Here is a 144,179-nt window from a genome sequence, read left to right on the forward strand (position 1 = left end):
ATCTGGACATAACAAAGGACACAAAAATGTTGCTTGGGGTAAGTGTAACGCTGTCACCAATGTGTACACATTCCTGGATGTTTCAAATAATCAAGTTTGCCAACTGAATTCATGTTTGTTAAACCAAACTGACATACATACACATTTGCGAAGGAGTAGTGCTGCATGACAGTCTGCTAGTGTCAACAAGAACTGACTTGAATCTTGCAGTGAAAACATATTTATCAAATGTTGCAATTGTATTCATGTTCCTGGTCATTTTGGACCAGATGCTCAATATTGTTTGGTCACTAACCAACTCACTAATGTGAAGTCAGAAACGTCCACTGTATCATAGGTGTATTCTGTACCATGTCACCTACAACAGGGCCAACATTACCTTCTCACATTTGTGTTGGAGCATCACACCTGACAGACTTCTCAATTGGGGCCTATTTAGTACAACTGACCCTCATAATATAGACAAAATCTACATGACTTTTTTTTCTTAGGCAGGCATGTGTCTGCTCAAAATAGACCTTGGGTTGTGATAAGGAACCTAGTGGCAATCTTTAACACAAATCAATACACAAAACAAATCATCATACATCTTGTGCAAAACGTACACCTTCCAGAAATCCTCTTGTGCATTGAATGTGTGTCAACCTTTATGTTGATGCCGTAAATCATTGCTGTAACAAAAAAAAGTTAACTATTAATAAGAACTCAGCCAATTATGTCACACCTTTCAGGTTGCTTTCGGGTTGTCAAATGCCCAACAAAGTCCAGATAGGCCACCACAAGTATGGAGGTCATTTGGAAGGGGGTTCAGTGTGTGGCACACACACTTCCAACATTGAGAAGATGGGCCAAGCTGGACCTCTGATGACTTGCGGGGCCAGCATCATAGGTCCTCCCACCTTTTTTGGTAATGTATGCTCTTCTGCTTGTAGACCCCCAGGGTCTGTACCTTCTTGATGATGGCTCTCCATATCACCTTCTTCTGATGGGCGTTGACCTGTATGGCAAAGAAAAAAGAAAGAAACATATTTTTTTGAGGTTTTGTTTGTCTGCATTGATGTGACACAAATTTGTAAAGTCTCTCACAAGCTTATATAGAACATTAGTACAGATTATTTACCAAAAATTTATTTTTCCTAGGAAATGCTAATTTTTAGTGAACGGTTGAGTACCCTCACCACTTTAAATGTACCCATTTTACAAATCCAGGCCACAAGCATCATTCAGGCCAGGAATCGAAAACATTTCCTGGAGTGAGTACTACTTCTGATCAGTACATGTCATTGTAAGCTACTGAAGGCTAAACAACTTTTACATTGTTAGCAAACACACCCACACACAGCTTCAGTGGCTCAATGCCTAATGTTTTAGAGCCAGAAACTATGGTTTGAACCATATACAATGACTAACAGCAGTAAGAGCATGGTTTTGGTGCTCCATGACCACGTGTGCATAGGAATGGGTGATTGAGAGCCTGTGTCATACATATGTGCGGCACAGGATATACCTTAACCCATATGTGACACCATTACATTAATTCTACTACATACAGATATTATTTTATCAGAAAATGTGATAAATTTAAAGTGATAAAACTAAATTCAAACAGTCCATAACTTGAAATGTTTTTCCTGCACTTTACATCTCTCATTTCAACATATGGCTGTAGTTTTTAGATTTACTTATGGTACAGTGTCTACTTACCAGTTGAAGTAAGAATAAGACAGTTTGTAAAGTGAATATCTTGAATTGTGAGTAAATTGAAATGAAAAGTCACCTTATTCATTCAGATGACTTTACTTTTCAATTTCCAGACATTTAAAAACATTGTTCAACATCATTTTGTTTACTACACTCCAATTACAGCATTTTACCCAGTATCTAAAAGGGACAAATTAGCTTAGAAACATGTTAGAAACATGTACAAAATGTACCTGTTCCTCTGGGTACCGCTACAGCTGGCTGTACAGATGAAGGACTTCCACAGTCAGCAGTTCTTTGCCTGGCGTTGTGGCTCCCAGAGCTGATAACAGCAGTGAAAGTGGAGGAGGGCTAAAAAAGGTAAGTAAGCTTCTTCTGTAATGCCGGGTACATGTAAAAAATGCACGTGATTGTCAGCGGAGACAGACACAGCCAATGGCTTTCATGCATTGGCATCACACATGTTAGGCTATGGCTTTGTCCGTCATGGAGGGTTACACCTACTACGTGATCAACTTCTTCCGATAGCCGTTGATTGTAAATGCCTTGAGGGAAAGGTCAGGTAGCCTCCATTTTAGGGTGTGAACCAGTGTATGTTAAAATGTTTAGTGCTTCACCGCCACTCAAAATGGTGTTTAGCTAATTTACCATTGCAAATGTGTACTTTATTGTTTTTTGTTGAATATGACACATATAATGTAATGTTTTCCTGTGTTTGAATTCGATAGGGATGCAGTTTATTTCATACTCCCGTTGATGGAATTGTAAAAACAAAATATAAAAATAATGTGTAAATAATACATTTCAAATGTATTATTTAGACATTATTTTTAAAAAAATATCAGAAATATAAAATGTTTATCTAAGTTATAGCATCACTAAAAAGTGATGTGTACATACATGTCAAAAAAACATATGGGATTTTACAAAAGCTTGACGTGTTTTGATTATCAAAGTATTGTTTTCCCATTTAAAGTGATATTTCTCTTCTGACTTAAATGGAGACATATGAACCCAGGGAGAGGTAGAAGATGACAGCCTTAAGCAGTTAGACCATTTCCAGACCTTGCCTCCATGGAAGCAAGAGATTTTATAAAAATAATAAGATTGAATAGGCTTACTATTTTGGATTTATGTAATCAGCTGGAGGGAGATCTTCTACCACAAAATAGAAATCACGCATCAATAACACCAATAGTACAAAATCATGTCATTAATCCATTTTGTGGCAACAGGATCCTCCCAGTACACTGTGGTCGTACCTGGAGGCATGGCGCAACCAAGTTTTTTTGGTGCCCTAAAAGAGGTCCTTTTATCAATGAAGAGAAACATCAAAAGCTTCTTAGATTTTCTATGACATGAGCATTTTGCACATGTGAAGGGAGAATTGTATTCTTTGAATGGTGTACCACATGTAGTTGGAGCAATTGAAGACATACATATTGTCTTAGTGTCATTAACAGGACTACCACAATCAGAAGAACTTCCATTCAACCAATGTGCAAATTGTCTGATTACAGGATTTGTACATCTCAAAAGTGTGTACCCATTTACCAAGGTCACACATAACTCCATTGTACTAGAGAACAGCAACGTACCCCTGCAAAATGTCACAACTCGGACCTGAAAGGCCTGGCTTGTTGGTAAGTACAATATGACAACATAATTATTTGCTTAATTTCTATTTTAAAAATACACAAAGGGATGAGATATTTTTGCTCAATATATTATTTATTTTCATATAGGACACTCAGTTTTTCCTAACTGGCCATAGTTGTTTGCACCGCTGAGGAATGCAACAGCGCGAGGGAAAGTCCACTTGAATGAGGCACAGGGAAGAATACAGAGGCCAGTGGAGCGGGTTTTTGTGCTCCTAAAGGCCCGATTTCACTGGCTGGATAAAACTGGTGGAGCCCTTCTGTACTAACCCGAAAAGGTGTGCAAAATCACCATGGCAGACTGCATCACTCTGCAACGGAACATACCATACATTGAAGAGGATGAAGACCATGAAGAGCCACTGGGTGAGGATGTTGAAATGTCAAATGAAGATGACAGTGGTGAAGAGGAAGGAATTAACCATGTCTAGATGTCATTGTCAGCTTCTTAGCATGAGTGTAAGTACATTTTTACCTCATGTTACTATTAATGTCCAAAGATCTCGTAATATAAAAAGCATATCAGTCTGTGCAGGACATGTTTTAGAAATGGGTAGTTTAGGAAATTCCAGGGCAAACGTTTTTGTTGATGAAATTTCAAACACATTGACTACTGTGTTCATTTAAAGTGTTTATCTTTGATTGTTCTAAGTAAAGATGTCCTTATTATTTGTCACTTATAATGTGTCTATTTTGTCATGAAAATTTCCCGTTATTTTGTGTTAGGATCTTTCAACATGTTATCTTCCTGTGGACAGTTCAAAGTTCTGACATTTTATGTTATATGCTGCTGTTGCAAAGTACAAAGGGACCATGGGCTGAAAGATGTGAAAAACACATACACTTTGGATATGCATATCTTGTACCAGGACAACTTGCACTGTGAATGAATGGAAGTTAAGAGATTGCATCAGACATGTTTTCTGTTAACAGTTGCCACCAAGGCAATCTGTGCTGCTTAACTTTCTCTGACCACATGTGTAAGTTGACTTATAGCATACTCATCTCCCTTAATATTTGCAAAATTATCGTTTTGTGTTAAGTGTATGAAGTTGTTGATGTGTTTCATCATTGTAGAAATAACTTTTTTAACACACCACTTGAAGTTGGTTGTGGTATGCCTCCAGTTACTGACACAGTGTATTGGAAGGATTTTGTGGTCACAAAATTGTGTACTGCCGTGCTTTTGACTATTGGTGTTACCTTGTGGGATTCCATTTGTGAGACAGGTGATCTAGCTCAAGCTGATTACATGAACAGTTTGCCTATACAATCTGTTTTATATGATTCTATCCTATTCATCATCATCATCGCACAAGCTTTATTCGGTCATATTTAACCATCAAAGCAAATACCATCACAACAACTCAAATTACAATAAATTCCTAAGAGATACAAGAATAAAAAGAGATCAAATAAATAAAAACATATTTGCATAAAAACCTTAATATACTACCCCTGGATCCACCCCTGGCTATCTAGCCATTAATAATATGAGGGAGAATTTACAGTTGGCAGAGGGTCACAGTAATCATAAAACTATTGTGTAAGATCAAAAATAACTAAGTTAGGAACTATGTTCACCTAAGAACAAATAATTTTGACTTTTGCAGAGATATGTACGTATATGCCATGCGGCCGCAAGGAACTTGCTGACCGCACAGATTAAAAGGGTAGAGGTGTCTCTCATCATCAACCATAAAGCGTCTTTAGAGTGTCTCATACCCATATTCCTACAAGCTGAACAAAACCAATTCCGCCGGGCAGTCCCATAAGCAGGACAAATGAACAAAGTGTACTAAAGTTTCCCTAGTACCATTACAACTTGGACATAAGTCTGTTGACAAAGCGGGACGCCAGGTGTTAGTAAGGGACTTCAAAGGTAAGCATCCATATCTGAACCGGACATACAAGCTTTTGCTTAGTTGGTCAGGTATTCAATCGAGAAAGGGTTCAAAGTGGGGGTACCACTTGAAGTTAAGAAATTGGGAAGTCAGTCTACCGAGTGATGTACATGACAGATAGTTGTTCCTGATGTGGGACCAATAGACTGTTTTCAGATGTTGCTTCTGGATCGTCCTTAAGTTATACGGTTGGCTCCAGAAGTCACTGAGTCCCAAAATATGGAACCATCTCGAAATATGCTTGAGCCAGGGAATAGAGAGTGCATTGGGTCTGTCTAGGATGTCTTCTAAAGACTCCTTAAATGCAACTAGTTCAGCGGTAGTCAAAATACATACCCAAAAGATTAAGGGGGTTATTACAACTTTGGAGGAGGTGTTAATCCGTCCCAAAAGTTACGGTAAAGTGACGGATATACCACCAGCCGTATTACGAGTCCATTATATCCTATGGAACTCGTAATACGGCTGGTGGTAAATCCGTCACTTTACCATCACTTTTGGGACGGATTGACACCTCCTCCAAAGTTGTAATAACCCCCTAAGGGTCTTAATGCAATTACGTCAGAAATGCAGGACAACCCAAAATCTAAAAACACTGGAATCAATGGTGTATTACGAGGGCATGCCAGAAGAGATTTAACAAAGCTATTTTCCATCACGGATAGTTTACTAGTATTTGAAAAACCCCAAACCTCTGCACCATAGGCCGCGGCACCCTGGGCCTTCGCTAAAAAACTTTTTATAGCTGGGGAGACAGCTTTCACAGTAGTGGATTTAGAAAAACGCAAAATAGCCAATGATCTATGTAATAGGAGAGTTGTGCTTTTATCAACCTGGGCCTCCCATTGCATATTGTTACTAATTCTTACCCCTAGGTAGTCAATGGAGCTTACCTTGCTTAGAAGGGTCCCATTTAATAAGATGGTACATCTTTTAATGGGACCACAGCCAAAGGTCATACATTTGGTCTTACTAGAATTAAGCTCCAATCCATAATCTGCACAAACACACTAAACCTGTCCACTAAAACCTGAAGGCCCATTGGTGTTTTAGAAATCAAAAGAGAGTCATCAGCAAATAGTAGAATCAGATTGTTTTGATTGTTCAAGGAAGGAGCATAATTTAGGCAATCAGATACAACTTGCACCACCTTGTTATTAAACAAGGAAAAAAGAGTAGGGGCAAGGACACAGCCCTGGCGCATCCCCCGTCTGATGTCTATTTAGACAGTGAGTTCCCCCTGATTTCCCCATCTCACTTGTGCATAGGTATTCTCATGCAGCCTTTTAATTAAATGCACTAAATTCCCCAGAACACCAATTTTGTTCAAAACTTCACATAGCTTATCTCTAGGGACAAAGGTCAAATGCAGATCTTCGATCCACAAAAGCAACATACAATTTTTGTTTGGCTAGAGTAACATATTTCCAGAATAACAAAGAGAGCCTAAAGACCTTGTCCATGGTGCTAGTTTTTGATCGAAAACCGGCCTGGAGAGGGGATAGTATCTGATTGTCTTGGACCTATTCCATGATCCTGTCTAAAACTTGCTTGGCAAAGATCTTTTGTAAGTTGTTGATGAGACTGAGTGGTCTATAATTAATGGGCAAGCCCACATCACCTTTTTTATATATAGGGATTATTTCCGCCCGAGCCACGAGTCTGGGATTGGGCCACCTGCCGCTATGGTATTCGACAGTGTGTTTATGTCCCACGCCCAAATGACGGGTTTAGATTTAAACAGATCACCTGGTATCTTGTCAGGACCAGGTGCCTTGGCTGGCATCAGGGAATTTAGGGCTGCAGTAGTTTCAGCTATTGTAAAAACGATGTCCTCTGCAGAGCCCTCGGGGGGGAATCTGCAATTGTCGCCCCCGTAGCCCACAAGATCTTGTTGTCCAGGTGAAGCGTAAATCTCGGAAAAGTGGGCCATCCATCTTTCTAGTTGAATATGCATGCTGATGGTGTCATTACCCCCTCTATGTCTACTGGCCATCAACCTCCAGAAGGAGCCATCGTCTCAATTCTTGACTGCATCCAGCATCCTCTGCCAGATCTCATATTCCCAACTTTTTTTTGCTAGTTCCAAAGTCTTGGTTTACCTGAGTCTAGCATTTCTGATCTCCCCCTGTGAGTGCTTTTTGAGGGCCAATTTTAAATTGGACCTCGCATGGACACAATCCTTGCTAAACCATTCCCCAAATTGAATAGTGTCAGTGGTATGCCTGAAATTAATTTCCTTATAAAAAATCCCTTGTAAAATACCTACCATTTCTGCATGGATGGTCAGGATTGGGATAATATCAACCTCTTGCTCATCAAAGCTAGAAAAAAGTTTTAGAAACAATGAGTAGATTTCCTTAATCAAGTATGGGTTTGATATTACTTTAGGCCAACTAACACAGGTTTGTCTATGGTTCAGGCAAGGAGTTGGGACATCAGTAATCTTTAAATGCTGGACTAGTTAGGGTGAGACACAGAGGGTTATGGTCGCTCTCATAGCGAGGTTCTACCTTCTTATCTAGAGTACTTGACCAAAGCCTGATATCCACCAGGGGATAGTCAATGGTGCTAGAAGAAGGCCCTCGCTTAAAGGTGGGAGCACGATTTAGATTGGATCTGGTGAGACCATTACATTCTCTTAATACAAATCTTAGGCAGAGGGAAGCCATCTGCACGGCGACACCAGAGCCAATACAGGGGACATCCTTTGATTGGGGGATACCCCAAAGTTCATCTTTCTCTGTTGTCAAACTGCTAATAAGGTTCTTAGATACAAAGTAACAGTTCAAATCACCCGCAACCAACGGATGGTCAGATGGATGCACAAGCTCCATATGTTCAGCTAACTGAGCAAGTACCCTAGACTCTATGCCTCGTGAGACAGACCTTGCATACACATTAACCATAATAACTTTGAGACCAGGTTGAAACGTTAGTTCAACACCCAGTAAATCATATGAGTTAAAACGTAATACTGAGTGCTCACATGTCAGGCTTTTGTTCAGCAAGATCATGAGCCCACCTACCGGTCTACCAAAACCCCCAGAGGCAGGTTGAGCCGCGAATAAATAAGTTATGAACCCGTCTGCATGGATCACCTCTTCAGCCCAAGTTTCCTGAAATAAGCACATATCTTGCTTATTAATGAAACTTGTCCACTCAGGATCTCCCAGCTTATTCTCTTTTCCTGCAACATTGAAAGACATGATGGTTAGTTCTCAAATATAGGACAGACTCTGAATTCCCAGGTCGTTCTTCTCTACTAGCCTTGATAGCTACATTGGGATTCCCTGCAGGAGGGGCAGCATTTAGTCAGTCCAAATCTGATAGCGAGGGAGAAGGATTCTCTGTCATAGGTGGTGGGCAGCTCTTGAGTAAAGCTTGAGCCCCTCCCGTGTGATCATCGGATGAACTGCAACAACTGCACGTCTTGTCCCCAGGTGGATGCGTACAAAGATCAATGCCAGTTTCTCTACCAGCTCTCAATGAGCCAGTCCGTATGTCAAAGGCAATAAGATTGTCAACCAGGATAGTATCAGTTAAAAGAATGGAGATATAATCGGTTTCTGACCCAAGTTGGCCATGTCTGCACACCTCCAGGATGTCAGACCGGATGACAGAGAGGCATTTCCTCTGTATACGTATCCAGTAGATAACTTTATTAATAAGGGAGTCGTGCATCTCTCTGTAACTAGCTGGCATCCTGGGGACCCCTGTCATATAGATGTAGGCGTCTTCCTTCTTCCAACCATATCTCCCTTTCGTGCCTTGCACCTGTGTTGGTCTGGATTGACCAAAGGGTGGAACTCTAAAATCCTTAGACGTGACAATTTGACAGAAATACTATAGTCCCCTGAACTGAGTGTGTACTTGTTTGTATTTATATTTGGGTCAAAGTTGGGTGTTCGCCCAGTGGTGGCAGGTACGGAAGGGCCGTACTTCCGGACTTTGTACTGGGCTTTGGGCGTGTGGGGAGAATGGCCACATTAAATCTGCTACAACTGACATACTTGGACCCTCAATCTGCTCAGGATTATAATCAACCTCACTGGACAATTTACAATTACATACTGCCCTCTGTTCAGGTAGTCCAGAAATTTTATTTAAAATTGTTACTCCCAGGGGCTTTAGATCATCCAGCTTCTGGGAAATGGTTGCCAGTTCATGTGCTCAATACTGATGCATCTTCCAGTCCTGTTTCCCCATATCGGTTTCATCTGGGGCTGAAAGTTGGGGACGTCCTGGGCTTTCACTCAGAGTGGACAGAGCTGAAAATCTGTTTAAACAGGGAATATCAGTAGTGATTAGGGTCTTGTATCTTGGAGGCAAAAGGTCCTTGGCTTGAGTGCGTTCAGCAGATTCCACATGCAGAGCATGTCTCTTCAATGGCGGAGAAATTACAACCTGGGTTTTAGGAGGGGAGTGAAGGTCCACCTCAACAACTGAATGGGGCTTCTGTGGTTTCTTTCTAAAGAGGTCGGGAATCTTCCTGTTCAAGGAGGTATCAGGGTTTCAGAGGGTAGAGATGGATGGGCTCCTTAGTATTGCCTCAACCTCCTCAAACAACGAATCAATAGTTTTAAATTGATTCCTACTGATATTAGAACGACCATCCGCTTTCCCACTGAGTCGCTTCTTATGTTTTTTTACACCGGAGTGAGGCTCAGGAATATCGTTTGCCTTTTGCTTCCCTATTACTTGTTTGCAATACTCTTTAATAAAGAGAAGAAATAAAACAGATGCCAGGGACTTAATCATGTGTTTCCTTACCTGGGACACTGTGTTCTGAGGCCAAAGGGGATGGCCCAGACTAGGCTCGAGCAGGCGATGATGGGCGAAGACGGGCTCGTCTTGGCTCGGTCTTCGCCCTGGCACGCGCTCGGGTGCGTCCCTCGTGTGTTCCCCGCGGCAGTGTTCACTGCCCCTGATAAGGGCCTGGAGGTGCCGGGAATGCTGGGGGTGTGGTCCTCGTTCCCCCAGCACCACAGTAAGCGTCAGCCCCAAAGCGCGTCCCGCGCCGTGGTGTTTGCTGCCCCTGAATAAGGGCCTGGAGGTGCCGGGAATGCTGGGGGGTGTGGTCCTCGTTGCCCCAGCAACACAGTAAGCATCTGCCCCAAAGCGCGTCCCATCCTATTCTTTCATGGTGTCGAGGTCTGGAATAGTGAAATAAAAATGACACAGACTATTTAGTTCATGCATATGTTGTAATTTTTCTTCCTACATTTGACAAGCTATTCTTACTTACCAATATATTAAATTAATATAGTACTATATGTGCTGTTTGTTATACATTACTTTTTTTGAACATGGGAGAAACATTACCTGAGTATAACCTTTATTTGGCAAATAAATGTTTTGACTATTTGCATTTTGAAAAGGTAATGATGGACATAAGAAATAAAAAATAAAAAATGTATGTTACAAACAAAAAAAACAGACACATACTGAAAAAAAAATAAGAAAACGGAAAAACAAAAAAGAGTCAATCATGGTGAATGATACTTTTATTTTCGAGGCAATATGTTAAAGTCCAATGTACAAAATACAACTGGCACCTAAAAGATAAATGTGTTCAGAATCTAGTCCACAGAGTGAATGGAGGAGATTAGGTTCTTCGTCTCTTGCTGGTGGTGAAGGTTTTGCCAACCTCTCCTGGTGGTGTGGATGGCCCTCTCATCCTGAGGATGGGTGTTCCACAGTTGCAGGGACTGAGGTGGATGCAAGTGTTTCTGCTCTGTAAGGACCTGGACCATCATGCCTTGGGACTGATGTAGGAATTCTAAGACACGCTCAATACTGGTCTGGGTGACAGTGAACCTAGTGGCCTCACTTTGCTGGCCCACAGATTCACTCCCACGTACCCACGCATAGGGTATATTTTACTACCCAGTGCCCTTGAGCCAGCGTGCCACATCCCACTAGGTCCTGGCTGAACTGGAGGTGGTGGTGGTGGCTCAAGAGCGACTAGGATTGGGGGGGCAAAAGATTGGGGTGAAGTTCTTTTGGACACAGAAAGTGGAGGTGTCCATTGACTGAGGTGTTGTAACAGCTGGTGTAGGAGATGTAGATGTGGACTGAGCGGGACTCACTAGAGTTGTCTGCCCAGACAGGCCAGATGGACCAGGATGGACCAGGATGCTCCACATCAATCAGACTTCCAAGACTGGAAGTCTCACTGAAGCCTTGATCCTGGTATGGAGCGGAAGTATCCCCAGTGGCAGATGGCTGTCCGCATACTCTGAGTATAGGATCTAATATGAATTTAAATAATTTTTTTTTAAAGGTCTGGACAATACATCAAATGTGTATTGAGCTACTAATGGAGCAAGCTATAATTTCTAAATTATTATTTATATTGTTTAGACTTTTCAGTGTATTTTTTAGTTACTACCCATACATTATAATTTACACACATGCAAACTTAAAATAAATATGCATGTGAAGAGATGTCCTAAAAAGAAAACAGTTTCTTGGTAAGTGCACATAACTTATACCACATATTCAACCCAACTCAGTATAGAGGGGAAATGAGAAGCAAACCACTTCATGACCTAGCAGGCTAAAATTCAGACTATTAAACAACTTAGTAGCAATAATGGAATTGGTCATCATGTGAACTTTGCTAATTAAAGTTCTTATCATTACTACTTATATTCTGCATACAGCATGGGATGATATATAGTCAACATACTTTGAGTTGTGAAACCAATTACATCACTTCAACGAAATGACAAGCATGTGAAAATGCGTTTTAAGAAATTATTCACATTTTGACATTTGTGCATATATGTAAGAAGAAAAGAAGACAGCCAACATCACATTGCAAACATATTTTCGATGTACACAAAGAAGGCATCATGATAATTGTAGTCCTTTCAATATGACATTGCCAACACTTAGAAAATTGTAAGTTAAACATTCATATAAGCAGTGAAGATGTGCATACAGTTAAAAAATTCTGACATATGTTAAATAAGTTAAAAGGTGAAAAAAGACTTACCTTCATGGCATAATGGGTGGGGTTTTGAACCTGTTATCCTAACTACAAGAAAGTACATTCAAACATTCAAACAATCAAATACAAGAAATGAGAAATGAGGTTCCCGCCGAAAGACCACTCCGCGGTCAAAAGACCGCGGCGGCCATTCCGGCTTTCCCGCTGGGCCGGCGGGCGACCACCAGAAGACCGCCGGCCGGCCCAGCAGGAAAGCCCCTTCAACAATGAAGCCGGCTCGGAATGGAGCCGGCGGAGTTGCAGGGGTGCGACAGGTGCAGTGGCACCTGTCGCGATTTTCACTGTCTGCAAGGCAGACGGTGAAAATCTTTGTGGGGCCCTGTTAGGGGGCCCCACGGCACCCGTCCCCGCCATCCTGGTTCTGGCGGTGGACACCGCCAGAAACAGGCTGGCGGGAAGGCGGTCGGAATCCCCATGGCGGTGCTGCAAGCAGCGCCGCCATGGCGGATTCCCTGGGCCAGCGGGAAACCGGCAGGAAACCGCCGGCTCCCCTTTTCTGACCGCGGCTTTACCGCCGTGGTCAGAATCGCCCAGGAAGCACCGCCAGCCTGTTGTCGGTGCTTCCGCCGCCCTCCGCCATGGCGGTCATGGACCGCCAGGGTCAGAATGACCCCCATAGTGCCTGATTACGACCTTGGGAGATGGGATACTCTGTCACAAATGTGACAGATATCCAGCCCATAATTTTACAAGTTCCATAGGATAAAATGGAACTTGTAATATGGCGGACGAAATATCCGTCATGTTTGTGACGGAGTATACCATCCGTCAAGGTCATAATCAGGCCCATAATGACCACGCATATTGCTCAGATTTGAAAGGAGTGTTGACATCTTAATGCTGCTTATTTGATGATGACAATAGATTTGTGATTTTTCTAATTATTCTTATATGTTGTACAAAGATGGAACACAGATTATGTGCAGCTGAGATAAAAGCAAAAGCTCCATTTATGTTTAGTGAGACATACGTAAGTGTAACCTATCCAGTCTCCACTCCACCATGGATTACTGTCAAGCCTTCAGTATCAAGGATCTGCCAGTCTCCACTCCACCATGGATTACTGTCAGGCCTTCAGGATCAAGGATCTGCAAGACCTTCTCCTCCCAGGGAAAAAGTTGTACAGGGGTCTGGGAGAACCACCACCAGTCCTCCTGGCCTCCATGGAATGCACACTCCTCAGCAGGTCATTCCACTTCTTCATAATTTCCTCCTGTGGGCACAGGATATTTGCTACAGCATTCATTCTGTCAACTATTCTGGTCCACATTTGCCTTTTCTGAGATAGGGGGTCATTACGACCCTGGCGGCTAAAGTGGCGTCCGTACCGCCAACAGGCTGGCGGTAAGGAGACCCATATTTCGACCCGCGGCGGTAGCGGTGCGGTCGCACCGCCGGGGCCGACGGTTTCCCACCGTTTTAGCCCCGGTGGTGATAATCTGCCAAGGCAGCGCTGCAAGTAGCGCTGCCCTGGGGATTATGACTTCCCTACCGCCAGCCTGTTTCTGGTGGTTTGCACCGCCAGGAAGAGGCTGGCTGTAAGGGGAGTCCTGGGGCCCCTGGGAGCCCCTGCACTGTCCATGCCACTGGCATGGGCAGTGCAGGGGCTCCCTAACAGGGCCCCGTGCAGCTTTTCACTGTCTGCATAGCAGACAGTGAAAAGCACGACGGGTGCAACTGCACCCGTCCCACGGCCCCAACACCGCCGGCTCCATTAGGAGCCGGCTCCTATGTTGCGGCCGCATCCCCGCTGGGCCGGTGGGCGTAAACTAGGTTTGCGTCCACCGGCCCAGCGGGGATGTTGTAAAGGGCACTGCAGGAGTGCGGCCGCATTGGCGGCCGCATGGCGGTTACAGCTTCCGCCGCCCGCCAATGTTGTAACGACCCCCATAGTATTGATTTTGCACTTGGGCTTCTAACATTTGTGGCTCTAATCTAATGATTTAATCTACCATGACTGACAATTCTCCCTCTGTAAAGTGTGGATTTCACCTACCTCCCATGATGAATAACAGAAAATAAATGAAACGATGGCTCACCATTTAATGAAAAAATAAAAAATGGAAAGAATTATAAGGGAACAGAGGGAGTGAAAGAAAATAAAATAATCTAACTCTGAAGGGCAAATTCAGCAGCAAAATGGTGTTCTGCATTGAAATGGCAAACTCATAGTGCGGTATACAGGCCTTCACAACATCCAGTATACATCAGGTATGTGTTCCTGCTGTCCATCAATAGCCATAGCAATAGTACAATGTTGAGTGGGTCCCGCAATGGACTCCTGCCGTCAGTAATCCACCACCAGAACAATGCCAATATGACCTTGAAATCTAAATATGCTTGAAGCAATCTTGCCACCCTGATGGCAACGGAGTACTGTTAGCCAGCATTGGAATCTTCCATGTTGGCAGTGGTAGACCACTTACACAGCAGACTCAACTCTGTCGACACGGATGGAGGTTCAGCTGTCATACATCTAAATAGGGATGTCTGAACTCTATCAGCTTGACACAATACTTGGAACAGCTGTCACTTCGGGACAACAGAACTCCCGCTGAGATCTAAATCAGGTCCTAAAACCCATGGTAAAAACCCCTTCAGGGTTAAACCTGTTTGGTGTATTCAACCAGTGCTCTATTGCAGTTGGCCTGACATCATGTTTAAGTCCTGCTATACCATCTTCATTTGGCCCATATTAGTGCTCATTGCTTTTTAACACAATTTTTATATACAATTCTAAAAATTCAAATTACCTGTAATAAAATTGCAGTTCTATGAAAGTGGAGTTGTCATTTTAAGAATTAGTATGTGACTTCAAGTGGCCATTAATATATACAGAAGTTGCATGGGCCATTACTTCACATTCATCTACAGCCTTTTCAATTCACTCATTCTCAAATAATTCCCATAATCTACACTTGTTTTTTTCTTTTTAAATTTCATTGTGTCTCCGTGCCTTCAACGACTCCAGCACATATGCACACATTTTTCTTCATTGCAGACTGCTTCCTACTTAGTGCAATGTCAAAATGTGGTGAATATTTTGCTTTATATACTACTACTTCAAAGCATTCAATATATTTCACATAACAATAGATAGGACATTCACCATCATTTCAGTAAGCACCCTATGTGCAAAACCTTAAGATATCTAGGGCCTATTTAGTGTTTGGAGGCCAGTATATGCTGTCAAAACATGACTGATATCTCACCTACTGTATCACAAGTGCCATAGGCTATAGTGAAGCAGGAGAGCTATATGCCATGTTTGTGAAGGGGTTACCCATCCTCCAAACTCTAAATAAGGCTCTCAGTAGTACATTATTGGAATTAGTAGAGTCTGGCAATGGCATTGTAAAACCCTTTATATATGATTACACTGGCTGATGATTATTTCTACAGGAAATCCTTGCATAGCCCTATAACTAATATCAGACACTTGAAGGAAGATGATTTAGTAGAGAGAATGTGTTAAAGGTACAAGATAATGAAAGATATGGTGAAGTGTTAGTAAAGGTTCACCTTGAGCCTGCATGCTAAAATTGACAGGTCATGAAGAGAAATTGAAAGTTTAGATTGCCCCTGTTTGAATAGAGATGTGTTGTAGGTAGAAGGGAGATGGCGGTACACACCGGTGTGCTCAGAATGGCCACCCAAATACAAAAAAACAGAACATTGGCCAAAATGAAAATCACACACCTGACATTCATACACACACCACATACACCCAGCCACAGCACCATAAAATACACACTCTCATTACCCACAACCCTTTATGAACACCTTAAAATTGCCATGAGACCGACACGAAAATCACGGAGACAACTACACACACACACCACAAACACCCATTTATCCGTCACGCACCCCACATCCCACACCTCACCACATTACTCAACACCCTCTGCACAACACACAACACACAACACCCATGTCCACAGTAAGGCATTCCTGTTTTACAGATGAGGAGTTGTGGGTCATGATGGAGAAAATAATCAGGGTAGAGCCACAGCTGTTTGGAGCACAGGTACAGCAAATATCCATTGCCAGGAAGATGGAGCTGTGGAGGAGGATCGTGGACAGGGTGAATGCCATGGGACAACATCCAAGAGCAAGGGACGACATCAGGAAAAGGCAGAATGACCTACAGGGGAAGGTACGTTCTGTGGAAGCAAGGCACCAGCTCACCACCCAAAGGACTGGTGGTGGACCCACACCTCCTCCCCCACAGCTCACAGCATGGGGAGAGCAAATCTTGATAAGTCTTGACAATCCTCCATCCTGAGGGACTCACTGGAGTAGCCGGAGGACTATTACTTAACAACCCCCATACCTTCATGCCATCTCACCCCCAACACTCCACTACATCCCACACTGTGCCCCTACACATATGACTAACCCCAATGCCAAGCCCTGCATGCAATACCAATGCATGTCCAACCCTCCCAGCCCTGCATGTACACCCATCACAAAAGCATGCACCGCATGGAAAACTGACAATCACACAAAACACCACCATACACAAACGAAGGTGGCAGGGCAACAGCAACAATAGATGGGTAGCTAGGGATCTACAATATGTCACAGACATGAAGCATAATACATCACTTACATCCCCACAGGTGCCCCAGCCAATCCCAACGGCGAGGAGGTGGCATGACGATTCAGTCCCCAAACAGAAGACGTGCCCAGTGATGACAGTAACTCTGGACTTCAGGATCTGGATGAACTACCTGGCCCATCAGGGACCACTGGTCAGTCGGCCACCCCAGTCAACTCACAGTCTACCACAGAGCCTCCCACATTAGTATCCAACACCAGAGCACCCACCCAACATTCCCACACCTCTGTCCCCAGGACACCTCAATCAGCGGTGTGCCCACCTGTACAGGGACCCCAGTCCACACCTCACCCCCAGGACAATCAGGGACCTGGGGTCAATGACAGTGGACACACCATTCAGGGGACACAGGCACAGGGGAACAGGGACACTGGGAGGACAGCTGTGCACCGGGGGGGACAGGCCCAGGGAACCAATTATCCAGGAAGCACTCACTAATGTCCTGGGGGCTTACCAACAATTCCAGGACAAGATGGGTCAGATCCTTATCAACATGCAAGAGAACAACCGGCTACAGGAGGTACACCATTCAGGAGATCAGGGAAGATCACCATAGTCTCCATAGCAGGGGTGCTGGCAGATATGGCCAACACCATGAGGGAATGGACAGCACACCAGCGGGCCCCTACCACTAGCCAGTCTATTGACCAGCCCTCCACTTCTGCTGCAGCTAGTGGACAGGTGGCCCTGCCACAGGACCCACAGGCCACGAGCACCCCACCCCCTGCAGAAGGTGAACCACCCTGCAAACGTTCCCCGTGGCCCAGACAGAAGCCAGAGACACTTGCCAAGATGAACATCACCGCCAGGAAATGAGACTTTCCTGATTGTCCCCCTTGTGTCCCTCACTGTCATCTTGTCCACTGTGAACTGCTTTGCTCCTCTTCCTATGGCCCATTGGACACTGGACCTGTGCTACAAACAGACTGGACCAATACCCTGGACTTATCTCCACCATCACCGCATTGCATTGCACCTTACCATCTATAATCAGCACTACAATAAACACCCTGGAACACAACATGAGTAATAGTAATTTATGTTATGAAAATGTGCAATTATGGAAACAGTCACATCTCGTGCAAATGATCTGAACACTGTGATAACATACAAATGAAGATCTGTAGTTGTCTGTAGTCATCACATCATTACACAGTTGTTATAACACCAACATCTGCAAAATTAGAAGGCATAAGTGACAGTCAATTATGATGCAAAGGAAGTAAATGCCATTCTGCTACTGCCACACAGAAAACATAAATATTCAGAGGCATGGTAAGTTGCACTGTCTCACCTGTGTGTCATTGGAAGTATTGCCCTATTACTGATGTTCTGTTGTCCACATCCTCATCCTCTGCCTCCTAATCCTCACTGTCCTCAGAGTCCACTACTGCCACAGGGGCATTCCCAATCTCCTCCTTTTGCAGATAAGGCACAGGTTGTGCAACATGCAGTGTGATATTACTATCTTGCAGACCTTCTCTGGTGAGTAGCACAGGGATCCACCTGTCAGATGGAGGCATCTGAACCTGGCCTTCAGGAGCCCGACGGTTCCTTCAATAATTCTTCTGGTTCACCCTTGTGCATCATTATACCGATTCTCAGCCCCTATGATGGCATTCCTCACAGGGGTCAGGAGCCACAATAGGTTTGGGTAGCCAGAGTCACATGCAAGTACTGAGGGACAAACATCAGCCTTACACAATGGTATGGGGTTAACTCCTGAAGGCACACACTGACATACTTTGGGTGAGGACTCAGGCTCACCTATTAGCCACACCTTGTGCCTCTGTATTTGTGCCATCACATTTGGGATGCTGCTATTGCTCACGATGAAGGCATCATGCACCAACCAAGGATATTTGGCAGTGACGTGGGAGATGTATTGGTCAGCCAGGCACACCGTTTGCACATTAAGTGAGTGAAATCTCTTCCGATTCCAGAACACCTGTTCATTGTGGCGGGGGAACAAACGCCATATGTGTTCCATCAATTGCCTCAATATTATTAGGTATATGTCCCATTGCATAGAATCCTGCCTTCACAGTGGCCAAATCTTCCACCTAGGGAAAGCAATGAAACTGCACACATGTCTGACCAAGGTAGACAAAACCCTTGCCAGCACAATTGAGACCATTGGCTGTGACATTCCTACTGCCAAGCCCACTGTCACTTGGAAAGAACCAGTTGCCAGGAAATGGAGCATAAATAGAACTTGCACAAGAGGGGGGATCCCAGTGGGATTACAGATAGCTGATATCAGATCAGGTTCCAATTGAGCACACAGCTCTTTGATAGTGGCCCTGTTCAGTCTATGGGACTGTATATGTGCCTGTCCTCCAGTGTAGCCAAGTCCACAAGGGTTCTACACATGGGGTCTTGTACGTTCCTCCTATACATCCATAGTGGCATGTATCTAAGGGAAACAAGAGTGAGCAGGGTGTCACAATTTGAACAATGGAACCACCAGCTCAGTGTACATTGAGCACTAATGTGTTGGCACTATGTGAATGGCAATGTATTTGCAATCACGCAGTTCTCGATTATCTAAATGTTTTCCATCACCATAAAACATCATAAAATGGCAAACTTCTATCTGTAGGGACAGATGGAAGTGCGGTAACTCCGCTGATGTTGGGCGTCATGGCAGAAGGCGGTCTTGCACCACCATGCTATTCTTCATTGGCTAAAATGGGGCTCCATGGAGTACAGTGGTCAATGGGGATCATCAGTGTCACTGACGGTATACACTGCGGATGTGACTGCCATTTTCTATCTATAACCTCACTTCATTCCTGACTTTCCACAGGACAACTCCTCTCCTGCGTATGCTGCTGTGACCTGTGTCTGAGTCCTGCCATAGCCCGTATGACCGGGGAAAGGGCCCCTGCCTTCACTTCAGAGGAGTTGGAGCACTTGGTGGATTGGGTCCTACCCCAGTATGGACATCTGTAAAGGCCTCCAGACCATGAGGTGAGTACATCATGGGCACGATGCAAGTGACAAGGTTGCATGGAGATGTGTGTGCAAGCATGATGTCATTTGGGGGGTGGTGTGCTGGTGGTAGTGTAGATGGTGGGCAACGGTTGATGTGTGTGCCAATGGAGCTGGAAATTGAATTTGTGGGCCATATGTGTGATAGGCTGAATTGTATGTGTAATGGTGTACTCTTGTCTGTATTACCTCTGCAGATCAGCGCCTATCAGAAGAAGGGATTATGGTGTGCCATCTCCGAGGACATGCGGACCCTGGGGTTCTACAGCAGGCTGAGCACTCACTGTAGAAAAAGGTGGGAGGACCTGAGACACTGGGCGCAGAAGACCACCGAGGTCCAGCTGGGGATGGTCTCCCAAGGTGGGCGGGGTGCCCGTCGGAACCTGACCACCCTGATGGACCGCATACTGGCAGTGGCCTACCCAGCGATTGATGGGTGCTTGAGGGCATCACATCAGCCACAAGGGGGTGAACACAGTGGGCTTTAAATCTATAATTGGCAGGTGGCATGGGATCCTGGTCATCGGTGTCAGGTAGAGGGTGCCCCTTAATGCCAGGTCAGACATTGCAGCATAATCCAGTTCAAGGGTAATGGGTGTATTGCTAAATCTGGTACCTTGCTAGGTTGCATTCCATGTCAGACAGGGCTTAGGGAATCCCAGGACGGGTGCAGTTGGCAGTGTTTGGCTCTCATCTTGCTTTGGTACCTGGCCAATGGAATGCCAGTGCGATGCATGATAATCAATCCTGATCCCTGTGTGTGACGGTAATGTGTATGCCATCAGTGGTGTTGGTGCTGTAATTAACTCAGTGCTCCCTTTCTCTCTCTCCCCGCCTTTTTTCTTTTTTTCTTCTGTCATCCTGTCCGTTTGTGCATTAGCATCATCTAGCAGAGGAGTAGAGGAACCGGTGTCAGAGTCAGCTGCATCCCACAGGACCCAGGAGGCAAAGTCCACCGATGCCGAGGGAACCAGTGGGAAGGAGGGCGAGGGGAGCACACTAGCAGAGACAGGAGGTGACAACACTATCTCTGATTCCTCCCTCGATGGAACATCCCTGGTGGTGGTGGACACCTCTGGGGCCACCCCAGCTACAGCCATCACCCCCCAAATGAGCACCGCCCTCCCAGCGGCCGCTCATCGAGTTGCCCGTGCCCACTCACTGAGGAGGTTGGGCATCTCCTTCCCCCCAGGCACCTCAGGCCCTGCCCCAGTCAGCACTGCTGCCCTCAGTGAGGAGGCTATTGACCTCCTGAGATCCATCTCTGTAGGGCAATCAACCATTGTGAATGTCATCCTGGAAGGCATCCACAGTGGATTGCGACCCAACAGAGATCATTTCAGGCTCTGGCCTCCTCTCAGATGGCAACCATTTTTCATGTTCCTATCGTCCCCCCTCCAACTACCAATTCCCAGTCCCAGTCTCCTCAACCCCAACCCATCCCATGCATGCATACATACAGACAAGCATGACACAAAACATCACACAATAGTGGCACAGACAAACACAGGCAGCACACTTCAGGCCACAAGCACTCACACAAACAGACAGTTGCACACACGACATCCACTGCCTCCACTTTCTCCCCCTCCTCCTCCCTCACAGTCACATCTGCACTCACGCCTGAATGCACTGCATTAACAGCCTGTCTGCACCTCCTAGGAGACACAAACGCACGCACTCAGACTCCCAACTGCCATTTACCTCACATCAACACATTGCCCATGCACCTACACCCAAGTCCAACAGACGTACGCCTCCCAACAACCACTCCCTCAACCTCCATTCTCATCCCTCATCCCACCCCACTGTCCCTAAGAAGCTTGTCCTTGCCCAACTTGACCTCTTTCCTCCCTCTCCACCCCCCCGTCCTGTCCATAAGAGCAAGGTCCCAATGACCCAGCCCAGCACCTCAGCCAAAAAGTCCACGGGGACAGTGGAGGCACCTCCTAGTCATGGAGGCAAGAAAGGGAAGGATCCCACTCCATCACCCAAGAAAGGGAAGGATCCCACTCCACCACTGAGGAAAGGGAAGGTTCCCACTCCATCAAATAAGAGAGGCAAGAGGCCCCCTCCAACAGCAGAGGCCAAGGAGCCCTCACCCCCAGCAGAGGCTGGCAGGGTAACACCTCCAACAGCAGTGACAAAGGAGCCCTCACTTCCAGCAGAGGCTGGCAGGGTAACACCTCCAACAGCAATGGCCAAGGAGCCCTCACTTCCAGCTGGGACATAGCAGCCCTCACCTCCAGCAGGGGCATGTAGCCCACCCTCCAGGGACTGTTGTACAAGGAGGCCCCTCTAGAACCAGTGGGTAAGTTCCCCACCTCAGAGACTGTGACATTGCACTCCCCTGCAAAGGAATATGGGCATGGGGCCTTCTGCAGAAACAGTGGGCAACTTCCCCACTTCAGCTAAGGTGCCCCCATCCCCCTTCCTCCTGAGGTGCTTGCCCTTTTCCAACATGATGCCCTTGCACAGTGTTGCGGATATTGTCAGGAAACAGGTTGGGGCTTGTACTGTACCCTGTAGCCATGTGGACTTTTGTACTGGACATTGGCCCTTTCTGAACATTTACTCCAATTTATTTTATCACATGGACAATATGGTGACTGTGGCATCAAATTACAATATCAGTTATACCTATATGTTGTCCTTGAATTATTATGATGTGGGTCCTGGGACATTGGTTTTCCTCGGCAGCTGGTTGTGTGTATGGTGTGTGTGTGTGAATGGTGTGTGTTGTGCGTGTGTGTGTCACTCTCCTTTTACTCCCTCCCTCCCTTGTGTGCTAGGCGGCTGTACTCAAGGTTGTCATCTTCATCCGCGTAGCTGTTCCAGGTGGGGTCATGGCATAGACTTGAAGTTCCGGTTCCATGGCGGCGCTGATCTTCTCTGTGTCTCTGTTGGTGAGTCTTTTGTTTTCTGTGTAATGTTTCTGCCAGACTTTTGATGGTATTGGTACCGCCCCGGAAATCCTGGCGCTTTGCTATGTCATAATATGGTGGGCAGTACCTTGTGTTCCACCTGGCTGTTGATGGTTGCCATCATGGTCAGTGGTGTTAACACCCTGACAGTTGGTGTGGTACATTGGCTGTCTATGGGATTTATCAGTGCCATGGTCATAATTTGGCAGGAATTACCACAAGCCTGTTGGCAGTATTACCACCACTTTAACAGTCATCGCCATTGTCATATCGACCACCATAGTATGATTGGTACCGCTGCTTGTACTGCTTTGTATCATGTGAACGCCGACACAAAATATAAATAAATATAAATCTGGACCACTGTTTTTATTCTGCTTCCTCTCTGATGATTGAATAGTTAAAACGTAAAATATAAGAATAATACATACATTTCTCACCTTGGAGAACTTTTCTGTCTTACTCCAAAGTTTTCTTACAATATTTGATTAAGTAGAGAAATGTGTTTTTAAGTTGTTTTACTGAAGCATATGCCAGCTGAATATTTTGTACTCTGATTGGAAGTAAAAACAAAGACAGTTAACTACTTCTCATTACAGACAGACAAGCAGTTAACAGTGGGTGCTCACAGTACTGAATTACAAAGGATAACATGGTTTAGATCTGTTTACTTAGCTAGCAGAATGCTCTAACAAAATGCTCAGTGAAACAGAAAAGAAAACAACAAAATTAGCAAATGACCCAGAAATTTAAATGAAAAATTCAAGGACGAGGAACCATCTGCCAATTATGTGACCCTGACTTTGGAAATGAAAAAAAAGAATGGAAATATTTAATTTTAATGACGGGAAAGACAAGGAAGACACTTACGCTCGAACGATTTGTTACGAAAGTCCAAGGTACATTAAGACTTCACACGTGGATGCGGTGATATTAGCTCAGCAAGCCATTTTGTTTTCTGCTTTTAAAATGGCTTTTGAAAGAAAATGAAGGTATTTGTTGTGGGTTTACACATTAATAAAATGAGGATACAGTGAACTGAAATATAAGTGAGGTCATAAAAAATTCTGCATGTTCTCTTGATTGGGGCGAAGGAAAATAGCTGCCTGTCATGCACAATGTTGACATTCTTTAGACCGGAAAGTTTGCCAAGGCTGAGCGGTAATTATACAAAGCAAACGTGTAACCAATTTGTTCATTTGTTTTTCTCGGGCTTTTTTTGAATGCAATAATCAAATGGCTCACTGGTTTTCACAAAAACACCTATCCTAATCAGTTTATAAAATGTGCTTGTGGTACAATTAAGTGTGTTTTTCAATGGCGGGTAGTTCAGACTAGCGATGCTAAATATCAGGGCCCATATTTATACTTTTTGACGCTAAACTGCGCTAACGCAGTTTAGCGTCAAAAAAATTTGCGCCGTCTAACGCCATTCTGAAGCGCCATGCGGGCGCCGTATTTATGGAATGGCGTTAGACGGCGCAATCAGACCGGCGCTGCCTGGTGTGCGTGGAAAAAAAACACGTAGACCAGGCAGCGCCGGCGTTGGGAAAAAATGACGTTAGGGCGTCTTAAAATGGCGCAAGTCAGGTTGACGCTAAAAAATCGTCTTAACTCGATTTGCGCCATTTTTTCGACGCCCAGACGCCATTTCATGACTCCTGTCTTAGTAAAGACAGGAGTCATGCCCCCTTGCCCAATGGCCATGCCCAGGGGACTTGTGTCCCCTGGGCATGGTCATTGGGCATAGTGGCATGTAGGGGGGCACAAATAAGGCCCCCCTATGCCACAAAAAAAATAAAAAAAATAAAAAAAATTATACTTACCTGAACTTACCTGTACTTCACTGGGATGGGTCCCTCCATCCTTGGGTGTCCTCCTGGGGTGGGCAGGGGTGGCAGGGGATGTCCCTGGGGGCAGGGGAGGGCACCTTGTCCCTTAACGCCTACCCTGACCCAGGCGTTAAATTCAGGCGCAAATGCGGGTTTTTTTGACCCGCCACCTCCCGGGCGTGATTTTTGCCCGGGAGTATAAATACGACGCATTTGCGTCGCCGTCATTTTTTTAGACGGGAACGCCTTCCTTGCATCTCATTAACGCAAGGAAGGCGTTCATGCAAAAAAATGACGCTCTTTCTTCATACTTTGGCGCTAGACGCGTCTAACGCCAAAGTATAAATATGGCGTTAGTTTTGCGCCAAATTTGCGTCAAAAAAAACGACGCAAATTCGGCGCAAACGGAGTATAAATACGGGCCCAGGTCTCTTGATCAAGTGCGCAATCTCGAAAAAATGTCGGGTGCACAGAATATGTTTACCAATCAGTGAGGGTCAGTTATAAAGATTTTAGCTGATCCACCTCACTAGGTCATTGATGCTCCATTTACGAGTGCCAACATTTTGCCCAGTTCACAAACCTGTTTTTTGAATATGCGCTTTTGCGGGTCAAGAGAAAGGTGCATTTGCACAACAACTACATAAAGAAGTTGTCTACCTTTGAAAATTAAATGCATAATCGCAAATCGATTTGCACATATGTATTTTGTGTTATGAAAAGTGGGCCTCTGGACTGAGAGGACATGTGTGACAAAGTTTCAAGTGTATAGTACCTTCACTGGGAGGTGTGCTAGAAACTGTGCCTGGTACATCTTGTACTCCAATATGGTAGTCCTTATTGCAGGACAGCCATAGGAGTGAATACAATACAGTCAGAGGAAAGAAGTGCCCCCGTCAGCAAAACAGAACTCGTCAGGGGTGACTCCTCCATTACGGCGGAGGAGCATCTCGCACCCACCCCCACCCCGGCCAGCAGCAGAAGCTGCTAACCTTCCACAACAAAGGGTTTATTATCCTTTCGTGGTGAAGGGGTGGGGCCACGGGGGTGACGAGCACCGATGGGAGTACACTGTGCACTCCCTTTACAGAGCTTTTGTGTTTGGCCGGCCATCTCGGGCCAGCCAAACACACATGTGCTGTAGGCTCGCTCCAGCCCAGCAACACAGGCTCCCAATCTGCCTGGGAGCACCCATCCAGAGTGCTCCCAGCCAATCCTGACGCTGCTCTGAGCAACGTCAGGATTGGCCACAGGGCAAAATGGGAGCCTGTGCCTGACTACAGCAAACCAGAGGAGAGGAGCGGTGCAGCGAGGAGTGAAGTAAGTTTTTAATTTATTTATTTGTAATTAATTTTTTGACCTGCTCCTGTGTGCTGCCCCCAACGCACCGCCCCCAACACTCCTCTTCATTAATGATGGGAGCCACGACTGGAACTAGTACCTCAGTACTTTGAGAACACAACAGAAACAGGCGAGAGATTCACAATTCAACCCCTAAATTAGGGGAAAATAGAAAGTTATATGCACTGCCAAATGTGAACATGTTGTCATGCCCTTCCCTCCCCCAAAAACCGAAACCTCATTTGCAGCAACAACCCTACTGTAACTCAGGTGGAAGTGGGGCCCAGTGGTTTTCTCAGCAAATCTCTTCAGCTTTGGGTCCCTCGATTTTCGTGAGCAGGGCTTACAGTCTCAGAACGCTCCCATTTGAGCGGTACGTGTTTGGTTCCTTCCTTGGGAATGAACTATGAAAGATACAGGAAGGCTTTTAACAGAAACTCCAAAAGTAAGAGAAATGTGTTCTTTTGGTTTACTCTCTTCATTCTTGAGATAAAGGTGCTTCAGAAATTGAATGACTGTGAACATAAACATAAAAGTAATAATGTGTCTTCTGTTCTGCAAAACAGAGCCTCATATCTGCAGGTTATATCATACAGAATGTCCCCTTTTTTCCAATGCAACTAGGGAGTATGCAGTCCAGTTATTATATGATAGGCATCTGATCATTCTTTCTATCATACTCATCTCTAACGCTCACTCAGTAATTCAAAGTTCTACTCCCTGGTGTATGCTTCCTAATATTCTCCCCACAATTTTGTTGGTGCATGCTATAGTTTGACTCGGACTGAGGAGAGACTGAAGCTCTGACCCTCCTAGACCTCTCTGCACCTTTGATATGGTCTGCCATCATATACTCATCACAAGGCTGCACAACATCGGCATCCAAGGAGCCGCCGTCAGATGGTTTGCCTCTTTCCTCAGTGGAAGAACACAAAAAGTCCACATACATCTCTGAACTGAATGAAATCATCTATGAAGTACCACAAGGTCCACCCTCTTCTACATTTATATGACACATCTGGCCAGTATCATCAAAACCCATGGACTCAACATCATATACTGTGCCGAAGACACACAACTCATCCTCTTTCTCTCTGAAGATACCACCAACACCAAGACCAACTTCAGCAACTGCATGACAGTCATCATCAACTGGATGAAAGACAACTGCGTGAAGGTCAACGCGGACAAGACAGAGATAATCATTTTCTGAACCAAAAGCTTCCCACGGGATGCATCCTGGTGGCACTCAGAACGTGCACCTACTCCTACCCCACTGCCCATTCTAGGAAATCTAGGAATCATTCCAAACAACAAGCTAAACATGTTGACTTAGGTCAATTTCATCTTGTCCTCCTGCTTCTTCATCCTCTGCATGCTTTGTACGATATTCAAATGGCTACCCAAAACCTCAAGATGCATCATCACCCAGGCCCTCATCTCCAGCAGACTGGACTATGGAAACACACTCTATGCAGGGATCACAACTCACCTTCTCCGAAGACCACAGACCATACAGAACGCTGCACCAAGACTCGTCCTGGGTTTCCCTAGACAAACCCACATCATCCCATACCTCAGTGAACTCCACTGGTTTCCTGTACAGAAAAGAGGTCAGCTCAAGCTCCTAACCTATGCATACAAAGCTCTACACATCTGCAGACTCACCCACATGAACTACCTCCTGGAAGACAATTAGCTCAATAGACACTCCGCCCCACATAGCAGGTTTGAAGTTTGAGCCTTCTCCTACCTAGCAGCGGACACATGGAATAAGCTACCCTTTCATCTACAGACCTACCATTCCTTTCCAGAGTTCTGAAAGTCCCCGAAGACCTGGCTATTCTGCTAATCTACTGGATCCTGCCAGAACCTGGATATTCTCACTGGTGACAAGTCGACCTCGCCAGATCTGATCAATTGATTGCCTGATTGACTGCTAAATTAAGGTTGGGTGGAATTGGACTCCATTCTGCTCCTGCATGAAAGTTCTAGTTCTATGTCACCAGTTAAAACCCAAATATAGCAAAACTTCCCTGAAAGCAGCTGATGCATGCCTGTTGCTTATTTTTGCAAGGATAGGAGGGGAGAAATATGACCGGCCTTTGCACAAGCTGCTCAAATCACCCCCTAAAAAGACACAAACACCAATCACAGCACGCGTACTTTAAGTCAATCAGAGCTTTTTTTAATTTTATTTTTTTATTTTGCATACTGTTTACACCACCAAAACCCACACCTTCGATTTGACCATGTGAAGTCCACATCAGATGTAGGTTGTAAATAACATCCACTAACACAGAGAGACTTTTGTACAAACTAAGGACACTATTTAAACTTTGGAGTCAAGGATACTGTGTCATAATCTGACAAATATCCTATCCAATTTGTTACAAGCAGGGCTGGCTTTAGGGCGGTGCAACCAGTGCAGTTACATCTGGCGCTGACTTTTAACCTTCTCATGAAGGTCAGCAGTTTTCATGCAACAATAAAAATGTCAAGATAATTCTGGTGATGCGTGTTCTTACTGGTGAGTGATCAAATTTTGTCTAGTGGCAGTTTCTTCTCATCATAAAGTAGCACAGAGGGTTAGTGTATCTGCTGCAATTGATGTGTACCATGCAGATCACAGAACTGAGTGTGAGTGAACTATGAGTAGTACTATAAAAAAAAGTGAAACATATGTCAGAGAAAGGCGATGAGGAGATGAGAGGCACTGTTGAAGAGGGAGTGAGCCAAGGCATTTTATAGTATGGAACATATTACTACTACTGCAATTACTATTATTATCATTATTAATAATATTATTAAAATTATTATTATTATTATTATTATTATTATTATGTTGTTGGTGATGATGATCATTATTAGTATTATTAACAATAATAATAATAATAATAGGGCTGTGTCAATGTAAAGCAATGTGCAATTCTGCGTGCACAGATTTTTTTATTATGGCTAAAATAGTGATCTATGTTCAGTGAAGCTTACTTGCACCGCATCACAGTCAGAGCACATTGAGCTGGCCGCTGACTATTTTTTTGTGGGAAGTGGAAAGACCATCCAGAAATTGACTCTCCAGACATCCTACAATGCTGTAGTGGTATACTAGTGGCAGAAATAGTCTATACAATGCTGGAAATACAACACAATATATTAAAAAATAAAGCATTGCATAACATTGCATGAAATGCATAGCATCTTAAATCAACCTGATATTACATGCGATTTTTCTTTGCAGAAACACACTAGGAAAAGAGTGTATAATGGCATGTCAAATGCAGAATTAACAGGAGAGAGGTTGAATAGCTTCAGAATAATTATAAGGCAATTCCACAATCTCCTTGCATTAAAAATATGTCTACAGTCCTCTCTGGAACTGTATGTGTGGAACTCCTAACAATTCTGGGATAAATTATATAGATACGTTACTAGAGTATTTATATGTTTCCTTACCATGGAGGCATGGTGCCTTCTTCATCCACAGGGTTAGGTGGTTAGAGAAATATAAAATATATAATTAGTCATTTTTTCATAGCAATTGATTTTCTTTGAAAGTCTATAATTTCCAAGCAATTGACAATAGCATGGAGAGTAACGTTATGCTTCCCAACACACAATGCTCCTCCTTCATAGAGGCCGTTCAAGTTAAAGTGCAGTAAAGTGGGCATATGTCAGCGCAAATAGCACTACGCATTCACAAATGTATGACTCTTACATTGCTTTGCAGTTTGCTGCATAGCCAAACCCTTCCCAAATAAGGCACAAAATGCTCTTCTCGGACATTCATAACCTTCATCCTTGATTTGAATTCAATGGTGATACTCTTAATAGAAGTATCCATAGGAATAAGGTAAAAAAAGAAGAAACAATATGAAAGCACACATCTGAGAGAAACTAGTCAAGGCTATCGCACTTCAGAATAGTGGCCTTTATTTTAAGTGCTCGTTAGGTTTTTATTTTTCCTCAAGATAGGTCCAGGCATTTTTGCAGTATATAGTTATAGGAATGACAGTGGTTAGGGTCTAGAAAATAAACTATCTTTTGTTTTTTTAACCATTCTGGTGGCATAGAATGTACCCCTTCCAAAGTCAGGATGGCTATTATCAACAAACCCACAGGGAGCACCTGGCCCAGAAGGGGTGTCTTTATAAGGGTAATGTCGATTTACAGACTCTTATCATTAAAAGGATACTGGTGCAGCCATGGTTCATGCAATCCTCTTTCTTGGTCCAGTTCCATAATTATCTCTGTTTTTTAGGGGTCAGGAGAGATGATCCAAAATGTTATTATCAAATCTCTTTAATTGGCACAGTTGCTAAAATTGTTGGTAGGATATTAATAGACATTATCCTTGTTTTAACTGAAGGGAAATATATCTCAGCTTTACACTACAGGATTAGGGGAGGTCCAGACACTATGGATCAATACCTTGATCTTCATTTGTCATTTGAGAAATACAGCATATAAGTAAAACAAACCCGGTCTAAAATGTTCTGTTGGGATTTACTTTCCTTTGCAAACCCTGTTTTTTGCTGACAACTTTCCTAAAGTAGTGCACAGTTGTGCTTTGCACTGCTTTACACTACTTTGCATTAAGAGAGAACTCTATGGGAAATCTGTAGGTGGTACATGATTGTTCCTATGTTGTCAAAAGACAGATAGGACTCTGTGCCAAAAATGTGGCATAAGGTTTGAGGAACTTTTTCTTTGCAAAAAACGTTTCCCACTCCGCATTAAGTTTTCATTTCACTCACATTCTTGGTGCTTTTTGCTGTAAACCTTTGAAAATTCAGGTCTCAAGGTCACCGTAAGGTATTTTATTGATCTTGGTGTCCTTTTTCTCACTACAATTCTCTGTGATAATATAAATTGTATTTGGAATGTTATTGTTTTGGATTCTTTAAAATTGTGCAAGTGTCTCTGGACATGGCCTGCTGCTTGTGCCATAGCTATGAGGGATGTGAAGAGATTCAGAATCGTGTTTTAATCTAAATAGGGTAGATTTATTAAGCTGATAACCGAACCCGCTCTCACACTAAGACCATTGATGATCCTATCGTTCTCCCTCTCTCTGCATTCAATTCACAAACTTTTATTTCCTCCACCTCAGTCGGAAACATTCCCTCTATTCTCTGCTTCTCTTTCACTACATTATTGACCCTCTTTGCAACTCCCTCTATCTTCCTGGCCACATCACCTTTCTCTTTTCCATTCCTTGTTTCGCCTCACCTCAAAATCTCTTAACCTCTTCATAGCAAGTACCTCCATTCTGCCTCTACTTCACCGCTCTCACTACCAACCCTCTCTAGTCTTCAAATGCCTCCCATTTCTCTTACTCAGCAGATACAGGTGCCACTTTCCAGCCAGAGGAGAGTAGACATTGAATAGGAGGAAAGTGACAAGGTTCAGTGAGTTTGAAAGAGAAATCTGCACATTTCATAAGATGAAAGATCAGAATCCTTTAAGAAGTTTTTTATTTTCCTTCTTACAATGAGAATAGTAGGGGTTATGGGTATCCACAATTTCTAGTGTTTTATGCCTGTATGTTATGTGTCACTGACTTACTTTAAAGGGCCATCCAGAGTAGAGAAAAATAAATCTATTTTCCCAGTCCTCCATTTATAACAATCACCACCAAAAAAGCATTCGACAATGTTTGTTTCTTTGATTAGCTATGCTGAGGTTTTGCCATCTACTGTGATATCATTCACCGGATAGACCTTTTAATATTTGTCAAATATTAACAAATCATTTTCCGAATTTTAGACCCTGAATTCTCAGTAAAATATGGCTGCTCAAAAAAGAAGATCTCTATCCAAGCACAAAATGACTTTTCTTAATGGCTACTTGGTTAAGCTTGCTTTTGGTATTATTTAGCTGACCTGCCCTGGGTATAGTGAGCTGTCACATGCTTTACGTGCTCTCAATGGCATTATAATGACATGAGTTAGGTGAAACAAAGGGTAAAAGAATTGAAACTGTACTGAACAAGGGCCGCAAGGTATGCCTTGCCCATCGCCTTAAAAATACTTAAAACTTCACGGTCAGGAAACATAGAGTAAGACAATAGATCATATTAGTAATCAACAAACTATGGCGGCACCAACAGGCTGCCAAAAGTCTGCCATGTGGCTGTCCTCAAGCAGATGACAGTCATAACTATTCGATGCCCCTATCTCCCTAATCCTCAGTTTCATAGGAATTGTTCTCATTTTACAAAACTGTTGTACAAATGCCTGACAACTGCACCAGTGTTTCATAAATATTTTATAGAGGCTGAAGTCTACCCCATTTGATGTATCTCTTGCCACAAAATATATCTTGTTAGGAGCAGTCAAGCAAAAAGGGATGTCACAGGAATGGTAATAGCCCTTTATATTGCAGCCAGAAAACACTTTTTTCACAAGAAAACTATTTTGGCTTTTCTTTTGTAACCCATGCATTCCTTTCAATGTCAAGTTGGATGTGTTTGTGAAAGGTGGTCATAGGTACACACCAATTTCTTGAGCACAAACGTATCCCAACAGGCAGAACATGTTTTCTAATACCCACTAGACTGGGAACGGCAATGAGAGGAGCAAATGACAATTTATATCATTTCCGATGGGATCCATGAGCTTTTGCATCAACATCCTGTTTCTACTTGATGTTGTTAGGAAATTAAATAAAGAAACAGTAACTCTTTGTGTGAAATTCAATTGATTAAGATACTCTTACATCAGTAGGAATAGTAGCTGCCCCAAGCATTCCCTTGCCCAAGGTCACTTTAAGACTGTAAAAGAGATAAAAATATGTTACCACAAAAAGAAAGATGAAATTAATTACATGAATGTCAAAGCAAATGAAGCTGATGACGCACTGTCTGCCAGCTGGAACCCTGGCTACCATTGTTGTATTTCCCTCTGATAAATTAAAACTTTAAAAAAAAAACATACAAACAAAAGGCTTGCTGATTATTGAAATAATTGACATAACAATTCACTGTCATTATTTGCAGATTAATAAAAAAATAGGTTATTTTGACGACAATGATGTTTGGCATTCCAAAGATAAATTCTTAATATATATATAAAATACGTTGTATAAACTAACACGTGATATGACGTGTCAAAATAAAAATTTTGATTAGGTATATCCCGAAAACTACTTTTTTAACGATAATTGGACAGTTTCCTAGATGATCCATTGCAACAACATATTCGAATATTTTACATCCAGGAAGCTCACGTATGTAATCTGGTTAAATTAGCCAATTAGTCCATTAGTCATGTCTTTATTGTGCAAGCCACATTGTAGTGTGACTGATACATAGTGCACCATGAGTGATAAGTACGTCTGCCTCTTAGAACCATAAATCGTTCATTTCCGGTTAAATGGCCAAAGTACCATAATTGCTACAAAGATTACATTTAGGAACAGGAAGCCCAAGTATCTTGTTTCATTTCAGAGATTAGCTTAATTAAAACGGGGGAGTTATGTTAAAACGGCGGAGTGACACTCTCGTAACAGCAGAGGTTTACAGCACATCAGATGAAATGTGCGGCCAAATTATTAAACATGTAGGTACTTGTATTTCAATTATGTTCACTGAAGTAACCCATGCAGTGCTAGTTTGCAAAGGGTCTACTATATAGTGGCAGTCTGAGTTATCCAGCATTTGCTCTGCACACCATCACAGGGTGGAGGTGTTACCAACGGCTCTCTGTAGTTTGCATGTAGTTCAGGCTGCACTTTGAATGGCAGCATGAGTACCCATAAACGTGAGTACCATGCCTGACTGTATTCATCCACAGAAACGTATAGGCCTTTAATCAAAGCATGGACATAGAATTCAATACATAAGGCATGTTCCCCGCCTAAGAATCCCCACACTGTATTTCGAGAAGCGGCCACCTCATAATGCCGGAGTGTTGTGCAGTGCATTACTGCACCCCATCCAAGAGATATCCGGAGAGCTGTTTCCACCCTTCTATCTTTCTTTGGAACTGTTCACTTGGCCACTTGTGACAGAGGCAAACATTTAAACAACTTCAAGGAAGATCAAAATGTTCTGGCACTTCGGGTTTTAGTTTGAATGACACCATGGTTGGTTAATGAAAAATGTATTGGGAGAAGAAGGAATATCTTGTCTATCATGGTGCATGCACATATGTCACATTTTGTATGGGTTAGACCTGACAGTCTAAGGGTGGTCTTTCCCCCAGCTTTTTCATTTCTCCTCGACTATTTCTCACCTCTTTTTTCCTGGTACTAGGACTCTGAACACTTAACACTGCTAACGAGTGCTGAAGTGCTTGTACTCTCTCCTCTAAACATGATAATATTGCCTCAAAACCAATTGGAATATTTAACATATTTATAAGTCCCTAGTAAAGTGCACTATATATGCCTACGGTCCGTAAATTAAATGCTACTTGAGGGGCATATTTACCGGCCCCTAGCTCCACCTTGCGCCACATTATCTTCATTTATTTTGATGTTAGTATGGCCCAACGAATCCAAAATCCTCACATCGTATTTACAGAGTGCCGCAATGCATGCATTTCTGCTACTCTGTAACCCTTTGTGCTACATTATGCCTGCACCGGCATAATGTATGCAAAGGGGGCGTTCCCCTGTTAGAGGAGCCGGAAAAATGGCATAAGGAAATCTATGAGATTTCCTTACGCCATTTTTTACGGCACTTTTAATGCCTGCTCAACAGCAGGCGTTAAAAAGGGCCTTCCATTCTGTCTACTGGGGCCCTATGTACACTGCAGGAGTAGCGCCAATATTTTGGCTCTACTCCTGCAGAGCACATCAATAGCATCGTGAAAGATGACGCTATTGCCCCCTACCTTGAGCCATGGTGTGCGGTATTTTAAATACAGTGCACACATGGTGGCCATAGGGGGTGCTAAGGGGTGCAGGGAAAGTAGTGCTGCACTCAGTCCAGCGCTACTTTCCATAAATCTGCCCCTCAATGTGCACCCAATTAAGACACCCTTTAAACATGTCTCAGGCCTGCCACTGCAGAGCCTGTTTGTTAAGTTTCACTGCAATGTCGACTTAGCTCTCAAAACCCCTTTTCAAGCCTTAAAGTCCCCCTTTATAACACCCATGTCACCCCTAAGGTAGGTCGTAGGTAGCCCATTGAGCAGGGTGTGGTGTAAGTAAAAGGTAGGGCCTATACTTTTTAGCTTTTTATGTTTTGGTAGTGAAAAACTCCAAAACTCGTTTTTCAGTACTGTGAGGCCTACCCCTCGCATAGGATAAAATTGGGGATTCCTTACTACACCTATTAAGTGTGAGTCCTAATTGAGAAGGAGTAGGACTGTTGTGTTTGGTACCTACAGACTTGTAATAAATCCTCCTTAATGGTAAACTTACATTTATTATTCTAACTTTTAAAATATCACCTGGCATTTTTTTCCTCTTAAGCCCTTTGCCCCTGCTGCCTGCCTCCAATACACATCTGGGTTGGGTGACAGCTAGGCTTTGTGCATTCACTTTATACAGCCACAGACAAATAGTGCTATGGTGTGTCATTTATATTCTGATGGCCCATCAACAGGCTCTTGGGCCTCCTTAAGCTAAATGGGAGGGAGAAGCTAACACTTGCACCTGACTAGGGATGTGCCTGTCCTCACAGAAAGAGCTGCATATCCACCTTGTGGTGTGTCTGGAGCCAAGGCAAGAAAGGGAGGACTTTGTGCAATTCAAAGGCCTGTCTTTGAAGTCAACCTCACTTCAAAGACACACCTGGGTACAAGTACTGGGAAACACAGCTTTCAGCTGATTAGTTTTCTGGGCTATCCAGAACGGTATTTTTTCCCGTTCCATGGGCACTTTACCCATAATAGTATGTACTGTTTATGGATTAATCCCAGTAGCCAATTGATAACCACCAGCTACTGGTGGTGCTGGACGCGCTGGTGTTGTGTTCAATGTACGCATTACGAACTGAACCAATCGTCTGTATAATGCCACTAATTCATTATATAAAACTCGTAAATCTGCTATCGGCATATTCTGTATGCCTGGGTGAGGTGTATATGTGGCGAACATAGGCCAGGTAGGTCCCTCATTACTTAAGGGAACTAACCTCACTCTTCGTAGTACATGTGGTAGGGCGCCTTCAAACCAGTTTTGATGCTCTTGATATGTGAGTGATATTTCATGATACTGGTATGCTTCGTACCGTACAGGTACGTTCGCAACTTCATATGTGTGAAATGTGTACGTTCTTTGGTCAACCTCAGGAAAGGTGACCCAACAGTAAAACGTTTCTGTTTGGTATGCTTCAGTTGCTTCTATTATCAGAGTAACATCCCCGCCCTTGTGTGTAAGGCCATGCGCTAATAAATGTTGTGTAAGTGCATGTCTAGCATTTGCAGGAATATCTATGGTATTAGCCATAGTTGTTTAAAGAAGTGGAACACCAGATGGGGGAAGTATTTTCCTTTTTATGAGTTCGAGCTCGAACAACCTACAGCTTAATCAGGTGTTACCTGTTCAGCTGAGGAGGAATCTCCCAAAGACCGTGGACGTCTCCGTATTACGGTACTTAGGGTACCTGTTGTCTGTGAGACAGTGAAAGTCAGGGTATCTGTAAATTAGTGCCTAAACACCATCGTTGGTGGCGCCATGTCGTAGTTTGGACTCTTGGTCTGAGCAAGACTGCTGGTTTAAGGATAACAGTACTTTTCTTTGTAGGTGACTGAGTCTTTCCTACAACAAGTCGCAACTGTTGTCCCAACCTTACCGGCTCACTAGCAGTACCTCACCAGAAACACAATAGTAAAAGGTGATTTATGGCAGTCATTTACGCATGGACTCAAAATAAGATATCTCAGGGTATGTCGTGGTTAAACGGAGATTACCCTTTTCTCACAGATATATTATGTCTCATACAAGCACAGGCAATGACACAGATGCAGTAAAGTTATAATATATTTTTATTTAACATAACTGCAATTTGCGATAAGTTGCATGGACTGCAATGATTAGGATAATGAATATAGCAAGTATTGTGAAGAAGAGAGTCATTGTTATGAAGACCCCCACCATTTTGCAATACATGAAAAAGATATATAAGATGGAATATGCCCTATTACCCTCATGTGAATAGGCCTAACCTCCTACCTAAAGGATAGCTGGGTTTGCTAAACCTAATCTGCCAAAGCTGTGTCCATGAGAGGAGCCACCAACCCTTGTTACCTTGGAATGAGGTCTCTATCTCAGACTCCGTAGGGACACGAAGACTGGGTCAGCGTCAAGACGATTGCAGCATCGGTATCAGCGATGGTGGTGATGCCCTCTGGTCGGAATCCCTCTGATTATCTGTCTAAAGTGTGATGAATTTATACAGATCTACAAGGTCCCCTGACGTAAGTGTATTCCTAAACAATAGATAACAGGCATGCTTGGGACGGCAATTAATATCAACAATCCCTCGAAAGTATAGAGAGGGAATATCCCTAAGTGTGAACACCTACTGTTTGTTTGTCTTTGGTGCTTGATCTTGACGCCTTGGCGCGGTGACACTGATAATGTAACTCATAACAAGTGGCCTAACTATAAACAAGGCAGCCATCTTAGAAGAAATAAATAATTAAATGGGCTAAGACAGAGCAAGCTAAGTAGGTTAAAAGTCACTAGGTGACGGGGGGACGAGTCTACAAGCCAGAGGCTAAGCTATCTCCTGCTATCGCATTAAAACAAACTAGGATTCACTACAAGAGGAGGTTTAACAAGAAGAAATACCTTTATTTCTTCTTTTATTTCCTCATTCTATGTGTGCTGGAGAAAAATGCCTCCATTGATTGTTTTCATAAAGGAAGGTGTCCCTCCCTGCACAAAAACAATCATTCCTACAACACAGACACCCTTGCACCATGGTACAAGGGTGCCTACATTGATTCATGGCAGACAATTGTGCGCCAGCTTATTGAAAGAGGAAAGGACTGTACCGTATATTACATAGATACAGTGCATTCCTGCCCTTTTCTTTTGATGCAGCACAGCACAGCAAGAAGCCTTTTGGCGCTGCCCTGCGCTAAAATATTGTAAATACACCCCTAAATTTCGAGGTTCGATACGACCCTCTGGGAACTTGGTACTATATACATTTCATTGGAAAGAGTGATGTGAATAAATTCATATTTCAAATCACCAGTAACTCTATGAGCTATGACATCAGGGTTTACAAAATCCCCAAACAATACAATAGTTATACTTAATGCTGTTATTAATAGTGCTAGGCATATTCAAGGATAAATTAAAGAATATTCTTACTGTGTAAATACACTGGGTGTAGATTTGGCCCTTGCAGACATTTTTAGCATGATTTGGGGTTTGGTGGAGGGGGTTACTCTGTCACAAACGTGACGGATATCCAACCCGTTGTGTTATGATCTCATATTAGCCTACGGAGATGGTAATTTGGCAGACAGGATTGTAACAGAGTAACCCATCTGCCAAACTCTAAATAAGGCCTTTTATTGCTAGTTGCCAAACCTCCACCAATTCCACTGGTTCTGGAGGGGGCTTTGTGCCCAGAGTGTTTCATTCTGCCAAGGACTGAGGTAGTGGATGTATCTCTCCACTGGTTCTGGAGGGGGCTTTGTGCCCAGAATGCTTCATCCTGCCAAGGACTGCAGTAGTGGATGCCTCTCTCCACTGGTTCTGGAGGGGGCTTTGTGCCGAGAGTGCTTCATCCTGCCAAGGACTGAGGTAGTGGATGAATCTTTCCACTGGTTCTGGAGGGGGCTTTGTGCCCAGAGTGCTTCATCCTGCCAAGGACTGAGGTAGTAGATGCCTTTCTCCAGTGGTTCTGGAGGGAGCCTGGTACCCAGAGTGGTTCATCCTGCCAAGGACTGAGGTAGTGGATGTGATACTCCACTGGTTCTGGAGGGGGCTTTGTGCCCAGAGTGCTTCATCCTGCCAAGGACTGAGGTAGTGGATGCCTTTCTCCACTGGTTCTGGAGGGGGCCTGGTGCCCAGAGTGCTTCATCCTGCCAAGGACTGAGGTAGTGGATGTGATACTCCACTGGTTCTGGAGGGGGCATTGTGCCCAGAGTGCTTCATCCTGTCAAGGACTGAGGTAGTGGATGTGACACTCCACTGACGGTGGTGCAACATTCAAGCTGCCCAGGCTCCTGGAACTGACCACCAGCCTCGGACAACTAACCACTGGGGATGGCCAGTGGTTCAGGATGTTGCGGGGCCGCTGGCGGTGTTGGCGGCGGTGTCAGTCTCGGCGGTGCTTGCGGCTGCCTCAGTGGCATTGGTGCTGGCGGCAGTGTCAGTAGCGGCGGTGCTTGCGGCGGACTCTGTGGCATCGGTGCTGGCAGCAGGCTCTGTGTCATCAGTGCTGGCGGCGGATTCTGGCCCTTCCTCACAGATGGTGGTGCAGCTGTCTTGCCACTTTCCACTTTTGTTTTGCCTGAGTCCTTGGTGGCAGGTGTTTTTTCCTTCTCCCTCTGGGATATGGGCAACTTTTTTACTTTTGGAGGTGGCAGAATGTCCTTGCGCTCGCTCCGTGGGAAACTGCCAGCCCTGTTGCTTGGCGCACTCCAAAATCCCGCTATTGCTTGCACCACTGTGCCCGGTGATGTGGTGGCTGAGGTGCTGAGTTGGGTCCTAGAAAGGTGGGCCCTAGGGGACGGACGGGGGTGGAGGTGTAGGGAAGAGGTCAACATTTGGTAGGAAAAGCTTTTTAGACACACTGGGATGGGTAGATTGAGGGGGTTTGGGAGTGGAGGAAGATGTAGTGGATGTAGGAGGTGTACGTTTGCTGACTTTGGGTGAAGGTGCATGGGCTGGAGGCTGTTTTGAGGTGGGTGGCTGTTGGGTGGGTGTGTGGCTGCATCTGTGTACTTTGGGAGGAGGGCTCACCGACACACTGGGAGAATGGTAGTGGGGGTGGTGATTGCATGTGAGCGGTGTGTGGTGATGGGCATGCTGGTGATGGAGGTAGTGGCTGAAGATGTAGTGCATGCAGCTATGAATGGAGACGAGACAGGGAGGGAGGAGGGAGACGTGGAGGAGGGGGACACAGTGGAGACAGTGGTTGTTGGTATGTCTGCATGGGTATGATGCTTATGTGAGTGTCTGTGGGATGTGTGGTGCTTATGTTTGCCTGAGCCACCCTTGTGTGTTGATGTGTGTTCATGCTGGTCTGATGGTGTGCTTGGGATAGGTTGAGGTACAGGGGATTGGGTCTGGGTGGAGGAAGTTGGAGGGGGGAGGCTGGACACAGGGACAATGGCTGCCATCAGTGCTGAGGCCAGAGCCTGAAATGCTTGCTGTTGGGCTGCCTAGCCAGAATGAATGCCCTCCAGGTATGCATTTGTTTGTTGCAAATGTCTCTCTACACCCTGGATGGCATTAAGAATGGTAGACTGCCCAACAGTGAGGGATCTCAGGAGGTGAAAAGCCTCCTCTCTGAGGGCAGCAGGGCTGACTGGGTCAGGGCCTGAGGTACCTGGGGCAAAGGAGATGCCCACCCTCCTGGGTGAGCGGCCACGGGACATATGCTGAGGGGCTGCTGGGAGGGCAGTGCTGGTAGGAGGGGTGGCGGCTGTACCTGTAGATGCGGTTGGCACAGAGGGGCCCGCCACCACAAGGGAGCTCCCATCAGAGGAGGAGTCGCTGTTGCTGATGTCACCTCCTGTCCCCGCCTTGGAGCTCTCCTCGCCCACTGTCCCACTGGTGGCTTCAGACTCCATTGTCTCGCCCTCCAGGGCCATGTGGGATGCAGCTCCCTCCTGCTCCGGTGGTACTGCTCCTCTGCCTGATGATGCTAATGCACACAAGAACAGGGAGAGCACAAAAAGTGAGGGGGGACAGAAGAAAGACATGTTCAATGCATGCAATACCGCTACTGTTGGTGGACACTACAGACACAGCAGCCCTCTGCACTATGCCATGAACTTAGAGTTCCCTAATTAATCCCAGGGACATTGGGTACAAGGCCTATGGTCGATTGCTGCACACATGGAAGTCACAGGAGCCTGATTAGGTGTAGATGGCTCTTACCACTGGTGGGGATGGGGTGCCACATAGCATGCCTCACGAAGGGACCTTGCCTACAAAACTTGCCCTGGCCTAGGGGAACCCACAGCCCACCTCCCCCACCCAGACACCTCGTAATGCATGCAGAGTCAGATGGGTGTGAATGTACTCACCCCCTTGTTGCTGCTGTGATGCCCTCAAGCGCCCATCCAACTCTGGATACACCACCGCCAGGATCCGGAACATCAAGGGGGTCATGGTGCGACAGGTACCCCTCTCACTTTGGGAGGCCATCCCCAGCTGGGCCTCCGCTGTCTTCTTGCTCCAGTGGCGAGTGTCCTCCCATCTCTTACGGGAGTGAGTGCTCCGTCGGTGGTGAACCCCCAGGGTCTGGACGTCCTTGCGATGGCACGCCAAATATCCTTCTTCTGGTGGGTGCTGACCTAGAGGAATAGTACAGGGGAAAAGGATAATCTTTTACCGTCCGGACCGTCACAGTCATTGACCCACATTCCCACCCTTGACCTGACGCACATACACCCACCGTCTGCTCATGCAGGCCTCAGTCCCCCCCCTGTATCTTCCATCCACACCACTCCAAACAGGCATTGCCCATACAGCATGCTCACAGTGTACTAACCTGTTTGTCTGGAGGACCGTAGAGTAGCGTGTACTGGGGAAGGACCCCATCCACTAACTTCTCCAACTCCTCTGAAGTGAAGGCAGGGGCCCTTTCCCCAGACACATGAGTCATAGTCGCTTCCAGACTGAGGTCACAGCAACACTTGCAGTGTAGGTCCTCTCCTGTCGAAGGTCAGGTATCAAGTGAGTGAACAGACAGAAAATGGCGGTCACGTCCGCGGCCGTGCGTACTGTCACCGCCGGCGTACATCGCCATTGGCTCCTGGGACCCATAGGGTCCAATGTTAACCAATGCAGGATTGCGCCGCGGTCTTTGACCGCCTACCGCGACGGTGTACAACGCCAGCGCAGTTACCTCATATCCCCTTGTCCCACATTACAGGTCAGGCCGCCGCCATTTCAGGGGGCCACATGGCATTAATTTTAAATGCGTCACACCTATCTAGGCCTTGCATACACACAGTAACAGGCACATTGCGGATTGACAAATGTGTGCAATAAATTTTTTGTTTAATATCTCAGTGTTGGCTGACTCTGTGCTCGCTGTTCTCGTCCATAGGGCACGTCCGCTGGGGCAGGTGAGGAGATGGTGGCATCCTCCGGTGTATAGACGGCTGGTGGACCTGTCGACAATGGAAGTCAGACACATCATTTTCACTTACGGACTTGATCGTGCCACAATCCAGGAACTGTATGCCCAGTTGGAGCCAGACCTGATTTCAGTTATCCGCCATCCCACAGGAATCCTCCCTCTAGAGCAGGTCCTGTCAGTTCTCCATTTTCTGGCAAGTGGGTCTTTTCAAACTACAGTGGCCATTGCATCAGGGATGTCCCAGCCTATGTTCTCAAATGTGTTGTCCAGAGTGTTGTCTGCCCTGCTGAAACACATGTGCAGCTACATCGTTTTACCACAGGAAGATTTGCCCACAGTGAAAGGTGACTTCTATGCACTGGGACATATCCCCAACATCATAGGTGCCATTGATGGGACACATGTGGCATTGGTACCCCCCGCAGGAGTGAACAGGTGTACAGAAACAAGAAGAGCTACCATTTGATGAATGTGCAGATGGTGTGTTTGGCCGACCAGTACATCTCCCATGTGAATTCCAAGTTTCCTGGCTCAGTGCATGATGCTTACATTTTGAGGAATAGCAGCATCCCTTATGTGATGGGGCAACTCCAGAGGCACTGTGTGTGGCTAATAGGTGAGGAGAAGGACACTATACCGTGTGAATGATTGTCTGGGGCTGTCCCTAAGGGTTAGTGTGTGTCTAACAGTTGTCCCTCAACATTTTCAGGTGACTCTGGTTACCCTAACCTGTCATGGCTACTGACCCCAGTGAGAAATCCCAGGACAAGGGCAGAGGAACGCTACAATGAGGCACATGGGCGAACTAGGCGTATTATTGAGCAGACTTTCGAGCTCCTGAAGGTCAGATTCCGGTGCCTCCATATGACAGGTGGTTCTCTCTACTACTAACCAAAGAAGGTGTGCCAGATCATCGTGGCCTGCTGTATGTTGCACAACCTGGCTTTGCAACAACAGGTGCCTTTTCTGCAGAAGGATGGGCCAGCTGGTGGTCTTGTGGCAGCTGTGGAGCCTGTGGACAATGAAGAAGAGGAGGCAGAAGAAGAGGATATCGACAACAGAAACAATGTTATCCAGCAATACTTCCACTGAGACACAGGTAAGAAGACATCACTGCCTCCTACATCTCATACAATTGTTAGACCTATCATATGTCTGTCACTTTCACCCAGTTTATGGACCCTGACTTGTCACTTTGCATTTCCATTTCGCAGATGTGGGTCCCACTGTGTGACCTTTGCTATTTTACCTCATGGACTAGAGCTGTGTGACATAGGTATGTTAACAATACAATGGACATTGCTATTTTCCTAAGTTATCACAAATATACATTTGTGAAAGCACAGACTGACTTCAGAATGTTTTGTGATTCAATGGTGTTTATTAAAGTGCAAAATAGTGGAGGGGGTTGTAAAACGGTCAGGGGTGATGGTGGAGGAATGTCCATGGCAGAGTCCAGTTATTACTCTCAGGTGCATTGTCCAAAGCGGCATATGAAGTGGAGCTAGGGTAGTATAAGGATGGACAGGGTTATGAAGTGGGACAGAAGAATGACATTCAGGGTGGTCTCATTTCTTGGTGGGGGTCTTGGCATTGTTCTCTGTCTTTGTCCTGGATCTCAGGAACCGTTTGCTGGGTGGTTCTACATCTGCAGGGGGTGGGGGGGTGGGGTGCTGGTGTCGTGGTCCTGTGGCAGTGCCTCCTGTCCACTAGCGCCGGCAGAGGTGGTGGACAGTTCATCATTGAGGCTAGTGTAAGGGGCCCCTTGTTGTGCCACAGTGTCCCTCCTGGTGTTGACAAGGTCCTTCAGCACCCCTACAATGGTGACCATGGTGGTACTGATGGACTTGAGTTCCTCCCTGATCCCCAAATACTGTTCCTCCTGCAGCCGCTGGGTCTCCTGAAACTTGGCCAGTACCGTTGCCATTGTCTCCTCGGTTAGAGAGGGCCTTGTGGAGAGTGGAATTCCTGGGCCTGTCCTCCCCCTGTCGCACAGCAGCCCTCCCAGTTCCCTGGTTTTCCTGTTCCTCTGTCCCCTGAACCGTGTGCCCACTGCCACTGCCCCCAGGTCCCTGATGTTCTTGGGTTGTGGGTTTGCCTGGGTTCCCTGTGGTGGTGGACACACTGTTGCTTGATGTGTCCTGGGGACGGAAGTATGGGCCCGCTGGGTTGGTGCTGTGCTGGTGTTTCCTGAGGGGGGATGCTCTGTGGTGGCATGTGCCAGTGTGTGGGGAGCCGACTGTCCCGAGGTCCCTGATGGGCCGGGCTGGTCATCTAGATCCAGTTGGACAGAGCTGCTGTTATCACTGTGGGCCTCGTCTGTGGGGGGAGTGGACATGTCTGGAACCTCCTGTCCGGTGACGTTGGGTAGGGGTCCTGCAGGGGTGTAAAGGCATGATTATTGCATCTGTGTGTGCCACTGTGTGCAATGGGTAGGTGACCCTGTACCCCAGTGCTTGCATTCTTGTGTAGGACCTTGTGTGATAATTGGTTTGGGGTCTGTGTGGGTATCTGTAGTTGACATGCTTGGTGATAGGTGTCCATGCTTTGGTGTTGCATGCAGGGTTTGGTATTGGGATGTGTGGGTTGTGATAGTGGGGCATATGTGAGGTGTTGGAGTGATGGGGGTGAGGGTGAGGGTGGGGTATATGATAGCATGCAGTTAGGGTGGGGGATGTAATAGTTAAGATTTGACTTACTAGAGTCCATTCCTCCTGCTACTCCTGCGAGGCCCTCAGGATGCAGTATAGCCAAGACCTGCTCCTCCCATGCTGTTAGTTGAGGGGGAGGAGGTGGGGGTCTGCCACCAATCCTCTGAACTGCAATATGGTGTCTTGAGACCACGGAACACACCTTCCCCTGGAGGTCATCCCACCTCTTCCTGATGTCATCCCGTGTTCTTGGGTGCTGTCCCACTGTGTTGACCCTGTTTACAATTCTTCGCCATAGCTCCATCTTCCTAGCTATGGAGGTGTGCTGCACCTGTGATCCGAATAGCTGTGGCTCTACCTGGACGATTTCCTCCACCATGACCCTGAGCTCCTCCTCAGAGAACCTGGGGTATTTTTGCGGTGCCATGGTGTGGTGTGGGTGATGTGTGAGGTGGTGTGTGTTGTGAGGTTTGAGGGGATGTGTTTGTGTGAGGTGCATGGATGTTGTGTGAGTAATGGTGTTGTGTGCCTGTGGATGCTAGTTTGTTGATGGTGGTGTCTCTCTCTGTGCTTAGTTCTCAATTTTTGTCATAGGGGTTTGTGGGTTATGTGGGTGTGTGTTTCATATTGGATTAGGTGTGTGGGAGTGGTGTGTGTATGTGTATCAGGTGTGTGTATTTGGAATTGTCCAATGTGGTTGTGTTTTGTATATGTGTGTGTATTTTGAGGGCGGCGGTGTGTACCGCCAATGGGATACCGCGGTTGAAAGACCGCTGTGTGGATTCGTGGGTCGTGATAGTGTGGGCATATTCCTGTTAGCGTGACGGTGGAGGTTTTGTTATCGCCAGTTTATCACTGACCTTTGATTTGGTGGACTTGTGTGGGTGTCTGGATTCTGGCGGATTCCGGCCTGTGGATCGCAATAGCTGTAGCGGAATTCCGCTGCCGCAGAGGTGTGTTGGCGGTCTTCTGCACGGCGGTAAGCGGAATGTACCGCCAATGTTGTAATGAGGGCCTAAGTCCATTCCCAGTGGGCGGGAGCATAAAAAATGCTCTTACCTACTGGGAGCAGATTTTTCATCTGTTGCCCTGCCGACAGTAAAGCAGGAAGGGAAACAGATGAAAAGATTGCACCTTCTGCAGGGAGCAGCATTTTTAGCTGGAGGTGGGGAGCCAGATGAGATCATGGGGGGCATTGGGGCTAGTTTGGCTGATGCCCTAGGTAGACACAAGGACACCCACCCTTTGATAGCTGGGACCTGGAGGATGGGATACCTTGAGCTGAAATTAGTCTGGGTGGTGTCCCCTTTGGAATATGGCCGGTTCCAGGAGATGGGGTCCCTGGGGCCAAGATCTGCTGTGGGAGGTGGGCTGCATGGCCCCTCCTCCATAAATCTAGTTGTAAGCCCAAGGGTATGGGGTCCCTGGGGACACACATGGCACAGGGAGAGGTGCTATGTACCCCCTCCCCTAAACCAATGCATCTCACCCTTGGAGATGGGGTTCCTGGGGCCAAAATCAACCCAGAGAGGGGATATTTTGTGTCGGAACCTGAGGGATGGAGTTCCTGGGTCAAAATGCATCCCAGGGAGGTGGGCTGCAGATTGGCTGCCTTTGGAGGGTTGGCTACATGGCCTGGCTGCAGTCCACGGCCTGCAACCAACCCACCACCATGCAGTGCCTCGACCATGTGAAGCATGGAGCTGACTGCAAACAGAGGGTTGGCTGCAGTAAATATTTCTTTACATAATAGAACACCCTAGAAATTCACTTGTTGGAAATGGCCTTTCTGCAGGGTCACCCCCAAACTTTTTGCCTTCCTCCTTCTCTTTTTCTGACCTAATTTTTGATGGATTGCACACGTAACCACTGCTAATCAGTGCTAACGTGCATATGCTCTCTCTTTAAAACATGGTCACCTTGGCTCATACCCAACTGGCTTTTTTAATTTACTTGTTAGTCCATAGTCAAGTGCACTACATGTCCCCGGGCCTGTAAATTAAATGCTACTAGTGGGCTGCAGCACTGGTTGTGCCACCCACATAAGTAGCCCCCTAACCATATCTCAGGCCTGCCTCTGCAGTGTCTGTGTGTGAGGTTTCACTGCCACTTGACTTGGCATTTAAAAGTAATTGCCAAGCCTTAAAATCCCCTTTTTCTACATATAAGTCACCCCTAAGGTAGGACCTAGGTAGCCCATAGGGCAGGGTGCGATGTAGGTAAAAGGCAGGACAGGAACATGTGTGTTCCGTATGTCCTGGTAGTGTAAAACTACTAAATTCATTTTGAACTACTGTGAGGCCTGCTCCTTTCATAGGATAGCATTGGGGCTACCCTCATATATTGTTTGAGTGGTAGATCCTAATCTGAAAGGAGTAGCCAGTTCATATTTAGTATGGCCAGAATGATGATACAAAATCCTGCTAAATGGTGAAGTTGGATTTTATATTACTATTTTAGAAATGCTACTTTTAGAAAGTGAGCATTTCTCTACACTTTAATCCTTCTGGGCCTTCCAATCCACTTCTGGCTAGGTTTAGTTGGCAGCTCCCTTGTGCATTCACTCAGACAACCCCAAACAAAGGATGCTCAGTCACACTTGCACACATATGCATATTGAATGGGTTTTGCTGGGCTGGGAGGGTGGAGGGCCTTACACTTACATGTCAAACGACAGTAGCCTGCCCTCACACAAAGGACTACCACACCCCCTACTGGGACCCTGGCAGACAGGATAGAACTAAAAGGGGACCTTGTGCATTTCTAAATTTCTAAGCCACTCTTTGAAGTCTCCCCCACTTCAAAGGCACATTTGGGTATTTAAGCAGGGTCTCTGACCCTACACACTTAAACACTTCTTGACAAGACACTCTTGTCACAGACACTTCCTGGAGAAGAAAACCTGAACCTGAACCTGCAACCTGCCAAGAATAACTGCCTGGCTGCCCAAAGGACTCACCTGACTGCTTTTCTGAGAAGGGCTGCTGCCTTGCTGTTGCCCTGCTGCCTTGCTGCTCTATGGCTGTGCTGAGAAGTGCTCTCCAAGGGCTTGGATACAGCTTGCCTTCTGTTCTCTGAAGTTTCAGGACCAAAAAGACTTCATTCCTGCAAGAAGAACTCCCTGTGCGACGGAAATCAATGCACAGCCTGCAGAAAATGACGCACAGCCTGCATCGCGGTGAGAAAATCACTGCATGCCGAACCGGAACCATGCAGCCCAACTTCGCAAGGAGAAGATCGACACAGCACCAGCGTAATGACCAGAAATCCGACACACTGCCCACTGGATCGATGCAAAGCCAAGCCGGAATGACGCAGCCTGACTTCCTGAGAGGAAACGATGTAGCGCCTGCCGTGCAGTAAAAATTTCCATGCAGCGCCCACCGGATCGACGCATCCCCTGTAACTTCGTCCTGCAAGCACCAGATGTCAACACATCATCACCGGGGCGTCCCAAAAGCCCGCGACCCAAAGAGGATTCCAGTCTGTATGCTGAAAATTGACGCAAAGCCTGCCCTGCCTGAAAAATCAACATGCATCACCTGTGTGCACTGGAAAATTCAACACACACCTCCCCGTTTTCCACGCACGTCCTCCTCTGTGGTTCCTTGCAGAGAATTTGAGCGCAAGACAGGTACTTTGTGCTTGCAAGATACATTTCTTGCTTTTAAGAGACTCAAGACACTGCATATCATTTTTACAGTGATATTTCGACATATACTTATTGCATCTTAACCGTTTTGACCTGTCTCTTATCAGATAAATATGATTTATTTTTCTAAACACTGTGTGGTGTATTATTTTGATGTTCGACAGTGTTATTGCATGATTTCTTGCACAAATACTTTACACATTGCCTTCTAAGTTAATCCTGACTGCGCAGTGTCAAGCTACCAGAGGGTGGGTACAGGATAATTTGGATTGTGTGTGACAACCTGACTGCCAACCAAAGACCCCATTTCTAACATCACTCAAATAGCCAAAGGTTGCAAGGATGTTATAGTTAGGAAATAGCATAAAAAATCTAGAATCTCACTGAAAGAAGGTTACAGGGACATTACAGTCAGGAAATAGAATTGAAAAAAATTAAATTCATTAAACAAATTGGTTACAGTGACATTATGGTTAGATCCAGATTTTACACACATAAAACCATCGAAAATCAGCAGTTATGGTCATAGTTATCTCAAGTAACTATAACCCATGCCCTCACCATGCATCGCTCAATACCCCACATATTACATCACTTATGTCATCTTCACTGAAGCATTTGCTTCAAAATTATTGATGAGAAAACTGTGCATGGTGGGGCGCTCATTGCAGTTACTTAGGGCATGAGTTATAGTTACTATATCTGTACATGTATGTACATTCACAATACTCTCCTATGCAGTGCAAAAGGTGCACATTTACTGAGACTGCTTATACTCAATGCCTTTAGGCCATAGCCTTGGTCACAGGTTACGAGAGAAGAGCAATCCACCATTACAATTGGTGGCATCACAGCATTAAACAGTGAAAACCGCCCGTGCTTCTCCTAATACTTCCGGGGGCCATCTTGTAGTGTGTACCATTTGCTAAACAACATAATAAATGTCCCCAATTTGAAAACATATCAACATTGGCACTCCTGCCATTGTGATAAACTAATGAACGGAACTCAAACATAAAATATACAAGTGAATCATCCTATCTGATATAATGAATGGTACAATGTGTCCAAGAATACCCCAGCAGTGATCATAAAATCATTTGCACAGAGTCAACCAAAAAAGATGGCCACATCAAAAGGAGCCATTTTAGTGTGTTTACAATATAACTGATGTCCTGTGACATATTAACCCCTTCACTGCCAGGCCTTTCCCCCCTCAAGTGGCGAGACTTTTTTGGGCTATTTGGGGCAGTTCGTGCATAGGCCCTCATACCTTTTTGTCCACATAAGCTACCCATGCCAAGTTTGCGTCCTTTTTTTCCAACATTCTAGGGATTCTAGAGGTACCCGGGTTTGTGGGTTCCCCTGAAGCAGACCAAGAAATTAGCAAAAATACAGCTAAAATTTCATTTTTTTCAGAAAAATTGTAATGAGGGTCTGAAGAAGAAGCATGTGTTTTTTCCCCTGAAAATTGTATCAACAAAAGGTTTGTGGTGCTAAAATCACCCTCTTGACAGCTTTCAGGAACAGGCAGACTTGAGCCTGAAAACCCCATTTTTTAACTCAATTTTGGCATTTTACTGCGACAGACCCCATTTTTTTAATTTTTGTGATTTTAGCCTCCTTCCAGTCAGTGACAGAAATGGGTATAAAAACAATGCTGGATCCTGGACAGCTAAACAGTTCTAAAAAAGACAAAATTCTGAATTCAGCAAGGGGTAATTTGTGTAGATTCTTCAAGGTTTCCCACAGAAAGTTACAGCTAAAATAAAAATCTATTGAATTTTAGATAAAAAGGGCCATTTCTGTCCACGTTTTCTTCTATAACTTTTTCCATCTATGGCATATTTTTGAAAGCATTATACCATTACGTTTGCTGGACTGTTGTGGTTGTGGGGGTATTTAGGGCTTGTAGGTTCTTCAAGAACCCTATGTACAGAGAGCCAATAAAGGAGCTGCACCTTTTAATGGGTTCTCATTGTATACCATTTAAACAGCAATTCATTTGGTGAAATATAAAGAGTGAAAAATAAATATCAAGGAAACCTATGTATTTCCAAAATGGGCACAAGATAAGGTAATGAGGAGCAGTGATTATTTGCACATCTATGAATTCCAGGGTCCCCATACTTGCATGTGAATTACAGGGCATTTCTCAAATAGACGTCTTTTTTACACACCGTCTTGCATTTTGAAGGAACAAAATGTAGAGAAAGACAAGGGGAAATAACACTTGTTTTTCTATTCTGTTTCCCCCTAAATATCCCAATTAAAATGGTACCTCACTTGCGTGGGTAGGCATAATGCCCACGACAGGAAACGCAACATGGACACATCACATTTTTACATTGAAATCTGATGCGTTTTTTGTGAAGTTTTTGGTCGCTAGTTCAGCCGGCACCTAGGGAAACGTACCAAACCTGTCCTTTTCTGAAAACTACATACCAAGGGGAATCCAGTATGGGGTGACTTGCGGGGATCTCACCAGGTTCTGTTACCCAGAATCCTTTGCGAACCTCAAAATTTGACAAAAAAACCCAACTTTTTTTCAGATTTCAGTGATGGAATAGTTCTAGAATCAGAGAGGAGCCACAAATTTCCTTCCACCCAGCATTTCCTCACGTTTCCCAATAAAAATGGTATCTCACATGGCTGGGTAGGCTAAGTGCCAGCGAGAGGAAATGCCCCAAAACACAACGTGGACACATCACATTTTCCCAAAGAAATCTGACCTCTTTTTTTGCAAATTGACTAGCTGTGGATTTTGGCTCCTAGCTCAGCCGGCAGCTAGGGAAATCTAGCAAACCTATACATTTTTAAGATTTAGACATCTAGGGGAATTCAGAATGGGGTGACTTGTGGGGCTCTCGCCAGGTTCTGGTACCCAGAATCCTTTGCAAACCTAGAATTTGGCAAAAATAAACACTTTTCATTTACATTTCAGTACAGCACCAAGTTCTGGAATGTGAGTTGAGCCACAAACTTCCTTCCACCCATCATTCCTCAAGTCTCCTGTTAAAAATGGTATCTCACTTGTGTGGCTAGGCCTAGTGGCCACAACAGGAAATGCCCCAAAACACAACGATGACACCACATTTTCCCAAAGACATGTTTTTTGCAAAGTGCCTAGCTGTGGATTTTGGCCTCCAGCTCAATCAGCACCTAGGGAATCCTACCAAACCTGTATATTTTTGGATTCTAGACACCTAGGGAAATCCAGGATGGGGTGACTTGTGGGACTCTCACCATGTTCTATTACCCAGAATCTTTTTCAAAACTCAAAATGTAGCAAAAAAACAAGTTTTCCTCATGTTTCAGTGAAGGAAAGTTCTGGAATCTGAGGGGAGCCACAAACTTCCTTCTACCCAGCGTTCCCCCAGGTCTTCCGATAAAGATGGTACCTTACTTGCGTGGGTAGGCCTGTAGACCTTCAACAGGAAAAGACCTACATTGCAAGTGCTGCTGTGACCTGTTCTCTGTAACCGACCATGGCTCAAGTCATTAGGGAAAGGCCCCTGCCTTCACCGCTGCAGAGTTGGAGAGACTAGTGGATGGGGTCCTACCCCAGTACTGAATGCTGTATGGGCCTCCAGACCAACAGGTGAGTACACTGTGAGCACGATGCATGGGGCATGAAGGCATGGAGTGCTCTGTGTTTAGACCTCGTGTAAGAGGGGGTGGTTGAGGGGTCCTGGGCAGCGTGCTGCATGTATGGTGGGCAATGTATGTGCATAAGGGGATGTGAGGGATATGGTGGGCCATGAGTGTAACAGGCTGGACAGTATGACTGATACAATTTTCTATTTTTATTTTTCTGCATGTCAGCGCCAAGGACGTGCGGACCCTGGGGGTCTACGGCAGGTGGAGCACCCACTGTCACAAACGGTGGGAGGGCCTGAGATGCTGGGCAAGGAAGACAGCAGAGGCCCATCTGGGGATAGCCTCCCAATGAGGAAGGGGTGCCTGTCGAACCCTGACCCCCCTGATGTCCGCATACTGGCGGTGGCCTGTCTGGAGCTGGATGGGTGCTTGAGGACATCACAGCAGCCATAAGGGGGTGAGTACAGTTTCCAATATAGCACTTGCGCGTGGTCTTTGGGTGGGGGATGCGCGCCTGTTGGTGCTCCTAGGCCAGGCCCGACATTGCAGGGTAGGTTTCATGTTGGACAGGGGCTGATGAACTTCACCTCCAAACAAGCTAGTGGGCATCCACGACTGGGCAGGGCTCTGTGGGTCTCGGGTATGCTGCAACTGACGTTAGGTATTACTGTCCGTGGCCTGGTGACTAGCATTGTGACTGGTAGTGCATCGCCTAGTGTGTAAGGCTGGGCCCTGAGTGTTGTGTACGCCAACGGTGGTGTTGTTGCTGGCATTGACCAAGTGTATCCTCTGTCTCTTCTCCCCCTTTTTGTTTTGTCACCCTGTCCTTCTGTGCATTAGCATCATCTGGCGGAGGAGCAGAGGCACCGGCGACGGAGGGAGCTGCATCCCACAGGGCCCAGAAGGCTGAATCCACCGACGGTGAGGGCACCAGTGGGACAGAGGGTGAGGGAAGCACCATGGCGAAGACAGGAGGGGACAGTTCTGAAAGTGATACCTCCTCCGATGGAAGCTCCCAGGTGGTTATGGACACCTCTATGGTCACCCCAACTACAGGTACTGCCATCACCCACGGACCAGCACTGTCATCCCAGCAGCCCCTCAGCGTGTTTCCCGTGCCCACTCACCTAGGAAGGTGGGCATCTCCTTCGCCCTAGGCACCTCAGGCCCTGCCCCTTTTAGCCCTGCTGCCCTGAGTGAGTAGGCTATTGACCTCCTGCGCTCCATCTCTGTTAGGCAGTCAACCATTGTGAATGCCATCCAGGACTTGTCAGGGCATTTGCAACATACAAATGCATTCCTGGAGTGCATTCACGCTGGAGTGGCTCCCAACAGAGATCATTCCAGGCTCTGGCCTCCTCCCTGATGGCAGCCATTGTTCCTGTGTCTAGCCTCCCCCTCCAACTTCCTCTGCCCACTCCCATTCCTCTGAACCGCAACCTATCCCAAGCACACATTCAGACCAGCATGCACCCAAGACAACACACAGGAGTGGCTCAGGCAAACACAAGCACCACACATCATCCCACAGGCACTCACGCAAACACAATCCAGATGCAGACACAACAACATCCACTGCCCCCACTGTGTACACCTGCTCCTCGTCATCCACCTCCCTCTCAGTAGCATCTCCACTCACACCTGCATGCACTACATCCATACCCACTGCCTCCATCACCATCATGCCTATCAGTATACGCCTCACTGGCAGTCACCACCCCCATATCTATGCACACGTCCCTTGTGTCCTCTCCCACTGAGTCCGTGCCCCCACCTCCCAAAGTACCCAAACACAAGCATTCAGACACTCAACAGCCATCCACCTCACAACAGCATCCAGCCCATGCACCTGCACCTAAACACAGCAGACTTACACCTCCTACAACCACTCCCTCTTCCTCCACTCCCAAACCTTCACCCTCTTCCCACCCCGGTGTCCCTAAGAAGCTTTTTCTCTCCACCCATGACCTCTTCCCTCCCCCTCCCCCCTCCTTCATGTCAGGCCAGGGTAGGCAGAACCTAGGCCAGCACCTCAGCCACCCATTCCATGCTCACTGTAGTTTCCACAGCTACTGCAGGTGTGAGAGGCTCCAAGAAGCCACCCATCAACACTGGCAGTGTGGCTGCACCAGCTGTCAAGGGGAAGGGCAAGGATGTACCCCTAGCTGCCAAGGGCAAGGAGGCACCACCACACGCCAAGGGCAAGAGGGCACCACCACACGGCAAGGGTAAGGGCAGGGAGGCACCACCAGACAGCAAGGACAGGGAGGCACCATCAGCTACCAAGGGCAAGGGTAAATGGCCTGCCCCTGCAGGCAGGAGGGACAGGAGGCCTGGTGCTGTGACAGAATCTGAGCCCCCAACACCAACCATGGCGCTTCAGCCGTCCGAGGCTGCGGGACGAAGTCCAGGAGCCTCCCCACACCACTGGCAGCACCGCCACCTGCATCACATTAGGACCGCCACATGCACCGCCACCAGGACCACTGGCAGCAGCAGCCTCAGTGGGTAGCTGTTCGAGGCTGCAGGGGAAGGGCTGGATCCTCCCCCCACCACTGGCAGCATTGCCACCTACACCACCATCCGCACCGACATATGCACCACCACCAGCACCACTGGCAGCAGCAGCCCCAATTGGCTGCTGCCTAAGGCTGCAGGGGAAGGGCTGGAGCCTCCCCTCACCACTGACAGCACCGCCACCTGCACCACCATCAGCACCGCCACATGCACCGCCACCACAAACACTGGCAGCAGCCCCAGTGGGCAGCCGCCCGAGGCTGCATGGGATGGGCTGGAGCCTCCCCCACCACTGGCAGCACCGACACCGTAACCGGCACTACCACCACTGTGCAGCCATCGCCGCCGGCGGATGGACTGTAGTCCTGCCTCCATGGAGTGTTATGCATCCTGCCAACTGCAGATCTTGTGGGTCTGACACCTAGGTGAGAGACCGTGACCTTCCACTCACAAATATCTGCATCACAGGGCACAAGGCCCCCTCCAGAACCAGTGGAAGAAGCCATCCCCTCACCCCATCCTTGCCAGGATGAAGCACACTGGGCACAAAGCCCCCTCCAGAACCAGTGGAAGAAGGCATCCACTTGTGAGACTGTGGTTTTGTACTCCCGAGGACCAAACAGTGGGCAAACCACCCACTAGAAAGACTGTGGCCTTGCACTCCCCAGGACCAAGCAGTGGGCAAACCACCGACTAGAGAGACTGTGGCCTTGCACTCCCCAGGACCAAGCAGTGGGCAAACCACCCACTAGAGAGACTGTGGCTCTGCACTCCCCAAGGCATATCAGAGGGCATGTAGCCCCCTCCAGGACCAGTGGTGTTGTACCATCTTCCAGCTGATGTGTCCCCCCATTCCCTGTCCCCCTGAGGTGCCTGTGTATTTTCGTCCTAATGCCCCAGCAGTGTTCTCTCTGTGTTGATGTAGGAGTCAAGTGGGACCTTGCACTATGTGATGTGGCCCTGTGGCCCACGGACATTATGGACTGAGCAGTGTCCCTCCATTTGTATATCTGTAAATACTGTTTTTAATTTTGAGGACGTTTTTCAGGATTTATATCTAATTACACTCACTTTAATCACTTCCTTTTGTCCTTTGCATTATTCCTGAGGGATAAGGGGTGGATGTGTAATGTTGTTGCATCTGTTTATGTGTATGGTGTTGGGGTGGGTGTGGGGGTGTTGTGTGTTGCGTGTGTGTGTGTGTTACTCTCTTTTTCCTCCCCTTCCCTTATGTGCTAGGCGGCTGTACTCACCGTGGTCATCGTCTGTGGCTTTGGAATTCCTGGGGTAAGAGGAGGTAGACCAGCATGGGGAAGATCTGCAACTTGGGATCCATGGTGTCGTGGTTGTTCCTTAACCTCTTCTGTGCCTTGGACGAGATCATCTCGTCCAAGGCTACAGTTCCCCTGTGCCTTGGACGAGATCATCTCGTCCATGGCACAGGGGAACTTGGGGGGGCGCTAGCGCGCCCCCCCGTGCACCCCCCTCCCGCCCAAAAGTCGGGGATGGAAGGGGAAGAGCTTACCCCCACCACCCCCCCCTGTGACGTCAGCGCGCGAGCGCACGCTGATTTGTCACAGGGGCCTCCCTAGTCGCGCTGGAAGCTCTGCTTCCAGCGCGATTGAAAGAGAAATGCAAAAGCATTTCTCTTTCAATCACTGGGGAGGCCCGGAGGGGCTTCAAAGGGAAGGAAAAGTATTTCCTTCCCTTTGAAGTCTCTCCGAGGGTTTCAAAAGCCGGATTGCTTGCAATCCGGCTTTTGAAACCCCACTAGACACCAGGGATTTTTTTTATTTTTATTGTTATTGACAAAAGGGAGTGACCCCTTGGGCAAGGGTCGCTCCCAGGGGGGGCATATTTTCGGGAAGGCCTTTTCTGCCCCCCCTGGGGGCAGATCGGCCTATTATTAGGCCGATCTGCCCCCAGGGGGGGCAGAAACCTTGAGGCACCAGGGACCATTTTTTTTTTTTTTTTTATGTTTCATTTTTTTTTTGGGTGGGGAGCGACCCCTTAGGCAAGGGTCGCTCCCCTTGGGGGAAAATTATATTTTGGCCATTTCTGCCCTGGCCGATTTTAGGTCAATCTGCCCCCAAGGGGGCAGAAACCACTAGGCACCTGGGATTTGTTTTTTGGCGCCAATGTCACGCAGGGGGAGCGACCCCGTAGGCAAGGGTCGCTCTCGGGGGGCAAATTTATTTTAGGCCATTTCTGCCCCCCCGGGGGCAGATCGGCCTATTATTAGGCCGAACTGCCCCCAGGGGGGGGCAGAACCCTCAGGGCACCAGGGCAATTTTTTTTGTTGTGTTTTTTTTTGGTTTGTTTGTTTTTTTTTAGATGGGGAGCGACCCATCAGGCAAGGGTCGCTCCCCTGGGGGGATATTGTATTTAGGCCATTTCTGCCCCCCTTGGGGGCAGATTGGCCGATTTCAGGTCAATCTGCCCCCAAGGGGGCAGAAACCACTAGGCACCTGGGATTTGTTTTTTGGCGCCAATGTCATGCAGGGGGAGCGACCCCGTAGGCAGGGGTTGTTCCCGGGCAGGGGCATGGGGGGCTTGGGGAGTTGGGGGGGGTCAAATTTATTTTAGGGCATTTCTGCCCCCCCCCACCTTCCGGGGCCGGCTGAGCTAGAGGCCAAACTCCACAGGTAGGCACTTTTCAAAAAACACCTCTGTTTTCTGTGAAAAAATATGTTCTGTCCACGTTGTGTTTTGGGCCATTTCCTTTCGTGGGCGCTAGGCCTACCCACAGAAGTGAGGTACCATTTTTATTGAGAGACTTAGGGGAACGCTGGGTGGAAGGAAATTTGTGGCTCCTCTCAGATTCCAGAACTTTCTTCCACTGAAATGTGAGGAACATGTGTATTTTTAGCCAAATTTTGAGGTTTGCAAAGGATTCTGGGTAACAGAACCTGGTCCGAGCCCCACAAGTCACCCCATCTTGGATTCCCCTAGGTCTCTAGTTTTCAGAAATGCACAGGTTTGGTAGGTTTCCCTAGGTGCCGGCTGAGCTACAGGCCAAAATCCACAGGTAGGCACTGTTTTCTTTCAAAAATTTGGATGTGTCCACGGTGCGCTTTGGGGCATTTCCTGTCGCGGGCGCTAGGCCTACCCACACAAGTGAGGTATCATTTTTATCGGGAGACTTGGGGGAATGCTGGGTGGAAGGACATTTGTGGCTCCTCTCAGATTCCAGAACTTTCTGCCACAGAAATGTGAGGAACATGTGTTTTTTTAGCCAAATTTTGAGGTTTGCAAAGGATTCTGGGTAACAGAACCTGGTCCGAGCCCCGTAAGTCACCCCTCCTTGGATTCCCCTAGGTCTCTAGTTTTCAGAAATGCACAGGTTTGGTAGGTTTCCCTAGGTGCCGGCTGAGCTAGAGGCCAAAATCTACAGGTAGGCACTTTGCAAAAAACACCTCTGTTTTCTTCCAAAAATTTGTATGTGTCCACGTTGCGCTTTGGGGCGTTTCCTGTCGCGGGCGCTAGGCCTACCCACACAAGTGAGGTATCATTTATATCGGGAGACTTGGGGGAATGCTGGGTGGAAGGACATTTGTGGCTCCTCTCAGATTCCAGAACTTTCTGCCACAGAAATGTGAGGAACATGTGTTTTTTTAGCCAAATTTTGAGGTTTGCAAAGGATTCTGGGTAACAGAACCTGGTCCGAGCCCCGCAAGTCACCCCTCCTTGGATTCCCCTAGGTCTCTAGTTTTCAGAAATGCACAGGTTTGGTAGGTTTCCCTAGGTGCCGGCTGAGCTAGAGGCCAAAATCTACAGGTAGGCACTTTGCAAAAAACACCTCTGTTTTCTTCCAAAAATTTGTATGTGTCCACGTTGCGCTTTGGGGCGTTTCCTGTCGCGGGCGCTAGGCCTACCCACACAAGTGAGGTATCATTTATATCGGGAGACTTGGGGGAATGCTGGGTGGAAGGAAATTTGTGGCTCCTCTCAGATTCCCGAACTTTCTGCCACAGAAATGTGAGGAACATGTGTTTTTTTAGCCAAATTTTGAGGTTTGCAAAGGATTCTGGGTAACAGAACCTGGTCCGAGCCCCGCAAGTCACCCCTCCTTGGATTCCCCTAGGTCTCTAGTTTTCAGAAATGCACAGGTTTGGTAGGTTTCCCTAGGTGCCGGCTGAGCTAGAGGCCAAAAACTACAGGTAGGCACTTCGCAAAAAACACCTCTGTTTTCTTCCAAAAATTTGGATGTGTCCACGTTGCGCTTTGGGGCGTTTCCTGTCGCGGGCGCTAGGCCTACCCACACAAGTGAGGTATCATTTTTATCGGGAGACTTGGGGGAAGATAGATTAGCAAAACAAGTGTTATTGCCCCTAGTCTTTCTCTACATATTTTCCTTCCAAATATAGGAGAGTGTGTAAAAAAGACATCTATTTGAGAAATGCCCTGTAATTCTCATGCTAGTATGGTCACCCCGGAATTCAGAGATGTGCAAATAACCACTGCTCCTCAACACCTTATCTTGTGCCCTTTTTGGAAATACAAAGGTTTTCTTGATAGCAATTTTTTACTCTTTACATTTCAGCAAATGAATTGCTGTATACCCGGTATAGAATGAAAACGCACTGCAGGGTGCAGCTCATTTATTGGCTCTGGGTTCCTCGGGTTCTTGATGAACCTACAAGCCCTATATATCCCCGCAACCAGAGGAGTCCAGCAGACGTAACGGTATATTGCTTTCGGTAATCTGACATTGCAGGGAAAAGTAAAACGTAGAGAAAAATTCATGTTTTTTTCACCTCAATTTCAATATTTTTATTTTTCAGTTGTTATTTTCTGTAGGAAACCCTTGTAGGATCTACAAAAATGACCCCTTGCTGAATTCAGAATTTTGTCTACTTTTTAGAAAAGTTTAGGTTTCTGGGATCCAGCATTGGTTTCATGCCCATTTCTGTCACTGACTGGAAGGAGGCTGAAAGCACAAAAAATTGCAAAAATGGGGTATGTCCCAGTAAAATGCCAAAATTGTGTTGAAAAATTGGGTTTTCTGATTCAAGTCTGCCTGTTCCTGAAAGCTGGGAAGCTGCTGAGTTTAGCACTGCAAACCCTTTGTTGATGCCATTTTCAGGGGAAAAACCACAAGCCTTCTTCTGCAGCCACTTTTTCCAATTGTTTTGAAAAAAACAAAATGTTCCCTGTATTTTGGCCAATTTCTTGGCCTCCTTCAGGGGAACCCACAAAGTCTGGGTACCTCTAGAATCCCTAGGATGTTGGAAAAAAAGGACGCAAATTTGGCTTGGTTAGCTTATGTGGACAAAAAGTTATGAGGGCCTAAGCGCGAACTGCCCCAAATAGGCAAAAAACGGCCTGGCACAGGAGGGAGAAAAGGTCTGGCAGCGAAGGGGTTAAGTCTCCAGAGGTGAGTCCTTTGGCTTCTGAGATCTGTTTCCAAAGTGCTTTTGTTGTCATTGGTACCGCTCCTGAAAAGGTGGCGGATTGGTGTCTCATAATACTGTGTCTGGGGCCTGGGCTAGGCAGGATTTCACAAACAAGAGAAACTTTGCTTTGAAGTAAGCCTACTTCGAAGGGCAAAATGGGGTTAAGAAGGACAACTAAAACCACAGATTTAGAACACTTCTGGAAACCAAGAGGAACCTCTGTCTGGAGAAGAGCTGAAGAGCTGAGGAAGAAGAGCTGCCCTGCCTGTGACTGTGCTTTGTGGAACTATCCTGCAGTTGCTGCTTCTGCCAGAGTAATAGGGCAAAGACTAGACTTTGTGTGCTTTCTATCTTGTGATGATCTCCAATGGCTTGATTTAAAGCTTGCCTCCTGTTGTTTGAAGACTCAGGGACAGCAAAGACTTCTCTATGCCAGCACCTGGAGTCGCTGGAGAGACTCCTACGCTGCCAAGTGGTGGCCATCCAGTTCCTGGGACCCTGAAAGGAGAAGCTGGCAGCCTAAGAGTAAGAAATCCACACACAGAAGGCTGTGAGGGGAAAAGATTGATGTGACTGCGATCTGCGGCTGAAGACTCGATGCACCGCTGGCTTTGTGGCTGAAAATCAACGCTCGCCTGCAATGCAACCCGAAGATCGATGCACAGAGCTGGAGAAATGATGTGCAGCATCGTTGACGGAGGCTAGTGGGATCACAACCCGTGCTGTGTGTTTTTCCGATCATCGTGCGGCTGGATTTCTGACGCACACACCGCTGGGTGTGTAAAATGACGCAAAGCCTGCCCAGACCTGAGAGTGCTGACCGGATCGACGCATAAATCTCCTGCAGAGAGAAGAAATGACGTGCCCCAACCTGATGAAAGTAGAAACTATGCTAGGTCCCGTTCGTGAGTGTAATCGATGGATCATTCAGACGATTTATGGGATAGAAATGTTTTTGTGATGCAGCTGATTGTGTGTATGGTGTTGTGGGGGGTGTTACATGTGTGTGTGTGAACCTCCCTCCCTCCCTTGTGTGCTAGGCAGCTGTACCCACCGTTGTCGTCTTCGCCGGCATTGATGTTTGTGGTGGAGCAGCACGTAGAAGATCATGGGGAAGACATGCAGCTCGGGATCCATGGCAGTGTAGTTGTTCCCTGTATCTCTAATGGTGAGTCCTTTCTCTTCTGAGGTCTGTTTCCACCAGGCTTTTGATGTTGTTGGTACTGCCCTGGAAAAGTTTGTGGTTTCCTATGTCTTAATATGGTGGACGGAACATTGACTTCTGCCTGGCTGCAGGCAGCTACCGCCGTGGTGGCTGTAGATTCTGCTTTGGCAGCCGGTGTGGTACATTGGCTGTCTATCAGAGATATTTCTGTCATGGTCATAATTTGGTGGCAATTACCACCAGCCTGTTGGTGGTATTACTGCCACTTTAACACCAACTGATGCCAAATCGGGGACCCCAAGACGTCGCAGCGAGAGCTGAGCATTCAGCTCGGACGCGACCGTGGCGGCTGGGCGTGCCGCGGCCCTGCCATTCTTGATTTTTCTTGAGGCCCCAAATTGGGCATTGAGCCTTGACGACTTGCGGGCACAGCACACTCTTACTAGTTTCCTGAACACTTCCCCCCACCCATCCTCACTTACCTTATAGTCTATCCTTTTTTCCTTTTCTTCTTTTCTTCTTCCTTAGTTTACTCCTGTATTTATGCTCTTTTCCAGCTGCCACGTTCTTTCTTCTTCCCAGCATGCCTTCTTTTTCCCTGCATGCTTTAGGAACCATTTTTAACATGGTGTCTTTCTCTATATGTTTCTATGATGTATTCCTCATCCAATATGGTGCCTTTTTACTTCCTGTTGGTCACTTCCTGTTCTTGGGCTATATAAGGTGAGTGATTTCTGTTCTCCTTGTGCTGCAACACTTCCTTTGGTGGTGATCTTCGCTCCTGCTTCTTTCTTCATCAGCTATATTTTTTCCTAGCCTGTTCCAGCTTTTTTCAGTACTATTTTTTGTCCTGTTGAAAAGACTTACCTTTTTACTTTTGTTTTTTTCCTTCTGGGACTCCTTCTGGAGGGCACAGTCTGCTTTTTGGCATTCCCTGCGTTGGCAGCACCATGGCTACCAGAAAAGGCCGCCACTACCTGGGCCAAAGCAGAACCTACAAAAATCAAGACCTCTCTGCAGTTCCTGTGGGCCAAAGACATAGACGACGAGTAGTCTGTGACAAATATTACTGATGAAGCTGCAGGGGGAGGCTGAGGGCCCCTGTGACCCTGCCAGATCCCTGCTCCTACATTGGCCAGCATGATTTTTTATAAGTAAGGTGCCCTGATGCCCACCCAGGCCACACCACAGATGGCCCCACATTGAGGGCTGGTGGGCAGGGACCATGAAGCCCTGTTGGCTCCCCTGGTTGTACCCATCACAATGCCACCCCACTTGAGCAGTTTACTTTTGCTCCTGCATGTGGGAGCAAGTGTGTGGATGCCCCTCCACTTAAGTAAAATTACATCCACCAGGGGATGGTGTCCCCGGGGCCCCCTAGAGGCTTTGGGAGGGGCCATAATTCCTCTCTCCTTTATATACTACCCTATATAAACATTTGGACCACAGTGGATGGGGTCCTAGGGACCATTTTAGGTTTGGGGAGGGAGCTGCATGCCCCTCTCCTTTCTTAACATATCAACCTCAGAGGTTTGAGGAGGAGTCCACATGTCCCCCTTCCCCTAAATTATATGTGCACCACACCAGGCCCTGGTCTCCCCCGGATGTATGCAAGGATCCTCTACAAATTTGCAGCACAATCTTTTTTAAGAAAGGTCTTTGGCCCCTTCAGGGGGCTCCACCATCAGGTACTAAGATGGTTGCCACCACATTGCTGATCTGGTGCCCCTTGGATCCTTGGTGGCCTGAGCATTAATCTCTCAAAAACTACTGAGCAGATTTACACTAAATTACAAAAAAAGCAACCTTTCTGGATCAAGATCTAGCTTTCTACCAAATTTGTAAATCTGTTTAGAGACTTGGGCTGTAAGTAAGTCTAAAATTCCTTTAAGAAATTAATGAGGAAGATGTTTTTTGGGGTTGCCTGTTTTTCTTGGCCCCACTTGATGGAACACCTCAAAACTTTCTTTGTACAAACTAGACAAAAAGTAGCAGTTTTTTGGAAAGTTTTGTGGAGATCTGTCATATGTCGCCTACACAAAAAGACATTTCCTATGTAAACCACCATGAGGTAACATGACATACATATCACTTAGTCACTTATTACGAGATTAGCAGTCACCAGATCACAATGTCAGTGGTGGCAGTTTCACCGCCACCAGAACCGGAGGTGTAAACCACCATAGTACAACCACTCGGTGAATCAACCGCAACACAGCCAAGTTACCATCAATACTGCCAGTGCAGTCGGACCATTGACGATGGTGGTAGCCATCTTCAGGCCGGCAGGGACCAATTCACCGCCCACCATATTACGATTCAGCAGACCAACAGGATTTATGGGGTGGTGCGACTGCCACAAAAAAACTGGTGGAAACTGGCAGTATAAAATGAGACACTCACCTCCTGGTCCACAGACACGTCCGTGGCCACCATTGAACTCAGACTGGAAGACTTCCCACTGCTGTATCTTGCCATACACCACCAGGACCAGTGACGACGACGAACATGAGCACCGTAAGTACCTCCACCTAGCACACACTGGAGGAAGGGCAATATTACACACCCACACACAACACACACACCCGGCACGGACAGCGAAAGTCACATACATATGCAAACGCCCATACCAACACACACATTTACAGACACACACACACTAAATACAGAAATGCACATGCCAAATGCACACACTACAACCAACAGACACGTGCCATTCACACAGAACACCGCACACGCACACCAATGCCAATATCAAACACATCCAGACACAACACCACACAATCACACAAGGACAACATCACAAACACACAAAAGCAATGTCAGAAAAACATATCGAACAACTCCACCCGACAACACATACTGGCAGCAACAATACACAATCATATAAATAGTACATACATCCAAACAAGGCCACAGGTGACACGCCACATCTAATCAATATACTAATGATATCACATATGCATCACTATACACACAGATGCACACACCACTACCAAACAATGCCACACAACCATAACAACACATCACAACAAGCACATGGCACAAGTCATCAACCCAGCACATGCAGCAACACAGATACATCCCATACACATACAACACAAACATCAAAGTATACAGATATAACACAACCATGTAGAAGGAAATCCAGGAAAAGTTCTCAAACTTGACATCCACAGCTGTGTGGGCAGATGTATTTAAAATTCAAATAAATATTTAAAATTGTGTACAGGCAAGGCCCACTGGCCAGTCTGAATGTCTTAAGTGTCCCAGGCACATTGGGTACATTCATATGCCCCAACTTGACTCCTGACTGCAAATTGACCTCCACATTGCATGGGCATCAATGGGGCAGCCAGGCACCTCAGGGGTGGGGGTTTGGGTTGGAGCTTGGAAGGAGGGTCCTTGGGTTTAGGTTTGAGAGGGTGGTTTAGGCCTAGATTTTGATTGTGGAGAGAGGTTTTGGATGTTGGGCTAGGAGTAGGGACCTTAGGCTTTAGAGAGGGTGGTTTCTTTGCAGGGGGAGGGGCATGGGCAGTACTAGGGGGGCCATGGGAGGACTGGGAGGTGGAAGGTCTGGGTTGAGGAAGGGAGACATGGCACTTAGGGGCATAAGAAGGTGGGACAGGAGCAGGGAACAGGTCATGACTGTCAAGGAAAGCTTTTTTAGGTACGTGGAAGTGGTCGTGGGTAAAAGGTTTAGGAGTGGAGGTAGAGTGAGTGGTTGTAGTAGGTGTTGGTGTGCTAGATGTGATGCAGGTATGTGCAATGTGTGCTTGTGTGTAGTGGGTGTATGTTGGGTGGGTGAGTGAGGGCATTTACGTTTTTTGGGAGGAGGGGGAAGAGATGCAGGGAGATGGTATGCAAGATGTGTGAGCGTATGTTGGGGTGGTGGCTGCAAGTACTGTGGATGGACTGCCTGTGGTAGTGATGGTTGTCGTGGTGAGTGCAGATGTGGTGTGTGGGGTGGATGTCTGTGGGTCTGCTCTTGTGGTGTCTGTGGGTATGACAGTACTGGTGGCAGAATCAGGGAGTGTAGGCGTAGTGATTGCAGGTGTGAGTGGTGAAGTGATTGTGATGGAGGAGGTGGTAGGGAGACAGTGTAGTGGGTGGCTGTTGTGGTGTCTGCAGGTGTGTGTTGACTGTTTGCATGCTTGTGGTGTGTCCTGTGGTGCCTGTGTTTGTCTTTGCGCACCTTGACTGTTGTAGTGGGTGAATGATGGTCTGTATGTGTGCACTGGATAGGTCAGGGGAGGGGGGTGTTAGATAGGGCACAGGTAGCTGGAGGGGATATGGAAGACGAAGGGACACTGGAAGGCATCAAAGAGGAGGCCAGAGCCTGAAACGATCTCTGCAGTCCAGCCAAGGCACCGTGAATGCCATCCAGGTAGGCATTACTTTGTTGCATCTGGGATGCCAGTCCCTGAAGGGCATTCACAATGGTTGACTGCCCCATAGAGATGGACCTCAGGAGATCAATAGCCTCCGCATTGAGGGCAGCAGGGCTGACGAGGGCAGGGGGAGAGGTACCTGCAGCGAAGGAGATGTCCACCCTCCTGGGTTTGATGGCACGGGTAACTGGGTGAGGAGCTACAAGGAAGGCCGTACTGGTAAGGGGAGTGATAGACAAGGATGGTGCTGGGATGGACCTAAATGGGTCTGCCACCACCAGGGAGCTTCCATCAGAGTAGGAATCCAAAGATGATGTTCCTGTACTGGTCTCCCCCATGGTGCTCCCCTCGTCCTCCATCCTACTGGTCCCTTTAGCATCGGTGGACTCTGCCTCCTGGGTTTCGTTGGCTGCACCTTCCCCACTCGCTGGTTCCCTCTTCTCCTTCACCTGATGATATTGATGCACACAAGGATTAATACCTACCCATCTAGTACACATACCAACAAGTAATCTACTCCTCCTCTGGAGTGGCAAGCAATGGCTATGAAACTTTGTCCCCAAATATTGATCATAAAGATATAACCCAATATGCAAGCTGTTACCTGCTAATTCCAACAAAATGACTAGGTTGGACATGCTGCAGTTTGTCATCAGTTGTTCTACAATGATGAAAACTACCAACTACCCCCATATACTTACCAATCCCATACTTTGAAACATTTGTTTTCAAATGTCCTGGATAGATATATTGCACCCAAAATATAGGAAAGTTTGGTAAAGGACTTATGATGTACAAAAGTCCATTGAGAATGCAATGATTCCACATAGCACATTCCCTACTCACAGACTTATTACACAATATCATCCCTGACTAAATGACATTGGCTTTCTAAAGTAGACTCAGGGATAGGGAGCTGAGGTTTTGAAATCACTTAACATAGAAGTGTGTCTAAATGTAACTGGATAAGGGGGTGTAGCATCAACATATTACTGCTTGCATGGTGTTTAAAAGCTAACTCACTCCGCTTCTAAACAGTGAAAGTAATATCCAGGACTATAATCTTATCTAATGTAAACACACCTCATTAGTACCTACGTAATCTAACTGACACAATAAATGTCCATACAACTGATATTAAACAGTCTGCACTCACCCCCTTGTGGCTGCTGTGCTGCCCTCAAGCACCCATCTATTTCCGGGTAGGCCACTGCCAATATGCGGGCCATTAAGGGGGTCGGGGTCCGATGGGTAACCCTCTCTCGTTGGGAAGACATTCCAAGCTGGACTTCAATGGTATTCTGGGCACAGCGTTTCAGGTCCTCCCACCGCTTTCTGCAGTGGGTGTTCCACCAGCTATGGACCCCAAGGTCCACACTTGCTTGCTAATGGCTCTCCATAACCCCTTTTTCTTATGGGCGCTGACCTGCATGGAGACACAGACAGAAGGAGCTATTCATGTAAAGTTGAAGCACACCTACAGCAGTGGCCTACACACAGCATGCACAACACATGCTCACACAAAGTCCACATTATGCCATTATCATTCATACAACACAGCCCAAGCAGTCAATCATGCCATGCCTATATTCACACACTTTTGCCTTGAAAGACCACCCTAGCTGACAATTAAACCACATTGTAGTGACCTGTTTATCTGGAGCCCTATACAACTGTCCATACAGGGGTAGGACCCCTTTCTACCAGTTTCTCCAGTTCCTCCAGGGTGAAGGATGGGGCCCTGTCTCCTGCAGGACATGCCATTGTGACCTCCAGATACAGAACACAGCAGCTCATGCAGTGGAGGTCTTGCTTTCTCAAGTGTCAGGAGTCAAGTGAGCTGGGCTACAGAAAATGGGGGTCACAGCCGCTGCCATCATGACTGTCATCGCCTGCGGGTATTATCATTTGCCCCAGTTTCCAATTGACATCAATGTTAACCAATGAGTAGTTGCTTGGCGGTTCTAACCGCCTCACGCCATGATGACGAACTACTACTAGATGAGATCACTTCCATCTGTTCTCTGCATGCAGGACAGGCGGATGCCATATAACATATTTTTATGATAGCTATGTCATTCTAATAAGAGATGAGTTTGCTATGTCAGACTTTCCTCTCTGTACAGACCCCTTGTGACAAGTATAGCAATGGAATTGACAGCCAGGATGTCTCAGTTGTGTAGTTTGTGAATAATGTTTCCCTGTGTCAGGTTACAAATACCTTACATGACTTGTCCTGTTTTCCACTTCTATGGTGTACTTTAGTAGCCGCAGTGTAATAGATCTCCTGAAATGTGTTCTGTCCTATGCCTAGATACCATCCAATGGGGAGATTGAGAAATGCACTGCTTTACTGGCCCCTATTCCACCTTGCTACCATGGAAGAAAGACATATTATACACACGTATTGTCTGAACCGTCAGACCTTCAGGGAACTGTGAACCCAGTTGGAGCCGGACCTCCTGCAAGCCATACGTAATTTACATGCCATCCCACAAACAGTACAGGTGTTATCTGTCCTGCATTGCCTCACCTCAGGATCTTTTCAGGTGTCAGTGGGACTGGCTGCAGGAATGTCACAACCGATATTCAGTTTTGTGTCAGTGGATGCACTAGATGCCTTACTCAAGCACTTGCACAACTGCATCAGGTTTCCACAACATGCTGATCTGTACACTGAGAAGTCTGCATTTTATGTCATTGCAAACATTCTACATGTAATAGGGGCCACTGATGGCACCGACATCGCTTTAGTTCCTCCCACGGTCAATGAGCAAGTCGAAAGGAACTGGAAGATTCACTCTTCGATCAATGTGCAGCTGGTATGTCTTGCCGACCAATACATATCCCAAGTGACAGCAAAGTATCCTGGATCTGTACATGATCCTTACAGCTTGAGGAACAGCAGTGTTCTTCAAATGACTAAAGAGAGAGAGGGCCTGGCTCATTGGTAAGTGTACCACTGTCTATGTCTAGCATCTGAGCTACTACACTTCACAGTCAGCTCTATGCCTCTCATAGTTCCCTAATGATGTGTAGCTTTATGCACACAGGTGACTCCAGCTACCCCAACCTGCCATGGCTCCTGACACCAGTGAGGTACCCTACAACACATAGGGAGGACAATTAAACTGTCAAACTGACCCAGACAGGGAATCCACAAACAGGCAGAGTCACAGAAATGGTTTAAGCTAGAAATGCTCACTTTCTAAAGGTAGCATTTTCAAACACACAATCTTAAAATCAACTTTACTAAAAGATGTATTTTTAAATTGTGAGCTCAGAGACCCCAAACTCCATGTGTCTATCTGCACCGAAAGCGAATCTACACTTTAATCATATTTAAAGGTAGCCCCCATCTTAACCTACGAGAGGGACAAGCCTTGCAACAGTGAAAAACAAATTTAGCAGAATTTCACTGTCAGGACATATAAAACACATTACTATATGTCCTACCTTAACCATACCCTGCATCCTGCCTTTGGGGCTACCTAGGTCCTACCCTAAGAGTGTCTCACATGTAAGAAAAGGGAAGGTTTAGGCCTAGCAAGTGGGTACACTTGCCAAGTCGAATTTACAGTTAAAATTGCAAACACAGACACTGCAGTGGCAGGTCTGAGACATGATTACAGGGCAACTTATGTGGGTGGCACAACCAGTGCTGCATGCCCACTGGTAGCATTTGATTTACAGGCCCTGGGCAACTCTAGTGCACTGTACTAGGTACTTACTAGTAAATCAAATATGCCAATCATGGATGAACCACTTACATACACATGTTGTATAGGAGCACTTGCACTTTAGCACTGATTGGCAGTGGTAGAGTCCAGCACACATCAACAACTTGGGAAACAGAGCCAAAAAGTTAAGGAAGACCACGCCAAGGATGAAAAGTCTAACATGTACAAACAGAGCCAGGAGACTGCCATAGGCACCTTTTTTGCCAACAGCTATGTCAACCTTATGATGGGCTGGTGGGAGGAACAAGTGTCCATGAAACCCCAAATGGAGAAGTTCTTGGAAAAGGTCATTCTTTGGCTCCACTACATAGATGATCGGTTTTTAATTTGAGAAGGGACTATTGAAGAGTTGTATGAGTTCTGAGATCACCTGAATAGAAATACTCTCAATCTGAGGTATATCATGGAGTGAAGTGAAACTGATATTGACTTTCTAGATATACACATTGAGGTTAAGAAGGATGTTTTGCCAACTTGACTTTTCAGGAAAAAGACAGCAGGGAACACAGTGTTACATGCCCTTAACTGCCCTCCACATCATGCAAATTGGAATATTCCCTCTGAAGAGTTAGGCTAAGGAGAAATTGTAGCACTGGTGAGACATTTAAGGATGCCCAGGTTGACCTAATCACAGGATTTAAGACCAGAGGCTATCCTAGTGACATCCTATTACAGGCAATGGAGAGGATCAATTTGGTCATGAGAGAGGTTATTATATGTGACATCCTTAGAAGGTGGAAAGGAAACCCCAAACAGAGCTACAATCATCACAAACTATAATGGGGAATCTAGGAAGGTAGCTCAGTTTGCCAGAAACAGGGAGATCCTAAAATGAAAAGTATATAATAGAGTCCCCCACTCAAAGTGGGTTTGTGTGGCCTCATAGATATGCCACTTGGTGTGTGGAACTTTCATAAGAAAGAGGGTGCATGCTTACAAGTATGAAGAATACAAATAGAACCTCTAGTGCAAAACTAAACACATCAAAAACCGGTTAGATATGTATTGCAAAAAATTAGAAACAATTCAAGTTAGTTTAAAAAATAAAATAAACACATCAAAAACCTATTTATTGCAAATAAATGTGAAACAGTTCAATACAAGTCAGTTAAAAAAAGAAAGTTACAGTAGCTTAGAATGTATAGAACCTGTAGAAAGATTCTAACTTTTCTACAATTATCCAAGGAGTAGAAACAATTAACATGTTTTTTATTCTTGTCACGGTATGCTAGAAAAGAAAGCAGTAGAAAGAAAAGCTGTTTTTATTTTCATTGCCTTACGCAACTAACCTATGACCTGACCTGCCGTTCACCTTACCTGCTGGCTACAGCAGCAGGCATTGTGACATCAGAACTCGACTGCAATAACTTATTACAGTTGATTTCTGAAGGCTTTTCTTTATAATTGGTGACTGGGTGTGACACAGGTCGACAATTATTGCAGAATTCCATGTATTGTAATGTTGATATTTCAGTTTTAATTCATGTCAATTTATAAAGACCTTTTTCATATTATGAAATAATTTACTTGACACCAGAGGGCATCTAAACCATGCTGTGGCAGTTGTGACATCATGAATAGGAAGCCCATCGTATTTATTAACATTGCAATTACTATGAAGAGCACTGCCTTCCGAGGGTTGGGTTTGTATTACCAGTGTACTCCAGAAAAACGTCTATGGTTTGAGCTTTTATGACTTCTTGAAACGGAACCATGCATGGTGTGTGACCATGTAGGGTATGTCTATTTCTGCTGTAAAAGATCTGAGATTGCGATAGCTGCTAAACTTTCCATTTTCAGAGTCGGTTTATTCAAATTAGATTTACACTTAAGGTATGTAGCTTACATTCTTCTCATGAAAGGCATGATGAGGAATCTGAAAGAAATGTAAATGGGATAGCAAAACAAACAATAGGAGCAAGGACACGGCATAATCACATATTATTTGTATGCTTCTAAAACCTATGGCCTTTAGCCAGTTTCGAGTGCTATTGTGCTTTAAAGTGTACCCGTTTGTCTTTCTTCATAGTTGCCTTAGGGAGACCACGCTCAGGGAAGAAATCTCAGTATGGTAAATAAAATGGAAAAATAAAGAAGTTTTCTTTACATGAAATATTAAATATATTCTTAGGTTTAAATATTATTGTATTCCTTATTTATATTTACTTGAAATGAATAACAAAATGAAAAAAAAAATGCAATAACACAAATTATTTTCAATTAGAACTTTAATTAATGAAAATATATTCAACCAACTTTAAATTATTTTTCTGAAGATAAAATTACAAATTAAATTCCCCCTAAAGAAAAACATTATGTGCAATAATAACTAATATTGTGATACACAGAATTATTTAAAATTAATTTAAAAAATGATGGTGGTATTTGTAGTATTTTATGCATCAATCAATCAATCATAGGATTTATAAAGCGCACTACTCACCCGTTAGGGTCTCAAGCCACTGGTGGGGGGAAGGAGGGGAGCTACTGGTCGTAAAGACATGTCTTGATGTTTTTCCTGAATGTCAAGAGGTCTTCGGTCTGGCAAAGGTGGAGCAGTAGGGAGTTCCAGGTCTTGGCGGCTAGGTGAGAGAAGGATCTTCCTCCGGCGGTGGTGCAGTGGATGCGGGGGACGAAGGCGAGGGCGAGGCTGGCGAAGCAAAGATTGCGGGTGGGGGTGTGGAAGGTGAGTCTGTCATTGAGGTAGGCTGGACCTGTGTTGTGGAGGGCTTTGTGTGCGTGGTGGAGGAGTTTGAAGGTGATCCTCTTTGATACTGGTAGCCAGTGTAGGTCTCTGAGGTGGGGGGAGATGTGGTTGCAGCGTGGGACATCAAGTATGAGGCAGGCAGATGCGATCTGGATTCTTTGCAGCTTTGTTTGGAGTTTGGTTGTTGTTCCTGCATATAGGGCATTTCCATAATCTAATTGGCTGCTGACCAGGGCGTGGGTGACAGTTTTCCTGGTTTCGACAGGGAATCCACTTGAAGATTTTGCAGAGCATGCGGAGAGTGTTGTAGCAAGAAGAGGAGATGGCGTTGACCTGCTGAGTCATGCTGAGTGTGGAGTCCAAGATGAATCCCAGGTTGCGTGCGTGGGTGGTGGGCGAAGGTGCGGTTCCTAGGGAGGTGGGCCACCAGGAGTCGTTCCATGCTGAGGGGTTGGCGCCAAAGATGAGGATCTCTGTCTTGTCTGTGTTTAACTTGAGGCGGCTTGATTCCATCCATCTGGCGATGGCGTGAAGTCCGTTGTGGAGGTTGTTCTTTGCAGTCGTCTGCATAGGAAACTATGTTGATGTGGTGGGTTCATGTGATGTTGGCGAGTGGGGCCATGTAAATGCTGAAGAGCGTGGGGCTGAGCGATGATCCTTGGGGGACGCCACAGATGATCTTGGAGGCTTCTGACACAAACGGGGAAGGCGGACTCTCTGGGTTCTGCCCTCAAGAAATGACGAGATCCAGTTGAGAGCTTTGTCGCGGATTCCAGTGTTGTGGAGGCGTGTGCGGAGAGTGTGATGACATACCGTGTCAAAGGCTGCAGAGAAGTCCAGGAGGATAAGTGCTGCTGTTTCTTATTTGTGTAGGATGGTCCTGATGTCATCGGTGGCAGCAATGAGTGCGGTCTTGGTGCTGTGATTTTTGCGCAATCCAAATTGGAAGGTGTCGAGCACCTTGCTGTCTTCCAGGAACCGGGATAATTGGGCGTTCATGATTTTTTCGATGACCTTGGCTGGGAAGGGGGGGAGGGAGAACAGCCGGTAGTTCTTGGGGTCGTCTGGGTCTGCCTTGGGCTTCTTCGGCAGGGCGTTGACTTCTGCGTGCGTCCAGCTTTCTGGGAAGGTTGCTGACTCGAAGGAGCTGTTGATGGTGTTGCAGAGGTGGGGAGCGATGATGCTTGCTTTATTGAAGATATGGTGTGGGCAGTGGTCCTATGGTGATCCGGAGTGGATGGAGGCCATGGTGTTGGCGGTGTCTTCTTTGTTGACGGGGATTCAGGTGTGGAGGAGGTAGGTGCTGCTTGTGACGTTGGGTTTGTGGGTGTTTGTAATCAGCTGGTGGGTCCGGGGGATGAAGCTGTTGTGGATTTTTTCTATCTTTCGACGAAAGTGGGTTGCAAGTGAGTTGCAGAACTTCTGTGATGGGGGGGGTTCGTTGGAGCAGGTCTTGGGAGTGGAGAGCTCTTTGATGATGCCGAAGAGCTCTTTACTGTTGTGAACGTTGGTGTCAATGCAGTTTTTGAAGGGGGTCCTTTTGGTGGTGTGGATCAGTTGGTGATGTTTGCGTATGGCATCCTTGAGAGCGATGTGGTTGGAGTCCATTCTGCGACATAGCCTGTAGGTCTGGGGTGAACCAGCTGGCCCTGGTTCTGTGGAGGGTGTTTGGTTTTTTTTTGACCGGTGCGAGGGTGTTGGCACAGTCTTCTATCCAGCAATGCAGGTTGGTAGCGGCTATGTTGGGGTCCGGGGTCCCAGGGGGTGGGGTTGGGTTGAGGGTGGAGATTAGTTGATCTGTTGAGATTTTGCTCAAGTTGCGTCGGGGGTTGTATGCGGTGGTGGTGAGTGACTGGTTTCTGTTAGGAAAAGTGGATGCAGTGGTGGTCTGTCCAGCTGAGTTCGGTGGTATGGCTGAAGGAGACGTGGCTGCTGGCTGAGAAGATGGGATCGAGTGTGTGGCCTGCGGTGTGGGTGGGTGAAGTAACGAGTTATGTGAGGCCGAGGTTGGCAAGGTTGTCCAGCAGGTTGGTGGTGTTGGTGTCGTTGTTGTTTTCTAGGTGGAAGTTCAGATCGCTGAGGAGGATGTATTCTGTGGAGTCAAGGGCGTTGGCACTGACGATGTCGGCGATGGCGTCGCAGAATTAAGAACAGGGCCAGGGGTCTGTAGATCAGAGTTCCTTTGAGGGTGGTGTTGGCATTGATGTGGATGTTGAAGTGGAGGTGCTCAGCGAGGTTGAGGGTGTCATGGGTGCTGCTCGAGATTTTGATGGTGCTTTTGGGGACTATGGCGAATCCTCCTCCTGCTTCAATGGTGCAGTCTCTTCTGGTGATTTTGTAGCCTTCAGGGAGGGCTATGGCTATCTCGGGTTCCGAGGCCGAGTTTGTCCAGGTTTCGGTGAGGAAGGCGATGTCCGGTGAGGCTGAGGTTAGTAGGTCCCAGAGTTCAATTGCGTGTTTGTGATTGGAGCGGGTGTTGAGTAGGATGCAGCTGAGGTGATTGTTGACAGGTCTGTTGTGGTGCTTTAGGGTACAGATGAAGTGGCAGGTTTGGCAGGAGAAAGGTCCCTTGGTGTTCTTTTGGGATTACTGGAAGCAGGTGGAGGGGCGTCCTGGATTGAGGGCGTGGAGGTCACTGGCAGTATAACGGCATGAGGAGGTGTGGTGGCCTTGCAGGCCAGGGGGACTGGTGCTGAGCACGGTCCAGACGCGGACGGGCGCAGCTGGGCTTGCTTCTGATATGCCTCTGTTGTGCCAGCAGCGCAGCCGCGTAGTGGCCACCATTAGGAGGTGGAGGTTGGAGGGAGGAGCAGCTGGGAGGCGGGAGGGACGGGCGAATGGGGGCATGAGGGGGGCGGGGCCACAGGGACGCAGCGGCGGGAAGGGAGAGAGGCTGAAACAGTTCGGGGAGCTGGAAAACGGAGCATAAGGGCAGGGAGCGCACAGGGGGTAAAAGTGGCACAAAATACAGGCAAACAATGCAATTAAGGCACAATGAAGAGAAAATAAGGCACAATAAAAGAAAATAAAGGCACAATAAAAATGCGCAGAGAAAGGAAGCACAAGTCTGGGAGTGCTTACCAGAGCAGCCCACTAGACACCAGGGATGAGGCGCAGGCGGGTGCCCGCGGGTGGTGGAGGGCCTCGAACACACGACAGCAGCGTGGGTGGGGTTGGAGACACAGGCACAACCTGGTGGAGCTGCGCACGTGGGGAGCGAGCTCTCAACCCTAAACGCGGGTCAGAGGTCACTCCCTGCGGTGCGCAGCGGCCACCATTAAAAAGGGGAGGTGGGAGGGAGGAGCAGCTGGGAGGTGGGAGGGATGGGCGAATGGGGGCGGGAGGGGGGCTGGGGCCGCAGGGACACAGCAGCGGGAAGGGAGAGAGGCTGAAACAGCTTGGGGAAGCGGGAAATGGAGCGTAAGGGCAGGGAGCGCACAGGCGGCAAAAGTGGCACAAAATACAGGCACAATGAAGAGAAAATAAGGCACAATAAAAGAAAATAAAGGCACAATAAAAATGCACAGAGAAAGGAAGCACAAGTCTAGGAGCGCTTACCAGAGCAGCCCACTAGACACCAGAGATGAGGCATTGCTAACCTTCATTTATATGTATTTATATTTTAACTATTTTTAATAATGTATTTACTTTTAACATTATTTCCTATGGGACTTCACTTAAAGTACCTACTTCAATCATTTTCTATGGGCAGGTGCTGCAGTACCAGTGGCTGGCCTTGTGTAATATTTGAATTACTACTGTCTTTTAGAAGTAACTTACACTCAGTTTATATATGCTGAGAAATAGTAAACTTACTCAAAAGTATAAACTTACTCAAATGTTTAGGTTATGAAGCAGGCCTTGCGAGTGCTTTCTGGGTAGATTAAAATAGTATTAGGTGGGAGAGTAATTATTATTTTTTGGTGTTGTCACACTTATAAAAGGTTAACTATGTGTGAAGGAGTATGGGTTTGTATTTAAGAACTCCCCCTCCCAATTTTGATGTTGGTCAGTGTGCTTCTGCCTATTCCTGTATGGCCTATCTGTCATCAAGTGATCATCTCATCTAAGGTGACCACCAATTCTACCCTATTTCTTATAACATGTTTCTATGTAATGAGGTTCTGTGACAAATAGAGAAAGAAAAATCAGCACATTACAGGAATTTCCTTTTCTTTGGATATTTTACACATATAATGCTGTCTTCAATTGATCCGAGTACGGGGCAATTTCTGACTATGAAACACTCTGGCTGGTGACAGGGAATCAGGGGGTAGAAGCAGGCTACTATACAAACAAATAATTTAGACTACCACTTTGACAGACAAGATTTTCTCCATATGTGTTTGTACTTGACAAGGGGTTGTTGTAAATTCTTGGCATTATTACTTTGGAGTGAATGATCTATTTTTAGAAATGCTCATTGTCTTGAAATTTATGTTGTCATCTTAACTGCATGAAAATCTCTCATTTAAGTTGACATCAAGGGCCGTATTTATACTCTGGTTGCGCCGAATTTGCGTCGTTTTTTTCGATGCAAATTCGACGCTAAACTAACGCCAACTAACGCCATATTTATACTATGGCGTTAGACGCTTCGGGCGCCAAAGTGCCCGGAGTTTGCGTCATTTTTTAGCGTGAACCCCTTCCTTGCGTTAATGATATGCAAGGGAGGCGTTCCCGTCTTAAAAAATGACTCCCAGGCCTTTACGTGGTATTTATACTCCCGGGCAAAAATGGCGCCCGGGAGTGGGCGTGGCCACGCCTGGGTCAGGCATGGCGTTAAGGGACAAGTGGGCTCAAAATGAGCCCAGAGTGCCCTCCCCTGCCCCCAGGGACCCCCCCTGCCACCCTTGCCCACCCCAGGAGGACACCCAAGGACGGAGGGACCCATCCCATGGACATTAAGGTAAGTTCAGGTAAGTATTTTTATTTTTATTTTTTGTGGCATAGGGGGGCCTGATTTGTGCCCCCCTACATGCCACTATGCCCAATGACCATGCCCAGGGGACAGAAGTCCCCTGGGCATGGCCATTGGGCAAGGGGGCATGACTCCTATCTTTACAATGATAGGAGTCATGTTGATGGGGGATGGGCGTCGAAAAAAAATGGCGCAAGTCGGGTTACGACGATTTTTTCGACGTAACCTGACTTGCCCCATTTTAAGACGCCCATACGCCATTTTCCCCCTACGCCGGCGCTGTCTGGTGTACGTGGTTTTTTTCCACGCAAACCAGGCAGCGCCGGTCTGCTTGCGCCGGCTAACGCCATTCCATAAATACGGCGCCCGCATGGCGCTTCAGAATGGCGTTAGACGGCGCTAAATTTTTTGACGCTAAACTGCGTTAGCGCAGTTTAGCGTCAAAAAGTATAAATATGGGCCCAAATCTTTCCTTACTTTCGACGGAGTCTACCAATACACCAAAATTCTGTAGGAAACCATAAGACAATATAGATAGGAAGTGACCATCGGTACAGCATCCATTGGCAGACCAAAACTGCTGCAAAGTATCTAAGCTGAATATGAAGACCTGTTTTCAGGAAACAAAAAGTATGCTATTGAAGGAGAGCAGCTGACAACGAGGAAGTGTGCCACAGTATTGTAGGAGGGGTGGTTTCCTTCAAACATAAGAAATGTTGAACAAAAAATATCAGTATTACATTTTCACGGAAAACCTGTTTGATAACAATCATCAGTTACAATGGTACTTGAGTTGGCATTCCTATTTGTCTCATTGTGAATGGAGAGCTTCAGCATGCCTTAAGACTAAAAAAAAATGTTTATGCTTTCCAATAGCTACTTAAATGCTAGAAGTGAGGAAAGTTGTACATGTTTTACATGATTAACATTGCATTGTGATTGCGGGCGAGTCTTCTTGTGGAATAGACTTCATTGCCTCTCCTCTACCCTCTTGGTATGGTGGTGGAGAGGCTTTTTATACCCATCAGTCACTCATACAAAAAAGATTCACCTCAGTGCTGTTAGCTAATGCTTTGAACGATCCTACCTTGTCCAAGGCCAACGTCTTCACTTCTTGCGTAAAGTCAATCCCATTAACTTGAGATTAAGCAGTCCTAGGTGCGGCCTCCTTGCTATGAAAAAGTCTAGAAAAATTAGAACAGAGATAGTGGAGTGAAGCTAATTAGGAGATGTATGGTGGCTTCCCGCTACACTACCTATGGAATAGTATCAGGAAAACATTTCATAATCAGCAACCACTCATTTGTATTAGGTTTTTATGGGTACCGAGACTAAGACAAATTGTTCAGAAATCATTGCAACAAAAGAAGCACCTATGACAAAACCTTCTCACCTGACATTAATTCTTTAGGTGAAGTCTATATTTTATAAATACTTGCCCGGTCTGGAAAGGCACGATTGTTTTGTAAAAATCCAGGGGTCTCCCTTAATATGTCAGAATGTCCCCTTGGACCTGTGGTGAACGGTAGAACAATTTTTGCAATACCTTGCACAGCACTTGAGGGAAACGCACTGCTTGGCCAGGTTTTGTAATCCCTCGGCCCCTAAATCTAATTTTCGTGTCATGAACAGAAAAATAACCATTTTGTAGGAACCTTAAAAAGTAAACGAAAAGCATTTCTATAACTACCTTTTACTGTTTGTGTGTGTTAGGTTTATGAAGTGTTTCCATACACAATTACCTGCAGCAGTATCATAACGGGATCTATTTTTGTAGAGCTGCGGTGAAATTATATATGTCTAACCATGTGTACAATCCTCGAGTATCATTTTCTTTGGAGATTTAGTAAAATTGTATTTTCAAACCTAAAGACATTCTCAGCTTGTACAGGGCTGTAGAACAGCATTGGATGTGAACAAATCCAATGTGTGTGTATCTGTGTGTGTAGCCTATGAAAGAAAGCTGATGATATTAAAATGCATGCCACTGCAAATAGAGCTGCAAATAGAGCTACAGATGTTGGAGTTGTGAGCGAGGAGATTAATGGCATTCAGTGCGGGCATAAAAGTGACACGTGCGCTGAAGAAAATGTTTATTTCAGTGACTGGTGCACTGCACCATGGAATGCAATTTTTTCACATCACGGAAGCAGGCAATGTCCTCAATATGTTTATTTCTTTACTATCCTATGGTCATCATATTAAATTGTTTCTATAACATTTACCTATGTGCAATGGGATGTGTCAATAGTCCTTGTAACCAGATGTTACCACATGAAATGCAAGGCTAGAGTGGAGAAGACAACTGAATGTTCCTCCAGTGAAAAAGGTATATGTTGCTAAATTAATAGTATTTACATTGATTGTATCTCATATATACAATATTGTCAATAAAACAATGCTGGTTCGTTCGTTTAGTGGATGCTATTGTTAATTGTTATACCTTTATGTTAACTAATATGGGATCCGATTATCAAATTGCTATGAGGATAATTTATGTTCGCAAAAATGTAATTTGGAGATGAATATCACATTTCAGGTCAATTTTTGCTAATGTAGTTTCTCTCTGAGCAAATCTAATTTCAAAGGTGAGTTTGTTGGCATTCCTCTGTGAATTAAGCAAGCTTTCTCCTCTTTCAAGTCATGATCCCTACCCACACTCAACAATGGCAATAAATAACACATCACACTCTGTATCTGCATATGTTCTATGTGCTGAACTTTGGCAGGTGCCACTGTGTAGTTATTTTTCACCCGCACCTTTTTTTGGAAAGGCACATTTTGATTTGCCTATAAATTTTGACATGAGAACAGATTTGCACCAAATTTAACAATCACTTGTCATCATTAGCACTGGCCCAGTATGCCAATTTTTATACTGATCTGCGTAGAGTTAAAGGGTTGAAAAACATATTTTCTTAATTAGGTTCCAGAGAAACAAACTTGATTGGAAAGTATAGCTTTAACCCGCTAGTATGCTTTTATTTGCTTGGTGTAAATTTGTTAAGAAGAGTTTGGGACAGAACTTTTTCTTTTCAAAGCTGCTAAACAGCCTTCAATGGTTTAGCTATTTTTATATCTGTGCAGTTGGGAATCCTACCACAAATCCATGAATAAAAAAAAATCATAAAGAATCAAATTGGACGAGGAAAATGTTTCTTCCATCATGCATTTCAGATCTATTTGGCTGCTGCAGGTGTTGGAGCAGATATGCTAATATGAGAAATGTCTAATGATTTGCATATGAATACTAATAAGAAATATTGATAAAAGAAACTAATATCTGAAAATAACATGTATGAGTAAAATGTGCCCACGGGGAGTGGTCACCATGTGTATTAACAAAATGCAAAATAATGAAAATATATATTAAAAGTTGTACTAATATGTCATATTTGAATGTATATAATGTATGTTTTATGATAATTCATGTTCTTAACTTAGCCGAACTGGAGGCCTTGTCTTCGCTGGGCCTTGCTTGCTTAAACTTGGAGACGCGATGAGCTGCTGAGGACTTGAACTGGAGAAAAGAACCTTGAACTGTACAGAGTTCAGAGAGAGCTCTGCTCGAAAATTCTGCAAATGTACCAGTGGACAGGAGATGATGAAGACAAATTGATACAATTATGTGTAGTGTAGGCTAAACGTACTTTCCCAGGACTTGAACAATGGAAGCACTGACTGAAAGTTTGTGAGCAACAATGTCGTTACCTGAAGAGCCGGATGATGTTCTCAGCAACAGAAGGACCAATCAAACTAATGGAACTTGAAGCTTGAACTGACACGAATATGTGGTAAACAAAAACTATAGGTTAGAGTCATAACCTCTGATAAAGTTGACCAATTAGCAATTAGTGGGATGGACTGAGAGACCCTAATAAAAAGTCATGACAATGGAAGGAAATTCAGAGCGGAAGGCGAAAGTTGATGATGTCAGGAGACGCTGTCCAAAGTGCTGATAATTGGGCTTGCTTTCTGGGAGCCTGATACTTGCTGATGACTAATGACCTAGAGACGAAGACTAACTCGTTGCTGATCTATCTTGGATAGGTAGCTATAACAATGTGACTGACTAATGTGTGCTTTTTCTTCTAGATACAAACTGCGCTGTTTAAAATGTTTTACTCTCTTTAGATAGATTTTTCCAAATTAATGATTTTTGTCTAAATTGTATTCACATGAAGATCCACATGCTGATGCTTATTTGAGTTAGGTAGGGTGACAAGCGTGACTTAACGGTGACAGCTGACTGACTGACTTGCATTGCTGACTTATTCATAAATGTTAAAGGATTTGCTGACTTATGTTGATGCTTTTTTGTGCTCGAAATTTCCTTGGTGAATAATTTGTTTTGTGATGATTAATAAAGCTTGATTAACAATCAAGTCGAATTAAGGTTTTGATTAGAAGTGTAACTAATAGGGAATTAAAACAATTAACCTTCTTGAGAGTTATTCTATTTTCTTATTAGATAGGGGGTTTTCTTGATGATTGTTATTGATTGTAGTGCTTATTGATGGTCCATTGGTTTATCACTTGACTAGGATACTCAATGTGATCCAAAAGGTTCATCGACCTATACGCGTCCCCTTGTAAGTTTACTTACTAAGGATCAGGTACGCTAACACAGGATAACACCTCCTCTTGCTGCAGCCATTTCAGAACACTGGACCTTAAGGTCTCCATAAAGAGTGATGTTAAAATTCACTACATATGTTTAAACCAAAACCATTACTGGATGAGGACATCATGTACCCTCAAGCCACTAATATTGAAATTGTACTGTTTAGCTTGTCTAAGTGGCAGGTGGTTTTCAGAGGTGCTTAGTTGCTCAATATCAGCAACAACTGGGGAGCTTAAAGAAATATCAGCCACAGACCTGTGAATGACTCCACTAATAATTGTTGCACTGAAGTTAACTAATTCTCAACTTGCATTATATACTCCTTGATACAAAACACAGACTTGCGATGACAAGCTAATAGTTATAATATGACTTGGCTATTTTAATGTGATTTATACAGTCTAAATTAAAAAACTTCATTACTGTTAGGAATGGAATCTCCTGTTGGCAGTTAGTTTGTACTCTGTTCAAACAAGGACTACAAAATGGACAGTTTCAGAAAACAGGTAATATCTGTCTAAATCAAACAAGACCAAAACAACAAAAATCCAACATTCACAAGTCAAGCTATGAATTTAAAAAAGGATAGGAGTCTTCCCTACTCACAAGCTAGGCTGTGCGTCGTTTCCTTCTCCGGTAGTGGCTGGCGATACAGTGTTTTTCTCCCTCTCAAGAAAGCGATGTGTCGATTTTCAAATGGGGCACCTCAGATCCAGGCAGGCTTTGCGTCAATCTTTCATGCCTAGTGATATTGCATTGAATTCAGGTCGCACGGTGTCAGAAAACCATGCTGTGTGGGGTTTACGTTGTTATCAGCAGCCACTAGCGGGTGTTACGTGCCCTTTCTCCAGCCGCAATGCATCAATCTTCCAGCCATGATGCAGGTGGAGCGTCGATTTCAGCAGCGAGGCCGGCAGCATTTTGTTTATCAGCCGCGTTGCGGATGGTGCGTCGAAAATATCCCGGCACAGGGGTCTTTGCGGGGATTTCAGTCCTTTTCTACCAGCTTCACCTTTCAAGGACCCAGGGACTGGATGGGTCACAGCTTGGCAGGGCAGGAATCTCACCAGAGAGTCCAGGTGCTGGCAGAGAGAAGTCTTTGATGGCCCTGAGACTTCAACAACAGGAGGCAAGCTCAACTCAAGTCCTTGGAGATTCTTCTCAAGCAGGAATGAACAACAAAGTCCAGTTGTTGTCCCCTTTCACAAAGCACAGTCACTGACAGGGGCAGGGGCAGCTCTTCTCCTCAGCACTTCAGCTCTTTTCCTTTGTAGCGGTTCCTCTTGAGTCCTTGAAGAAATCTAAAAATGTGGATTTTTGGGTCCACTATTTATACCACATCCTGCCTTTGAAGCTGGCAAACTTCAAAGGAAAGTCTCTATTGTTCACAAGATCCTGCCTTGGCCAGGTCAGCATCAGGCTCACACCAGGGGGTTGGAGACTGCATTGTGTGAGGGCAAGCACAGCCCTTTCAGGTGTAAGTGGCCCCCCTCCACTCTAGCTCAGATGGTCCATCAGTCTATGCAGGCTACTCCCCAGCTCCCTTTGTCTCACTGTCTAGAGGGAATTCACATCAGCCCAATTGTCAGTCTGGCCCAGACAGGGAATCCACAAACAGGCAGAGATAGAGAATGGTTTAAGCAAGAAAATGCCCAGTTTCTGAAAGTGGCATTTTCGAACTGGCAATTTCAAAACCAACTTTTCAGATAGATGTATTTTTAAATTGTGAGTTGAGAGACAGCAAACTCCATGTTTCTATCTGGCCCCAAAGGGAATCTGTGATTAAATATCACTTAAGGGCAGACCCCATGTTAACCTATGAGGGAGAGAGGCCGTGCAACAGTGAACGCTGAGTTTAGAAGTATTTCACTGTTAGGACATGTAAAACACACAAGTACATGTCCCACCTTTAACATACACTGCACTGTGCCCATGGGGCTACCTAGGGCCAACTTTAGGGATGCCTTACATCTAGCAAAAGGGAGGGTTTAGGCCTGGTAAATGGGTACATTTGACAGGTCGAGTTGGCAGTTTAAAACTGCACATAGACACTGCAGAGGCAGGTCTGAGCCATGTTTACAAGGCTACTCATGTACATGGCACAATTAGTGTTGCAGGCCCACTAGTAGCATTTGATTTACAGGCCCTGGGCACCTCTAGTACACTTTACTAATGACTTACCAGTAAATCAAATACGCCAAACAGGGATAAGCCAATTACACGTATAATGTACACATGAGCACTTGCATTTTACCACTGGTCAGCAGTGGTAAAGTGCCCAAAGTATCAAAAACAGCAAAAACAGATTCCAGCATACAATCAAAACATGGGAAGCAGAGGCAAAAAAAAGTCAGGAAAGGCCACACCAAGGATGCCAGGTCTAAAAATTACCATTTATAATGTTTACACATTCAAGCATCAGGGCTGCCTCTTATTTGGAAGACGCTGGGCCACATCAAATTCTCACTTGAAGCACTTCACAGGCTCCATTAGCATCCAAGATGCAAGTCCTATTCGCAAATAATTTATAAAAAGTGATGTGATACCTGCTAAAGAGAAGAACACAGTGTATCCAAACCAGGAACCACCTACATTAAATGATCTGTGGTGGCTGGCTGCTAAGTTGGTTCATATCAGACTTTGGCCCTCATTTCAACCCTGGCGGTCGGTGTTAAAGCGGCGGTATTACCGCAAACAGGCCGGCGGGAAAAAAATGGGATTACGACCGTGGCGGAAACTGACAAAATAGACAGCCACTTTAACACTTCGACCGCCACAGCGGTAGAAACAAACAGCACGGCGGACACCACCAACAGACAGGCGGGAGACAAAGTACCACCCACTGAATTACCAGAGGCCTATCTGCCACCTTTTCCGGGGCGGAACCAACGCTATCAAAAGCACGGCGGAAACAGTACACAGAAGGGAAAACACTCACCTCTCGACACCCAACGAGGAACCAGGACGCCATGGAGCCCGAACTACACATACTACCCATGTTGGTTTATCTCCTCTTCTACCAGGAGTACGAATGGCGGCGACCACGGTGAGTACTGCACCTACAACACAGGGGAGGGGGAGAGGAAAGAGAGTGACACACACATGCAACACCCAACACCCCCAACCTCACCCACAACAGCATACACACAAATACATGCAGCAACATTACATATACACCCCTCCACCCCCTGGAGAATGCAAGGACAAAAGGAAATGATTGTAACGATTGTAATCATTAAAAATCCATTAGTCAAAACTCTAAAATCAGTATATACAAATATGTACACCAACTACACAAGTCCGGATAGTGTACTAATCATTGTCCGTGGACCACTGGGCCCAAAATGCATGGGTGAGGCCCACACATGATACCTGACTGGAAACGGAGAGAACACTGCTGGGGCATCAGATCAAAAATATACAGGCACCTCAGGGGGAGTGGGAGAGGGGCACCTCAGCCTGATGAAAGCACGACGCCACTGCTGCACGAGGGGGCTCCATGCCCATTGCTGTATCATGGGGAGTGCAAAGCCACAGTCTCTCAAGTCTCTCCAGTGGGTGGTTTGCCCATTGCTTAATCCTTGGGAGTGCAAAGCCACAGTCTCTCAAGTCTCTCCAGTGGGTGGTTTGCCCACTGCTTTTCCTGGGGAGTGCAAAGCCACAGTCTCTCAAGTGGATAACAGTCTCCACTGGTTCTGGAGGGAGCATGGTGCCCAAAGTGCTTCATCCTGCCAAGGACTGAGGTAGTGGATGTCTTTCTCCACTGGTTCTGGAGGGGGCATGGTGCCCAGAGTTCTTCATCCTGCCAAGGACTGAGGTAGTGGATGTCTTTCTCCACTGGTTCTGGAGTGGGCAGGGTGCCCAGAGTGCTTCATCCTGCCAAGGACTGAGGTAGCGGATGTGATACTTCACTGGTTCTGGAGGGGGCAGTGTGCTTCATCCTGCCAAGGACTGAGGTAGTGGATGTCTTTCTCCACTGGTTCTGGAGTGGGCAGGGTGCCCAGAGTGCTTCATCCTGCCAAGGACTGAGTTAGTGGATGTGATACTTCACTGGTTCGGGAGGGGGCATGGTGCCCAGAGTGTTCCACATGCAGTGTGGCCGGTACAATTCCCCCACCTGGGTGTGCGGTCCACGAGATTTGTGAGGTTCAGGTAGCAAGATACACCATGGAGGCAGCTACATACCCCACACTGCTGCGGCTGTGCCTTCCACCTGCAGGTGCAAACAGTAATGGAAGAAATGACTCATGGAAGCTGTCCAGGGTCCAAGAACTCTCCTCCAGCCTCAGACGACTGACCACTGGGGATGGTAGCCATGTCAGTGGTGGTGCCTGTGTCCGAGGACGCCGCGGGTCTGATGGCGGTGCTTGCGGCGGTGTCTGTTGTGGCGGCGCTGGCGGCAGTGCTGGCGGCGGTGCATGAGTCAGCACCTGCTGAGGGACACAGCAGGACATCTCCTGCAGCCTCGGATGGCTGCCCACTGGGGAAGAGGCTGGGGACTTTAGCTGAGGCTGTAGACGTGCCGGGGCGGTGCAGGTGGTGGTGCTTGAGGCGGTGTCTGTCGCGGCAGTGCTGGTGGCGGTGTCTGTTGCGGCGGTGCTGGCGGAAGTGCATGGGTCAGCACCTGCTGAGGGACACAGCAGGACGTCTCCTGCAGCCTCAGATGGCTGCCCACTGGGGAAGAGGCTGGGGACTGTCGCTGAGGCTGTAGACGTGCCGGGGGCGGTGCAGGTGGCGGTTGTGGGGCAGCTAGCGGTGTTCGCCGCTGTACAGGTTGGCGTGGTCGTGGACAGAAAGTGTGACAATGGTCCCTCAGTCGGTGCCACCATGCCCTCTCCTGACCTGCTCTTCAGCTTTTAGCCCTTCCCTAGCTTTGATGGTGCCGCAGTTGTCTTGCCACTATCCCCTTTGGTTTTTGCTGAGCCCTTGGTACTTTCGGGTTCTCCGTCCGGGGTGTGGGCACCTTTTTTACCTTGGCAGGTGGTGGAATGTCCTTGCCCTCACTACGTGGCACACTGGCAACCCTGATGGGTGTCGCACTCCATGACCCTGCAGTTCCTGGCACCACTGTGCCTGGGGATGTGGTGGCTGAAGTGCTGGGCTGGGACCTGGAATGCCTGGCCCTAGGGGAAGGACGGGGGAGGTGTAGGGAAGAGGTCAATGTTAGCCAGGAAGAGTTTTTTAGACACACTGGGATGGGAAGATAGAGGGGGTTTGGGAGTGGAGGAAGAGGTAATGGTTGTAGGAGGTGTACGTCTGCTGAATTTGGGTGAAGGTGCATGGGCCGGAGGCTGTTGTGAGGTGGATGGCTGTTGGGTGGGTGTGTGCCTGCTTTTGTGTACTTTGGGCGGAGGGCTCACTGACACACTGTGAGAGGACACTGGGGATGTGTGAATGGTAGTGGGGGTGGTGAGTGCACGTGAGCGGAGTGTGGTGATGGGCGTGCTGGTGATGGAGGCAGTGGCTGAGGATGTAGTGCATGCAGGTGTGATAGGAGACGGGACAGGGAGGGAGGAGGAGGGCGTGGAGGAGGGGGACACAGTGGAGGCAGTGGATGTTGCTGTGTCTGCATGGGGATGGTGCTTGTGTGAGTGCCTGTGGGATGTGTGGTGCTTATGTTTGCCTGAGCCACTCGTGTGTTGATGAGTGTGCATGCTGGTCTGATGGTGTGCATGGGATAGGCTGCGGTACACGGGATTGGGTCTGGGTGGAGGAAGTTGAAGGGGGGAGGCTGGAGACAGGGACAATGGCTGCCATCAGTGCTGAGGCCAGAGCCTGAAATGCTCTCTGTTTTGCTGCCTGGCCAGAATGAATGCCCTCCAGGTATGCATTTGTTTGTTGCAAATGCCTCTCTCCTCTCTACACCCTGGATGGCATTCACAATGGTAGATTGCCCAACAGTGAGGGATCTCAGGAGGTCAATAGCCTCCTCACTGAGGGCAGCAGGTCTGACTGGGGCAGGGCCTGAGGTGCCTGGGGTGAAGGAGATGCCCACCCTCCTGGGTGAGCGGGCACGGGACACACGCTGAGGGGCTGCTGGGAGGGCGGTGCTAGTAGGGGGGCTGGTGGCTGTACCTGTTGATGTGGTGGGCACAGAGGTGCCCACCACCGCAAGGGAGCTCCTATCAGAGGAGGAGTCGCTGTCACTGCTGTCTGCTCCTGTCCCTACCGTGGAGCTTCCCTCGCCCTCCATCCCACTGGTGGCTTCAGACTCCATTGTTTCGCCCTCCAGGGCGAAGTGGGTTGCAGCTCCCTCCTGCTCCGGTGCCAAGGCTTCTCTGCCTGATGATGCTATTGCACACAAGAACAGGGAGACCACAAAAAGGGGGGGAAGACAGAAGAAAGACATGTTCAATTAATGCAACACCACTACCGTTGGCGGACACAACACACAGGGAGCAGCCCTCTGCACTACGCCATGCACTGACAGTTCCTAGAAATTTCAGCTGACCATGGGGTACGAGGCCTAAGACCAATTGATGCACACCTGGAAGTCACAGGAGCCTGACTAGGTGTAGATGGCTCTTACCACTGGGTTTCAGGTGCCACATGGCCTGCCTCACAAGGGACCTTGACTACCAAGTTCGCCCTGGCCTAGGGGAACCCACTGCACACCTCCCCCACCCAGACACCTTGTAATGCACGCAGAGTCAGCTGAAAGAGAGTGTACTCACCCCCTTGTGGCTGCTGTGACGCCCTCAAGTGCCCATCCAACTCTGGATAGGCCTCCGCCAGGATCCGGAACATCAGCAGGGTAATGGTGCGACGGGCACCCCTCCCACATTGGGAGGCTATTCCCAGCTGGGCCTCCGCCGTCTTCTTGCTCCAGCGACATAGGTCCTCCCATCTTTTCCGGCAGTGGGTTCTCCGTCTGTGGTAGACTCCCATGGTCCAGACGTCCTTGGCGATGGCACGCCAAATACCCATGGGCGCTGACCTAGAGGAATGGTACAGGGGAAAAGGAAATTACTGACCTGTCCGGACCATCATACTCATTGCCCCCAAGTTCCCACCCTTGCCCTGACACACGTACACTCCCCATCTGCACATGAAGGCCTCAGCCCCCCCATGTATCTTCCATCCACACCACTCCAAACAGGCATTGCCCATCCAGCATGCTCACAGTGTACTCACCTGTTTGTCTGGAAGACTGTACAGTTGCGTGTACTGGGGGAGGACCCCATCCACTAGTTTCTCCAACTCCTCTGAAGTGAGTCCTTTCCCCAGAAACTGTAGCCATTGTCGCTTCCAGACACAGGTCACAGCAGCACTTGCAGTGTAGGTCCTCTCCTGTTGAAGGTTAGGTATCAAGTGAATGAACAGACAGAAAATGGCAGTCACGTCCGCGGCGGTGCGTAGCGTCACCGCCAACATACATCGTCATTGGCTCCTGGGACCCATAGGGCCCAATGTTAACCAATGCAGAATTACAGGTCAGGTAGCCGCCATTTCAGGAGGCCACATGGGATGGATGTCAACTGCGTCACACCTATCTAGGCTGGGAATATAGACAGATACCGCCACATTGCGGATTAATAACATTTCAGCAAATAACACATTGTGATACCTCATTGTTGGATGACTCTCTGCTCGCTGTTCTCCTCCATAGGGCACATCCGCTGGGGCAGGTGATGAGATGGCGGCATCCTCTGGTGTACAGACCCCTGGTGGACCTGTCGACAATGGAAGAGAGACAAATCCTAGTCACATACAGACTTGATCGTGCAACAATCCAGGAGCTGTGTGCCCAGTTGGAGCCGGACCTGATGTCAGCTATCCGCCATCCCACAGGAATCCTCCCTCTAGTGCAGGTCCTGTCTGTACTCCATTTCCTGGCCAGTGGGTATTTTCAAACAACAGTGGCCATGGCATCAGGGATGTCCCAGCCAATGCTCTCTAACATGTTGCCCAAAGTGTTGTCTGCCCTGCTGAAACACATGCGCAGCTACATTGTGTTCCCTCAGGAGGAGGATTTGCCCATAGTGAAAGGTGACGTTTATGCCCTGGGACATATCCCCAACATCATTGGTGCCATTGAGGGTACACATGTGGCATTTGTACCCCCGCAGGAATGAACAGGTGTACAGAAACCAGAAGAGCTACCATTCTATGAATGTGCAGATGGTGTGTTTGGCAGACCGGTACATCTCCAATTTGAATGCCAGGTATCCTGGCTCAGTCCATGACGCTTACATTTTGAGGAATAGCAGCATTCCTTATGTGATGGGTCAACTCCAGAGACACTGTGTGTGGCTAATAGGTGAGCCTAAAGTCCCCACACAGTTTCATTTGCTGTCTGGGTATGGGGCTGTCCCTAAGGGTTAGTGTGTGTCTAACAGTTGTCTATTTGCAGGTGACTCTGGTAACCCCAATCTGTCATGACTATTGACCCCAGTGAGGAATCTCCGGACAAGGGCAGAGGAACGCTACAATGAGGCACATGACGAACTAGGAGGGTGATCGGACGCACCTTCGGCCTCCTGAAGGCCAGATTCCGGTGCCTCCATCTGACAGGTGGCTCCCTATACTACTCGCCGAAGAAGGTGTGCCAGATAATCATGGCCTGCTCTATGCTGCACAACCTGGCTTTTCTGCAGGAGGATGGGCCAGATGGTGGTCTTGTGGCAGCTGTGGAGCCTGTGGACTGTGATGAAGAGGAGGCAGAAGAAGAGGATATCGACAACCGAAACAACATCATCATGCAATACTTCCAGTGAGACACAGGTAAGAAGATGTCACTGCTTCCCACATCTCATACTACTGTTTGAGCTAGCATAAGTCTCTCATTTTCATTTATTGTATGGACCCTGACTTGTCACTTTGACTTTCCATTTCACAGATCTGGGTCCCACTTTGTGCCCTCTGCTATGTTTACTGCTGGTCTACAGCGGTGCTACATTGGTATGTGAACAAGTAAATTGAATTGCTATATTCCATAGTTATTGCAATTACACATTTGTGAAAGCACAGACTGACTCCAGATTGTTTTGTGATTGAAGTGTGTGTACTTCTGTGCTAATAAGTGGAGGGGGTTGTAAAATGGGCTGGGTGGATGGTGGAGGAATATCCATGGCAGAGTCCAGTCTTGTTTCACAGGTGCATTGTCCAAAGGGGCATAGGAAGTGGAGCAATGGCAGTTTAAAGATGGAAAGGGTGACATCGTGGGAGAGAATGGTGACATTCAGGGGGGTCTCATTTTCATGGCAGGGGTCTTGGCAATGTTCTCTGTCTTGTTCCAGGATCTCAGGGACCATTTTTGGGGTGGTTCTCCATCTGCAGGGGGTGGGGTGCTGGTGTCCTGTTGTTCCTGTGGCGGTGCCTCCTGTCCACTAGCGCCGGTGGAGGTGGAGGGCTGTTCATCGTCCAGGCTAGTGTCAGAGGCCCCTTGTTGTGCCACTGTTTCCCTCCTGGTGTTGACAAGGTCTGCCAGCACCCCTGCAATGGTGACCAGGGTGGGGTTAATGGACTTCAAGTCCACCCTGATCCCCAGGCAGTGTTCCTCCTGCAGCCGCTGGGTCTCCTGAAACTTGGCCAGTACCGTTGCCATGGTCTCCTGGGAATGATGGTAAGCTCCCATGATGTTGGAGAGTGCCTCGTGGAGTTTCCGTTCCCTGGGCCTGTCCTCCCCCTGTCGCACAGCAGTCCTCCCAGTTTCCCTGTTATCCTGTGCCTCTGTCCCCTGTATCGTGTGCCCACTGTCCCAGGTCCCTGATTTTCTTGGGTTGGTGGGTTTACCTGGGTTCCCTGTAGTGGTGGACACACTGCTGATTGACATGTCCTATGGACAGAGGGATGGGCCCGCTGGGTGTGTGCGGTGCTGGTGTTTCCTGAGGGGGTGTCTCTGTGGTGGCTTATGACAGTGTCAGGGGAACCGACTGTCCCGAGGTCCCAGATGGGCCGGGCTGGCCATCTTGATCCAGTTGTGCAGAGTTGCTGTCATCACTGTGGGCCTCTTCTGTGCGGGGCCTTGATATGTCTGGCACCTCCTGTCCGGTGACGTTGGGTAGGAGTCCTGTTGGGGTGTAAATGCATAATTATTGTATCTGTGCATGCCATCGTGTGCAATGGGTGGTTGACCCTCTACTCCAGTGCTTGCATTATTGGCTTGGTCCTTGTGTGATTGGTGATTTTGGGGCATGAGTGAGCCTCTGTACTGGACATGCTTGGGTGATGGGTGTCCATGCGTTGGTGTTACATGCAGGGCTTGGTTTTGGGATGTGTGGGTTGTGTTGGTGGGGTATCTGTGGGTTGTTGGGGTGATGGGTGTGAGGGTAAGGGTGAGAGTAGGTGATGGCATGCAGGTGGGGTGGGCCGGATATAGTAGTAAAGATTAGACTTACCAGAGTCCAGTCCTCCTGCTACTCCTGCGAGGCCCTCAGGATGCAGTATTGCCAAGACTGTCTCCTCCCATTTTGTTAGTTGTGGAGGAGGAGGTGGGGGTCCACCGCCAGTCCTCTGTACAGCAATCTGGTGTCTGGAGACCACGGAACGCACCTTCCCCGTAGGTTGTTCCACCTCTTTCTGATGTCATCCCGTGTTCTTTGATGCTGTCCCACTGCGTTGACCCTGTCGACAATTCTGCGCCATAGCTCCATCTTCCTTGCAATGGACGTCTGCTGCACCTGTGAGCCGAATAGCTGTGGCTCTACCAGGATGATTTCCTCCACCATGACCCTGAGCTCCTCCTCTGAAAACCTGGGGTTTCGTTGAGGTGCCATGATGTGGTGTTGGTGATGTGTGAGGTGGTGTCTGTTGTGATGTGTGAGGGGGTGTGTTGGTGTGTGTTGTTTGAGGTGCGTGGATGTTGTGTAAGTGATGGTGTTGTGTGTCTTTGGATGCTGGTGTTGTTTTAGGAAGTGTCTCTCTGTGGCCTGCTTTCAAATTTCTGGTAGTAAGGGTTTGTGGGTAATGTGGGTGGGTGTTTTATAGTGGTGTGGGTGTGGTGTGTGTATGTGTATCAGGTGTGTGCATTTCTAATTGTCCAATGTGGTTGTGTTTTGTACATGTGTGTGTATTTTGAGCGCGGCGGTGTGTACCACCAATAGATTACCGCGGTTGAAAGACCGCCGCGTTGATTCGTGGGTCGTGATAGTGTGGGCGTATTCTTGTTGGCGTGATGGTGTCGGTTTTGGTATCACCAGTTTATCACTGACCTTTGGTGTGGCGGACTTGTGTTGATGTCTGTATTGTGGCAGATTCCGGGCTGTGGGTCGTAATACCTGTATCGGAATTCCGCGTCCCCAGCAATATGTTGGCGGTCTTCTGCACGGTGGTAAGTGTGATTTACCACCAGGGTTGTAATGAGGGCCTTTGTCTAGAGGGAGTTATTCTGAGAGACTGATTGGCTATGTGCAATGAGTCATGAAGAAACATGCACATTGTACAATTGAGCTAGCGTCAACTTACCCTTAGAAATTTGAATATTTGAGAAAGAACCTCTTTGTTCAGAGACAGCACCTGAACCAAGCCTAGACCACAAAATAATCATCAAGCCACAAGTGTGACAGCAACCTGCACCTGACAGAGACTTCCAAACAGCACTGCTTGGAGCCTAGTGTGTACAATTTAATTGCAACCTTAATTGATCTTTCCTCACCCAGCCTTTTCTCATACTTCACTTCACTGTTTGAAGTTGTCTTCACTTTGAGATGGAATCAGGACACTACATCTGTTCTTCAGTTTTCCATGAAGGGACATATTAGTTTTAAAGTACCACTTAAATTATTTCAATTACTTACATGGGGTAATGGAGGATGTGGATGCAATTATTAAGCCAAATATAATGACAGTGGTCATAAAAAACACCTACCGACGCGGAGATGGCCGTCAAAAGTCCATCCCGCGGCTACCAGTGGCCCACCGAATTATGACCACAGCCGGATTTCTGCCAGAAGTGTTGTACTTTTTTGCTTATGCAGGGTCATCCCCAATCTTTTTGCCTCCTGTCTCCTATTTTTTCTGACTTGTTGCTGTTGGTTTTGAACTCTGAGCACTTTACCACTGCTAACCAGTGCAAAAGTGCAGATGCTGTCTGTGTAAATTGTATTGTTGATTGGTTTATCCATGAATGGCATATTTGATTTACAAGTAAGTCCCTAGTAAGGTGCCCTGGAGGTGCCAGGCCTGTAAATCACATGCTATTAGTGGGCCTGAGGCACTTGTTGTGCCACCCACGTAAGTAGCTCTGTAATCATGTCTCAGACCTGCCACTGCAGTTTCTGTGTGTGCAGTTTTAACTGTAAATTCGACTTGGCAAGTGTACCCACTTGCCAGGCCTGAACCTTCCCTTTTCTTACATATCAGACACCCCTAAGGTAGGCCCTAGGTAGCCCCAAGGGCAGAGTGCAGTGTATGGTTAAGGTAGGACATATAGTAATGTGTTTTATATGTCCCAACAGTGAAATATTGCTAAATTCGTTTTTCACTGTTGCAAGGCCTGACCCTCTCATAGGTTAATTTGGGGGCTACCTTTAAATCTGATTAAAGTGTAGATTCCCCTTGGGAGCAGATGGACATGTGGAGTTTGGGGTCTCTGAGCTCACAATTTAAAAATACATCTTTTAGGAAAGTTGATTTTAAGATTGTGTGTTTGAAAATGCAACTTTTAGAAAATGAGCATTTTCTTGCTTATACCATTTATGTGACTCTGCCTGTTTGTGGATTCCCTGTCTGGGTCAGTTTGACAGTTGGGCTGGTTGCACCTCACATTAGACAGTGACACAAAGGGAGCTGGGGTGTAGTCTGCATTTCCTGATGAGCCATCTGTGTTTGGCGGTAGGGGAAGAGTGGTCACTTAAACCTGATAGGGCTAGGCCTGTCCTCACACAATGCATTCTCTGACCCCCTGGTGAGTATCTGGGGCCTGGCCTGGGCAAGGTAGGATTTCACATTCACAAGAGACTTTACTTTGAAGTAGGCCTACTTCAAAGGAGAAATTGGGTATAAGAAGTGCACCCAAAACCACAGATTTTAGAAACACTTCTGGAACCAAGAGGAACCTCTGCCTGGAGAAGAGCCGAATAGCTGAGGAAGAAGAGCTGCCCTGCTTTTGACTGTGCTTTGTGGAGCTATCCTGCAGTTGCTGCTTCTGCCAGAGTAATAGGGCAAAGACTGGACTTTGTGTGCCCTCCATCTTGAGAAGAAATCTCCAAGGGCTTGATCCAGAGCTTGCCTCCTGTTGTTTGAAGTCTCAGGGACAGCAAAGACTTCTCTCTGCCAGCACCTGGAGTCTCTGGAGAGACCCCTGCTCTGCCCTGTGGTGCACATCCAGTTTCTGGGACCCTGAAAGGAGAAGCTGGCAGCCTAAGAGGATGAAATCCACGCACAGAGCGCCGTGCAGGGAAAAGATCGATGCAACTCCGATCTGCGGCTGAAGAAATGACGCGCCGCTGGCTCCGCGGCTGAGAATCGACGCTCACCAGAAATGCAACCGAAGAATCGACGCACGGAGCAGGAGAAACGATGCGCAGCATCGCTGATGGAGGCTGGGAGATCGCAACCCGCGCTGCGTGGTTTTCGGATCATTGTGCGGCTGAATTTCTGACGTAAACCATTGTGTGCGTGTAAAAACAACGCAAGACCTGCCTGGACCCGTGTGCGGACCGAATCGACGCATCGCTCTTCGGCGGAGAGAAGAACCGCGCACGCTGACTTGACAGAAGGGGGAAACGACGCAAGGTCTCACTCGTGAGCGAAATAGACGCACCACAAGCCCTTTTCGATGCACACCCACCCGTGCAGGGTTATTTTTGATGCGCACCAGGTACATTTTCACGCTAGAAGCACTAGTGTGTGTTTAAAACTACTTAAAGACTCTTTTTGATTTTTTATTGATAACTTGACTTGTGTATTGTGTATTTTTGCCTTTTTGGTCTTGCTTTGTTTAGATAAATATTTCCTATTTTTCAAAACTGGTGTTGTGTCATTTTGTAGTGTTTTCATTATGTTACTGTATGTGTTTGTACAAATACTTTACACCTAGCACTCTGAAGTTAAGCCTACTGCTCTGCAAAGTTACCAAGGGGGTAAGCAGGGGTTAGCTGAGGGTGATTCTCTTTTACCCTGACTAGAGTGAGGGTCCTTGCTTGAACAGGGGATAACCTGACTGTCAACCAAAGACCCCATTTCGAACAAGAAGGATGACGGAAATCCGGCTGTGGCCATGCCGGCAGATGGCGGTAAGGTGGGGCTGCTGCCAGCAGCAGCACCACGCCAGTAATCAGCCACTGGCCGTATTATGACCAATAATATGGCCTGGCGATGTTCTGCTGGAGGACGCTGTCTCCTGCCAGAAGACCCCCTAAACACAGGTAAGTGGGTGCTCCGACAGGGGATTCCCTGTCACTGATAGTGCCTACCGCCATGGTTTTCGTGGCGGTAAGGGAGCCACGAAAACCATGGCGGTAGGCGGGGTCGTAATCCCGCAGGTGGTACAGTGACGGCCGTCGGGCTGGAGATTGATATTGATATCTTGATTGATTGATATCTACAGCACGGCGGCCATTACCACTGTGGTGGTCGGTGTGGTACAATGGCTTTTTGGCTTTAGCCACACCGCCAATGTCATAATATGGTGGAAAGTACCAGCAGCCTGTTGGCAATACTTTCCACCATTATACCACCAACTGCAAGGGTCGTAATGAGGGCCTAGTCATTTCCAGATAACATGGATTGGAATGTGGATTATTGGTAGTGGTAAGTATGAACCTATCACTAGCAATAAGGCAACCAATGCAATATAGGTTACAGTCAAGGTCTCAATGCATTAGCCCCTGTCTCAACCCTTAGCTTCAAGCAGGCAGGCCTACCTCAGAAGACAGGTATGTGAAGCATTTAAATACACCAATACAGTAAATAAGTAAGACAACATACAATAAAACTTCCACACCAATTTATAAAAATAGGAAATATTTTCATCTTAAAAATGACAAGAAAATAAATATAGGGAAACAGAGATGTGACTTTTAAAGCTTAAGCAAAAAATATGCTTTCTAGTGGCTAAAACCCAATAGCACCAACTGCAGACATTTGACCGGGACCAAGTCACAATTTGATGCTGACTGTGATGGAGCCCTGCTTAGATACACTTAGCAGAAGGCATTGGTCAAAATTTTATCTTTGGACTTAGAAACTTTTCTGGAGGATTTTCTCTTAACATTGTGCGGTCCCTTCTCACCAATCAATTTCAATGCAACATTGTTGGATTGCTCTTCCATGAGGCCCCAGTCAAATCCTGGAGGTCTGGAGCTCTGGAGCTTTAAGTGGGACAATCCTGAAATTCAGGCTGGGTCACGGGTGAAGACAGTTGGTTTGACTGCCGACATCGGCTCGGTCCACTTATGGAGCTTTTTCTATCAGTTACTCCAAACTTCTTCAAACTTCTGTAATTTCTTTCTGAAGTTACCTCTTGAGGGTTCAACATGTCCAAAACACAAGTACAAGGGTCTAGAGGCTCTGAGATGGTCCTTTGAAGCCTAGAATTACAATTCCCACAATGCACCTGGCCAAATCCTTAAAGGTCCACTTGATGCACTCCAGGCCGGGGACTTCTTGAGGGCGATAGTGTGAGGAAGCTCTGTTAACCTTTTTTTTCTCAGGAAGTCCACTCCCTAATCCTTTTAGAAGCGAGGCAAATTCCTCAGGGCTGTTGTTCCCAAAGTGCAACAGGAGCAGTCCTTCAGAGAGCAGTCTTTTGGTGTGCAGACTAGGGTTCCAGCAGGGCAGTCCTTGTTCTCCTTGTAGATACAGGCAGCAGATCTGAGTTGCCCTGAAGCAGTTACATATTTATTCAATGATCTGGGGTGACAATCGGGGGGAACCCCTGTTCAATAAGGTGCAGGGTGCTAACCAAAAGCATGACAGTGTCCTCCAAAGTGTGACATTTTCGTGTCCCACAAAGCTCTGCACTTTAAACATTCAAGACGGAGGATTCCTCTTCAAGAGAGCAAGACCTGGCTAAACCAACCTGCCTCATTCCCATTAACATTCCCCCTCCAGACTTTCTGCAAATTCTGTTCTTGGGCCTGCCATCTGGCTGAGGGTGGCAGGAAGAGGGTATAGACCTGGCTGACATACCTCACTGTCCTGTTCCCTTTGAATCCCATTTTCTTTTACCCAGCCCCATTCCTGGCCTGTGCTTTGCAGCTGCAGAGCCCTCACCACCAGATAACCCCCTGTTCTATGCAGGTGACTTGTCATCTCATCAAAGCAGCTTGGCTAAGCCTGTTAAGGTTGACCAATCAGTGGATGCTGCTAGAAGGCAGGATTCTGACTGACAGAAAAGAAAGTCCTATAATGTCTCTAATGTATTAGTTATGATAAATTCCACAGTGGTAAGTTGTTGGATTTATCACTGCCGATCTTTTGAGTCCGTGAATGATTTCTCTAGCTCCTTCCTAGCAATATTTACACTTAAATAAAATATTCCAATATTAGCCTAGGGAGCTCAGTATCTACAATGGGAAAAACAAAATGGGCAGTTTTTCCCTCAACAAAGCATATAAAACATATTTTATAATGTCACTGCTTATAGTTATATGGCCCCTGGCTCCCCTGGGTCACCTAAGGGTGTCTTTAGATGTAAAGATAAGGTAGATTACTACTTTAGAAGCACCTTCAAAGCCAAAGTCGGTTTTTCAAATATTTACTTTTACAGACAGTCTCCAAAGCAGGGCTGGCTTTAAAAATGACAGCAGGCAACACAGCAGTGCACATACCATTGCATGAAATCTACTGGACAACTAAACCTCCCAGCCCTATTATATTCTTATAGGTAGTTTGAATCCCCTTTGCCTTATTATGTACTAGGGACTTAAATGGGTCTGTCAATGCTAATTGTAATTATACCTAATTACTGTATACCTTTTTAATGATGACCCTGGGCCTGGTTAACAGAGCTCAGGACATGGGCAGAGTCAGTTGCCACCAGTATCAGTCACATAATAGGGGTGAACAGGGCCAAAGGGATGATTTTATCACAAGGGAGCACAGGGTTTGAGTATCTACACAAGTCTGAATTACATGCATAGGTTATGTCAATTGCTTTTCATGCAATTTGCTAGGCTATTTTTTAGCACTAACAATGCTGCAAGAATGTGATTGTTCTGGGCTTCTCACAATGTTGTGCCAACTCTCACAGATTCCAAGGGTCACACTCTAGGCCTTGTATTTGTCAAGAATATAACTCCAGTCAGCTCTACATTATGGTCAGTGCTCTTGTCAGACTTCTGTATTTTAGCCTTTGAGTTGGCAGGACTGGAGAAGTTAAACAAAAATGTTAACCTTAAACTGGTAGCAGAAAGAGAGAAAAATATGTGAGCGTTATTTACTACACTGACTGTGCACCTGTCTCAGGCCATTACTATCAACTTAGATCAGAGCATGGACTCTCAGTGAAATGCATTAAATGATATAGCTACTGCTTTTGGTTGGCCACTGTCACATTAAAGTACAAAAACAAAGACAGTCACAAAACATCAATTAGTTATCCAAAGAAGTAAAACTCATTAAACAAAATGGGTGTCTGCTGGAGGCAAAGTGTCCCCAAGACAAAAAAGCATGCCGGTTGCCAAAAGCCCTGTGATTTGCCAAAAATAAAATGCCCCCTTGGTTGGTTTGGCCCTCGCTGCATGTTCACCCCAAAACTTCTGCCTCCTCCCCTTCTGTTTTCTGACCACATTTTTATTGGCTTCTATGGCTTGGCTTGAACTTATTACTTATGCTGGTCTAGCATGACCAGTTGACCGCAAGTGTTTCTTCAAGCTTTTAGGTGCTATAATTACCTTAAGTTCTTTAATTTGTATATCTCCGGTACAACTGATTTGTTTCTGTCATTTTGTTGTCAAATAATTATTACATTTTACTCTATTCTTCCATACTGGTGTATGATTATTCTTGTATTGTGTTTTCACTTTATTACTGTTTAAGTGGTTAATAAACACTTTACACATTACCTCTAAGTAAAACCTGGCTGCTTTTGTACCAAGCTACCACAGGTAGAAGTACAGGCTAATTTGATGTCTTTTGTATTTCACCTTGAGAAAGATTGCCTGTTGCTTGATAAGGGCTCACTCCACCCTCAAACAATAACCAAAGTTCTCACACCCATCCAATGTGGTCATTAAATTTCAAACAAATAACTTGTTGAAATCACTGGCTTTTTTAAGAAAGAATAAATCCTCTGGATACACGTTTGTCCCTAGCACATCTTCCTTTATCTCTTGTCAGACTGGATAACAGCAGTGCTGGTTTCTCCCTGGGATACAATATCAAGGTGGTGGGGTTCAAACAGTCTACTAATGCACCTGTGTTAAGAAAAGAACATCTACAACCAGGGTTGCCTTCCAAATGTGGAACTATTGCAGGTTTGCCAACTATGAATAAAATGTACAGTTGCGTCATCGCTCAGACCCACTTAGTCTGTCATGAGATGCTGGATGTCTACAGTCAATATTCTATCCTGGTCTCCAGAATAATATAGCCTAACTAGATGTTACAGACAACAGTACACAGGTAGACTATTGTTGCATGGGCTCTCATTAGCCTAATGAGGCTACTGGATTTGAGTGGAAGCATCATCTGAATTATGGGAGACTGAGTCCGATCCCACACCATGTGACAACTGTCAGCCTAATCCGTTTCCGGCCAACCAGCAGTGCCTCATCTCTGCCCAAGAGCAAGGATGATATGTGGTAACCGGGCACATGACATAATGACTTCTCAGGGAAATTGTGGTAGATCAGATCTCATCCTTTGCTCTCAGTTACATTAGTCCTACACATGTAAATACAAACAGAATCAGCTGTGTCTGAGATAATATGACATGAAGTGCAATAATTAGAATGATAAAATAGAAGCAAAATGATAACCAGTAAAATGAAATATAGGAAAAGTCCCACCATACTGTCACTATGCACAATATATGTGATCCCTACCTAAGCTATGCTAGAGCACTGCTTGATAAGCCCTAATCCACTCTTCAGGATCCCCCCGTGGGAAGGCACCATCTCCCATGCCTGAATATTACAATGGCAAGGAAGCCTGTTGTCTATAGAGACACCATCCCCATGTAGGCCAGGGAACCGGTAGTCTCAGCAAACAGCTGTAATGAAGTCAATCCGCATGCACTTGTGGTCATCTGGCTAGAGCCTCCCTCTAACATGCATGGGACAGAGAAGTGTTTTTATAATAAAACAACTGATGTACTGAGAAAATGTCTCTATAAAAGAATGTGTGTGATTCTGTGAATGTTAGAGACGCAGTGTACCACTTGTGCTGGCAACCCTATCTCGCTGCAGCCTTGAGGAAAGCACAGAGTGAAAAGAATATCTTGCTAAGAAACGCAATGCTTTCCTAACTGAAAGAACAACTAGATAAAGAAAAGAAATAACACCACAAATGTGGCTGATTTTCAAATAATAAAATCAAGCAGAATAAAATGTTAATAGGCTAAAGGGCACTAGTAGTGGGCCTAGTTGCTAAAATAACTTGCCCAGAGACATCACTAAAATGGCTATACAACACTATATGGGTCTTCTGGATCTGCAAGTGCTTTGAACATTTGGACCCTTTAAAGGTTTTCTTAGAGCACCTCAGAGAAGCAACATGCTTCATTCAACATATGTTGATCAGAACATCCTTCTGCACAGGTTAAAACAGCTGCTGAGGTCCCTGAACCAGAAAATAACTGGTTTCTGTTATTTCTTGACAACTACTTGATTATGGCCAGATGTGGCTGTTTCATTCATTATATACAAAACTAGAATGTGGGAGCCACATTGGTCCCTGCTCACTAATTGTTTGTTCCATGTCAACATCAGACCATTGTATAATGTGAACAACAACAGGGGTCTGATATTGTAGAAGTGGGTAGATGAAACATAGATGATGTTTGATCTAGATACCACTACTGGTGAGCTCAGCAAGCTCCAAGAGTGTCTCTCACAGCTCAGAGACTGAGTAAAAACAAACCCACTTCAGCTTGACAGTAAAAAGAGAGAGGCTGTTTGTTGAGGTTTGCCTAAATTAAGCCTAAGACAGTGCCAAGTAGACCTCTATTGCTAGAAGATTATTGAAATAAATCTTAAGCACAACATAAACATCTAGGGTTTATGATAAATCCAGTAGTGTGGTGTGAGAAAACAGGGCTGATTGCAGAGACCCCCTAACCTTTTGCCACCATTTTTCACTTTTTTGCTGGTATTTTCCTGACTCTGATGGTGCCCTGGGTGCTGCTAACCAGTCCCATGGCCTGTGCTCTGTGTAATATCAATATGCAAATTAGGCTAATTATAATTGGCTAAGTTAACCTACCTATAAGTCCCTAGTATATGGTAGGGCATGTAGGTTTAGGGACCACAGCATAGGTAGTGCACCTATGCACTGCTGAGGTGCCCAGTGTCATTTTAAAGGCAGGCCTGCCTTGCTGGCTGCTTTTAAATTAAAGTTATATGCAAATTCGACTTTGGAATTAAAAGTAGTTCCAAAGTCTTAAACAACCTTATTTTTACATATACATCACCCCTAAGGTGTGCCTTATGTGACTCTAGAGCTGGGTGCCATGTAACTATATGCAGGGACCTTATAAAAATAGTTTTATAAGCCCTGGTGAGGTAAAAACAGCCAAATTCGTTTTTCCCTCATTGTAGTAAATGGCCTTCATAGGCTAGAATGGGGAGACTTTATTTTATTTTTTAAAGTCCCCTTAAATGATGGATACCAAGAGTTTAGTATGAAATGAATTGTTATAATAAATCCCACAACTTCCAGTTGTTGGATTTAATATAACTTGTTCAGGTAAAGAGTTTTAAACTTTACCTGAAAAGTTGCCAATTTCAGCCCTGCATTGTTTTTGCTGCTGTGCTCTGATTGTCCAGCCTCTAGCAGCCTGGCCAGGCTGGCTTGATGGCGTGGGAAGTGGCCTGGCTTCACACAAAGGAATGTGCCTGTGGGAGGGAATCTCCCCTCAGCAGATGGTGAGGCAGGAAGGGGGAGGGCTGCCAAACTGGTCTTCAAAGGCAGAGAAGGACATTTGGAGCAACCAGCAACACCCCCACGTCCTGCAAACCCAGACAACTAGGTGACCGCTTGATTTGATTAGGAGAGGGCAGGAGAGGGGTGTGTTTATGATTTTTAGCCACTCCAGTGGGTGGGCTCAGCCAGATGTAACCTCCAAAAATCAGATTCAGCCATGATGAATTTGTGGAGAATGTTGCCTCCTGGGATTGATTTTTGCAACACTTCCCAGGAAGTGGTCATCACAGGGGGAAGGACCCTTCATCTGATTGGAGAACCAGGACCCCCCTGCTTTTCACCCAGGAGCAAGGATAAAACTGGCAGACCTGCACCCACCCCTCAGTTCCCTACCACATCCAACAAGGAAGAACTACAGAAGAAGAAGGACTGCCCTTCTGGACCCCTGGCCTGCACCAGGAACCTGCACTCTGAAGGACTGCACCAGCTGCAAACCTGGGCTTCACCACAAGAAGGACTTTGCCTGGCTTCAACTGGTTCAAGGAGGGACTCCCTGTTTGCTACAGGTGAAGAATTGCTAACCAGAGTCCCCTGCACCAACTCCTGAAGAAAGCGACCAGCTGACCACTGTCCAGTGGCCCAAAAAGGAGTTTGCGCCAGGTGCATTCTGGGAGTTGTAGTCTGCACCCCCCAAGGACCATCTCAGAACTTCTGGACCCTTGGGGTGAGCTGTGGACCTCAAAAGAACCTTAAAAGGACATCTGGGAGAAGCCCCAGACATTTGGAGAAGTTTGGAGAACTTTTGAAAAAAAGCTCCATAGAGGGACCGACCCGCGGCGGCAACTCTAGCCGGCTTGCCTCAACCGCGACCCGGCCTGATTTGCGGTTTCGTCCCGGTAAAGACAATCTCAGAAAAAGAGACTTAGGGCCAGATGTAGGAACAAAGCAAATTGCGACTTGCAATTTGCGAGTCCGAGCGACTCGCAAATTGCAACTCGCAATTTGCCATGCAGAAAGGTGTCTCAGACACCTTCTGCGACTCGCAAAGGGGTCGCAAAGACCCACCTCATTAGTATTAATGAGGTGGGTCACAGTTTGCGACCCCATTGCGAGTATGGGCACTCACGGGGATGGTGGCCTGCTGGAGACAGCAGACCACCATGTCCGTGACTGCTTTTTAATAAAGCAGTTTTTTTTTTTCCATTGCAGCCCGTTTTCCTTAAAGGAAAACGAGCTGCACTTGGAAAAAAATGACGAAACCACTGCCTGTTCTGAAAAAATATTTTTGTGTACATTCACAAAGGGGAAGGGGTCCCATGGGGACCCCTTCCTGTTTGCGAATGAGTTACCATCCACTTCAAGTGGATGGTAACTGCGAGTTCATTTGCGACCGCTTTCGCGGTCGCAAATCAACTTGCATCGCGTTGCGAGTCGCAAATAGGAAGGGAACACCCCTTCCTATTTGCGAGTCAGAAACGCATTTTACGAGTCAGTTCCGACTCGCAAAATGCGTTTCTGCATCGCGTAGAGTCTTTTGCGCCTCGCAAACGGCGTTTTTCGCCGTTTGCGAGGCGCAAAAGCCTTGCTACATCTGGCCCTAAGTCCGAAGGTAAAAAGTGGACCGGGACCTCCCAGCCAGCGTATCTGAGGAGGGCTCCAGGGACATCGGATCAAGATCCAGGTTTACCCCGTTCAAAGGATTTTCACCTCGAAAAAACGACTAAGTCCGAAAGTACAAATCTCCACCGAGGATTCCCGCATCACGTATCCGGAGAAGGGCTCCAAGAGGTCAGATTGGACTGGCCGGTTCATCCCGCTGAAGAAAATCCTCGAAAAAGAGACTAAGGCGGTCATTCTGACCCTGGCGGTAAAAACCGCCAGGCCGTGGTCCGCGGGAGCACCGCCAACAGGCTGGCGGTGCTCCTTTGGGCATTCTGACCGCGGCGGTACAGCCGCGGCCAGAAACGGAAAGTCAGCGGTGCGCCGCCATGGGGATTCCGACCCCCATACCGCCATCCTGTTCCTGGCGGTTTCGCCCGCCAGGAACAGGATGGCGGTATGGGGTGTTGTGGGGCCCCTGGGGGCCCCTGCAGTGCCCATGCCAATGGCATGGGCACTGCAGGGGCCCCCGTAAGAGGGCCCCACTTAGAATTTCAGTGTCTGCTTAGCAGACACTGAAATTCGCGACAGGTGCTACTGCACCCGTCGCACCCCTTCCACTCCGCCGGCTCCATTCGGAGCCGGCTTCCTCGTGGAAGGGTGTTTCCCGCTGGGCTGGCGGGCGGCCTTTTGGCGGTCGCCCGCCAGCCCAGTGGGAAACCCAGAATGACCGCCGCGGTACGATCTTCTGGCGGTTCCCGCTTGGCACCGCCAACAGGCTGGCGGTGCTCCTTTGGGCATTCTGACCGCGGCGGTACAGCCGCGGCCAGAAACGGAAAGTCAGCGGTGTACCGCCGGCTTTCCCCTGCCCAGGGGAATCCTCCATGGCGGCGCAGCTTGCTGCGCCGCCATGGGGATTCCGACCCCCATACCGCCATCCTGTTCCTGGCGGTTTCGCCCGCCAGGAACAGGATGGCGGTATGGGGTGTTGTGGGGCCCCTGGGGGCCCCTGCAGTGCCCATGCCAATGGCATGGGCACTGCAGGGGCCCCCGTAAGAGGGCCCCACTTAGAATTTCAGTGTCTGCTTAGCAGACACTGAAATTCGCGACAGGTGATACTGCACCCGTCGCACCCCTTCCACTCCGCCAGCTCCATTCGGAGCCGGCTTCCTTGTGGAAGGGTGTTTCTCGCTGGGCTGGCGGGCGGCCTTTTGGCGGTCGCCCGCCAGCCCAGTGGGAAACCCAGAATGACCGCCGCGGTACGATCTTCTGGCGGTTCCCGCTTGGCACCGCCAACAGGCTGGCGGTGCTCCTTTGGGCATTCTGACCACGGCGGTACAGCCGTGGCCAGAAACGGAAAGTCAGCGGTGTACCGCCGGCTTTCCCCTGCCCAGGGGAATCCTCCATGGCGGCGCAGCTTGCTGCGCCGCCATGGGGATTCCGACCCCCATACCGCCATCCTGTTCCTGGCGGTTTCGCCCGCCAGGAACAGGATGGCGGTATGGGGTGTCGTGGGGCCCCTGGGGGCCCCTGCAGTGCCCATGCCAATGGCATGGGCACTGCAGGGGCCCCCGTAAGAGGGCCCCACTTAGAATTTCAGTGTCTGCTTAGCAGACACTGAAATTCGCGACAGGTGATACTGCACCCGTCGCACCCCTTCCACTCCGCCGGCTCCATTCGGAGCCGGCTTCCTCGTGGAAGGGTGTTTCCCGCTGGGCTGGCGGGCGGCCTTTTGGCGGTCGCCCGCCAGCCCAGTGGGAAACCCAGAATGACCGCCGCGGTACGATCTTCTGGCGGTTCCCGCTTGGCGGGCGGCTCCCGCCGCCCGCCAAGCTTAGAATGACCCCCTAAGTGTGAAGGTAAACTTTTAACCGAGGCCTCCCGCGGCCTGTAGCCGAGCAGGGCTCCATCGCGGTCAGCCTTAAACTTTGACTTTCCCCCGGTCGAGGTGCAACCAGATGACTCGATTGGTGCTTTTTGTTTCTAGGCACTAAAAAACAATAATTCTTTAAAAAATCATATCCCCGGTTCCCCTTATCCGATTTTATTTGTTTTTGTGTCATTTTAAAGATAAAAATATAATCAATTTTTATAAATTGGTTTTGGATTTTTAAACTGTTTCCTGTGTTTTATTTAATTACTGTTTTGTGATATTTGAATGCTTTACACTCTGTCTCCTAAGTTACGCCTTGACGCTCGTTGCCTAGCTACCAAGGGTTGAGCTGGGTTTAATTTACTGAGACCTAACTGGACCTTAGTAGAGGTTAGTGGCCTATTGCTAAGTGTAGGTATCTACCTGCCCTTACCAATAACCCATTTTCCAACATGTAGTGATGCCTACTTGGTCATGAGCAGCATTTTCTTTTCTATTGTCAACCTGTGGAAAATAACCCATCTTATACCTCACACGGTCACTGGTCAAGTGGTGCAGTGAATGGTGCATTAACTACAAGCGTATCTGATTAAGACCAGGCACTACAGTATAACGTGGTTGTAACAAAAATGTATTGACCATACTTCAGATAGGATTGGAGCTCTCAAAGTGAGTAAAGGATTTTTATTCTGTCACTGATACATGAAAGCGGTTGTATTAGTGCTGTGTCTAGGACAGAATTAAATTCAACAGCCTTAAACATTAACATTGTTGTCACTTTGTTCAGCCACATCTTTAAGAGCAACAGAAATGCTCCTACTTGCAAGCACCGTGCTACGGTCCATTGCTCTGGTCTTATTGGTCCATCATTTTTCTGGTTCACAACAATAGGCCGATTAAGAATAGTTGCCCAAAGGAGTAAAACTGACCAATGTAATTTCCACATACCTCTCTTTGGCTTGAGTCTTCCAACAGCAGGTGCACCCAGACATCAAGTCCATGCTGATTACCTGACTCTATGTGTTACATGTACAGTACGCTAAATACGCGTTCTCACAATCAACCAATCAGTAGGTACATTTTAATTAACATGATTTGAATCTTCGTGTTCTTTGAATATCAGTTGCATAGTTGTTCGCCTTCCTGCTGTGCACTTGCCATGTGGACTTTCTCAGAGGAAAGTTGGCCCATTGTTATAATCGAAATAGTGTTGTACTTGAGCAACATTTCCCCAAGGTAATGTAAAATAGTTAAGAGAAGGCCAAGTCCAAAAATAGCATTTCATTTCAATGTTATTCAAGTATGTAGTAATCACTAATTATGTGCTAAAGTGGACGTACCTATGTTACATTCCGTTCAAAATCAATACAATTCTAAACTGAGGAAAGATCAGAGCAGTGCCAAAAAGGCTGCGGTCTTGTCATGGAGGCAACTAGCAGTTGATAAATGTCTTATGTTGGACAGAGATAATTGGAGTCGGGCTTCCCAATAGCGCAATACGTTACATTTGACTGATGTTTTTGTCTCCCTTTTTGCAAGAATACTCAATACAGTACACTAATCTGATTTTACCTTCCTGTTGCGAGCTTTGCTGTGTCGTAAATACTGCCGTGTTTTTATCTTTTACAATACCTCTGTATTCTACAGTCGCCTGTGTTCAAGTGGTTTGTGAGCTGTGCTCATTGTTTTTCTTGCACACTGGAATTCTTCGAGGTTAGTACACAGACCATATAGCTCTTTTGCAACACTGTGACGTCTAATGGTCAAAGAGAGTTGTTATTTTCTCCCTACAGGGCTCGCGGTTTCGCATTGACGGGACTTCTGACTTCTCACCTGATTAATTATAGTCATCAGTCTTCTATGTAATGTTCTTTCAAGATCTGTGAGACGCATAAAGACATGTTCTTCACTTGTACACATTTCGCGTACCTGAGGCAGATGGTGAACGTGCGCACAGGCGGTAAAACAGAGTGGGGCACCCGGAGCATTATCATGAAGGCATTTTTTTGTAAATGAAGCCGAGCGCCTGTTTTATGTGCCTGCAGGGTGTATAGATTATTCGTTGGACCCGATATTTCACCGAGTAACGCTGTATTTTATATAGAGTACAGCACCACAATAGTGAGTAAGGTTTGCGTCCTTCTGGTTCTGAGTTGTGCTGGTTAAAAATAAAGCACAAACCCAACGAAATATCTGGTTAAATGAATTAACTTTACTACAGCAGGCGTATAAAAATAGCATTCGACTCTGTGCTGCATTAGAAAAGACCATGATGAGATGGCCCCTATTTCTAACTAAATGGAATTGAGCTGTCAACAGGTCTTACATTAGGCCTTCATTATGGAAATTGTGGGAACCCCGATTCAACCGGTATCTAGACTTTGAGGTCAAGTCAGTATTACTAATCCTACTGGAACACCAAACGTTTGCTTACTTTCCCCAGGCATATGCTGCCAGGAAACATCAGAAGAAATTTGCATAACTAAAATTCTGTATAGAAAGAAAAGTATGAAGTAATGAGTGCAGAACACTGTTTGGTAAGATTATTCCCTATTTATACGGAAAAATTGATAATATATTAATAATAGACATGGACATTTTCACACACTCATGGTATTTTCATTGTTGCATTACCTCACCCCGCACCCTTGATACACTATACTATGGACTTACTAGTAAGCCAATCATGTAGAAACCAATATATTTTAGACAAAGAGCATTTGCACTTTAGCACTGGCTCGCAGTGGTGCGTTGCCTACAGTCCTAAAGGCAACATAAACAGGTCAGAAAAAATTGGAGGAAGAAGGCAAAAAGATGTGGGATACCCCTACAAAAAGATCCAGGTCCAACACCTACAAACCCCAGACGTTTCTGAAAAGTAGACACACAGAGGAGTCCAGGATCATGTGATTTGTGTGGATCCAATTACAGTTTCTTGACCATGATGCCATACAAACCTTAGATTTCTGTGATTGAAACTTCCTGAATCTGTGGAGAGTAGTAGGAAGTTTGTAGATCCTTGCAACTGCTAAAACTTTCCTTCACAGAAATTTGAGGAAAATGCACGTTTTTAGCAAAAGTTTCAAGTTTGCAAGACCTCATAGGTCAGATAACATCATTAGATGGTACCAGAGCCCAGGTGCAAAATCCACTAAACCAGTTTATATTTTTCTCAGATATTTTTATGTCTCCAACTCCTGTTTTAAAGTTTTATGTGACCAGCCACACAAATGTGGCCCCATTTTTATCGGGAGGACTGTGACAACACTGTTTGATAGGTGTTTAGTATTGGTAACCAAAAATTGTTTGTAAGACCTTATGGGTAGAAAGCATATGAGAGCCACACAAGTCACACCACCCCAGACTTCCCTAGTTGTCTAGTTTTCAGAAATGTCTGGGTTTGGTAAGCTTCTATGGCTGGCATCTCAGCCAGAGTCCAAAATCTGCAGCTATCCACACTGAAATAAAATTTTAATTTTGCTAAATGGAATTATGATGCCTCCAGGTAGTGGTATGGGGAGTTTTGTGTTGACGGTGGTAAGCCCAGCCATAAAAGTAGAGTACCATTTTATAGGGAGTAGTTGAAACACAGATTAACAGAACATTTGTTTTTACCACTTGGATATCTGTGCATTTTTGTCTTCCAAATGTAAGCCAATGTGTAAAAAAGAACAGATTTTGCAAAATGCTGTCTGCATCACATAGTAGTATGTGTATGTCTCAAAGTCAGAGGTACACAAATAATTAAGCCTGAGCAAATTTTTAATTACGTTGGAGTAAGTGGAGTAATTTTAATAATTCCACTTTACTCCTTTAAGCAGAATTACTTACAATAAGGGAGTTATGGCAGCTTGTGTAATTAATAGTGATTTGGTTGAAAGACTTCTATCACAGGGCAAATTTTGTTTATGTTCTGTTGCATTTAGCGCTGTTGTATTATTTATAAATACACCATAGCATCTAAAATGTAACTAGTGCTAAATGCTGGAAATAAGTTTGGGGAAAATCCTACCCCAACTGCACATTCACTGAGTGCAGACAGCTGTTGAAACTCACTATTCATGTCCTGTCACATTCACTGCTATTTCATAGTGTAAAATGCATATTCATTCATTTTTGGAAAAAAGTAGGTTAAAAGCAGAATTACTTTTCTCACATAATTGGTGCAATCTTAAGGTATGCCCAACCATGTAAATAACGAACGTTCCTAAACTCAGTAACCTGTGTACATTTCATTATATGTTTCCATATGAATTCCTGCATGGTCAATACGCGTTGATTATTTATTCTAAACTGCAGCTCAGTGGTTGGCTCTAAACATCGTAGTTTTTTGGAAAATCTACAAACCCTATAAATGCTTGTGACTAGAATGGTTTAATAGGCATACTAGTACATTACTTTTGTAAACTGGCCATCGTGACAAAAAATTCTGAAATTAAAATCTTGTCACCAACTGCTTTTTTTATTAGTTATTTCAGAATTTTTCAAATTCAACAATTAGTTTGTATGGAAAAACAATCAGGACTCTACACAAATGAAGCCTTGCTGAATCCAAAATGTGTGTTCATTTTCAGCACTGTCGAGCTTCCCGGAGAGACTCATGGGTTTCAGATCTGTTACTACCACAAAAAGAAGTAGGTGAAAGTCACAAAATGTAAGAAAACGGACTAACTCTCAGGAAAACACTCCAATTTTCCCCAAATTCCCTAACACTTAGCTATATTTGGGTGAATTTCTCACTGCTCTCCAGGGGAATCCTCAAACTATGGATACCATTAGAATCCACACGATGTTGGAAATACAGGATGCACTTTGCAATTCCTAGCTCCACATTAGGTCTGGGTCATCTGCATCAGGCATAGTGTATGTAAGGGAGTGTCCCGGCTTTAGGAGGCCCGCAAAAATGGCACAGTGAAGTCTATAAGATTTCACTGTGCCATTTTTGGCGTCACTTTTATAGCCTGCTCAAAGCAGGCAAAAATGTTTTCATCAATGGGCCTCTTTGCACTTTGTTGCACTAGAGTCAACATTTGTGACGCTGGTACAGCAAAGCACCACAATAGCGTCAAAAATGTTGATGCTATTGGCCTAACATGCGCTGTGGTGCGATGTATTGTAAATATGGCACACCTGTGGTGTTATTAGGTGGGGCACGGGTGATGCAAGAAAACTGATGCACCAGTTTCTTGTAAATATGCCCCTAAGTGCCATATATAGGGACAAGTCATGCAGCGCAGCACAGCAAGTCACCTTTCACTGCTGAGTTTCCTGACATGGAAAGAGCAGGAATGCACCATATTTAAAAAGAATATGGCACATTCCTGCATTTATTCCTGTGCTGGAGCCATTTTGGCTAGCTAGTGCCAATTCAGGCTCCGCATTGTAAGGAGGATTGTTTTTGTGCAGGAAAGGGCACCTTCCTGCACAAAAATAATCCTCCGAGGATTTTTCCTCTTTCTATGTGTGCTGCAGGATGCAAAGCAAAGATAAAGGAAAAAATGAAGAGAAATAAAGATATTTCTCCTTGGTATGCCTCATAGAATTTTGGAGCATTCCCAAGTCTACCACTTCTGGTAAATCTGGAAATGCATCAAAATGCATGGCTGTTGCAACAGCAGTGGCTCCTCATCTATGGGGGAGGAGCGTCACCCCAGTGCAAGCTGCAGCAGCTACAATCCTTTAACAATAAACTGTGTTTATTATTGTTTTGTTTTTAAAGGGGCGGGGCCAAGGGGAATTACGTGGATGTGGTGGAATGTGCACTCCTCTCAGTGTGCATGTGTGTTTGGCTGTCAGTCTCGGACCAGCGAAACACACATGCACACTGTGCTCTTTTCAACCCCGCACTGTGTTGATGGGCTGGAGAGAGCAGGCAGAGACTTCCACTCTACCTCGGAGTGCACTGGCTAGGCGATCCAGCCAATCCTAACACTGCTCCGAGCAGAAAGAAAGAAAGAAAGAAAGAAAGATGAGCGACGTAGCGGTGGAGCAGGTATATTTTTTATTAAGCTAAATATTTTGGTTCACCCATCCCCCTTCCGTGCACCATCACACCCCTTTATGCGCAGTGAGCGGCGACTAGCGAACACCCTCTTAACACCCACGGAAAGCCTTCCTGGAGCAGAATAATGCAATGCATTGCTTTACCCCAGATTTATTAAGCCACTCAGGTCCACACAATCTGGTATTGCATGGCTTCATAAATTGTATTTTATGTTTGTGTTGTCTATGCACCACATTGCGCAGTGTAAGAGCGACTCAACCCCACTTCCAAATATGTCCCCAGTTCACATTCTAATCACAAATCCAAGATGTGTAATAATTACTGCACACCACAAATTTTCCCCTGAAATAATTTTGTCTCATAAATTATGGTTGAGTTTGCACACCAATTGGACTATTCAAAACAGAAACAAAGTTGCTGTATTACCATGTCATCCCCATTACAAAATACAGCATTCTAAATGATGACTTAATGCCCCACCTGCAAATAACAAACCCTTTGTTATTGTTACTTATGAGTCGGTTAAATGTCCCACCATATTCCACCCAAGGAGGAAGGAGAGTCACTGTGTTCTAGGCATCAATCAAGCATAGTAGTTTTGCACAAATGCAGAATCTAACATCTATAAGTATATATAACCATAAAAAGGATGCAACAGTGGACCCCATTTTAGGTGCCTTGATATTTATGCCTTTTTCAATATAACTGCCCACCCATATCCTAAGGTTTTCATTTGAAGTTTAAAAGGAAGAATAAATGCACAGAGCATGGCTTCATCCATCACAAATCGACTACTATCTCTTATAAAGTCAAACCCATAGTGAATTAGCAGCGGTAGCAGGACTCCTAAGAAAAACCCACAAAAAGAATAATGTGTTTTTATGACATTTATTGAACCATAACTGTAATCCGGTACAACAAACATCTAGCTTTTACAATAGTGCATTGGATTTCGAAGTTTCATAATTTTTCCTGCACTATTAGTTCACATGGTAATTCTTACAACACCTTTTTGGTTTATTTGTGGGAGAATTTACCATTGTAGAACAATTTAAAAATCAATTCTCATAAATTAAACAGTGATTTTTGGAAACTTTCTTACTCATACTTTAAGGACAGGACTTACTGTAGCTCCCTTTCCTGTGCTTTTATGTTTGAATATTTTTTTTATTTGGACATTAAAAGCAAAACAATTGTGGCTCACTCAGCATCCTGTGTCTGCAGCACCTCCTTTGTATTTGGATAAAATTGGTAAGTTGTTTTGTTAAATGGATTGGTAGTTGTGGTATGGGGAAATGAGGAATGTAACTTTTATCTATGATTGGTTTACTTGCTTTTTGTATCTGGGGAGAAATGCATACATTACTGTTAGAAATGGGGTCTTTGGTTGACAGTCAGGTTACCCCCTGTTCAAGCAAGGACCCTCACTCTAGTCAGGATAAAAGAGAATCACCCTCAGCTAACCCCTGCTTACCCCCTTGGTAGCTTGGCAGAGCAGTAGGCTTAACCTCAGAGTGCTAGGTGTAAATTATTTGTACCAACACACACAGTAACTTAATGAAAACACCACAAAATGACACAACACCAGTTTAGAAAAAATAGGTAATATTTATCTAAACAAAACAAGACCAAAATGACAAAAATCCAACATACACAAGTCAAGTTATGAATTTTTAAAGATTAGACTCCAAAAATAGCGCTTAGAAACAAAAATGCTTCGATGAGATGTTAACACGGCATTGTGACGGAGTCGTTCCCAACAAGCCGACACCAGCGGCGCTGAACACGGAGTCGTGTAGACCCCCAAGTACAGTACCTTTGGTGAAGAGTGAGAACAAGCCGATGCGCGAAGTCGGGGATCGCAGCGTCTGTGTGAAACGTTGAATCCGTGCACTTCGAGCGGCGTCAGTCACGACGTGGTGCGGTGACTTCCACGGAGTCGCAGACTTCAGCGGGGCTGCAGCAGCGTCGGGCCTGCGAAGAGCGTCGCGTTCCAGCAAAGGTCACGGCGTCGGGTGCAGGCGGCGTTACCGGATTCAGCAGCGGCATCGGTCCGGAGTCGTCTGAAGTCGATTTCCTTGGATTTCCACCAGCTTTCCTTTCAAGGGCCCAGGGACTGGATAGGGCACCACTTGTCAGAGCAGGAGTCTCTCCAGAGACTCCAGGTGCTGGCAGAGAGAAGTCTTTGCTGTCCCTGAGACTTCAAGCAACAGGAGGCAAGCTCTAACTCAAGCCCTTGGAGATTTCTTTACAAGACGGAAGGCATGCAAAGTCCAGTCTTTAGCCCTCTTACTCTGGCAGAAGCAGCACTGCAGGAAAGCTCCACAAAGCACAGTCACAGGCAGGGCAGCACTTCTTCCTCAGCTATCAGCTCTTCTCCAGGCAGAGGTTCCTCTTGGTTCCAGAAGTGTTTTCTAAAGTGCATACATTACAAACTAAGGTTATGACTTGCTATAAGAAAAATGGGAACTTTGTCATTTCAATTTCTCTGCCTGGATGTTGTTTTGAGCCTTATACATGTTTCACTAAGGCTGTAGGAGTATGAGGGCTGTGTACTCCTATGAGGAAGTGGTGCTGAATAGCATTAACCCCTTAGAGTTTTTGAGTTTTGACTATGCGGTTTCCAGATCTTTGCTGTGACTGAGGGCCAGATGTAGGAACAGGTTTGCATGTCGCAAACTGCGAAAAATGCAGTTTGCGACATGCAAAATGGCCATCGCAATGCTGATTCACATTTTGCGAGAATATTTTTTCAGTGGACCGCTGCCTACTCTGAAAAAATGAAACCAAATGGTTTCATTATTTTTTTGAATTGCAACTCGTTTTCCTTTCAGGAAAACGGGCTGCAATTCAAAAAAAATAAAAACTGCTTTATTAAAAAACCTGTCACAGACATGGAGGTCTGCTGTCTCCAGCAGGTCACCATCCCTGTGAGTGCAGGGACTCGCTATGGGGTCGCAATTTGCAACCCACCTCATTAATATTCATGAGGTGGGTCTTTGCGACCCCATAGCGAGTCGCAGAAGGTGTCTGAGACACCTTTCTGCATACTATTTTGCGAGTTGAAAATTGCGAGTCAGTATGACTCGCAATTTGCAACTCGCAAAATTTTCTGTTGCTACATCTGGCCCTGAGTCTCTCTGAGTATCACTCACTGTAAGCTCTGGTAAAATGGCTTTGAGTGCTCACTGCCAGTGCCCACCTTCAAAAATAAAATAAGGACAGTGCAGTGAAGTTAGGGTGAGGAGCTGGTTACATATGAATATATGGACACACACATGTGCACCTGTATGTGGAACTACTGTCTATTTCAGCCTGATGTCTGTGCACAGATAACCTGTTGAAGATGAGATATTTTATACATTTATTAAGGATGTGCAGGTCTTAAAATCTGAGACTCCATAATAAAATATCCTCAATTCTTTTTGACTGTAGTTTGAGTTTCCAGTACTTTACTATGATTTGTTACTGTTTTACTGAACATCCGTAGTGTTTTACTGTAGTGATCACAAAGGAAAGCCACAGACCAAGGTGAGTACAAGGAGTCCAGACAGAAGCAGAGGACTGAGGCTCTGTGCAACTCCATGTTGCTAAAGTGAAGCAGTTGAGTTTTAGAGCTGAAGAACAGTCTTAAACAAATCAGACAGAGGAGTGTGGAGAGCAGGGTACACTTGCCAGCTCCCATTCACATCACAGTGAAGACCTGCTGGTAGGAGAGCTGGGAAGATAATAGAATAGTTGACTCCTCTGCCAGCACAACATATTTTGTGGGTAAAAAAGGCAGCTGGGCAACACATGTTCAGGCTCATGCGCATCTTTCCTCACAAGACCCCAAGTGCCCCACAAGAGAACCAGGTGCACAGGCTTTGAATTATGAAAAGATTGCAAGAAACAACCATTTATTTGAAGCCAGTAGGTATTTCCTCTATGATGGGACTACCAACGTGTAGGCTTTGCCAATTCGTGTTTGGAAATCATTGAATAAAAAAGTAAAGGTAAAAATGAAACTATTAGAAGAAAAAAAAAAACAAATGTTTAGCTATCTCAAAATTGTGTATTGAATTCACTATTACCAGTAATTAGAAATGTCAACCATAGGTTTTGTTTTCAATTACTTTTGCCACAGGAAACTTTAAACATAATTTATAAAGAATGAGGAAGTTTCAGAATTGTTTAAGGCAAACACTGTCAGGGCCTAAAGTACTTTCCACAGGACTGGGAGCTGAAACAAATGTTCTGTCAGTCAGTCAAAAATACTAATCGATTTGACCAATACAAGTCATAAAAGTGCAAACTCATAAATGCATCTTATAATAGCATGAACAAATCAACATAATAAAACAACAGATAAAAAGATGATTACATCTTAGCACTTCAATCTAAAAACACCTGGCAAAAACCATGAGAAGGAAAGACATGCATTGGGAGTAGATAACAGTTGTAAATACAATAAAGCTAGAAGCATTAGTCTAAAATTCAATGGTAACAAAATAGGTCTGATATGGTTATAGCACTAGGTATTGAACCTAGGGAACACAAGAACAATATGCAGTGTGTCAAAGGCAGAAACATTATCACAAGTACACGCAAACATCTCACAGGCTTTAAGCCATCCCCTATCTGCAAACATAAGCTTGGGGTCAAGAGCCTTTTGTGATGACAAAACATATCAAGGGTCAGATAAGGTTCCAAACCACTCATTAATTTGAACAAATAATAATGGATCAACGAATACTTAATCACTGTTTAGTCAATGCAAGAGCCTTTCTCTCTGCTCCCACCTTGGCAGTAAAGGAGTGTTTGACACATTTGATATCTACTTTAACAAAATGATCTGGGTCAAAGAAAAGAATAGGTCTGCATAGGTCTCTCATATTACTCACTATGTATTGCAGTCATGGAATATGGGACATATAGTCCAAACCCAGACAGCCCAATAAAATAAGTTTATTACGTTTAAGCTCTTCTTTCAGCCAAACTGAAAGACACAAGAGCAGAAAGCAGAGACATATAAATTCTGAGATATATTCCAAGCCTACTTGTTCATGGACAATCTTGAAAGGAATACATTGCGGAACCCTAAGAAGGCTTCTCAGGAACTTGTTTTCCACAATCTGAATAGAAGTGATGGATGTATACCCCCAAATCTACCACCCAAAACTAACTGTAGGGAGGCATTTGACCTTAAAAATATCAGTGATCGTCTTAATATGAGTATGCCAAGTCACTAAGAGTAATCACTGTTGCTCTGACTGACCCTGTTAAAAGACATTAAATTGTTTTTAATCAGTGATTGACAGTTATAATGGAAAACCAGCAAAATGCCTAAGTAACAGAAATTTTCGACCCTGCTAAGTGATGACCTTTTGCTATAAAGTTCCTGGTTTTAGGCAGGCAATGGTCTGCCTCCAACCCTAGGGACATTCTGAGACTGCTCAATTAAAAAGAGTTCAGAACAATTGATGTAAAGAATGAAAAGAAAGGGCACCAGGATACATCCCTGCAAACTCCTCTCCTCAGCTTAAGGTGCTGTGTGTATTCCACATTAGGACCATATCTTATGGAGGGTGAGAGTCCCTTGTGCAAGTTATGCAAAAAAGTGACATGTCCAGGATCAACCCCAGTGAACTACAGCATAGCCCAGAGCTTAGTTCTTTTAACTGCGTCAAACAGTTTGCTGAAGTCCATAAAAGCCATATGGATGGCTCCCTTTTTTCTCTAGTATACTTGCTGATGAACAGACATAGCTCCAGGTTCTTTTCTGTGGTTTGCCAACCAGGTCTGTTCTAAAATTGCAGGTTCAACATGACATTCTGCTAGTTTGCCAGTGCCGTTTATCAATGTAACAGAACCATACCAATAAGTTTTGCTTCAATATCCAATAGGGATATTAGAATAAAACAGATTGGGTCAGCTCTATTCCCTTTGGTAAAACCTAACACTGTTGGAAAATTGACTTCTATGAAGAATCACCCCAAACTTTGTGCCTTCCTCTTCCTATCTTTTGGACCTCATTTGGGTTGGTTTTAGGACTCTCAGCACTTTACCACTGCTTACCAGTGCTAAAGTGCATGTGCTGTCTCTTCAAAACATGGTAACATTGGTGCATACAAAATTGGCATATTTAATTGTAAGTCCCTTGTAGAGTGGTCCACCACATATACAGGTCCTGTAAATTAAATATTAGTAGTGGGCCTGCTACAATGATTGTGACACCCACACAAGTAGCCTTTCAAACCTGTCTGAAGACTACCAGTGCATGGCCTGTGAATGCAGTCACTTTGATTTGGCATTTAAAACTACTTGCCAAGCCTTAAACTCCCCTTTCATTACACATTAGACATAAGTCCCTTCTAAGATACGTCCTGGGAAGCCGTAAGGTCAGGGTGCTATGTAAATAAAAGGTAGGACACATATATTTTTTAAGTTTTATGTGTCCTGGTGGTGACTAGCAGCCAAATTCATTTTTCCCTACTGTGAGGCCTACACCTCTCATAGGCTAGCATTCGGAATTCCCTAATACACTTTTTATGCAGTTTTTCTTGATTAGAAAGGAGTAGCTGCATTATGTTTCATATCTGTGGAATGGTTATGATAAATCATCTTTAATGGTAAAGTTTGATTTAACATTACTATTTTATAAATGTCACTTTTAGAAAGCAGGCGTTTCTCTGTTCATACTGCTCTGTGTGCCTTGCAGCCTGTCTCCAATACACATCGGAGCTGGGTGACAGCTACCCTTTGTGCATTCCTTCTGGACAACTCCAAACACAGGAAGGGTGGGTGTGACAGAGAACTCATCTGCATTCATTTGCATTCTGGGCATGAAGGGGGGGGTGACAATTACATCTGTCCCACACAAAGAGCAGATTATCCCCTACTGGTAGTCTGAACTATCTTTCAAGTCACCCCCACTTCAAAGGCACAAGTGGGAATAAGTACTGGGTCTCTGACTCTACCAAGACAGTACACTACTGGACCTGTGAAGAACACACAGGGGTACGGACTGCTCTGCTACAAGGAGTACCACTCTGCTACACTACTGCTCAAGAAGGACTGCTTTTTGCTTTGATGATGTACCCTGATGCCTACTGATCTCTGCCCTGCTGACGATAAAGACTGGACATTTCCTACATCTGAGCCAAGAATGACTCAAAGGGCTTGTTGGCTTGTCCACTGTTCTTCTGCACTCTCAGGAACATCAAAGACTGTCTGCAACCTGCAACCAACACCTGGACTCTGTCTGCTGTGTGTTCTGCTCTGCCAAGTGGTGCCAATCTAGGTCTCGGCCCTTGGAAGTGAGAACCTCTGCTGTAACCCAAGAAAACCAATGCATCAACAACCTTGCACCACTCAGAACATGGGCATTTCCACTTGACAACAATGCATCGCCATTGCTGCCTGAGCCATGGACACCTCATTGCCATATGTGCAACACATTATTCCTGAACTCCAGTGAGTCTTCCACTTTCACTTCATGCTGAGCTCATCGTCTCCAGCCCATTGATTTGACAACAATAAATCTCCTCTGTGCCCATCACTGCCTGATATTATATGCATCCTCAATCCTGTGAGGCTCCGAATCGACGTATAACCACATATTTTGATTGACAGAGATACATCTCCTCCTCTGCTCCACATGTTGAGTCTATGATAATTTGACGCTTCTTCCACTGAAGATGCTTTTTTATTGAGCCCTGCGTGGATCATGTAGCAGGCCTACCCCCATCATGGGTGGCCTGAACTCTGGATTGACCTCAGTTTAACATGACCTCAAGTAACCTCGAAGCGCTATTGACTTCTAAGCCCTACTTTTTGGTTTCTCCTTTAAAAAATCATAACTCAAGCTCTAATTTTTGTTGTTGTGGATTTGTTTTACTCATAAAAATAAAATCTATTTTTCTAACCCTGTGTGGACTACTTTCTGTGGTGTTTTCATTGTGTTACTGTATGTGTGTGTGTTGCATATATACTTTACACACTGCCTCTTTAGATAAGCCTGACTACTCTGTGCGAAGCTACCAGAGGGCGAGGACAGTTTATCTCTCAGTTACATATTTATGGGGAAGTGGCGTAGAGCAGCACAGCAAGTCATCCTGATGCGATGCCCTACGTCAAAGTGAAAGGGCAGACATGTGCAGTATTTATGCAATACTGTGAGGTCTTGTACTTTCCCCGTGCACTGGTGCCATTTCAGCAGCCTAACGCCAAAACAGGCACACTTACACCATGGTGCAAGTGTGCCTCAGTTGCATTCAGGATAGTTTTTGTTCAGGAATGGGCATTTACCTGCACAAAAAACTATCCCAATAGATGTTTTCCTCTTTCTGTTTGTACTGCAGAATGCAGCACACACAGAAAGTGGAAACAACAAGGAGAATTACAAATATTTCTCCTTGTTATGCCTCACCTTGAGAGGCTTAAGATTTTGGTGCTTCCCCAGGTTTACATGATTTTGTAAATATGGGGTGGCCTCAAAATCCATGGGTGTTGTGGGGTAAACCCCACCGCAACACCCATGGAACACCACACTGGTGCAGAGTAAGGCAACACAGTGGTTGTGCTGCCTTGATTTACTCCATATCTAGGAGGCCATTCAATGCCACACAAAGTGGCTTTGAGTGATCTCAAAGATATGGGTGAGTGTGTGACTGGGTGGGAATTTGAGTGAGAAAGCAGCACACGGGGAAGAGAGCCAGAAAGTGTGTACTCTCCCATGGAGATCTCAAAGAAAAAGGAAAAAAACATTTCATTGAAGGTGCAGTGGAATTAAGCCATTCAATTAAAAGTGTGGAAAGGCTATGTTCCAGGTAAGGGGGCAAAAACAAAAAGAGGAAGGAAGGCCACCAAACAAGCATATTAGACTGACAAGGAAACCAACCAAACATATACAATGGGCTATTCCAAGTCCACTCTGAGTCAGTGTTAAACACAAACGATCTTCATAACATAGAGCTGTTGTCTCTAGGTGAGACATAAAAAGGACAACAAAAAAGTGAAAAGTTATTGCCCACTGCCACTCCAAAGGAAGTGTGAAAAGCCACAAAAACCAGCTGATGAAATCACATTCCATAAGCATCAAAGTACATTTACATATTTGCCAAAAGTGAGTACCACCAGGATTTGAAGATGGTTGTGAGTGTTGTTAGGAGAAAAGCAGACCCCCTCCCTCGTCGGGCCTCAGATATGTTTTAATGCTACACGGCAGTGCAGCAAGTCACTTGGCAGCGCTGCCCTGCATCAAATGGAAAGGGCAAGATTGTGCTGTATTAATGAAATACAGCACATTCGTGTCTCTTCTGGCTTCACAATTTGGTGCCTAGCGACAGCACAGGCCCTGCACTGTTGGCATGACTGTTTTTGTGCAGGAAGAAACACCAACCTGCACAAATACAATAAATGGATGTGTTTTAAGGATAAGTTATTTCTCCTCATTACGCCTTCCCTGGGGAGGCAAACAGTTTTGACACATTCCTGGGTTTACAAATCCCAGTAAATCTGGGAATGTGTTAAAACCCATGGTGTTGCATCAGAAATCCCACCGCAATGTCCTTCGAATGCCTCCTTGACATAGCGTAAGGCAAAGCAGCGATTTAATCTGCCTTGCTTTACTCCATATCTCTGAGGCCATGCAAACACACTTAGGGTGACTTTGCGTCACCACATAGATGTGATTGGGAGGCCTGAACCACTGGAGTGTCATAAAAAGTGATGGTCTAGAGATGCAGACCTCTTGTGAATGAGGCCCCCAGTGTTTTGTCTCCTGCGGGTCAAAGAAAGAGAGCCTTAGGAGAAGTTTGCTCACTTTTGAGCACGTCGTTTTTGTTTAAATATTCTGGCGTGTTTGGTTTCCGTTTTTCTTACGTAATGAGGGTGCTGTGTCACCTGTTTAATTGGAGGCAAGCACTGAATTTTGTTGATTGATAATTATTTTATTGACATTAGTTTTGTTAACAGCACATCACTGCCCATATTGCTCAATGTCATTGAATGGCAGTGTGATGCTGAAATGTTTCAATGCTGATACCATATGATGCTTCAGTCTATGTTTTGTTTTTAATAATTAGGACAAGTGGTTGACAAAGCCAGTAGGACTGGCTTTTAGTAAATATACACCTTATGTTATGTAGGGCTCATGGATAGGTTTGTGATTCAGGGTTTAGGTCTAAATCAGAAACAACCAGTAGAGGACCATTAAAAGTACATCCAGCACAGGGTGTCCAATTGACTTTTTAATGAGATTACTTGAAATGTGGGACCGTTCAAAAGCGTACGATCTGTCAAGGGGACAGCAATGGTACAATATCTCTTGACAAATCTCCTGCAATAGCTAGTGTGAACTAGACAGGCTTCCACCTCTGGGGGTTGCCAAGCTAGAATAGTTTCAATTTTGGCCTGAATGGTCTGCACCTTGCCACCTTCCACTTGGTGACCCAAGTAGACCAAGGAACCCTGTCCTGTCTGGCACCTACTGGTCTTGATAGTCAGGCCTGCACTCTGCAGAGCCCAAAGCACTTCCTTAAGGTGGCACATGTGGTCCTTCCAGCTAGGACTGAACACCGCAATCTCAAGGTAGGCAGCACTGAAACTATCCGGGCCAACTAGGACCTGGTTTACCAACCTCTGGAAGATAGCAGGGGTATTCTTTAATTTATAGGGCATCACACAGAGCTGGAAGTGCCCTTCAGTGGTAAAGAAGAAAGACCTATCTTTGGTCCCCTTGGTCCAAGGAATCTGTCAGCACCTAGATGTTAAGTCAAACATGCTGAGGAACTTGGCAGCTTCAAGCTGATCTATAAGCTTATCAGCTAAGGAGATGGGTTCTGCATCAGTCCTGGTGACTGCAGTAAGTCCAGGCTAGGCCACACAGAACCTAAGTTTAGGTATGACACCTGAAAGGGCATCCTTGGGAACCAACACCACTGGACTGGTACCACAGGCTATTTAAGGGCTCAATTACCCCTAATGCCAACATCTTGGAGACCTCCTCCTTGTTGCTGGCTCTTACCTTACCATACAGCCTATAAATGTTGTTCTTCACAAGAGCGCTGTCCCCAGCCCAGTATCAAAATCATGGGCTTACCATGTAGTGAGCCTTGGGGTAAGGGAGAAATGAGAGGCAAACTGCCTCAGAAACGGATCTCTCTGTTAGTCTATGGTCAGTGTAGGGGAGAGGCTGTCACCCTCCACTGACCCTTGCTGTTCATTGGATGATAGGAGGTCAGGAAGAGGTTCACTTTCCTCTTCCACCCCATCAGCTCAGATCTCTTAAAAAAGTGGGTCTTGAGGTGCTTAATATGCAGAGCCTTCAAAGGATTCCTTGGAGTTTTGAGGTCCACCAAGTAGTTAACATCACTCTTGTGCTTCTTCACCTCTTAATGCCCAGAACAGTGGTTTGGTTTTGCAGGGCTCTGAGCTCCATGGGCTCAATCACCCACGCTTTTTGACCAGGCTGAAACTCAACCAGAGTGGCATTTTGGTCATACCAGCATGTCATGCCCTCCTGGCTGTCTTTTAAATTCTTCAGGGTGACGTTTTGGACGTGCACTGTTTGGCTGTGGAGGGTCAGCATTTAGTTGACCACATCCTGTCTAGGTCCCCTGGGAGCTTGCTCCCAGCTCTCCTTCACCAAGCTAAGAGGCCATCTCACAGGAAGCCAACCCCCTCCTGTGGTACCTACTTATAGGTGAACAAAAGTCATGGCAGGAGGATGTCCCACTTATGCCTCCTAGGTTCTGGTAGACCCATAATTTTGTCTTTTGGTGTCCTGTTGAACCTTTCAACCAACCCATTGGTTTGGGAGTGATAAGGAGTGGAGAACGTGTAGGTTATCCCACAATCCTTCCATATTGTCTGCATGTACCGTAACAGGAAGTTGGTACCCAAGTCAGATACCACCTCCTTTGGGAAATCCAGGCAGGGTAAAGATCCCCATCAGTTTCTTGGCCACAGCAGGTGCACTCACAGTCCTTAGAGAGATAGCCTCCAGATACTAAGTGGCATGGTCTAACAATACTAGAACAAACCTGTTGCCCATGACTGTCTTGGGGTTAAGGGGCCCAAGGATGTCAATACCCACGCTCTGAAAGGGGGTGCCAATGACAGGAAAAGGTAGGTGGGGGACCTTGCACTTCCCTCAAGTCTTGCCACTCATATGTCTGATTGGACAGGACCTAAAGAATGCATCTGAGGCCTTCCTTATTTGAGGCAATAGAAGCATGTCCCACTGGAAAAGTGCCTTCTTGTGCTATTTACGGGGCCCGCAGCATGGAGCATAGAAGGTGATGCATCGATCATGCTATTTGTAGGCGATGCATTGGTTTCAAGCCACACAAATTGAGATGTGTTGTCGGTGGCTTCCTCTGATGTAGGTGATGCATTATCATCATTGAGCCAAGCAGCCTGTGATGCGTAGGTAACATTTCATGTTTGGTGTCTGAGAAACTATAATTTAAAACTCTCTTTAATGGCAAAGGTGGATTTTACGTTACAATTTTAAAAAGCTACTTTCCAAAAGTTGCTATTTGCCTGCCCTATTTAGAACCTGCAGCCTGTTCCTGAGTCACATGATCGGGTGTTGTAGGCAGTTGAATAGCCACACAATAGATTGATTATGTGTTCCTTGATGGGCCATCAAATGGTGGAATGTGGGGGTGGAGCCTGGCAAAGCCCCACTTGCAACTGAATAGGAAGTGCTTTGACTTCACACAAATGACTTGTCACTTCTGCATTGTTCATGCAATCAGCTTGGAGCCAAGGCAGAGAAAGTAAAAAACGTCAAGCACTTCAAAGGGAATTCAGTAGAAACTTCTCTAACTTCAAGGAAGGCACCAGGTATAAAAATAAGACCCTCAGATTCACTCTTAAGCTCACTGTTTGGACCTGCGGAAAGAATCTTAGAGAACTGCCTGCTGCTGTGGCCTGTTGAGTACTTCAGAAGACCGCTTTACTGCCTGAAGCCTGCCTTAAAGCATCAGAGGCCTTCCCAGCTGGTTGAGACCTGTTCTGCTGCTGAGCCCAGGGCACCCAGCGTGACTTCAAGGGCTAGTTGGCTGGCAACCTAATCAGAGCCTCAAAAACAGTAAAGGCTTTAACCATTGTGAATTCTTAACCTCACCCAGCCTGAGTGAGTCCTTACCCCCTTCCGGTCCTGGACCCTTGCTGGTGCTAAGGGTGCCCAGATAGTCAAAAGTGAAAAACTGGGACCTAGAAAATCTTTGGCTAGAACTGAGAGGAGAGCTTGACCATCTTAGTCATCTATCCATCCAAGGTGTGCCGCCAGTCGGCATCATGGAACTCTCATTGGTTACAGCCCTGACCCGCTGGAGAGTTTTGACTTCCAAAAAAATGAGAATCAGCTAGAATAAAAAAAACTTCACTACAACTTCATCCAGCGGCCCCTGAATGTTTCCTACTAGAACACTTCCTGCATCCTTGCCCCGCTGACCTTTACCTTCTCAACCAACTTTTTATTGAAATGACTATTAAGACCAAAGGTTAGCACCGACCAGGCTCTTCCACTTTTCGTATCCAACTTATTCTCTATTATGGTTGGCCATATTTTTTTACTTTGACCTGGTCTCACGCGACTAGATGTCTGCAGTTGGCGTTTTGATCTTTTAGGTGCTAGTTTTTACCTTAAACTTTCAAATTTCATAATTCCAGTTCTACTAATTGCATTTTTGTTATTTTGGTGTCACATCATTTATTGAAATTTACTCTATGTTTCTAAATTGAAGTGGGATTTTTTTGTGTTCTGTTTTCACTTTTTTACTGTTTGTGTGTCACATAAATTCTTTACACATTGCCTCTAAGTTAAGCCTGACTGCTGTTGTGCCAAGCTATCAGAGGGTTAAGCACAGGTTAATTTAGTGACTTTTGTTGTTCACTTGGACAGGGATTGTGGCTTTTGCATGAGCAGGATTAACATTTCACTCAACTAACCACCTAATTTCTCACGAATGAAGAATATATTGCATGTGATTCAGCATAAATAAAACCTGATGGTTGTTGGGAAGAAAAAGTACTCTGCATGGTAATCGACCCTTAGTGCCGAACTGTACTGATGCCTGGATCACTAATACTGATTTTTATTGGCATAGGCTCACAAGGATCACAAGGATCACGCTTGTGTGCCATGACATAGGCCTGTCACACATATTGCGGTCTTTTTGGATCAGAAAGAGTGCACCCAAAGTACTACTCCCATAGTGGTGGATGGCTACTGCCTTCACCAGGAGTTAGGCATTATGGGTGCGGTGGTGTTAAAATATTGTATAGTAGGTGTGAACAGGTCGTTTTTAACCTTCCTCGCTGGATTGAGGCCTGTAGGCCCACTCACTCAACAAGTCAACTGCTGTGTGCTTAACTCACCCTTGGCCCTCGGTTTGTGGAGAAGTGCTGCATAGCTGCACTGCGTGTATGCATACCTGGGAAGGGTAAATATTGAGATAATTCAGTGCTGAGCACCGCATGCATGGTGAATGCATGTGCTGGATGAATCTGTGCCTAAAAGTGGTATAGTACATGAAGGATGTAGTGCTGTGTAGAGCATGCAGGTTAAATGCATACGCTTGATATATGTGTACCTGTGAGTGGTACATTACATGAAAACTGCTGTGTGTGCATATTAAATGGGTGTGCTGGATGTATGCTTGCCTATGAGTGGTAAAGTACATGAAGGATGCAGTGTTATACAGCTTGTGCATGGTAAATGTAGGTGCTAGATGTACGTGTGCCTATAAGGACCGCAATACGGAAAGGCTACAGTAGTGTGCAGTGTGTGTATTGCATACATGCCTTGGTGTATGAGTGCTTGTGAGTGATGCAATGCATGGATGGCCCTGGGTTCCATTTTGGGAAGCCCCAAAACCATGTGTGCATTATTGGAACATGGAGAGGAGGTACAGAAATCCCCCAGCCAAACTTCTGTATTACCTGCATTTCTGTAAGCTGGAAGGGACACACACTGTAGAGAAGAGGGAGCAAGGCTTCCTCTGTACACTTTAAAGGGTGCTCTGTGATTGAGAGAGAAGTGACAAGGAAAGGGCCTGGGCACATCACAGAAGGATATAGGGCTAAGAATCATAAAGGGTCCCAAGGCTAATCTTTGATGCGCATCTCACTGTGGCTGGCATTAAGGTGTGATCTCTAGTCACTTCCATGGCCTGTAATGAGGGACTATAAGCTTTGGAGTTGCTCCTGTTGTAAGAGACTGCTTTTCAAGAGGATGAAAGAGCCGAGGAGTAGACATTTTAAAAGTAGAATCCCCCAAACATAAAACAGCACTGACTCAGTCCCTAAATCACATTCGGTTTCTGGAAATGGACAATAAGAAGTGCCGTTTAAGGCCCCTAAAAATTGTCATCTTCCAAGTAGCCAGATGGGCTGTGTGAGAAGGGGAAACTTAGCGAGACTTCTGACTTTGACTTGGACTGGGGGCAAAAGCCTGCTAGTATCCCTGCTGAGAGAGGAGACATCACCCAGGGAATCCAAGACCACCTGCCACAGCATACACACACCTCAGCTGGTAGTCCCTATTCTCCCCATAATGGATACCTTAAAAAGAGAAAAGACAAGAACACCATTATAAATTCTCAGAGACAAATGAAACCAACCTACTTTCCCCTTCCTTGTCTGACTAACTCACCAATGGTTTAAACAGTGGGTAATCCCAGCAAGGCATTCACACTGAGTGAAAGGCCCTTTCAATACCAGAATCCGAAGTGTTAAAGGCAGTAATCATTAATTCCCCCACGGGGTGATAGTATATGGTTTGCACACAATACTAGATCCTTTTTTGGAGAGTGTTACTGCTGTCATAACATTAAATATTCTGTATGTTAGAAATGGTGTTTCTGGTTCGCTAGGGTATGCACCTCAGCCAGGCAGAACCTACCCACTCTAGTCAGGGCAAGGGAATGACACATCCAAGATAACCCCTGCTCATCCCCTTGGTAGCTTGGCACGAGCAGTCAGGCTTGTCCCAGAGGCAATGTGTAAAGCGTTTGCACAACACACACAACACAGGTGACGCAATATCCCCATCACAAAGGAAACACAACACCAGATTATATGAAAATATACTGTATTGTACACAACGCAATTATCAGACCCACCATTACATATCAGTTCTATCCTGCTACCTTAGCAGTAGTCAGGAAACACATTATCACATTAGAGCACTTGTCATAAGAATATCATAAAACGCCCATAGTAGGAACATTAGAAAACATATGGCAAGTTAGGGAAACATATTAGCAAGTCATGCCCATAAAAGGACCATTTGCCCATATATGTTAAAGCACCATCACACATCAAAAACAGGTAGGCAATATATCAATCCACTAAAGTCTCTAAAAGGAACTCCTGAGATATATTGTCCCTGTAAACAGTGCCTGAGTTGATAAAGGCACCCTCAGTGCCTAAAAGACGATTAATGGGGCCCCCGGCTCTCCTCTGCGCAACATGGGGGCCTCTGACATCCCTTGAGGAGAGGAGGGCGGCACGCACCTTCCCTGTATAATTGACCGGCCCCTCTGGGGACCGTGATAACTGGGGGCCTCCCTAGGCCACCACCGGCCCTCACGAGGGGGGCCCAGGTCAGGAAGATCCTTGAGGGAGGAGGGGGGTGCAACGCACCCCCTCCGAATTGAAAATGGGCTCCTCCAGGGACCCGCAAACTCCTGGGGTCTCCCTGGGCCTCCACTGACCCTGACCAGGGGGGAGACCCCCAAACAATTCCACTGGCCCACAAGGGGGGCCTAAAAGAGAGCCCGCGGCATGGGCGAGTCTCCGATGAGGCTGCCGGCCTGCCTGCACGCTCCAGGAGAGCCCTCTGGGGCTTGAGCAGGCGAGGGAGAGGCATCCTCCTCTCCCTCCTGCTCCGATGACACTCTGGCCCAAGACCGGGCCTGCCAGTGCCCCAGGAACGCTCCTCGGAGCGATTCCTACCCCGGGGGCACCGCTAGGAGCACGCTTGCTCTGGATTCTTCGGGGTAGTTTTCCTAGTGCCCTGGGGGCACTAGAAGGTGCGTGGCACTCACGCGTCCAGGAATGCAGACTCCCGGGCTGCGGCGGTTATCCGGGCAGCAATTAAAGGGCGCTTTTCAAAGCACCATGGCCCGATGTACAGCCTGGGTTGCGGCGGTGACTTCTGGCAGAAAAACGCATGCTCACAGCGTTTTTAAGATGTTAAAGGTGTAGCGCTTTCTCCAAAGTGCTAATTTTGGCAGTGTTGAAGCACTCCTTCGTGCTTCACAAGGCGACAGGGGTCAGGGGCCACAGCACCCTGCTCCTGGGGAACAAAGTCCATAGAAAAGGCCCACAGATGGAGAGCCCAACAACAGGCCAGCACAAAGGGGGTGCAGCGTGTGGCTAGTCCTTCTCAGTGACCAAGCAGGTCACAGGTCAGCACAGCACAGCAGTCCATGGCGGTTCCTGGTGAGTCCTTCCGGTAGTCTATGTCCAGTTCCAGGTAAGTTCAGAACATCTCAAAATTGTGGGGAAAATTCCCCTGTGCTTATAGTCAGTTCTTACAGTGTTTTACAATGGTAGGGAGAGGAGGTTCCAGCCAGTTACAACTGGTTCTGGGAGTGCCCCCTCTCTCCTTTCAGCACAGGCTCAAAACATCAGTGGGGGGTTAACAACCCTAATGTGTGAGGCCACGGCACAGCCTTTACAAATTTAGGACTATTCAGTATGCAGATGCACCTCTGCGACACCTCCACCCTCCCTGTGTACAGGCTGTCTGAAAATTATGCACAAAGCCTCAACTGTCACTCTGCCCAGACGTGGATTGGAGTCAAGCTGCAAAACACCAGAGTCATAAGCACAGATAAATGCGCACTTTCTACAAGTAGCATTTCTGTGATAGTGATAAAAAATACACCCACACCAGTAAGCAGCATTTATTATCACCATCACAACCATACCAAACACGCCTACGCTACCCCTCATAAATTAGACAATACCCCTTACACATAAGGCAGGGCATTTCTGATGCAATCCTATGAGAAAGCAGCACTCACGGCAGTGAGACACCAAGCTAGGCAGTTTGTCACTACCAGGACAGGCCATGAAATGTGGCACATGTCCTGCCTTTCTACATACATGGCACCCTGCCCATAAGGCTAGCTAGGGCGTACCTTAGGGGTGACTTACATGTAGTAAAAGGGGAGTTCTGAGCCTGGCAAGTAAGTTTAGATGCCAGGTCCCTGTGGCAGAAAACTGCGCACACAGGCGCAGGCCTGAGACAGGTTTATAATTTTACTTCAGTGGGTGGCGCAAGCAGTGCTGCAGGCCCACTAGTAGTATTTAATTAACAGGCCCTGGGTATAGAGATTCCACTGTACAAGGGACCTATAGGTAAATTAAATATGCCAATTAGGTATATGCCAATCATACCAACTATAGATGGGAGAGCACCTGCACTTTAGCACTGGTCAGCAGTGATAAAGTGCTCAGAGTCCTAGAGCCAACAGCGAGAAATCAGAAAAACCAGGAGGAAGGAGGCAAAAAGACTGGGGATTACCCTGCGTAAGGCAAAACGTCCAACACTGTACAAATGGAATTCTTTTTTCTAAACATGAAAGGTAGGAGTAGCAGGCTCAGTGCACTGACCTGAAGAGTCATATCTGTTTCTTTCTGTTGCAGCTCGTAATCCTGAGGTATCCAGGTGGTGATGGTCGAAGTATCCAAGGTGCAAGTAAATAAAGGAAATGCAGTTCTTAGGCTGGGCGCAGTGGGTAGAAGAAAACAAGGAGTGTGGAGACAACTTGAGGAAGGATGTGGGAAGATTAAAGCTGAAGTGACGTGGCATTCTAACCCAGTAGAACACTGGGAATCAGGAGCAAGGGTCAGGAAATGTCCAGAGCAGTCAAACAAATTGGAAATTGAATCCCCTGCACAAACATGAAAGCCAAGTATGGTTTCTATGCAATGCAGGCTCTTAAAAGAACTATGTCCATCATGACGGCCAAATGACGTGCAAGTACATCATCTCACAGTATCTTGTGCATGATCCTCACTGTCAAATGGCTTTGTAGAGGGAGAAAGGTAAGGGCCTTCATGGCTAGAGTGGGAACCGGTGATAGGCTAGGGATACTACAGCATAGATCCTCTCTCAAGTGTGAGCATGGAGCTGCTCTAAAGTGTGTCAGTGCACCTATGACCTGTGTACTGTACTGGTGCAGGTCACACACCGCCCGATACCTCAGCAAGTGACCCACAACAGGATCACTGCAACCACCCCCGCCAGAAGATCAACTGGACACTTATCTCATAGGAGGAGCCGCAGAGAATCTCTGGTCATTTTGGGAGCACAACTGCGAGTGAGGATCTCTGTAACCATGTGTGTAGCTGCCTGGGATGCATGAGGCAGACTCATGAAAACTCAACCGATGGGGTGCTCAGGAGCTCCAGATACTGCTGGTGTGGGTAAGACTGACTTCAGGCCTGTCAGCCCTGGGGAAACATGCTGCTAGGTAGCACGGTAGCACTGTTACCCTATTGACGTTAACTTAGAGTCAAAGTGGACTCTTAAGACTTGGACTGCTAGTGAGGTATACACTGGATGTTACCAATAACTTGAGGAGGGATTAAGACAGGGAATCACTTCAGCTTGTGTATCCTCACCTACCTCTTCCTCCTCTGAGGGAGCCTTAGACTGTTTGGACCATGCATACCATGAGAGCAGTGCTTAATTTGACCCTGGGATTTCCAGTTCTTGACATCAGCACTTAATTGTCAACGCCAGCACTTATGGCAGTCTGCCACATGGTGGCACTGTTTGTCTCATTTGCATAGCAGCACAAGTACAATTGTTTATGAACTTAATATACATCACAAAATAGTAATACCTGCCTCCCAATCCGTTCTCATTGCTTTGAGGACCAGGAATCGTCTGAATTGTCACATTTGTGGAAGTGTGATGGTTAGTAGTTGTGTTGGCACTGTCATTGGCTGCACCAGAAGTGTCAATGATTAATGCAAGCTGCAACGGCCTGCTCACAAGGGCTCTGACACATTTTTTATTTTTTTACAAATCAAGCACTGCCGGAAAGGCAAGTGTAGAAGGCGCACTTGGCCTAGTTACGCAGAATCCATAGTAAATGAGGCCCCACCACATCAGGCGTAAAATACATCAACCACCACACTGGGTCCCAGAAACCCCTCCTTGCCCTCATGGCCATCTGAAAGTGGTTCTGTCAAAGGTCTTGACTGATGTTTGAGTTCATGGTATTAGCTGACAAGTGATTGCATATACCTGAAATATGATTCTCTCCCTAAGTATATATTCTGTTTTGAATGTAATTAACTTTTACATTTTATGAAGCACTTTCCCTTCATAACTAGAAGTAGTTCTATAAAGGCCACATCCTGAAATTTGCCAGCATAGAGCATAAACCCAATCTGACCCTGTCCACAATATGTTCCAATAGCACATATGATAGCAAACCTAAAATTCAACAGTTTAACATTCATTAGCAGAACCTTTTCCCGTGATTTGATTAAAGCTTCGTTGATACATTCAAAAACGCTGCGACCTATTTAAAATTCCATGAAAATTGGAAGCAGTCATTTGAAATTCATATCACACAAAAGTCAGCATTCCTTCCAAAAATACATCAAAATATGCATAAGGAGATTGGACAGACGAGTCACACACCAGAAGGACTGTCACACTTCTTTCTTTTAACATATATTATATTTTGACATCATATGAATGGACTGTTATTTCTAGTTTGACACTATTCTGTTGGGACATTTGTTTTGGTTGTGATTGAAGAAGTCATTTAACAACTCCGTTCCATGCTGAATCAGACTGGGTTTGCTACTTAATTACACACATGTAAATGTCTTTGGCATGATAAACAACGCATGCCAACGTGTGTTGCGTCCCAGGGAATCACCTGATGAGTTCTAATGTCGTCCATAAAATATTTCTTTCCAATAAAGACAGGTTGACTTAAGACGTTTTTCTAGCTACCGTAGTTAATGCACTATTTCCAATCAGCTAATATTATGTGAGAAAAGGCAGGAATTGTTGCTAGATCAAATACGCATTGTGAAGTCTTTCAGAATTACTCTGTGACCCTTCTTACCCCTTCCATAATCCATGGGCCAATATTCCTTGATCAATCAGTACGTGTCTCATCATCATATTGAACTCATCACTCTCCTAGACACATTAATCTATACAGGAATAAGTAAGAAAAAGAGATTTTCCCAGCGTCTTCTCACGGATCAATGGTGTGTATAGAAAATGAAAATAGGACAGCACATATCCTCACAGCCAGCTAAGTCTTCCTTGTTATACAAATCCTACCATGCACATAGAAAATAAGACAAGAGGATAGTGCTGCACAGTGAGGCGTTTAAACCTGCTCATTTCTAGTGGCCTATATATCAGCATTGGCCTGCTCTAGATGCTGTGCCGTATACTCGAGGGCACAGCCAATAGTTCCCTTGTGACCTACAGAGACCTCCTTTTTCACGTCCCCAAAGCCTGCACGGTATAATCTGCTCGATAATGTTCAAATAATAATACTTTATTTTCGCAGAAACTGCTTAACTTTAGAAATGCCCTCCAAAAGAACACACCAACTATAAACCTAATTTTAAAGAAAACAAAACCCTCATGGAGCCCAGTTTCCACTGGGAAATACAGCTTAGGCAGTCAGAAAACATCAAATTTGTGATGGACTTTAACAAGGACTAGTATAGGAGATTGGGTTATATTCCTGTAATCTATTTTTCAAACCCTGTAGGGACTTGAAAATGATGAGTTTTGTTCCTAGGTGTACCAAGTTGAGCAATAAGGAGGCGTCATTCAGATTTACCATGTCTCAAGCAGTCATTGAAGGAGGGGTTCACAAATCACAGATGACCTTTTCACTTTTAAGAAAACAGGGACGGGAGGCCTCATCTAGCTTTGCGCTAATGCAAAATGATGAAAAATATTGCTTCTGCAGGAGTAGATGGAATGCACATTTTATTGTGCAGAACTTGTGAAACACTCCTTACTTGAAACAAATAACTAAAACTTGAGACGTGTATTTTGAAACTCTTTCCTGCAAGAGAAGTTTAGGTTCATTAGCACTTGCATGTGCATGTCAACCAATGTTTGTTTTAGGCTGCATGTAGAGGTGTGAGCCCTCGAGATGTAATGTGTTTCTGTGTTTGTGTGTCTGCATAGACACACACGAAGTCAAGTATGCTTTGGGAAAACGTACAAATTTAAGGCCTCATTTACAAGAAACTGGTGCATCGTGATCGATCAGTCAGTATTCTTGCACTGCCCTACGCCCCCCTAATGATGCCATGTAGGAGGCTGGCCTGGCTTATAGTGGGTACCTGATGATACCTATACCTTGTGCCAGGTCCAGTTATCCCTTATTAGTACATTAGTAGTGTTCTAGCAGCTTAGGCTGATAGAGGTAGCTATAGCAGAGCAGCTTAGGCTGAACTAGGAGACATGCAAAGCTCCTACTATACCACTCATATCATATAGCACTGTATCATAAGAATCACAATACTCAAGAGTTACTAAAAATAAAGGTACTTTATTTTAGTGACAATGTGCCAAGAATATCTCAGAGGATATACTCCCTTAGGAGGTAAGTAAAATACACGAAATATACACACAAATCAAAATCAGGTAAGTAAACAGAAAAGTAATGCAAACATTGTAGAATACAATAGGATGCAATAGGCCTAGGGGCAACTCAAACCATATACCAAGAAAGTGGAATGCAAACAACTTAGGGACCCCAGGCCTAGTGTAGTGTGTAGAGGGTTGCTGGGAGTGTAAGAAAACATTAAGGATGTCCAAGATACTCCACCCCAAGACCCTGATAAGTAGGAGTAAAGTTACCCTACTTCCCCAGAAACACACCAAAGTCGTGATAGGAGATTCTGCAAAGACCACAACTGACTGCAAAGCACTGAAGACGGATTCCTGGACCTGAGGAACTGTCCAAGAGTCACAAAAGTGTCCATGGGTGGCAGGAGCCCACTAAACCCCGGATGAAGGTGCAAAATGGCTACCTTCTGGTGGAAGAAGCTGAAGATTCTGCAACAACAGAAGATGCCAGGAACTTCTTCTTTGCACAGAAGATGTCCCACATCGTGCTGGAGGAAGCAGAGTTGTTTCCATGCAGAAATACTGCAAACAAGCCTTGCTAGCTGCAAAGGTCACAGTTGAAAAAAATGGCTGCTGCCCAGGCCTAGGAAGAACCAGGAGGTCGCCCCTTGGAGGAGGAGACAGAGGGGATGCTCAGCAACACAGAGAGCCCATGTAGAAGCAGGCAGCACCCGCAGAAATACTTTGAATGTGAGTTCAAGAAATCTGAGCACAGCGGTTATCTCAACACTACAAAGGAGGGTCCCACGAAGCCGGTGGTCAACTCAGTCACTTGAGCAATGCAGGACGGAGTGCTGGGGACCTGGTCTGTACTGTGCATGAAGGATTCCTTGCAAAAGTGCGCAGAAGCCCTAGCAGCTGCAGTTCATGCAGTACACAGGATTACTGCCTGGTGTGGGAAGGCAAGGACTTACCTCCACCAAATTTGAATAGATGGACCACTGGACTGTCGGGGTCACTTGGATCCAGCTCCTGTGTTCTAGGGAGCACACCCATCATGATGAGAGGGGACACAGAGGACCAATGAAGCAGAAGTTTGGTGCATGCGTTAGCAGGGGGGAGATTCTGTCGACCCACGGGAAAATTCTTCTTTGCTTCTAGTGCCAGGTGAAGATAGACAGCCCCCAGAGCATGCACCACCAGGAAGCAGTTGAGAAAGCCAGCAGGATTAGGCGCTACAATCTCACTGGTAGTCTTCTTGCTACTTTGTTGCAGTTTTGCAGGCGTCCTGGAGCAGTCAGCGGTCGATCCTTGGCAGAAGTCGAAGAGAGAGATGCAGAGGAACTCTGGTGAATTCTTGCAAGTTGTTATCTAAAGCGAAGCCCACAGGAGAGACCCTAAATAGCCCTCAGAGGAGGATTGGCCACCTAGTCATGTAAGCACCTATCAGGAGGGGTCTCTGACGTCACCTGCTAGCACTGGCCACTCAGAGGCCTCCATTGTACCCTCACACCTCTGCATTCAAGATGGCAGAGGTCTGGGACACACTGCAGGAGCTCTGGGCACCACCCCTGGGGTGGTGATGGATAGGGGAGTGGTCACTCCCCTTTCCTTTGTCCAGTTTCGCGCCAGAGCAGGGGCTGGGGGATCCCTGAACCGGTGTAGACTGGCATATGCAAGGAGGGTACCATCTGTGCCCTCCAAAGCATTTCCAGAGGCTGGGGGAGGCTACTCCTCCCCAGCCCTTAACACCTATTTCCAAAGGGAGAGGATGTAACACCCTCTCTCAGAGGAAATTCTTTGTTCTGCCTTCCTGGGACTGGGCTGCCCAGACCCAAGGAGGGCAGAAGCCTGTCTGTGGGTTGGCAGCAGCAGTAGCTGCAGTGAAAACCCCAGAGAGCTGGTTAGGCAATACCCAGGGTCCTTCCTGGAGCCCCGGGGATGCATGGGATTGGCACCCCAATACCAGATTTGGCATGGGGCGAAAATTCCATGATCTTAGACATGTTACATGCCCTATTTGGAGTTACCATTTTGAAGCTACATATAGGTATTGACCTATATGTAGTGCACATGTGTAATGGTGTCCCCGCACTCACAAAGTCTGGGGAAATTGCCCTGAACTATGTGGGGGCACCTTGGCTAGTGCCAGGGTGCCCTCACACTTAGTAACTTTGCACCTACCTTTACTAAGTGAAGGTTAGACATATAGGTGACTTATAAGTTACTTAAGTGCAGTGTAAAATGGCTGTGAAATAACGTGGATGTTATTTCACTCAGGCTGCAGTGGCAGTCCTGTGTAAGAATTGTCTGAGCTCCCTATGGGTGGCAAAAGAAATGCAGCAGCCCATAGGGATCTCCTGGTACCACAATACCCTAGGAAACCTAGGTACCAAATACTAGGGAATTATAAGGGTTTTCCAGTGTGCCAATCAAAATTGGTAAAAATGTTCACTAGCCTGCAGTGACAATTTAAAAGGCAGAGAGAGCATAAGCACTGAGGTTCTGATTAGCAGAACCTCAGTGACACAGTTAGGCACCACATTCAGTCCACAAACTATGAGCCCTGGGGCCCTGGCTAGCAGGGTCCCAGTGAGACATATAAAACACACTGACAAATAGGGTTTTCACTATGAGCACTGGGGTCCTGGCTAGCAGGATCCCAGTGAGACAGTAAAAACACACTGACATATACTCACAAACAGGCCAAAAGTGGGGGTAACAATGCTAGATGGAGGCTACCTTCCTACACGCCATGGGAGCGCTGTAAATACAGTACAGTACTCCGTGGCGCACATTATCCACAGCTGGTCAGAAATCCTGAGGCAGTTGTGGAGCTATACTGTAGCATGGCTGGACTAGCATCAAAATGTTGAATCTAGCTCAACAATGCTAGGGAGGACCAAATTGAAAACAGCATAGTGTCATTCGTGCCCTGAGCAGGCATTGAAAAAAATGATGGTGTGATGTCGCACAATGGTGCAGTGAAATCGTGTAGATTTCCCTACTCCATTTCTGCGGTCTTTTTTGTGAGGGAACGCATACCTTGCATACATTATACCTGACACAGGTATAATGTGGCACAAGGCTTTACAAAATGGCTCAACGGCAACATTGCACTAGTTTGCAAATGCAGTGCTGTGTGGGGGACTGTTTGCACAGGGGCTTGTAAATGAGTCCCATAGTGTTGTTTTACAGTCTGGGGCTCTTCATTATTTTAATTATTGCCCTAAATAAGTGGTTCCTAAACTTTTGACTTCTGTTGACTCTCACAAATTCATTAAAGGGACCCCAACAAGTCATTAATGGAAGCATCACACCCTGGGCTAAGCAATTTCTACGATTTGAATCTCAAAAAATAATACACAAAAATATAGAAAAAGTATACTTCAAACAATTCACAGATGATGAAATATTTAATTTAATTCACTGATATAGAAAAATCAAACTTTTAATTTCAATGATAAGGTGAAGCTTTTTTTAAGCTAGGTTTTTAATTTTACAAGACAAAACAATGCCTTTTTTGCTCCTAATGTATTCTCTCTTTTTTGTTAGACTCCAATTAATGCCATACTATATTCTGTATGCTGTGCTTCGCTCTCTCCCATAAATCCAACTAATAATACCAACTGAGGCCCAGATTTATCATACTTTCACACAGCTCAATGCAGCAATACCCCTTTTTGCATTGCACTGCAACCTGCATGAACCCCTCCTCGATACCCAACATCGCCATAGCCATCCCTGAAGGCTACAAAATCACCTGAAGAGGCTGCACCAACAACCTGGGAGGAGGAATCGCCATAGTCCACAGGAGCACCATCAGGATCTCAACCAACACCCATGGCACCTTTGATGCTGCCGAACACTTGCACTTCCAGATTTATGTCAACCCCAACACCACCCTGAGAGGAACCCTTGACTACAGACCTCCAGGCCCCCATCCACAGTTCTGCAACACCATAGCTGACACAATCAGCGCCCACGCCCTCGCCTCCACAGACTACATGCTCCTCTGCTACCTGAATTTTCACCTGGAGAACACCGTCGACTGCAACTCCTCAGCCCTGCTCGACAAACTTGCCAACCTCTGTCTCAAACAACTCGTCACAACACCCAGCCACTCAGCCAGCCACACATTCGACCCTATCTTCTTCACCAGCAGCCACATCACCTTCACCCATACCACCGAACTCCACTGGACTGACCACCGCTGTGTCCACTTCTCCTTCCAGAAACCCACCACTCACCACCACCAGCATTGACCCCTCACCACAACTGGAACAAGATCTCAAAGGACCAACTGATCTCCACCCTTGCCCACGCCTGTCCCCCAATATCAGCAACTCTAATACCGTTGCCCTCAAACTCAAACAATGGCTAGGCGACTGCACCAACACCCTCGCTCCACTCCGGAAATCAACCAACACCTGCACCAGCAAGAAAGCACCCTGGTTCACCACTGACCTTCAGGCCTCCCAGCGGGAGTGCTGGAAAACTGAGAAGAACTGGTGCCAAGAACAAACAGAGAGCAACCACGCCACCCTCAAGACTGCCATCAGCAAGCATCACCAGCTCATACGGACCACCAAAAAATCATCTACAAAGAACGTATCGACAATAACACGCACAACAGCAAGGAGCTCTTCAGCATCATCAAAGAACTCACCAACCCCAAGTCCTGCACCGCTGACCCCTCCCGCTCGCAAGACCTTGGTGACTCCCTTGCCGCCTTTTTTCACTGAGAGATCACGGACATCCACAGCGGTTTCACCTCTCCGATCCCCACGACCACCGCTGCCAACGCCAACCCCAACACACCCAACCACACCAACCTCCTGGGTGCCGGGACACACACCAACGATGAGGACACCACCAAGACCAAATCATCGCCCCCCCCAGCTCCGTACTATCATCAATAGCTCCTTCGAGACCGCCACCTTCCCAGAGTGTTGGAAACACGCCGAAGTCAATGCCCTGCTCAAAAAACCCAAGGCAGACCCCGAAGACCTCAAGAATTACCAACCCACCTCCCTTCTCCCCTTTCCAGTGAAGGTCATAAAGAAAAGATAGACAACAGTCAACTATCACGCTTCCTAGGGGACAAACAGCCTGCTCGACATCTCCCAATCCGGCTTCCACAAGAACGAAAGCATCGAGACCCGCTCTCATCGCTGCTACCGAGGACATCAGGATCATGCTCGACAAAGGTGAAACCGTGGCCCTCATCCTCCTTGACCTCTCGGCATCCTTCAACACCGTCTGTCACCACACACTTCGCACTCACCTCCATGACGCTGGAATCCACCACAAGGCCGTGGACTGGATCACATCCTTCATCTCCGGCAGAACTCAGAGAGTCCGCCTCCCTCCGTTCCTGTCAAAAGCCACCAAGACCATCTGTGGGGTACCCCAGGGATCCTCTCTCAGCCCCACCCTTTTCAATGTCTACATGGCGCCGCTCACCAACATCATCTGATCCCACAGCCTTAACATCGTCTCCTACGCGGATGACACACAACTGATCCTCGCACTCACGAAGGACCCCGCCACCGCCAAGACCAATCTCCACAACGGACTTCACGCCATTGCCAACTGGATGGAGGTAAGCCGCCTCAAACTGAACTCAGATAAGACCGAGATCGTCATCCTCAGCTCCAACAAATCAGCATGGGACGACTCCTGGTGGCCTGCCACTCTATGAGCCGCTCTAACTCCCATCACCCACGCACGCAACCTCGGCTTCATACTGGACTCATTGTTCACTATGACCCAGCAAGTCAACGCTGTTGGAAAATGGGTTATTGGTAGGGCAGGTAAGTACCTACACCTAGCAACAAGCCACTAACCTCCACATAGGTACAGTTAGGTCTCAGTAAATTAATCCCAGCTCTACCCTTGGTAGCTTGGCATCGAGCGTCAAGGCTTAACTTAGGAGACAAAGTGTAAAGCATTCAAATATCACAAAACAGTAATTAAATAAAACACAGGAAACAGTTTAAAAATCCAAAACCAATTTATAAAAATAGCTTATATTTTTATCTTTAAAATGACACAAAAACGATTAAAATCGGTTCAGGGGAACCGGAGATATGAATTTTGAAAGTATTATTATTTTCTAGCGCTTAGAAACAAAAAGCGCCAATCGGGTCATCTGGTTGCACCAGGACAGGGGCAAAGTCAAACTTTCAGGCCGACCGCGATGGAGCCCTGCTCGGCTACAAGTTATGGAGGCCTCGGTTAAAAAGTTACCTTCTGACTTAGTCTTTATTTTGAAGTTTTTCTTCACCGGGACGAACCTGCCAGTTGAATCCGACCTCCTGGAGCCCTTGTCCGGATACGCGAAGTCGGTTTCCTCGGTGGTGATTTTTACCTTCGGACTTAGTCGTTTTTTCGAGATGAAAATCCTTCGACCGGGGTAAACCTGGATCTTGATCCGACGTCCATGGAGCCCTTCTCGGATACGATGGCTGGGAGGTCCAGGTCAACTTTTTACGTTCGGACTTAGTCTCTTTTTTGGATGTTTTTCTTTACCGGGACGAACCACGAAGTCAGGCCGGGTCGCGGTTGAGGCAAGCCGGCTAGAATTTCCGTGTCGGGTCGGTCACTTTATGGAGCTTTTTTTCAAAAATTCTCCAATCTTTTCCAAACTTCTGGGGCTTCACCCAGATGTTCTTTTAAGGTTCTTTTGGGGTCCACAGCTCACCCCAAGGGTCCAGAAGTTCTGTGATGGTCCTTGGGAAGTGCGGACTTCAACTCCCAGAATGCACCTGGCGCAAACTCCTTTTTGGCCACTGGACAGTGGTCAGCTGGTCGCTTTCTTCAGGAGTTGGTGCAGGGGACTCTGGTTTAGCAATTTTTCACCTGTAGCAAACAGGGAGTCCCTCCTTGAACCAGTTGAAGCCAGGCAAAGTCCTTCTTGTGGTGAAGCCCAAGTGTGCAGCTGGTGCAGTCCTTCTGAGTGCAGGGTCCAGGTGCAGGCCAGGGGTCCAGCAGGGCAGTCCTTCTTCTTCTTTAGTTCCTTTCTTGTGGAATTCTGGAGGGGATCTGAGGCGTGGGTGCAGGTCTGCCAGTTTTATCCTTGCTCCTGGGTGAAAAGCAGGGGGGCCCTGGTTCTCCAATCAGGGACAGGGTCGTCCCCCTGTGATGACCACTTCCTGGGAAGTGTGGCAAAAATCCATCCCAGAAGGCAACAGTCTCAAAAAATCCAAAATGGATGAATCTGATTTTTGGAGGAGAGATCTGGCTGAGCCCACCCACTGGTGTGGCTAAAAATCATAAACACACCCCTCTCCTGCCCTCTCCTAATCTAATCAAGGGGGCACCTAGCTGTCTGGGGTTGCAGGATGTGGGGGTGTTGCTGGGTGCTGCAAATGTCCTTCTCTGCCTTTGAAGACCAGTTTGGCAGCCCTCACCCTTCCTGCCTCACCATCTGCTGAGGGGAGATTCTCTCCCCCAAGCACATTCCTTTGTGTGAAGTCAGGCCACTTCACACCTCATTAAAGTAGCCTGGCAGAAGCTGCTGCAGGCTGGCCAATCAGAGCACAGCAGCAAAAACAATGCAGAGCTGAAATTGGCAACTTTTTAGGTAAAGTCTAAACTTTTTACCTGAACTGGTTATATTAAATCCAACAACTGGAAGTTGTGGGATTTATTATAACAATCAATTTGATACCAAATTCTTGGTATGTAACATTTAAGGAGACTTTAAAATTTAAAATAAAGTCTGCCCATTCTAGCCTATGAAGGCCATTTACTTCAATGAGGGAAAAACGAATTTGGCTGTTTTTACCTCACCAGGGCTTATAAATCTATTTTTATAAAGTCCCTGCTTATAGTTACATGGCACCCAGCCCTAGGGGCACATAGGGCACACCTTAGGGGTGACTTATATGTAAAAATAAGGTAGTTTAAGACTTTGGAAGTACCTTTAATTCCAAAGTCGAATTTGCATATAACTTTAATTTAAAAGCAGCCAGCAAGGCAGGCTTGCTTTTAAAATGACACTGGGCACCTCAGCAATGCACCTAGGTGTGCACCACCTATGCTGTGGTCCCTAAACCTACATGCCCTACCATATACTAGGGACTTATAGGTAGGTTAACTTAGCCAATTATAATTAGCCTAATTTGCATATCCATTTTATACAGAGCACAGGCCCTGGGACTGGTTAGCAGTACCCAGGGCACCATCAGAGTCAGGAAAACACCAGCATAAAGTGGAAAATGGGGGCAAAAAGTTATGGGGCCTCTGCAATCAGCCCCAGTTTCTCACACAACCCCCCCCCCCCAGCCCACACGCCCAGGAGACTCAGCCCAACCCTGGGAGAGTCTTCCTGGCTTGTTAGGCGAGGAAGACAGTGAAGAAAACTGGCTGTCCCTTTGCAGGGCCTACTCTGCCTTATATCCTCCTGTCAGGGTCACTCCCTATGGGTAGTGAACCCACCCCAACAATGGAAGGACCCATTTTAAACTGAAACTTCCCTCTAGGGGGGTCTTCCTCCTCTCTCTCTGCCAACTTGGGTAGTGAGGTGCCCACCTCCCCTACTCCAAACTTTGCTAGGGCAACACCTAGCTTACCCAAAGAGGTCACCCAACACTTGAGCAACCCCACCATGACCAATAGGGTCAGGGGGCCTACTTTGCTATTGGCCCTGGGGTCTGCCTCCCAGGCCAAGTACAGTGCTGCCAGGAAGGCTAGCACCCAGCAGAGGCTACTGACAGCTGTCAGTACCCAGAACCACACCCTAAGCTCTCCACTGACAGGTGGCTGAGCTGCTTTAAGGGCAACTTTGGGATCCTGGCACCCCTCTTGCTGTCTAGAGTGGGGGGCTACCACCTCCTGTGGCAGACACCCTCCTTCCACTCTCCCTTCTGTCAGTGCAGGGGCAACACCTTGCATCTGGACAGCTGCCTGACTACTCAGGACTTCCTTGGGGTCAGGTGAGGCCTCACCAGTGCCAACTCTGGGCTCCACCCCTACTGGGGCAGAAGGCCTTTGGCTCCCTGGAACTCTCTTTAAGAGTGGCCTACCCTTCCTTTTCTTCTTTCCTTTTCTTGGGGACCCCTGTCTCCTAACTGTAGGGACTGACTCCCCAGGACTTTGGGTTGGGGGGGCGCCCTGGGCGACCACCCCATCTGTGACCAGACTCACCTCTGGGAGGTCATTGCCCAGGATACAATCTAGGGGAAGGTCAGCACTGACTACCACCCTAATCCAGTCAAGGATACCCTCCCTCTCTAGGGGCACTATGGCTACAGGTTTGGAGGTGACCTCCCCTGTGGCTATCCTGACTTTCTTTGTCTTTCCTGGGTATACATGTCTGGGGTCACTAACCGGTCACTCACTATAGTGTGACTGGCCCGGTGTCTCTCAGGCCAGTGGTAGGGATCCCATTCACTTGAAGGTGGTGGAAGTGCCTACTCCCACCCTCAGGGATCACCAGCTTACCATCTGGTCCTGTCTCCCAGCACAATGCTAGGAGGACTTCATCATCTGAGGAATCCTCCTCTATGGCTACACTGGACAGCCCAGTGCTAACCACCTTCTTTGGACAG

The sequence above is a fragment of the Pleurodeles waltl genome, chromosome 1_2, assembly GCF_031143425.1.
Source record: "Pleurodeles waltl isolate 20211129_DDA chromosome 1_2, aPleWal1.hap1.20221129, whole genome shotgun sequence".
Classification (NCBI taxonomy): Eukaryota; Metazoa; Chordata; class Amphibia; order Caudata; family Salamandridae; genus Pleurodeles; species Pleurodeles waltl.